General features: G+C 40.1%; 4 protein-coding genes across 12 annotated transcripts; 2 read left to right on the top strand and 2 right to left on the bottom strand.

Moving 5' to 3' along the window:
- The first annotated feature begins 11,503 nt into the window (after positions 1-11,503).
- On the top strand, positions 11,504-39,959 carry KPNA4 (karyopherin subunit alpha 4). Of its 2 annotated transcripts, XM_082319677.1 has the most exons (17): positions 11,509-11,836; positions 21,532-21,576; positions 22,437-22,526; positions 22,618-22,647; positions 22,731-22,783; positions 24,390-24,485; positions 24,609-24,694; positions 28,095-28,181; positions 29,301-29,470; positions 29,565-29,609; positions 30,982-31,113; positions 31,341-31,469; positions 33,120-33,224; positions 34,871-34,942; positions 35,664-35,826; positions 36,977-37,071; positions 38,189-39,950. In XM_082319677.1, the coding sequence occupies exons 1-17, from the start codon at positions 11,768-11,770 to the stop codon at positions 38,285-38,287; spliced, it is 1,566 nt and encodes a 521-aa protein (XP_082175803.1). In that variant the 5' UTR covers positions 11,509-11,767; the 3' UTR covers positions 38,288-39,950. The 2 variants fall into 2 exon arrangements, with proteins under 2 accessions (XP_082175804.1, XP_082175803.1); XM_082319678.1 differs by lacking the exon at positions 33,120-33,224 and having other exon boundaries at positions 11,504-11,836; positions 38,189-39,959.
- Positions 39,960-40,227: 268 nt separating this feature from the next.
- On the bottom strand, positions 40,228-49,546 carry LOC309594239 (uncharacterized protein). 2 transcript variants are annotated; one of them, XR_014228984.1, is made up of 5 exons: positions 49,164-49,281; positions 48,131-48,198; positions 46,022-47,805; positions 44,893-45,064; positions 40,228-44,802 (listed from the first exon to the last, which is right to left on the bottom strand). XR_014228984.1 is itself a non-coding variant. In XM_082319683.1 (4 exons), the coding sequence occupies exons 1-3, from the start codon at positions 49,437-49,439 to the stop codon at positions 47,643-47,645; spliced, it is 507 nt and encodes a 168-aa protein (XP_082175809.1). In that variant the 5' UTR covers positions 49,440-49,546; the 3' UTR covers positions 40,228-45,064; positions 46,022-47,642. The 2 variants fall into 2 exon arrangements, 1 of the variants encoding a protein (XP_082175809.1); XM_082319683.1 differs by having other exon boundaries at positions 40,228-45,064; positions 49,164-49,546.
- TRIM59 (tripartite motif containing 59) lies at positions 49,338-63,192 on the top strand. Of its 4 annotated transcripts, XM_082319680.1 has the most exons (5): positions 49,735-49,871; positions 55,275-58,842; positions 60,646-60,825; positions 61,772-61,798; positions 62,001-62,022. In XM_082319680.1, the coding sequence occupies exon 2, from the start codon at positions 55,278-55,280 to the stop codon at positions 56,499-56,501; it is 1,224 nt and encodes a 407-aa protein (XP_082175806.1). In that variant the 5' UTR covers positions 49,735-49,871; positions 55,275-55,277; the 3' UTR covers positions 56,502-58,842; positions 60,646-60,825; positions 61,772-61,798; positions 62,001-62,022. The 4 variants fall into 4 exon arrangements, with proteins under 4 accessions (XP_082175808.1, XP_082175806.1, XP_082175805.1 ...); XM_082319682.1 differs by lacking the exons at positions 49,735-49,871; positions 61,772-61,798 and adding an exon at positions 49,338-49,373 and having other exon boundaries at positions 62,001-63,192; XM_082319679.1 differs by lacking the exon at positions 61,772-61,798 and having other exon boundaries at positions 62,001-63,192.
- On the bottom strand, positions 61,268-102,179 carry SMC4 (structural maintenance of chromosomes 4). Of its 4 annotated transcripts, none has more exons than XM_082319675.1 (24): positions 102,096-102,179; positions 99,762-99,957; positions 98,444-98,619; positions 97,642-97,833; positions 95,671-95,847; positions 81,881-82,045; positions 80,671-80,798; positions 80,001-80,141; positions 78,938-79,088; positions 77,913-78,077; positions 76,841-77,074; positions 76,044-76,229; positions 74,262-74,423; positions 73,474-73,699; positions 73,296-73,375; positions 71,185-71,337; positions 70,912-71,038; positions 69,289-69,478; positions 68,195-68,339; positions 66,300-66,473; positions 65,198-65,380; positions 64,107-64,339; positions 63,210-63,393; positions 61,268-61,698 (listed from the first exon to the last, which is right to left on the bottom strand). In XM_082319675.1, the coding sequence occupies exons 2-24, from the start codon at positions 99,916-99,918 to the stop codon at positions 61,510-61,512; spliced, it is 3,918 nt and encodes a 1,305-aa protein (XP_082175801.1). In that variant the 5' UTR covers positions 99,919-99,957; positions 102,096-102,179; the 3' UTR covers positions 61,268-61,509. The 4 variants fall into 4 exon arrangements, with proteins under 4 accessions (XP_082175801.1, XP_082175799.1, XP_082175800.1 ...); XM_082319673.1 differs by having other exon boundaries at positions 98,444-98,622; XM_082319674.1 differs by lacking the exon at positions 102,096-102,179 and adding an exon at positions 100,553-100,584 and having other exon boundaries at positions 98,444-98,622.
- Between the last annotated feature and the right edge of the window lie 347 nt (positions 102,180-102,526).

A 102,526-nucleotide genomic window follows, 5' to 3' on the forward strand; every position in this document is an offset into this window, starting at 1 on the left:
TACCCCACGCTGAAGGAGTACCTCACTGGGAAGAAAGTACCACAGCAGTACAGCCTCTGACCTTAACCTTTCTTTTTTGGATCATCTCACCCTCTCGCAGCCTTTCCGACCCACTGGGCTGCCTGTGCCGCCAGAGAGAAAAAGGGAAGGAACAACAGTGCCCAGCTGCCGGAACGGCCTCGGAAACAGGGAGACCCTCCGTATGCGGTTATTTCCATCAGCACCACAGGACCTCCCGCTATATGCTTTTTCTTCTGCTTTGGAGGTCTTGGCATTACCAGCCTCACTAACTGTAATTAAAAACCTATTAAATATGTTAGCAATGTAATTCAAATATAAACCAAATTGTATTAAGTTTTTCATACTTCCTTCACAGGGTTCTGATTTATTTACAGCATGTAAATGCTGAGAGGATTAAAAACTGTGTTTATATCTCATGGGAATCCCTCCTGCAATCTGCTCTATAGAACCAATAGTGATTTTCATATCACGGGTAGCTTAAGATGAATAATGAGCCATGGTTAACAAAACAACAAGCCTGAAATTTACTTGAAACATCTTTTGAAGTTAATGAGAATTGAATATAACTCTGGAAAGAACTTGGTATAATACTCAACTGTGAATATTGTGGTGGTCGGTGGTAATAAGTTGGCGGTCCACGGTACTATTTCATGTTAGTAACTTCAGGATTAATTCTGTAACGGCACTGATCCTGACCTGCTGCCCCCTCCAGCAGTAGCCAAACTTACCGCCCCAGCAAGAGAATCCTTGTGCCGTCACGCCGATGGCGGCGCACCTCCAAGCCCCAGATGGCTGTTATGGTGGGTTCTCGAGGGAAGCAACTGCCACCAGCATGGACACCACCCGTTCTTTCCTTCCTTTTCCTGCCTCTTGGTTGTAGCCTTTGGTTTATGCTGGAGGAAGAAGCCAAGCAGACAACAGTCATTTCAACATTCACTAAGCATAACCCAGTAATACAGATGTCCAACGCTTAACAACCCGTTAGTGTGCAACACATACTCCTGATTAAAGTGTGCTCCCGTCAGCGCTAACAGCATCATAAGCAGGAGCAATCAATAGTGGGTTGAGTGGATCCAAATGGAAACTGGCTCATTGCTACAGGGAAGGAACTGTGGGGGAACACGCGCTGCGCTGGAGAGGAGCCCAGGGGAGGCAGCAAGAGACCCCCTTGCTTCTCTTCCTGGCCGGCCACTGGCAGTTTCCCCTTTCCCTTCTCCTTCCTCCTCTCTGTCCTTTTGCTTTTTATTTTTACCAAAAAGCAATTTTTACCACTAGAGTGAAATGTACCCTATCAGCTACGGCTCAAGAGTAAATCTTTAGGTGGATGAGTCTGTCTCAACATCTTCCGTGCAACGGATGGGAGCGCAAGCCAGCTTTACATCAGTTTTCTGCTTCCTAGGTTGCGGGTGAGTGTTGTTCATAGTCTACTCAAATATATTATACTGAAAAAAATACTCTGTCGGTCGTTACAGCACCCAGGATAGCCAGACTGCCATTCTCCTGGTCTGACTTCACTCCTCAAGAGTCTCACCCCCGCCCCGCTCCCTTCTCCATGCCAGCAGCGTTCTTCTCCTGAAGGAACACTACAAAATTCCATCATATCTGTCTCGCAGCATCAGGCCATCACAAAGTTACTCCATAGTTTATTAGATTATAATTATGTGTTCCTAAACTGGAATTGCCATTAATGTTAATTTTTTTTTTTTCACATTAAGTTGGTAGTTATTTATAAGAGCCCCAAATACCAGTTCCTAACTAAAAGGAGATTTTAATATAAGAAGAAGTAATTAACATTAAAAGAAAGGGTTGATCTAGGTGATCTGACAGAGGCATAGAGTTCCTGAAGCTACTAAAACGCTATATATTTCAGGAAAATTATGTGGCCATTATTCCCCCCCGAAAGAAAAGCTGAAACAGAAATATTGCCCTTTATCAGACACCAGAAAATCAAGGAGAGCTCAGTCAGAAATCCTTACGAGAATGGGCCTCGTTAGTGCTGCTGCTCAGAAGTACTCATTTTCCTCATTACAGCGTAACAAAGAGATATGCATACTTCGTGTATTTTCGCATCTCTACTCAATATCAACCCTTCGGCCTTTCGAAATGCCTTATTCAGTTATGTATTCTAGTTTCCTTGCAAAATTAGCCTGAAAGACAGCACTGATAATAGCAGTCTGCATCTGGATATTTACATTTTTGTTGCATAAAAGATGCATCTTGGATTTGACGCCATCTTATATGCTAAATTCTGCTCACTGGCAGTGTTAACAGCCAGAAATAAGACAGCTTAAATTTTAGATGCTCCCATAAATGTCTCCAGTTTTGTGATCCTATTAGTGTTTCTATGTACAATGTAAAACACGTGTTACCTACCACTTCATACTAGCGTTTAATCATCTAAGCATATTCTATATATTAATTTTTAAAACACAGCTCTCAGGATCATCCTTCCATTTGAAAACCTGAGGAACTAAGGATACGAGGGCCAGCGACTTCCCCTTCTGCAGACAGCCAAGCGGAACAGAATCCCGAATACCGGAGTTCCCAGGCCTGCCAGCAGGTATTAAGTTTTCCTTTCCTTCTAGAAACATTATGGAACTCACCCAAAACAAGCGGCTGTGACAGAAAAGTTTTCTGTCACCGTCTTACCATCAGCGGTGCTACCAGAGGATGACTTTGTTCTAGGGGCTTCTTAAAAAGGAATTTTTTTAGCGTGGAAACAATATATCCCGGAATCTTTCAGGGAAGACTGAAATGGCTCATTTCACTAACCATTTCCTCACTTTTTATCTCAAATGATTTTTCTTTCCCTTGCCTTTATTAGGAACTTGTTCTGTTTGAAAAGTAGAGCAGCTCAGACAAAGGCAGGAAAGTGCAGCTCCACAATCTGCTGATTCGTGATTGATTCCTGTTCTTCGTGGGCTATTTGCAGCTGATGGGTTTTGTGATCAACTCTGGCTCCAGTACCGAGAAACGTTTTCAGCAATTGTCATTTCGTGATTTAGAAATTTGTCTTCAAATGGTCTGATCTAATGCATTAAAAACTGAATGCATCTAGGCTGAACTGTAGAAAACTCCACCAATGTAAATTAAAAGCAATCCCAAAATCAAAGGTTGTATTAAATAAAAAGTCGTATTAAATCAGAATAAGTGAGCTCAGAAGCAGGCTCACGTACTATTTCAGAGAGAGCTTTGAAACCGTGATCATAAATTTTAGCAGGACTGCCTCCTGCTTAGTGTTTGCAGTCATGGGGGAGCCCTAAGTTTATTTTCTAATCGCAGGAGCAGATGTTCAGCTGATGTGAATCAGCAAACGGCCACTGAAGCCAGAGGAACTACCTTTAATTTGCACCATCTGGGGATCTGTTTTGCTGTCTCTCCTTTTGAAGAAACAGAATATTGTGCATTATCTTATAACTAATCACACGGTAGCTTCCAAAAAATGGAAAAGAAAAATATCTAGAGCTCTTTATCTAGAAAAAAGTGCTCATTATGTGGTGTTTCAAATACAAACAGGCCTTGTGGGAAGAGATCCTGAAGGCACCTATGCTACTCAGGCTGTAAGCAAGCAGAGGAAAGCAAGCCTGGCGAGGGCCAGCGTTAAACGAGTGACAGCACTAAAACTAAATTGGCCTGGTGACATCAACGGGCCTTTGGCTTCACGAACATCTGATACGGGCCGGCACTGAAACCAAGATCAAGAACATCTCTCAGTAATTTTAGTGTCTTGTACAACACGATTGAAGCGTTATAAATGGAAAGGCATTGAATCCTACTGTGTTTTGGACATTTTAGGATATTTTAGGCTGATTTTCTTTTTTAATTCTGTGCAGTTCATTACTCTGAGAAACTGTGTTGCTATAAAGCAAGTTTTTAAATATCACTCCAGCTAAAGAGTATTTTTTTTTTTCTAAGTACAAATACATCAAGTTTTTTCTGAATACAAAAAAGGTAAAATACAGTGTTACCAATGGTTCTGAAGGGGAGCAGAAAAAAAAAGGGGACACATGCACAGGAACCCTACAGCCTTTGGGTACAACAGAAGTGCACAAGAGAATGACCCCTGCGTGAGACTGAATGTAGCCAAAAGATAGGAGAGCTGTTTAAGAGTTCGTAGTCCAAATCTTTTTTCCTACTGTCGTCCAAAGGACTTCAGCCAACTTCCATCAAAAAGCAACTTTCAACCGGTAAGTTAGGGTAACAATTTGAAAAACAAATTGAAAAATTAGCTGAAATTATTACATATCATTTTTTTTTTCAAGTGAGGAGGGAAGCAGGGGAGAAGGCTGGATGTAATTTAAGACTTAATAATTTATCTAAGAAGATAGGGGTATTAATACGTCTTTCTAGCTCAAAAGGAATGATGTGCATCCACGCCAGATGTACCGTCAATGCATTGTCCATCACACTGCCTTTTTCGCATGCCTCTAGACAACAGAAAGAATAAAGGAAATGTCAGCAGCGATAGCAGGATTTGTGGTGGGTGCTGCAGAATCTCAGTGTGCAGCCTTCTGTTACAATCTGGCATACAACTGGGGCAAAGCGTATTTGAGCAACTAATTAAGAATCGGCTAACAAAGCAATTGCTCAGGAAGGAATTTCCACTTTGTGTGAACATTTTCTGAGCGAGAAACAGTTACTGTCTGGCTCAAGCAGTTCAAATGGGTAAAATAAGAAAACAGCAGCAGAGAATACTGAGGCTCAGGCAAAATCAAGCACTGTACTAAAAGGCGACATCCTCGAGGTAGAAGCTGCTTAATGGCACACCTGAAAAAATTATTCTAACACACTGGCGTAAGAGAAGACTAAATGCAAAAATAGCGTTCAGAAACCAAATTTCCTCCTAGATTTAACCTTAAAAATGTGCTGTCTTCTGCAAAAGCGTGTCTTTGAGTTATCTCCCCCGAAAGCAGCCTGTGGTTCTTGTTCCTTCGGCGGGGGAAGTCTGAAATGCAAGCGTGGCATTTGCTGCTCGCGACCCGTTGCCGCGTGGTGTGGGGTTTGCGCTAGCTCAGGCTGAGGGTTCTGTGCTGACTTGCCTCTGGGGTCGCTATGCCTCCACCTGCCCGCTCCTTCAGCAGAAAAACTCTGTCAGCACCTCTAGCTCTTTCTAGAAAAGGCTTCTCGTGCTAAGCAGCTACAGCAGGGCACTTCGGGGAAAAGCAAAAATGAGTGCAAAAAAACTTGGAGTTGCTTAATGGAGCCCAAGAAAACCATGGTGCTTTATGGGATTGGGCCTGTTCAATCTTAGGTAGGTTGCTTTTGTAATAATGTCCCTTTTAAAGTCAAGTCCTTGTTCTGTGAAGCTCAATTTTGTATATTTACTATTTGCCTGTGACAGTTTTTTATGTCTTTTTCACCTGGTGCAATACTCACAGCTGACTCCAGTTTAAGTTTAGGTATTATTTGATATGGCTGTTTCGATGTCCAGCAAGTGCAGTTGGATCCCAGACTTGGAGACGCTCTGTGTAAAATGAAAACAAATAGCTGTGTTTGCATACCAGATGAAAGATTATCATAAAATATCCTACCAGCAGTCCAGTGGTCTACTTTTTTGTTAATACTAGCTATTCCATTGTGATAAACCCCGGGATTAATGAGAATTTTTCTATGTGCAACACAAATCTTCTCAGCTTTACATAATATTTTGTTTCTTACACTAGGGAGATGGATTTACTGGCTATGAAAAGCCATTTGCAGGAACTCACTTTACCTAAAGGTATGTTTAGGGCAAAATATATTAGTGAAATATTTCAGATCAATCGACATTATTCCTTGAAAGAGATTTTCAAGGTAACTTGATAATTACACATTTTCTAATTGCATAATCAAATGCAAAGTTCACAAATTATAAACATGCTACCTGTTTGTACATGTAAATGATCTGTAGCACAAATCTGTCTAGCTGTGTATACATATATGGACGGGACAACAGTGGCTAAAAGCCATTTCAAACATACATATCTTGCCTTTTTTCTTTTAGTCTTTCTTTTTTTTCCTTTCTTTTTTTTTCTTTTTTCTGTTCTTTTTTTTTTTCTCTTTTTCAGAGATCCAACTGATCTCTGAAATAAGAATGGCCTCTCTATGATGTAGCTGCGTGGCAAGCCAGAATTTTCATATGACCGAGCACAGTGCCCGTGCAGCGTATCCTCTGTGTCAGGAACTTTGAAAAGTGACAAAATCGGCTCCTTCCATCAACTGGAAACTTTTATTGTGGAGAAAAATTCCTCCTCGCCAAATGGTATCTCCTTTCTCGCACCTATACATCGCCAGACAGCTCAAATCCTACACAAATTATAAGCACCTCAAGCTACCCTAACTTTATGTTCAGGTGCCAGGAGCAAATAACTTAGAACCACTCCTTAATGAGAGGTTAAGGCGGCTCTCAGTATCTTTCCTGTTATTGCTTGAAGGATCGGAAGGTGAGCAGAACCTAATTCACATCTTTATATTTGCATTACTATTATTTCCCAATCTGAGAAATATGCAAAAATGTAAAAAGATACACAGCTTTGTATTGTAATATCATGTGAGGTTTGAACATTATCATACCGAGATAATTTGCATTATATGCATAATTTATTATGTTGTAGGCACCTACATTTAGCCAAAGCGTAGCCTTCTAGGAGAAACTAATTTAGAATCAAAATATCTGGGTGTTTTGTTGCTTGTTGGTTTTTTTTTTTTTTTAACACAGCCCAATGCCACAAGATCAAGAATTTGGAAAGGAACTGGTCTATTCTTCAAAACTAGTCTTCCGAGTGTTGGGAGATTTGCACTACAGATCTGAGGTAAAATCAAACCAATACAAAAATAACACGGTAATTGTTCCTCCGAGAGCTAAACAGATTAATTAGACTACAGTTAAACAAAATGCACTTGATTAATCTCCGATTGTGTCTTCACTGAAGTCACACTATAAATTATTCTTCAGATGATACCAGATCAAAAATAGAGATGAAAGACCATGGAAGGATAGTCTTTCTCCAGACATACATAATTTAGTAAGAGCGAAGCATGTTCTTATATTTCATATGAAGGTACGCAGCAGGAAACCTACGCACGCCAGAATGGTACGTTAGATCTGATGATGCGGCAATGTGATTGTAAGACGGGTCTGGATTTGAGGGAAGATTATCCACGGAACACCACCTCGGTGATTCTCAGTTATTTTCAAATGGTTACTCATGAAATGACATGATTATTGCTCAGTCCCTTGTCTCTGTCAGTCTTTTTCCAAGAACCCAGAGGGAAGGTCAACAGAGAGATGGCTTCATTAAAAGGTCACTGTTACTAGTTAGGGCGTTGAGTCAGTTCTGGTCGCTAGAGAATGCGCTGGCTTTCCAGTTCCATCTTTCCCAAACCACACGCTACGTAACCAGTCAGCGCCAAGCGTGGCGACAGCGGGAGGTGGCAGAGGTGGGATGAGCATAGTTACGTTTGGGTTAGCAAAGACGTGGAAAAGGTAGCTATGGAAAGAGCAGTGATGGAGCAAAATGGTTTTCTTTCCTTTCACAAACTTCGGGGTCGGGTCTTCGACACCACATATAATTTTTACCTTCATAGCCTGAGTAGTTATAATCTCCAGACACGGTCAGGAATGTAACACGCGAGTACCAATGTACTAGAGTCCAATTTCATTATTCATAACCGTGTTCTGCTGAGACAGAGCCTCAGTTGTGCTTTAAGAGACCGATTCACAAAGACACCTTTTTGGGGCCACAAAATTTTAAAACTTATTCTGCAAAAATGTTTCTCAGGGACGCTAAAATTGTTCCTCAAAGGAAGTGACACTACAACTAACCAGTAAATTATTGCTAGATCTGTAAAATACCTTTTAATTTTGAGACCAATGACTTCATGCCATTAGGTAATAGTAACTTTTCAATACTTTTATTTATACTTTTAGATAAAATTGCAAAGCAACTTCTTTTGTTAAAATTCTCATATGTCCTCCAATAGCTGCATGATTTCCTCAGAAGGAGCCGAACTTTAAATGTACCACCAGATGAGCCAGCCAGAATAACAGATTCATAGTGCCACATCCTGAATTTTCACATCTCTTGTAATAGTTATTAGTTAAACCTTTGTTATTTTTAGGTATCTCTTTCTGGATTTCATACCCTTATTATGTAAAAAGCTGTGGTTCAGCAAAAAGTATTAGAGCGTGGTTGCCAGTGTAATACTATTTCCATCGGATCAACTATGTGATTACAATAGGTATGTTCAGCTAGGGCAATTTCAAAGATGACAGAGAATAAAAAATATGAAGGATTTTGCATGTCCCCGTGAAACATACCACACAATCTGTAATCACAAAAGGAAGCAGGGTTAAAATATGCCTGAAAATTAAATCAAAAGCAGGGAGTTTTACTTCAGTTAATTCAAACCATTCAGATGTAAATACGGGGTTATAAAATAAACTCAGCGTAACAAAAGCCATAGCAAATATAAGAGATTTCCAATTTGGTAACGCAAAATATTCTACTTGCTGATCATTTCCTTCAACAGTAAGTGCAGAAGCTAAAAGCAATGAGAAACTACCTGTCAATTCTATTCAACCGATTTAAAATGGAAGATGCCGATAGAATTTCTTGTTTCCCAGACTTCACCCATTTCTACTTTTTACATATTTTACTATTTTTCTTGTTTCTTTACTAAAGACTTCCTTCTGAAATGACAGCATCAATTTGAAATACCTTAATTTTGAAACAGTGAGGTACAATATTGGCATGGTTGTACTTTTATACTATCCTGTTTTCTTAAGACAGTTGTGCTGTGATACCAACCAAAATGAAGGAGAGCACTAGCTAAAGAGATGCTCTTTTTTCTTTTTCTCTATGTAGTCTTCCAAAACATTGCCCAATGGACAAACTGCATTACTTTTTAAACCGTAAACAGCCGTGTCAAGAAAATGTCTTTTTTTGTATAGCCAGACTGCAATGTGAAGGGGTTGCTGTACCTACGCCAGCTTTGAACAAAATGGTTTACATATTGGTCGACAAGTAGCTATGCCTATATGGAATACCGTCAGGACTAATTAACCCTGACTAATTTACCCTACCCATATTGCTGTGACATTTATGCAACAGATGTGGCTGTGGTGACTCGGACTTCTGCCACTTTCAGTCTTGATGAGAACTCCTTCTGTCTGGAACGGAGCCTCATCCTCTCAGAAATCTCCCGGAGATGCAGCACACGGTAGCCCACAGTCTGGAAGATCATCATCTCCGTGTTTTCACAAAGAACTAAATCAAGTTCTCTTTTCCGATATTCATAAATCTCTGAGTGACTTAGTTTACACGCTTGGGAGACTGCATCTCCCATCACGGCTTTGACTTTTCTCAACAAGTATCGTGGAAAATCGTAAGGCCACTGATGAAACAAGAGCTCTGTCAACACACAGGGCTTATCAGAGAGGAATCCCCACAACCCCTGACTTAGTTTTCCAATCATTAAGAGTGAGTACAAACTACATGCAGGATCAGGGAAGTATACATTCCGGTGAGCGCTTCTAGTTATGCACAGAGGAACTATTTTCTGGTTCAAGTTATAGAAGTAGGAAAAAAATTACCGTCCCCTCCGCTCTGCAAATGTATCCGTCTGTTTCTTTCAATACTCTTTACCTCATTTCAATAAAAATGAACCAGGTTAGCTTAAACAGTTTGGATAGCAGCTTTTTTTCCTAATATTGTGGAAGACTGGAAGGAACAGGTACTACTCTGAGCATATTTTCCTCACAAGTTAAAGTTGAGTCCCAACTGTCACAGGTATTACTAAATGAGCTTTAAGAAGAAAAGAACACTGGATATTTTGTAAATAAACTACTTTTTTTTTTTCCCCCCCTAGCAATTGTTGATCTCTCTACCTTTCCAGAAACTTTCTGTAGTCTAATCACCTGCATCACAGAAAAGCTATAGAATTGGCAGATTTCTTTTGTATTTCTGAAGAGTCACTGTCAAGAGGCAATTGTTTATCAGATGTGAGTTCCAGATAAATCATCTTTTATAGTTAGGATTTACCTGAATAAAGACAGGGACATACTCTGGTAGCCACGCTATTTGGTGAAAACAGAATGTCTTGGGCTGTGTTCAAACGAAGCACATCTATGGAGTTTTCATGGCATCATTCCCTTTGCTGGTATGTTCAATGCAAATTCAGGAACGACTTTTTAGGTAACGTTGCTTGGTAATGTTGCTTGTTATAAAGCACCCTGGAAGAAAGCTTTAAGTCCCAGAAGGGAGTTTACAAACGTAGGTAACGCTGGTGACTGTACTCAGACGTGAGAAGCCTGTGCGGTGAAAGCTCGTAATTAGTTTGGAAACCGCGTCCACCTACACCACCTGACAGTGAGTTACAGCAGTTACTACTGGCCAAAATGCACTGCCACTAAACCTGACTGTCATCATCAAACTGGTAAGACGTTGGCCTGTAAAAAAATTCCAAGACAGCAGAGACCAAAAGATGACAGCAACCTCTTTTGGACCCAAAGAGGCCAATTTGGCCTCTTTTAATCATGCTAAGAAACTAGGAAGATCCATGAAATCTGATCTTACTGAAAAATAATTTTGCTCACAGTCCTGATCGTCCCTATCAGAAATATTCTGTCTTGCTTGTGAACTTGGTCCATAGTTGCTGTAAATGAACATATCGCCCAATACAGCGGAATCCTGCGATACATCTGCATACACGATGTTCAATTCTTGAGGAGAGCTTCCCCATGTCTCCAAAGACGCTGCCAAAATACCTGCTGCTGTGTATCCCGTGCCCTACTTCCTTCTCTTTCCAAAATCAGTTGTGCTTAGGGCCAAAGCCTAGTGAAGTGGTTTGGATTAAAACCTGGACCGTGCCAAACGCGACAGCTGCAGCGGATCGTTTTGCTCAGTCTTTACCGAGTGCTTTGCTCAAACTCCGCAGGCCCGACACCGGCGCGGGGCCGGCCGGCCGCCCCTCTCTTCCCCCGGTCAGGGGCCTGGGGGGCCGGGCACGTCCCCCCCGCACCAGCCCGGGCACCCCCTGCCTGCCGTCCTGCGGCCGCAAGTGGAGCAGTTTTATTAAAAAAAAAACTTATTTTTTGAAGTTGGCACCGAAGTGCCGCGGGGCGAGGCGATGCCTCCGGTCCCCCGAGGGGCGCGAATGCAGAGTCGAGCGGGGCGAAGGATAAGGCTGAGAAAACAGCGGGCGCCGGCGGGCGGGGAGGGCTCGGCCGCCCGCCGCTCCTCCTCCCGCCCGGCACAACGCGCCACCCAAGATGGCGGCGGCGGCCGCTGAGGGGACCGGCCGAAACACCGCGAAGCGCCGCTCCCCTCCCCGCGCGCCGTCAGCGCGCGCGTCACGACCCCGCGCAGCTCCCTCCCTCTGCCTCCCCTCTCCTATTGGCCGCCGGGCTGGGGCGCCGCAGCCAATCGGCGGGCGCGGCCGGCCGGCCCAGAGCGAGGCTGCCCCTCTTTCCCCTCCCCTCCCCCGCTCGCGCCGTTCCTCGCTACCGGCACGTTCGGCCGGCGGCAGCCGGGGGCAGCGGGCAGCGCCGCCCCGAGCAGGCCGGCAGCGGCGGCGGCGCCTCCTCCTCGCCTCGGCTCCTCGGCTGCGCGACGCGGGCCGCGGCCCGGCGGGCGTCGAGGCGTGAGCGGGCTCGGCGGCCGCAGCGGCGCCGGGAAGGGGGACCCCGGCGGGCTCGGGCAGGGGCACGGGCCCGGGAGGAGGCGGAGGAGCCGCGCTCCCTCCCACCTGCCCCCCCCGCCCCGCCATGGCCGACAACGAGAAACTGGACAACCAGCGGCTGAAGAACTTCAAGAACAAAGGCCGCGACCTGGAGGTAACCGCCGCGGCGCCTGGCGGGAGGGGCCGGCCGGCCATGGCGGCGGGAGGGGGCCGCCGCCGCCGTGTGGCGTCTTTCCTAATCCGCCGGCGAGGGGCCCGCGGCGGGGCCGCGGCCTGCGCCGCCCGCCCCGCCGAGAGGCGGGAGAGCCGCTCCCCGCCGCCCAGGGAGGGAAGGGAATGGAGGGGAGGGAGGAGGAGGAAGAAGAAGAAGAAGAAGGGGAGGCCGCGCTGTGGGGCCGGGCGCGGCCGGGCCGGGCCGTTGGGCGCCGCGCGGAGGCGGGAGCGCCGCGGCTGAGGGGGCAACGGCCGCCGCCGCCGCCCGGCCCCGCAGCGCCGCCCGGGGGGCTCCCGCCGCCCCTCCGCCGCAGGGCGGGCGGCTGACAGGAGCGGCCGGCGGCGGCTCCCCCGCGGGGCGGGCCGGCACCGGCCTGGCGTTGAGGGCGCTCGTTTGGCGTAGTTGAGTCCAGGCGCTCGCTTGGGAGAGGTGTTGCCGGGGTGTTCCGCCGTCTACGGCAGCGGTCGTGTTGTCGTATGGCTCTGCCTTAATTTCTTGCTAGCACTTAACACTTTTCGCGCTGAGTAGCCCCTAAAAGCCTGAGTCAGGGACTAGGGCCCAGTTGGGTGTTCTGCTGGGTGCCTCTGTAAGATACTGAAGTGAATAAATGAATTAATTATTGCCTACGCTTTCTAGTAAAGATTATTTCTAAAGAAACCAAACCCACTCTTTTTTTTTTTTTTTTTCTTTAAACAGGGCGAATGTTACTATTTTACTGTTCAGTTGGTTGAGCGCAGAAACAGTTGTGGCTTGTAGTCTAGAGCCTCTAAACTTTTTGGTGGCTGGATTACTACATACATTATTTGAGCTGTGAAGGTGCTTCCTCAACACAGCAGAAGAGATAATTAACTTAGAGTTTCCCTAGCAGATATTCAAATTTTAAAATTAGGTATCAATCCTCACCCATAAACACTTGGCCAGGAGTGCTGATTGGGGAAACTTGTGTATTGTAATATTGTCACTCTAGGGTTCTGATCAAGAAATGGGCTTTGGCATGCTCATTTCTGTTTTTCACTGGCCTCAATATGTGTCCTGGTGATTAGCATAATATTCTCATCTTTCATATGAAGACAATTGTACAGTATTTCTTTTTTGAAAGTAAAAGATGCATTTATGTTGCTGTCATTCATTAAAACATCTGCCAAGGTTCCCATTTGGGTAATTCAGAAGTCCCCAACACCTTAATTTTTAACTCGTCCAAGTATATTGATAAAACAGTTTATTATTCAGTTATGTACAAAGTTTGGTGATGCCAACAACGTTGGAAGTGGGAATAGTTACTGCAGCTATCACTCTGTTTATGAATAGGGTTGTTAGCTTTGTTAGTAACTACTTGCCTTAGATGTTAATTTGTTTTTGTATAAATTGTTTTGTTATAATTGAACAGACGACTGTACAAGAAAGGTACGTTTAGGAAGGTGCACAGTAAAGCATATGCTATCATAGTAAAAATGAAACTAATTCGCACTACAGGTGGGAGTTTATCTGCGTTTTCTGTCCTTTGGTGCCTATGTACTGAGTTTTAAGGTAAGTCAGCTAAAGTAGGGAAGGTTCAAGATGAACACACGCAAGTAAAAAGAACACGTGTGTGTATCAGGAAGCAGGTAATCTCTTCAGTATTTTTTGAATTTGCTGATGCACTTAAATGGCCTTCCACACAGTGAAAACACCACTGCTAGGCCATGTTAAATTTTAGATATTGACATCTATCCAACAAATCCTGGAACATGTGCTTGGTACCTAAAATAACTACCGTGGATGGCTGTTTTTCATACAATAGCTCAGGCTTATGGCTATCATTCTTGCTTATTAACTGCTTACACATCACTTTATTCATTAGTGAGAGAGATGTGGGTAATGTCCACTGTATGACAAGTATCCTATGGTAGCAACAGTTGCTAATGAGTATTCAGTTAGTTCATACCACCTGTGTTCCTGTGCCGCTTTTAGCAGAAAGATGTCTATGTACTTCACATAGGAAGCCAACATTTGATCTTTATCTCTTTCCCTCCTCCCACCTCCTTCACTCCTCCCCCTTTTTATCTCTGCTGAAATTGTGCATTTAGCCATTGGTTTCTTTTATTCAAAACCGTGATCTTTCTTTTCTGTAACAGTTTACCTCCATTTGCTATCATCAAACAAATAATAAATCGCTCTAGTTTTGATGAATCCCTAATTAAGAGATACTTCTAGAGGCTATGAAGGGTTGCCATGTTGCAAATTACAAACCTTTTAAAAATGGTACGCACACGATACCATTTTGCTCAAAGCTGTCCATTGACAGTTATACTGCTAGCAGTTGCTGTCACACTGTACTTGCCTTCCGGGTCTTACATCTTTACAGACGGTTATTGTATATCTTACAAAAGACAGGGAATTTCCTGTATTTTGTCTCCTAAAGTGCTAAGCGTATGTTTAGCTTTTTGGATACTTAATGAGTTAAAGTTGGGACTTTCATTTTCCAGTCTATATCAATGTGCTTCTGAAAATACAAATCTTGGCCTTGAAAAGGAAAAAAAAAAAAAAAAACCAAAACACACACCTGTTTTACGTAAGATGTTTAGCAAAATTCCTTCATATGCTTAAGTATTGGGTAAACATGCATGCATGGACATGTTATATTGTAAACAATTGCTGCTATGTGTTTTAAGATGACAGATTGGTGCCGACACTGGGAATAGAGAGATTCATTGTGACCAGAAATATAAAATACTGCCTTGTCCTTTTTTCTTATTTATATACTGCCTTGTCCTTTTTTCTTATTTATAGTACTGCTCAAAGAAATACTGAGTATAATACGCTTTTTAATATCAGAGGAGTTTGTGCCATGAGAGCAGTAATTTGTAGTTAATACTAAGGCAGTATCTCTGTGTAGTGTTTAAGGTTTCTAGTCTGGTATGTGCAGCATTCTGTTACGGTCTTCCAAGATTTAAGAGTTGTTAGAGCTGTGGAAAAAAAAAACAGTATTGTTACAGCACAAAAGGGAGCCAGCCTTACAGAACTGGTCACACTTTTTTTAACATCTGAACCCCAAATCTTACTTATGTGCTTATCTGGACTCTTATACAAAATTATGCAAATGCCTATCTACAAAGAAAGCTAGTTAAGGTAACTTTTTTCATCTTATGTCTTCAATGAGGAACAGGTTTTACTTGGGCTTTTTTTTTTTCCTTCAATAAGAAAGGATGAGCTGTTTTTTCTGTTTATTGTGGATACAGCTGTGATGATACCCAATTTTCTTTCCAATATTTATTTTTAATTGAAGTACCATAGACCTTGGAATTGAATACTAGATCTTCACTATACAAAGACCAGGATAAGTGCAAATTGTTCATTGTGTCTGCAATAGACATAGTTTTATGAACAGTTTGTTTTTGAGTACTTGCTGTTCAGTACTGCTTGTTAGGGGTCTTGACTATAGCCTTGCTCCTGGGAAGATTTGAAAAGAAGATTTGGGGTTTGGGGTGGGTTTTTTGTTTGCTTTGTTTTGTTTTACCAGGTGATTCAGCATTTCATTTTCTGCTGGTGATTGTTGCCTGCTGCAGCATTCAACTTTGACTGACATTTAGGTTTTTTGAAATGAAATAAAAAATTTCATGCATATTATTTCTCTGGGAATACTGGAAGAAACTGATGAGTTTCTGCTGGCCCTTTCTTCCCTAACTTGCCTGTGTGGTTGGGTGAGAGATTAAGAATTGCTTTAATAGTGTCAGCAGAGGAGAAGTGTCAGATAGATATTTCTGCTCTGTAATTGAGAGACGCATGATGTGAAACGATGATAATATTGTAATGCAGTGCACTTCAAAACGAATGTTGGATCAGCCATTGAATCTAGATGTTTTAAGGTCAGCAATGTCAAAATTTTAAGAGTTGCCAGTAGCATTCGCTGGACTTGTAATACTAACAATATATTTGAGAACACCAAGGAAGCTTCAGGGGAATGTTCTGAGATATACTGGATATCACAGGTAGGTAGAAGCTTTTCAGCCTTTTCTGTGTCCCACACAAAATAGTTTGCTTGGGATTCAAATATGGAGGAACTGAAGGAGAACAGGAATTTCATTCACTTTGTTAAAAATAGGTTCCTTTAAGCTGACTTGCAGTTCTCTAATGAAGCTCATCCATTTTGTCATTTAAAAAAAAAAAAAGATACTGAGATATTTGTTTGTATAAGGCATTTTATTTGGCATGCACGACTTCTCTAGGAAAAACTAGAAGGACAGCATGTGCAATGTCATATTGATTTTTATTTATTTATTTGTACCTGAGAGTCCCGTTATAACTCTGAAGGGGGAATAGTTGCTGAGATGTGTTTTCTGGTGGTATCTTGTAGAGATTGTGTTGGCTTTAAAATCCCATAGCGCTTTTGTCAGTGATCTTGAGAGTAGGCTTTATTGCTCCAGTCTGCAAGTGAGCCAGAATTAGTATAGGAGGGAAATAACGGCTAGAGGAGGGCCTAAATCACTTCATTAAACTGAATGTGAAGAGTGTGGATTTTCACCAAATCCAAATACGAACTTGCATGTATCTCTGAGGGGTTCTTTCCTTGTTTTGTAGTTCAATGCCTTTCATACCTGTGAAGGACAAGACAGTTTCTTAGTCATTGCTGCGGTCACTACACTGGATGTTCTGGGTTATAGACTAGTCTTCTCCAGCTGTGGTCTGCAGACTGGGTGCTTTCTGAGTAGCTGTTGTAGTGAGTAAGCAGTTTGTGCACAGGGTCATAGTAAGTGGCATTTGAAAAAAAAAAAAAAATTAAAGTGCCTTACAGCTCATAAAAGTTTTTGAAGGTAAATAGTAGTCTGTTTCTGCTCACGCACACACCCTCCACCCCACCCCCTTTGTTTTGTATTTTGAATCATAGACCAGGCTAGTGCTAGTGTAGAGTAGCAACTTCCTAGGAGGGAAGGAAGGATGGCTCAAGCAGCTCTGCTGTAAAGTAACTGTTGCCTTTGCAGTTCCACAACAGAAACAACATGCCTTCAGAAACCATTCACTACAATGAGACGAATAGGTAAAGCTCTACCATTATTTGCATGCTGTCAGACCTTCCTGTTGTAGATGCATTGACAGAGCTACTTGAGTGAAGTATTTTATAGTAGCAAAAAAACCCCACCCCACAAAACAGTAAAGACAGGCTGTATGCGTGATGGGGGTCTGAGTATCTGAGAAGCAGTGGTTCGGAGGAGTGGAAGAGGGATCGGGATACATTAGCTGAGCCTGAGCTCCAGGTATAGGCCGGTGTACTTTGAAAGGGCTAATAGGTCTGAGCTGTTCCTGAACAGGGAGCGCAGAACACTTCTGTATCTGGTATTGTTGTGAAAAACGCTAGAATGTGTCAGGATCCTGCAGGCATCAGCTAACACAAGATTTTAATGATAAGCTGAAGGGCTCAGTAATGACTAATGGTCAGAAAATAGCCCTTATGATAAAACTTAAGCTAAATATAATTGAAATAAGGAGGATGGATGGGTAGCAATCATAGGCTGACAGAAATAGATTTGATCATTTGATTTTCAATGTAGCAAATAAAGAACAGGATCCAATGACTGAAAGAGCCGTATGAATTCATACTGAAGTGATGTGTGTTTTTAAATTGGAACACTTTTCAAGGCCCATTCTGAATTCTGTTTCTAGATTGGTTTCCTACTCACAGTTGTGTTAATGCAAGCTAAGAACTGATTCAAAGAAGTCTAATAATCAAGTCAAATCTTCTGCAGAACAGAAGGGAGAATCTAGCTTTACAATGCCATCTGCCAAGAAACCATTGTAGCTCGGTTTCTGCCCTTTGAGCTGTTTTCCAAAAGACAACACAAGTTGATTCAAGTCTGTTTGTCATTTTAGTTTCTCCAAACTACCTATTCTGTTTCTAGGCTGAGGTGATGATGCTGTGAAACTCCTTGACAGAGTTAACTTCAGTTCTTATTTGTTGTGCATTTTCTCTTCCTGGGAGGAAGAGCAGTGACAGGTTGACCAATAATAACTAGTTTGTCAACCAACTACTGTTTACACAGAAAATTATTTTAGTGGAGCCCTATTTTGGTAAATTGTTCTTAAGAGTGACTTCACTGGTCGCTTGTCTTTCATGTGGAGGCTTTTGTGAGTCCAAGGTACGCAGGTCCTCTTCAGAAGCAGGCAGGAACTAAAACCAAGGACCTGACAACTTTTGGCTGGAGGGAGAACATTCTTCTTGTTCCAGCAGAGTGTTGATGGAGTTTCAGGATTTTTTTAAGCCTGATCAACTGCATATATGATTTTTCAAGTCAAACTTTTAAACAATACGTCTGAGGCTTTTTGCTTGGAGTATTTCTTTCAGTCCCATTCATCTCTCCCCATATCTCTGTCACACACGCATGCATATGTGCTTGTCCTGAAGGTATGTTGCAACCTGAGTTGGAATACATTTCCTTTTGGGATCAGTAGTAATGGTAACTATTACTTTTTAATATTCTTTACAGCTTAATGTCCCTTTAAAGTTGCTGTTCCAGCACTTCAGTCTTCTACTCCTTGAAAATGTACATTGGGTCTTGCTCTTGGTTAGCAACAGCTTTTCTGTGACCACTAATGTCATTATTGAAGTCTGGCAAGAATAATCCTTCTCACAGTACAGCTTTTCTATAGGTATGTTTATTTTGATAGGTTGCAGTAACAGTTGTGGATCGGGAAGGTGTTCATTAACAGTCTTGTGAGATCATCAGGGGCTTGCTACAATTCTGCAGTCTTATTATCAGATATTGTCCTCATTTTATTTTCTTCTTGAATATGCCGGGTTGTTAGACTTCGGAGAAACTACACTGAATACTACGGTGCAGGCTGAGAGCAAGAGCCTGTAGTAGATACGTCAGTTGTAAAGCTGCAGCGTCTTTCTGAAGCCCCTAAATGGTGGGTGGTATCCAGTAGCATATCAGCTTCTCTGGCAAGGCAATAGCACTTTGAGCACAGATAAATGACTATTGAGTGCTTCTTGCCTTCGACTCTGTTCTTCAGGGTTAACCATTTATCATTCCGGTGGGATGCATGCCTTCACTGGTGAATCCTAGGCTTTGCTTTTCTGGGCTCAAGCCACGTAACGCTGACCTGCAGTTGCTGGCATCCTGCGATGTGAGCAGCTGTGGGCTGGGGACTTGGCTCCCCAGCGCTGAAGTGATGTGCACTTCGGAGAGCTGAAGCGTGAGCTGCCAGATGACGATGCCAGTAGTCTGTAATCGGATGTTTAACAAATGTATGTGTAGGAAGACAGCTGCTGGAGAAGCTTTTCTCCTTTCTCCATTTTGTGTTGGTATAGACACTTGAGTTGGAGCTACTACAAAACCTTAAAACTTCATTTATGTATTTATAAGACAGGTATTATATTAATTCAGAGAATACCTATTGGGCCAGAAAAGCGTTAATTAAAGTTTATTATTAGTTAAGTATATTTTTTTCCTCTCTTCAGAGATTACACCTTTGAGATTCTCACTATCATTTGAAGAATTTTAAGAAATATTTGAAAAGCTTATCTAGCTATGGGAGAGTAAGTCCATAGCACTGGAATAAAGTTTATCTGCATACTAGTAGTGTTCAGTGTTAACTGTTGACCTCATGTAGCAGGTGCTACTTTTTATAGGTTTAAAACTGAAAAAGCCATGACTCTAAGCTGCATTAGACTCAGCTATTAATGCTAATTTTGATTGAGCTATTGAATTAATATTCTTTAAAGATGCACATATTTCCTGGAAACTTGCTTTGGTGCTTTTTAGTGTGGGACAGTTTGTACTTGCTTATTATGTCTCTTATCTAGTCGTTCCAGGTGCTGCAGCTGCATTAGGTACTCTTGTGTACTTTGCCTTTTATATACTGGGAAGCTATTGTTGTGTGGGTGTGTTGGGTTTTTTCCCTCCTCTGCCTGTTTTTCTCATGATGAACAGTGTTTCGGTCCTCAAGCGATGAAAAGTTCTACCTCCAAAGCAGTGGGGAATCATCCCTTCTTTTCCACTGGCATCCTTTTCTGCCCTTTTCTTTGTCTTGTAACTCCTTCCTTTGAGAAGGTAAACCGTCTTGCTCGGAGCTGGAAATTTGGTTCTGATGAAGTGCACATTCCTTTCAACAAAAATAATTATGCTCCTGAAAGTCAAGCTTTTAATTCTTATCTTCAGAGCTGCTTCCTACTGCTGTTCAGAAGCTCCCTTAGCCGTTCCTTTTCCTTGTATTCTGTGTTAATGTGGTCCCTTACGCCCTGGAATTTCAAGCTTTCCCTGGGCTTGTGAATGGTTAAGTCACAACAAAAATGCAATTGTTTTTAACTTTGCTGTTCTCATTCACTGTAAAGTTCAAAGTATAGAACAAAATCACTATAGACTGACTTTTTTTTCCTATTTTCACTTTGCACTGTAGTAACACAAGCAGTAGTAAACCAATTTCTATACATTTACAGTTGCTGCTTTTTCTGAATGCTCTCAATGGGAGCTGTAGAGAAAACGACGAAAAAAACCCCTTGCTCTTACAGGTCCAGGGGTTTTATGTGGTTTTCATTTATAAATAATATTTTTGTAACTCAACTTTGCTTACGGGTCTCTTAATTTGAACTTGTTTATAAAGCTATTCCACAAGGCAGAAAGCTGGTACTGTTTCGTACAGTAATAGAAACATTTGTGTATCAGAAATATGTGAAATCTGTAAATGTACTTAGGTATCTGGGAGAAACAAGTAGTGGTGTGGAGGTTTGGGTGAGCGAGAGCTCCTGTAGAACGTCCCCATCTTTTGTGTCTGGCAGGGGTACACTTATGGTGCTGCACTTGTATGAGAGGCCTGGTAGGCATCGTTCAAAAAAGGGCCTGGTGTTGTCCAGATCTATTTATTCTGAAGAATTACATTATTGAAATTCTTTTTGCTTTAGCAGTTGTACTTTGTTAGGTGAAGGATCACCTTCACAGTCTGAACTGCAGCCTGTTTTTCAGCATAGCGATAGGGTGCCAGTTACCTGTTAGTAATGGACTGTGCTCCTTGCCGGTGTCTGGCTGATCAGACGGCCTGGCAGCGTAGCCCCGGGAGCCGAGGGTCTGTGCCTGGGGAATCGCCCGATTGCCCCGCCAATCTGAGGAAGCCAGGGATGCCAGTTCTTAATTAGATAGGCAGTTGTGCTTGACTTTGACTTTACAGTTTTCAAGTTTACCAATACGCCTTCTTACAAAAGTGGCAGTTTTGGATGTCTCTGGGTTTTTGACTCGTGCTCTCTCTATGAGTGTATGTTAAAAAAGCCTTGAATCAAGGAAAGGTTATAAATGTAGGGCAAACTTAGTATACTTTCTGTTAGTTTGCCGTGGTGTTCATAATGCTTTTGGTGCTGCTGTTTTATGCACAACTCCTTTCAACATTGCCTTTTGTTACAAGGCACTTGTTTATTCCCTGATTCCGTATACTCTTTTTTCTTCAACATGAAGAACTAGGAGACTCTGTTTTACTCTGAAATAATACAGGCAGAAATAATATAGTTATCTCCATTTCCTATTGGATTTCTACTTTTATAATGAAAATTAAATCCTGTGTGTACAAGTACTGTTTAAAGGGCATGAACTTTAAAATAGTTGTGCAAGAACTTTTTAAATTACTTGGTCTAGATTCAGAACATAATGTGCTTTGATCTTGATTCTTTTCAGACTATGAGAAGACAAAGAAATGAAGTTGTTGTGGAGTTGAGAAAGGTGAGATGACCTAGCATTATTCTTACCAAATGGGATTTGGCTATGTTGGTATTTCAGTAAAATTTAAGAGTTTTTGTTAAAGGCTTAAAAAAAAAAAAAAGATACCATTGTGTGTTCTTTCTGTAGTCCACCAAGAACACCATTGTTAAACTATCTATTTGTCTTTACTAATTCTGTGAAGGTACTTTGGTTTAAAAGTTACCATGCTTGGTACTAGAAATTCCATAATTTTTGTCTTGGAAAACCCCAGAATTTTATTTGTCATCTATTGAAGGGAATAATTCTTGCTTCTCCAGCTACGTTTTTAATTTTAAAAACTTACAAAAAGTTTGTTTTTTCCTTTGAAAATCAGATGTTCCTACTAATCTGTAGACAGCTATTTTCTTTCCCAAAACAGTAGTTCAACACGCAAGTGAGAGTGGTAGAGTATATGTATGAAGATAACACTGTTTAGAATTGTTGGAAAACTAGCTCTTGAGACAAGTAATCATAACTTGAATTATATTACTTCTGGGATGAACAGAAAACTACCCTTTAGGAATTGCCTTGTCTTGTTATAAATAATGACAGATGCATTGTAATGCCAGTGTTGATGGATGTGTTCACATGAAACTTCGAGCAAAAAGTAGTTACTGCTGTAGATAAAGTTAGATGCAGGATTTTTCTAGGAAGAAGTGATTTCCAAGCTGTGCTTCTCTGTGCAGCCCTTTCCAACTTCTTGAATGTTGGAAATTTTAACAGTATCAATGAAAGCATGTTTATGATGCTTGTTTAAAACAGAAGCTTCTATTCCCTTTTTAACATCCCCAACACCCCCTAAATCAAAGTTTTAAAGGTATTAAATCATTTTTCTCTTTAAGAACAAAAGAGATGAGCATCTTCTAAAGAGGAGAAATGTTCCCCATGAAGATATCTGTGAAGATTCTGATATAGATGGTGACTTTAGAGTGGTAAGAATTAACTTAACTCTCAAGCATGTCTTATTTTTATGTACTTAAAAGAGATTTCTAATTTCTAACTGTTTTTGTTTCCATTTTCAAGCAAAACACTTCTTTGGAGGCAATAGTACAGGTAAAAAAAAAAATTTATTATTTGAACATTCTTCACGTCGTGGTGATAAATATGTGAAAAGTTTAAATTCTCTTTTATTTTAGAATGCTTCAAGTGACAACCAGGGTATACAGTTAAGTGCTGTGCAGGCTGCAAGGTAAGCACACTTTTCTCAAATATACTATTTTTATTCTTTATCATGCTCTTACATTCAGAAAATGTGTTCTAGCTTAACTAAAAAAGTATGTCATTTACTGATTTTAAAAAAGAAAACTTGATAAATAGAACTTTACAAAAAAGATCAAAATAGCTACGTTTTTGAAGTAGTCAGGATTTTCATTATGTATAAATAAATGCTAGGATTTACCTTAGTGCAATACTTGATGCTTCTCATAAGTAGAGTAAACTATATAGTTAGCAGGACTATGAAGTCTTTAGCTTTAAATACGGAAAGAACTGGCATAATCCTTTTTCTAGTTTTGTCATGGGTTAGGCCACTAAAACCGCTTTTGCTTTAAGAGGAATTCTGTGCAGTTGTATGTATTCAAGAAGTGATCCTAAAATGCTCTTAGGAACTTTGCTTGCATAAGTTTAGTATTTAACTGCTATTTCATGCTATTTCTTTTGTTGTTGTTGTAGCAGAAAGCTACAACTTTGTATTTGTTTACCCTCTGTGGTTGAGGGAGGTTGATTCAAGTGCAAGGCAAGACTTCCAGATCAAAGAGAAGTCAGGTGAATTGGGAAGTCACTTGGACTTTTGGGAGTTAATGTGACTGAAGCTGGCAGGGGAAAGAACAGTTTCTGTGCCCATTTCCACTGGGCAACTTGTCTTTGTTAAAAAGCTTCATCAACGCAGGGTAGCATCATGTAGAATGCTCTGTTTACTATAGCTGATTTAAACCAGGTTAGATTAAAGTACCCTGAATTAAGCCTGATTTTAAATGAAACAGGAATGTCCATGTGAATAGGCTGGTATCTGAATTCAGAGATGACTACATATAACCTCTCTTCCCACTGCTAGTGAAAGTTTGGCGCGGCAGCCCAAGTTGACCCCTCCAGTAATCTTCCTTCATTGTCCTTAATTCCTTTGCTGCAGAAGGGTGAAGCTAAAGGGATTAAAAATTGAAACAAGTTTGTACACCTCTGTTCTTTGCAGTAGCACTTTGTGAATCCTTGCTCTCTGACATCATATCATTAGTAAAGAAGAAACAAGTTTCTGCCTTTCCCGTCAAAGCAGCCGGCATCTGTTTATCTCCCTTCTTGGGTGGAGGAGGAAGAAGCTGCAGGAGGGTGTAACTGAATAAGTCTAGTGATCTTTATTTTACTGGCTGGTAATAAACTTCAAAAAATAGAGAAACATGGTGACTGAAATGGGCAATGAATGTAATGGCTTCAATTTGTCAATACTTCAGTTTTTCAGTAGTTGAATAATTTCAATTTTGAGGACTAGTTATTTTCACTTAAAGTTGAGAAAGCAAATCCTGCTTGGTCTTTGAGAGTATGAGAGAGACACTGGGGAAAAACTTCCCAGCCCAGAAGGCAGTGCAGCACCGGAACAGTTGTCCAGGGAGGTTGTTGGATCTCTCTGCTTGGAGGTTTCTGAAACTCAACTACAGGAAGCCGTTACTGACCTGATGCAGTGTCAGCAATAATCCCACTTTGAGCAGAAGGTTGGACTAAACAACCTCCAGAGATCCTTTCCAGCTATGACTTCCCCTTCTGTGATTTGCCTAAGTCTTGTGTTTTCTCCTTTTCCTAAACAGAAAGCTGCTTTCCAGTGATCGCAATCCACCAATTGATGATCTAATAAAATCAGGAATATTACCTATTTTAGTGCACTGTCTTGAAAGAGATGACAAGTGAGTATTTCTGAAACTCAAAATGTTTAATTGTTGCAAGAGTTCTTGGTATTTAGCTAATGTGCCTATAGCGTCTGATCTGAAAACTCATGTTACAATCACTTTTTTATTCTTACTTTGCAGTCCTTCTTTACAGTTTGAAGCTGCATGGGCTTTGACAAACATTGCCTCTGGAACCTCTGAACAAACACAGGCCGTAGTTCAATCTAGTAAGTCCAACAGTATTTGATCATTGATAAAGCACGTGCTGTAGCTTCCACAAAAATAAGATGATGTGAATGATACTGTAAAGAGCATCCACACTCCTGTTTGTCTCTATCTCAAGCATGTTCACCAATCCCCATGTTAGGGTTGGTCCTTTCATGCGATAGCCAGGATGGTTGAAATTGAGTTGTCAATCACAGGCACGTTGCTGAAGGACCTGCCCATGAAGTCTCCTGCCAGATGTTCTACCTCTTCTCTGGCAAGCAGCATCAGTTGAAGCGCACACCTGCTTTTGTTCTTCATTTTCTCAGATTTTAAATTCAGTTGGGTTTCCTAATGGTGAGTAATCTCTTCTGGAAACTCACACTATTTTAGCAGAGTTGATACCTGCTGGTTTCCAGTTTTCAAACTTAAAAAAAAAAAAAAAAAAAAAAAAAAAAAACCAACAAAAATCTTGAAACAAAACCAAACAAACAAAAACCTTAAAAAAAACTCCCATGGAGGGATTTCCTGTCCTACTGTGAAGAGGGAGGAAAAGATGTGGACCAAGTCCAGAGGGTGCCTGACATCGAACTCCCTTCCAAAATCAAGTTGAATAAAAAACGCTGTCCTTCATATTTTGAGGAATCTGAAGCATGGGAAGGAATAGTTGTTGGACTTGGAATCTGAGTTGCCAAGCAAAGCAAGCTTTCTTCTGTACTCTAAGCATGTCCTAAGATGAAGTAGTATTTGTCTTGGTAAAGCAGAATTAAGTACAAGTGTCTGCGGGCTTTTCAAATTGAGTGAATAACACAGCAGAGCTTCTTGAGACCCATGGAAGAATCAAAACATACAGTAAACCAAGTTTTTTCCTAAAATTTAAGGAAAAAATCCACAAAACTTACATTACGTGAGATACCAGCAGCTTTAATGGTTGGAATCAGTATTGTGTTGCAGCACATGCTGCTGATACCATTAAACATGCTGTGCTTCCAACAATGAAAAGACACAGAATTATGCTGGATCTTTTTTTGTGTGTTTTCCCCCACCACAACCATCATATATGGGCTTCTTTTAGAACTACTTGGAACTTGTATTCAACGTAGTAAGTACAGTTTCTAAGATGTGTGGTGGTGTTAAAGTGTTGAAATGTCAGTGTTTGTTACGTATCTTCCATGACTGACTGTTTCACTTCCGTGATCAAAGTCGATTGTTTCTTTTTTTGTTGTTAGTGCTAAGCAGTTACAGGTTTCTCACAAACTGTGTATTACTGGCTTTATATTTAGAAAAAATACATATGCATAAGAAAATTCTTAGCACCATCTTCTCTGTTAAATGGCTGGGTGTGTTTCAAAAATCTTTAACTGGAAAAATAGGTTAATTCTCCACAGCAGATGTGAAGGAATTTAAGGCAGGTGACTTCAGCTTACAGGATTTTTTTTTTAATTAAATGTATGTTTTGAGATTGCATCGGTTGCAAGATGAGTTGCCCTTTGCTTTTACAAGCTCTCAGTGTTAAGAGCCTGTTAACTTTGATATAGCTTGGATTTGACCATTATAGTATGTATCTTTGCTAATACTTCTAACTTTCCTTTTTCCCATCCTCCTCCTCTTCCTTTCCCAGTTGCATCCTGAGTTTTCTTTTGGAAATCTAACATCTAATCTGTCCGACACCTCTGATCTAGAACACTTCTTTTTATTTAAACGTAGCTTATCAATGGATTGAAGATGAGTGCCAAGTATAGTAATTATTTCTTTCAGTGATGATCTCTGATTTAACTAGGTCTGCGCATATGCACTATGTTGGCCAATTTCATAGGTATAACACATGAAAGTATGGTTTATTTCTTGTAATGATTTATTTCAGTGAAAAAGATAGTCTGTTGTAATCTTTCCAAAAGTGCTTATTGATATGCTTGCTGGGGATGTTTTTTCTCTTTGCATGCAGGCATTGTAAAATACATTTATTTAGTAGGAAATAAGAAATCTGTTGTGATTTGTTATTTCTCTAGCAAAAAATCTTTTACATTGAGAAAGAGTCTAACTAAAAATACCAGCCTCTCTTGAAATATATGATCTAAAGTAAATGAGTTTTCTTACAGACTAAACTATCACTATAGCAAATCATGTAAGCAAGCACCTTAGTGCTGGGGGTAAAAAAACAAGGATCGGTTATCTACATGTGATGTGTGAAGAATGTGTTTGAAACAGTGGTTTAGCTTTACTTCTAAATATTGGCAGCATTTTCCTGTCCGGCACCAACATAGGGTAGAAAAGCAGCTGCCTTGATAACAGTTGCGGAGTTTTGTGTGTTGCCTTTTGAATCCCTTTCTTACTGCTCAGTCAGGTGGATCTTTCTTTTTTTTTTTTTTTGGCACATAGCAGGAGCATTTGAAACAATCTCTTCTGCAGCAATCAGTTAGGTTATTCCAGTATGTTAGATAATGGGTGCCAAATTGAGTAGAGTCAAAACTTAGTGATGTAAAAGGAGACTTCACGTTGAGGAATGCATCTGTATTAGCTTTCAGGAGACCAAGATGACTAGGTTCGTAGAAACAGCTGCTGTTGCTGTACATGTTCCTAAATAATGGTTATCAAAAGATACTGAATGCAGAGCTGGAAATATTAGGGGAAAGTACACCGTGGCTTGGCGCTTAGTAGCGCATCTCTATCGGCCGCAGGGGTTCTTTTGGTGCCGTTTACCTTGCGCGTCTACTTGCGTATGCTCGATCAACCAGGTGTCCTCTTGGTAGAGCCCCAGGTGAAGTTGTGCACTGAAGCGTTGCCTGGAGCTCCACACCGGCAACGTGTACAGAAGATCCCTCAGTAGTTAGCTTTCTCTGCGTGTGGTAGGACCAGCAACTGACACGTACTTCACTACTAGTAAAGATGTGATGGGGGATATAGGGTACTGTAAATCAGTAAGACTGAAACAAATGAAACCCGTGTGGTTCCCTCTTGCTATGTTACCAGTCAGTAAGGTAGATGTGTACCTACTGACTCTTAAGTTGGTCAATTTGAATGGGTGAGGTTGGTCTTAAACAGTTACTGCTTTGTTGGTTCTGATAGATAACTTAGCACGGAATTTCTAAATTCAATAAGTATAACTAAATTTGGAGTCCTGACAAGCTTCGGTAAACTTGTGAGACTTACAAACAAATTAAATGTCAGGGGTTTTTAAGAGTTGTTTTCATAGTATTCTGAAGTGCAGGCTCTATAAGAAAGTGCAATGAAGGAAGAATTGTTACAGCGTGTTTTATTTTCAGTGTCATCTGGGAAGTTAGTAAAGTTTTGACCAATACTTAACTAGGAGAAAAATTTTTCATGTAGTACTGAAATTTTATTTAAGAGCTAATTATGTGAACTATTTTGTCTTTTGAGATGTATTTTGTAACAATTGCCTGGGGTTTTGTTTGTATCTTTCAGATGCCGTGCCACTTTTTCTGAGACTGCTGCATTCACCTCATCAAAATGTTTGTGAGCAAGCTGTGTGGGCTTTAGGAAATATCATAGGTTTGTGTTACTCCTGCCACTAAAAACTTCTAAGTTCCCTGTGGTATTGAATGAACAAACTAGGTGGGATTTTATGTGTTAGAACTTGGAGTTGTTCAACTATGAGACAAAAGGCAGCTGTTAGGCTGGCAATTACCCTGTTGTTAACTTATTCCTGTTTTCTCTGTTGTGTATCGATGGTGTGCACCCAAAAACCACACGCCTACACACGTTTCTTTTCAGGTACAGGAAAAGGAATTACTGGCAAACAGATGTGCAGATTGTTAAAATAAAGTGTTTTGCATTGAGTTCTTAAATTTTGCCTGAGCTTACATACATTGTGTTGAGTTCTAGATAAGTTGTGATCTCTCGATCTTTCATTTGATTTTTCCTGTTGTTGTGCAAGCATTAGCTTTGTGGTTTACAGCCCTGACTGTGCTTGTAGTGCTTGAGGACGAATATTGGTTCTGACATACTGACATTTCTACAATCTGATATTTTAGAAATGCCTAGTCCTTCTTAGGAAGCAAACCAGCAAAATCCACAGTATTGTAACTGCCTGACGCCGTTAGCGATATGTGCGCAGTACAAGGCAGATGCTGCTTTCGAGGCAACAGTAGTGATACCGGGGCAGTGGCGAAGCGTGTTTATCTCTGATATGAAGATGACAATACCTGTTTTCAGGCAATTTTGAACTATTTTGGGGATGTTTTAGCATTGATTATAAACATTGTGAAGGGATCTTCAGGAATACGTTGGGCTATCGGCTATTCTCGGTGGTTTGGCATTGCCTACCGCCCCTTTTCCTTTGCCCGCCACCACCCGAGCCTGTACATCTGCTATAAATTACGGAACACTTTTCTGTGAAGAATGTAGCTGTTTTTAATGAGTAGTTCAAAATGAAGTAATTAGGCAGGCAGCACAGGTCCTATTAAAGCTTTCTATAAGTGTCTTTATGATAGATGTATCTATATAGATATGTGTATCTCTCTATATATTTATATGCACCTTTCCAAGGCCCATATTCTTTAACTTTGTACGCATTTTAAATAACTAAAGTTTCAAGTGTGCAGAAATCAGACTTTTTGTGAATGGCATGGGATGATCTTTGTCTTCGTCATTCTTTGATGTCTCACACAGGTGATGGACCCCAGTGTAGAGATTACGTTATTAGTCTTGGAGTAGTGAAACCACTGCTGTCCTTCATCAGCCCATCTATTCCCATAACTTTCTTAAGAAATGTTACTTGGGTCATGGTCAACTTGTGCCGTCACAAAGATCCTCCTCCACCGATGGAAACCATTCAGGAGGTGACCGAATTACTCGCTGTTCTGTGTAACTAAACTGCAGTTGAGTATCTGTCTGCCTTAAAAATAACTGTCAGATGCTTCTTTTCCTCCTTAGATCCTTCCAGCGCTCTGTGTTTTAATTCACCACACAGATGTAAATGTAAGTAACACCACATAGAGCCAGTTTTGTGTTCTGGTATAGTTTTTTAGCTGAAGTGTAAAGCTTGTAACAGTTAACTTTTTTCTTTAAAAAAAAAAAAAATCTGTGATGTTCTCTTTCATTATGGCAAACTTATTTTGGTGCTTATTTAACTGCTTATTTTTAAGTACCAGTTATGATTTTTGTCTGGTATTTCTCTGTATCTTTGCAAGTGCTTATTTGCATGTACTTTCCCTACGCTTAAAAATAAAATGCAGTTTCAGTTGTATTTCTGTGAACGTTCATGTACAGATAAATACAGGACTTTTTGACTAGCACTTAAGTTTCAGGTTGAAATGAAAATCAGTGTAAATGAAAGAAAAATTAGTGTCTGCTGCATATGTAAAATGTAAAATGTTAGCTTTAGATGTAACTTCTGAGGTGTTAAATATGAACATTAGGTTATTTTAATAGTGAAGTAAATGAGAGAGACTTTACTGAAATTATGAAGTAGGTCAGCTTTTTGCCTAAACATAAGTCAGAATTGTTTAATTCTTTGCTTCCTAGTGAAGTTGTAGCTCAGTTGTCCAAGTCAATAGCAACAGTGCTTTACCAAAATATGTTTAAATATATTAACTGAAGTCTGCATAGTAATTATACTATTTAATTTCTTGTATATTAAGTAGGTGAAATTAAACTTATTTGAATTTCTTGAAATGGCTGTGTTTGTAAATCGGTCAAGAGTTGTCAGCTGAAACAATGCTCACTCACTTTTTTGTGAGCTGTTACTTGAAGTGTTTGGATTTACTGCTATGTAAGTTGGCTTTTCTGTGTGTGAATACACATGTGTGCACGCACAGAAGAAACTCAGTCTAAGTGCTGCTGCACCAGATGTTAAAAAAATTGATAGCTTTTCTTAAATTTTGTGATGGAATGCCAAGAAAAAAAACAGCTTGATGCCATATGATGTATAGTTCATTGGTTTGAGAGTGCCAAGTGCCCATAGTTTAATATTTGCTATGGCTTTATCTTCCTTCCAGGGGTGAGTCTTTCCTGTCTCACATTGTCTACCAGTACTTCATGAAAAGAGCAGATATAATTGAATTGCTGTTATTATATCCTTCAGAATTTAAGCTGTAGTTAGCAGTTTAGCTGTTGCTTAGCTGGTTTTTTAATCTCTCTATTCTTTGGAGCTAGAACAGGTTGAGCAGCAGTTGTATTTTGGACTTCTGTAGAGTGGAACGTATTAAGTTTGTAAAACAAAGTGGGGTTTTGCTGTGTTGCATCAATTATGGCCTCACAATGAGAACTGTTTTACATTTTAATTTATATTATTTTTGCTAAGACTTGTGATATTTCTGTACTATTTACAAATAAATGTTTTTACTGTTAGATATTGGTAGATACAGTCTGGGCGCTCTCATATCTAACGGATGCTGGCAATGAACAGATCCAGATGGTGATAGACTCTGGAATAGTCCCTCATTTGGTTCCTCTTCTCAGTCATCAAGAAGTTAAAGTGCAAGTAAGTTTGGATAACTTCGAGGAAGTGTTGCTCAAAAAGTAATTCTAGAGAAAATAGCTGATTTCTTTCATAGTTCATGTTGAAGTTTAAAGAGTACTTTTTCCTGTGTGGTACAGCATTTGCATAAAACCTTTGCTTTTTTAACTGTTAGTGTTTGAAAGTATGTGCTCAACTAGAAAAATCTTTGATTAAAAGAACTCTCTTTAAAGAAAGTGTTTTGTTTTCAGACTGCTGCACTGAGAGCTGTAGGAAACATTGTCACTGGTACCGATGAACAGACACAGGTAGTTCTGAATTGTGAAGCTCTTTCACATTTTCCAGCACTTCTGACACATCCCAAAGAAAAAATTAATAAGGTAAGTAACTGCAGAGATTGCAACCGATTGGTAACTTTTTTATATTTGGCTTAGCTCTTTTGGATTCCACATAACGTAGTGTGGTAGAGATATGAGTAAATGGCTGCTTACACCAGTTTATGGCAAGAGCAGGCAGGGTGCTGAAATTTTTCTTGAGGTTAACATCTGTGGAAAAATCTCTTAAGGAGCTTCAAACTTGTACTTGACAAGAATGTTGTTTCCTGATTCTTCTAATTTGAATTTTTATGAAATTAAAGCTTTATCTTATAATTCTGGCTGTTGACTTAAAAGTTAGAGGTCTTGATATGTAAAATGTCACTTTAATTAAACTGACTCTCTCGGAAGTGATGAAATAGAGATAATTGGATGTCTCTTTGAATGCAGTGTGTGTGATAAATGGAATTTAAACCAAGGCAAAGTGGGGGTGGGGGTGGGGAGCGTGTGTGTGCGTGTGCATGTGTAGAAAGGCTTTACATGGGGGCACTGATAATGCAGTGCTGATTCCGGAGTGCATCTGAGGCATGTTGTTAAGTTCTAGGGTGCCGCTTTACAGCATTGCCAATGATTAAAGCCCAAACCAAGCCCACCAAGACAAGCCTAGGCATCCTGAATCTCTAACAGGTTCATTAATGACAGTGATCCTGTGATCTGATCTGAGAGACTCAGTTGAATGAAATGTGAGAATTTCTGAATCTCATGTTGAGAGAAATATTTGTCTAAAAAGTTGCCATGCCAGTTAAATTGAGAGGAGAAGGGAATTGGGAAGGAGCGATGGAGGGTTTCTAGGAAGGGAGAAATTTCTCAGCTGTAAGATTAAAGAAAGTTGATACTCTGAATATACGTAAAATTTTATGGGAAACTGTGTTCGTTATTTCTTGACTAAAGTATAGATTCCCACTTAAAAAGGGAGGTGGGGGGCTCTCAGTCCCTGTTTAACATAAGAATCCAGATACAGTCTTTGGCTTGGTTCAGAATTTCAACTGTTCAGGACTGGGAGGGCCTGCTGGGGAAAGATCTCTTCTTACACACTTCCCTAGGCATCTGCTGTTGGTCCTTGCTGGAAGGAGAGAGTCCTGGGCTTATGGACAGAATGATCATAAAGGGTCCTATACCTTTACGGTATTCTTGAAAACCAAGCATTTAAGTAATAGCTGTTGCATTTTCTTGATGATTGACACTAGGAAGAGAAACATTATGAAGCAGATAAAGAACACATTGTCTTCTACCACTCATGTCTGGAAAGCATGTTGGAGCTCATCTGACCATCAGCTGAAAACTGCTGTAGCATTCATTCTCAGTAATAGAATCAATTATGAGTGCTCATTTGTAGCCTTGTGACTTTATTTGTCTCCAAATAATTTTTCCTTTTGATCTGTGGATCTGGAGTATTCAGTTGTAACTTGGTAACAGTGAAAGACTGAGGAGCCTTGTGGAGTCTTCTAAGGCGAGACTGTCCGCTTTGTTACCTGTATGTCTAGTCTACTTACTAGGAATTCAGCTGTGTACAATCAAACTGATACAGTACTTGATTGTATTTAAGATTGACTGGTGTATGAATTGCAGATCTAAAAATGTGAATGTATAAAATCTTGCTGGAGTGGAAATAAAATAGAAGACTGAATTAATTTCTCACATCCTTTTATTTTGCAGGAAGCAGTGTGGTTCCTATCTAACATCACTGCAGGAAATCAGCAGCAAGTTCAGGCAGTAATAGATGCAAACCTTGTTCCAATGATAATACATCTTCTAGATAAGGTTAGATAACAAGAAGGATTTAACAAGTTTGTTTCCTTAATTGGGGAAAGTGACATTGGATTCCTTGTGTCATGTTTTACATCATACTGTAAACGTGAGGGGGCAGGGGTGAACTGTGTCCTTGAGCATTTTTTCGTGCGTTGCAAGATAAAATACATTACTGTTGATATTCTTTTGTGAAGTGCTGTGAGATGATGAGTGCCAAATGCGTTGGAGAAAGGAAGCTCCTTCTCAAGTCCTTCTAAATCTCATTTAAATTCTTTTTCTCACTTTGTAAACAATGGGGGTAGAATTCTTTACTCTCGTGTAGCCTGAAGAGGTCTGGATGGGAACAGCATTGAGTTAGTTCCCAGCATTTTGCCAAAGCTTAAGGACTTCATCTTTTTTTCCCCGCATTATCTAGAAACATAAGGAAGTGTTCAATGGTGGCATTTATTAACCTGTTCGTGGTACTGCATTTATCTAGTCTGAGAGTAATCCAAGTAATGATCCTGTGACGCTAGATTGTGGACTGGGGTTGTCCCATCTATTTTTTCTCAGATGAGTAAAACCACATCAACAAAAAATAGGTGGCCACAGAAAATAATCGTAGCTTTTCAGAGTTTTTTCCCCATGGAAAAGCAACGTGCTGTATGGATGTATGCTTCTTTTCAGTAATAGATGAAACTTGAGATGAATGCTTTTATTACCTTTTTTTATTAAATAGTAAATTCAAGTAGTTGCTCACAAACGCTTCTGAATGCTTTTCTCATGCTTTTTCACAAAGTCTCTCATTGCTTGTTGACTACTAGAGAGTGAATGCTAAGGGGTCATCACTTGGGACTTCAGATACCTGTATTCCTTTTCAGTTGTTGGGCGTTAGTGTCTCTTAAAACATGAGTTTCCAAACCACGTTGTGCTCCCAAGGATCTGCCTTGTGAGAAGGAGGAGTAGCTAAAAACATGTTTTTAAACAGGAACAGTATAACATTTCTATCTTTCAAACATTTCCTACTTTTTGCTTTATTCATTATTTGATTTTTTTTTTCTTTCCTGAAGTGTGAAAGGAAGCCAGAAATAGGAACTTTACGATGTGTTCAGCCATGACCAAGATGCAATATCTTGCTTCAGTGTAGAGGCTGGGGTTGACACTGAAGAAATACTTGTCTTTTCCCCTAAGGAACACATAGCTGTTCACAAATAGTGCTGTTAACTGCCAATTCATTGATCACTGAGAAAAGAGTTGGAGACCTTTCTCTTTAAATTTAGTAAGCAGACTTAAGTTGACTGACTTCAGAGGCAGACACAGTTATAGTATGTACAGTGGTTTATCAAAATGGACACTTAACTGCTTATCTCTGACTGTAATATATGACAGCTGTTGATAAGGAATGCAAGAGAGTAGAGTACTACAATTTTATTTACTTTCATGCAAACAGATTTCCCTTCCTCTGGAAGATCGATGTAAAAACATGGTTGCAGGGAAGGGGTGAACACTCTGTGAGTAGTCTCAAACATCTACAGGATTTGTTAGTTACTTTCCCTACTTACTGAAAACTGATATGGCGATACTGTGCAGAATGGACTGTAACAAATACATGCTTTTACAAGAATACTACATAACATAAAAACTGGAATGATTATTTCTATTTATGGTTGTATTTTTAGGGTGACTTTGGTACTCAGAAGGAAGCTGCTTGGGCAATAAGCAACTTAACGATCAGCGGAAGAAAAGACCAAGTGAGTCAAACCTTAAGAAAAGGTCCATTACCTTTCTCGGGTGCATTTGAGAGAGTACCTCAGCTGATTGGTTTAGATGTCTTCTGTGCCAGGTTTATGAATGTCTGGATTCCTCCCCTGTTCAGTAACTCTTCCCTTTTCCACAAGGGATTTAAGAGTGAACTTCAGTTGTCGTTTCTGGAACGACCTGAGGTCAAGAGTATCAATGGGGATTTGGGTAGAGGCTCTCCTGTTAGGATGGCCTAGTAGCTACGGATGACTGCATTCAGGCTCTGATGAGATTCTTGGTCATTCGACATCTCTATCTTGCTACTTTTTTCTTCCTCTATGAATAAGAGTGTGGTAATTATAATGATAGTAGCCACTGAGTAGAAATATACTAGTTTCTTGTAAGCGCAGAATATTAAATTTGTGGCAGGGTTGGGGTGGTGGTGTCATTCTTCAAAGATGAGGTTGAAACTCCTTGTCTAATACTGAAAAACTCACAGTATCTGCTACTTGTGTGTTCTAGACTTGAAATGTATTTGTAACACAATTCACAAATGTTCCCTTTTTGTGCTCTAAAACAAGAATTTCTGAAAGGGACTGCTGCAGAATACTCTTACCTTGTTGGGTAACTTTGAGTACTTTGACTTCATTAAACTTGTTTGCGTGTGTGCTTGCGGTGCATTGTTTGCTTCTGTCACACCCCTGATACAACTATTTGCTTTTTTCCCCTTAGGTGGCTTACTTAATTCAACAAAATGTAATTCCTCCCTTTTGCAATTTGCTGACAGTAAAAGATGCGCAAGTTGTGCAAGTGGTTCTGGATGGACTAAGTAATATATTAAAAATGGCTGAAGATGAAGCGGAAACCATAGCCAATCTTATAGAAGAGTGTGGAGGTACGATGTTTCATGTTTTGATACTGTTGTTCTTCAGAAATTGGTGGTTCGGCTTCCTACCACTTGTATATGCTGTCGGCTTCACTGTGTGTTGGCAGAGATGTTGTAAAGCAAACCTTTTTTAAAAGTGACCTTTTCATGCCTATCAGGTGAATATACTTAGCTCTTCCTACCCGATTGTGTTCATGATCAAGTAAAGTGTGGAGGACCTGGATAATGGCAATAAAGCTTATTAGGTGCTCATTTTCTAACAGTCTGGTGTACTTGACAAATTAGTTTCTGTTAAGGTAGAAATGATGTGCTTACCTTAATCATGCACAAGTCATGTCCAGGGGAGTTTGGGGGGAAAAAATCCACATACAACAGTTGCAGAAATATGATAGCTTTAATTTCCTAATGGCTTTCGGACTTTTTCTATATTGGTTGCTATTTAAGTTGACTGAAACTCTTCAAGGATGAAAGAACAGTGATACTAAATTTGGGCACAGGTAAAAATCTGTGTAGGTTTTCGTTAACATGGTGTTGAATAGTCTTTAACATACAGAATCTTGAGAGAGGGGGAAAGCTTCATTGATTGGTGACGGTGGGGGAGGGAGAAAAGAGGTGTTCGTGGCTAAAGCTCTGCGTGTCAGAACTTCAAAAATATTTATATGTATGCTCTACTCATGTCTGCCAATAACTTGGGCTGTACTGGAGCTACTTGCTATATAATCGAGCTACAGGTCAGTCACTGATAGCATGTGTCGCACCGCAGTATGTGGCTTTGGGATGTCACAGCTTGGGGCTGCTACACCAGGTGCTGAAAAGATGTTTTTGTGAGAAGGGAGTAGGTCCTAGTGCTTGGCCCTCGCCGTATTTCCACAGATCAGCTTAACCACTCATAGCAAGAAGAGAAGGGAAGCACTGTCATTGCTGGAATTGACCTTTTATACAGTTTTTTTTTGTTGTTGCGGTATGTATTCCTCAGTCTCTCCAAGAAGCTTTTATGCTTTAAGCATGTCAAATGAGTTTAACAGCATCTTGTTCATAGTCACTCTATTCCTAGATTTGTTTTTAATTACTTTGTATGATGAGGCCTGAAGAAGAGGGAGGTTGTTTTGCCTGAACTGAGTATTTTAACTCTATTACATTTCTTGTGAATTTATTGTAGGCCTGGAGAAAATTGAACAGCTACAAAATCATGAAAATGAAGACATCTACAAACTGGCTTATGAGATCATTGATCAGTTCTTCTCTTCAGATGATGTAAGTGTGTAATAGCTCTGTAATCTGCTTTTGTAATTGTTTGTTTATAAATATGGTTCAAGACAAAGGCAAGAGCTCTAAAGCCTGCTCTGTAACATTTGTTTGGTTTTTCAGTGAAGAATGAGCCCTTATTTGAACCTGTTGCATATCTTGCCATTTTTCATGATGAATTATCTAAAGATCTGATGCCTAATTTAAGCCTCATCTGTAGGGATTAAAACACTAGGCTTTGAATAGTTCTATTAACTGTCAGCTTCTGACTAAGCTCGACACTTCACATTTGATAAACTCCCTGCTGACTTGAGTACTGAATCTGAGATTCTGCTTCTTAAGAAGCAAACTATTTTGCATATTTTAGTGATTTCAGAGGGAGGATGTGCTGATCAAGAATGTTGTTTTCAGTTTAAACATGTAACGTAAATCAAAGGAAGGTTTTAGATTTGTATGCACTTTAAATCGTAATTGCATATAAAGGACATGCAATCGTGTCAGTCTCTGTCACGAAGTGAGAGGGTTTTCTACCTGTTTGAAGAACTTTTGGGAGCAGATTACTGCAAAAATGGTAGAGCTCAGTTGCATTCATGCCCTACAGTCTGCACTGGAAGTTTATTTTGTGCTAGAGTTTCACTTTTACATGAGTAATAAGACATAAGTCTCGTTAAGCAACTCAAATTTTGCATATACAGAAGGACTTGGAATTTAATGTAGTGTCAATTTGGTAAGCTGTGTATTACCTATTTAAATTGGAACTGCAGTTTCGGCTTAATCCTTACTTGATGTAATGGTACTGGTCTTCTCTTAAGAACTGTGACAGTTTATAGGCTGGCAATAAGGATGATGCATGACTGACAGAATGCTTTCCAGGAGTGAAAACTGCATAAACAAGAGAGGCTATTGGGGTGCCACGTAGCCTACCTACTAAATACAAGCTAAAACATTTCAGCCTCAATAACTCTGTCATTATAGCGTTCCTACTAAATCGGGGGAGAAGAATGGCAAGACTTGATGCAAGGAAGTGTAGATTAGGTGAAGTGGATGCTCTTTAGGATTGTCTGGCTCCTTTTTAGTGAGGCTTTTGTCTTTCTCTCCTACTCACGATGTTCTCGTTCTGTTACAGATTGATGAAGACCCTAGCCTTGTTCCAGAAGCCATACAAGGCGGAACATTTGGTTTCAATTCATCTGCCAATGTACCAGCAGAAGGGTTCCAGTTTTAGAGTGGTATTTTGGAAGTTAGGTACAATGCAGCACTGAATAAAAAAAAGGTTTGATCCATCAATCTTGGCTCATGGGATCCGCTGCTGCATTAAATCGGGAAAGAAAATGTGAAGATTTCATTTGGAATCACAGAAAAGCCCAAATGAAGTCAAGATGGCGAGTGGGTGCGAGTGAGAATGAGTGGCAAAATGTAATGAAAAACTTCACACTGAATGCTTATTTAGATTGTTCAAAGAAAAAGGGCTACAGGTCAAAGATCTTCAGTGCCTGAGAAGGAACAATGACTTACTAGAGCAATTGGGGGGAAATGCAGTACTATCATCATCAAGCCTTGTAAGCATAAGAGAATAGGATGCCCATATAAGTCCAAGGAGAATGAGCCCAGGCCTTGCTATGAAGCACCGTGTGAATGGACAACATTGAATGAGTGTCTGGACTCGATGCTGTGGAGCCAGGCTCGTGTTTCCAATACGGGGCTCTTCAGTCCTGAAGCAGGCTCCTAGTCCTGGAGTGGCGTGTGTACGAGAGTATGGTTGTGATGCTGTATGTGAACGCATGCAAGCTTGATTCGCCTTCAGGGGGCTGATAACAAACCTAGTAAATCATCAAAATGAGTTCATAAGTGTTAACTTACACTGGACACAAAAACAAAGACCGGTTTAGCAGCAGACTCTGGTTTACTCCTGCAGCCTGTGTTTCTTTTTTGGTTGGTTTTTTTTTTTTCCCCTCTTATTTTTCTTTTAGTTATTTTTAATTTCTTTCCTGTATGGCTTATTAGTTGTTTGTAAAGTCAGAATTTCAGGAAGGCTTCCCTGTGCATTTGCACCAGATGAATGTTTGATGTTATGAAAAGCTTTCCATATCATCAAAACTAATTTGTAGATTTTTGCATGAAAAAAAATCATACATTTCCCTTCAAATAGACTGTGTTGCAGTACACAAGTTGCCATAATAGTAGAGAGCAGTAAAATGTGGTAATAAAATCTCATCCTTTTCATTTTCAAAGATAACATGAAGACCTTTGCATGTGGTAATCTACAGCATAGTTCATTTTTAGATTTCGTTGAGTCCTGTAACCAAATGTTTCTGTTGTGGTAGAATACCGTGCTGTGTTTCAATGTTACTTGTTTTCAAACTTTGTTTTCTATGAAAATGATATGGAAACTTCTAAAAATGAAATTTGGTGCATATGTACTGCCGAATAAAGACCGAAAAAGAGGTGTGAATAGATGTACAAATCAAGTCATGGTTTGAACACCTTTAATATGCCTAATCCAATTGTTTTAGACTCTTTTTATCTTAGATGTAGGCAGCCATGAACAATCTATTTTGAGCCACTTTAGAGAGAAAACTTTGTATTTTTAAAACTTGCACAAAAAGGATGCAAGTGTTTTTATAATTGGAGTAATACCTCAGTTTTGAGGTTCTGCACACTAAATTAAAGGTGACGTTACAAATTTGTACAAAATGAACTCTTTATAAGGTGGCTCATTGTAGGAAATGCTGTGCCTTCCCCTTTGAGCACAAGTGTTGCATGAACAACAGTTTGCTATAATAAAACATACCAGATTAGCCACCATTAGCATCTATATCTACCTTGTGTTTTAAAATCAACTGGTAATTCTGAAACACTGTAGAATGGATAAAGATTATTTTGTGATCATAACTCTTTGTTGGACTAGAGTATTTTTGCAGCATTCCTTGTCATCAGAAACATGGTTAAAGTTTAAAACTAGAAGCAGCGGAAACTAGCTTGTGAAATTTATCCAAGTAGAGTGCAGGCTAGGCTGTCTTGGGGAAATAAACATTAAAACTTGCAACAGTGTTGTATGTGGTGTGTCTCTGTATATGCTCTCCAGTTTCCATCAAAACGGGAAGAAGATCATTTGAAGAAAGTTACAGTGAGATTTCTGAATCTTGTCTTTTTTTTTTTTACCTGCCGAATGTCGGTGTGTTGCGCGGTATGTTTTGTAGGCTTGAGGTAAATAACTATTTTGGTATAAATATGAAGAAATAACTAATTTACCTAATTACATAGTATGTATTCACTAAATAAATTAGGGCTGTTTTCATGTAGAATGTCGGGACCCCTTAGAGGAGGTAAAATGGTTAAACTGGTGTTTTTAAGGAAGTTGCAATGCCGTAAGTAAAATTATACTTATTACTAACTTCACACCGAAACACCTTTGTGAAGGATGTACTGTAGAAAATTGCTTTATCGGTAGAATCCTTTCTTGTGAGAGGAGATGTTCGTAGCAACTTTCCAAAACAAACAAACAAACAAAAACCTGGCAAGGCCTGCATTTACTGCCAGTAAACGCCTCTCTTTGGCCCTTCCCCTGACGTGCTACACTGACACAGCGTTACCGTAAGCTGGTGCTGTTCTGGCTGCAGCCTGGCGTTTCTGACGTGGCCAGTGGTGGTGTTTTGGTGGTTTTTTTGTTTTTTTTTTTTTTTTTTTTTTTAAAGTGGAAAATTGTCTTCATCTGCTTCACAAGAGATCCTCTCACTATTCTGTTCGTTTTCCAAAATATGGAAAGCTTAAACATTTCAGCATCCACAGGGTGGCAGCATTCAGAGTTCTTGAGCAAAACTGAAGCCGGTTTGTCCAATGCCTTTTTTTCCCAAAAGTTGCAGTTTGAGGTAATGTAATTACATGGTTGGGGAAAGGGGAATTGGTTGGGAGGCTTGGGATACAAACAAGAAATAACTTAAAGACTTAGTTTAGGAGTACTGATCAGATTATTAAGATGTCAGAAGGTAGGAAGGCAGAGTTACAGATACAACCTTGCATTGCTGCAATGGAAGTCAGACCAATTTTCTGCCTACAGGTGAAGATGAATAAATTTTAGCCTCTGACTTTATTGAGCAGTGGAATTAGGTAATCAACGGTAGCAACTTGGATGTTTCCCTTTTAATGTTAAAGCTGTGACATCGAGTGTACTTTTCAAGCTGTTGGGTAGCAGAACACCGCTCTGTGATACTTAGATTGTCTGTAACCATGCAGATGGTGACTCTTTGGTCACTGTTCTGCAATTCTAATAAAAAGAACCAAAGATGCAGAGGTGAGGCTGTATGTTAATCTACTCTTTTCAGGATTTTGAAGTAGAAAAGCAGCTTTTCAGCTGAACTTAGGGTAGCAGATACCTAGAAAAAGGCCCTTAAAATATTAAAAGGACAAAAGTTAATCCATAGTATAAGCTACTGCAGTAGTATTTTTATTCTAAGGAGCGGCATTGTTGGACCAAATTGGAATTTTAGGACCTTAGGGTTGGACTAGCTGATTTAGCTAGGAGGAGGAGTTCTATGGAGGGAAGAACAGTACGCTGAATCACAAGGAATAGCTTGAGAGAAGTTGACCCTGTTTCTTTCTCTCCCACTACTGGAAGTAGAATAGTCCCTGACACTGTGAGGCCTCTCAGCACAGGAGAGTCATTTCCTGGATGCGTGGAGCCTTGAACAGAGACGACCTTTCATCGTCCTTCACAGAACAGTATCTTCCGGTGGAGCACAAACGTTCCCAGTAAGTTGTCTGCTTCTGCTGTTTTGGTAGTGGAACAGGCTAGTCTGACTGTGAAAAAATAATAATTTCTGGATGGCGTGTTAAGATACCAACAACTTAGAAGGGTTTCAAGTAAAATGAAATGCTGGCTAAGGCAACTTAGCCAGCCCCGAGCAGGAGAACCTGATGACTTCTGCGTAACCAGAGCTCTGCTCTTACACAGTTTGAAAAGCCTAAGGAAAACAGTGGACATGCCAGGAAGAAAGGGGGGTGACTTTCTTTCTGCTTGAAAGCGAAGAAATCTGTATGTATTTGTTAACAGCTCCTCCTATCATACAGTATGTTGCATAAATTCCCAAATTACTTTTGCTGCTTTAAGAATGCCTTCATATTAATACTCGTAGACTTTGCCACTTTTAACTATAAATGTTTCCTCAACTGTGCACGTCACCAAATTACTGTCAGGAATGCTGGTCACAAGGCTGGAAACAATAACAAGTCCTGCATCTGGATCGAATAGACTTTATGAAAGGAAACTTAGTAGCAGAAAATGTGTAAAGTTTACAAACTCTTCTTAATAGTAAGTTTTAGCTACTACCAGATTAAAACTCAGAAGGCACACAAAATTAGTTGAAGGAGTTAATATTGCTTCAATACCTACAGAAAAGTGAATAGAAACTTAATTTCCATACAGAAATTCCCATTTTTTGCTTGTAAACCCCTTGAAGTGGGGGTCCTGTATTTATTCTGCTGGTTTGGTGTGCTCCAAAGCTGAGGAAAACAGTTTTCTTCAAGCTGTCATTAAAACTGTCACACGTAAATACCTTTTGATAGACTTGTAAATGTCTATACAACAAGACTGAAAGCTACTATTACTGGAAAACAACAAATGTGGGAAGCTTTAAATGCCAGCTATTGGTAAAGGCATTACGGAAGTTTTGTAATTTGATGGAAAGGCAGATCGTCAGTAGTCAGACTTTGTATCAGCAACACCAGATGATGGTATGAAGAAAGTATGTCATTCCTAGAATGGCAGTTTTTCAGATGAAATGTTGCTTCATCTTGAATTCTTAATTCTTTTGAGTACATAAAAATAAACTGGGTATAAACCAACATATGTTCTTACTCTGAACATCAGTTATTTATATTGTAAATTATTGTCAAAAGCTCCCTCATTTGGTCTTCTGCTTCTGTAGCTTTTTCCTTAAGACTTCCCTGGTGCCTTGAGGGGGGCAGTAGAGGGGAAAGGATTATAATAATTTTTTTAATTCTGTGTTATATAGTGCATGTACCCCAGAAACAAAACTACTGCCAGGTTGAGTGCCTGTGCTATTTGGACTCTTTCAGGCACTGTGGTTTACTAGGAGGTCTTCTCTGTTGTTGCAGTGTACTTAGTATAGATCCTGGAGTAAAGTGTCAATATGTTCCCATCCACCACCACAAAAATTAGAGTACTGATGAGCTAGAGAAGGATCTTCCAAGAAACATGAAACAGATTTAGACCTTTAGGAGCTTGGGGTAGGGAAGGGAGGGGAGTAGCCCGATACCATGGACAGCTACAGACTCATAGTCTGAAAAATATCGTTATTTAAAATACATTAAAATGAGAAGAGGAACTGGTAACTATAGTAATTGGTTCGGCACTGAAATTAAGGCAAAAATCTGAGTGCTTTGTCAGCCTCAGAGTTTTTCCTTAAGTGGCTGTCCGTGCAACCAGTGAAGTTCTGTGCATGGCTATCATGGGTAAAACCCTTGCCTGAGCAATATTGTGGCAGTGAAATCTTACTCTGTCCTACTGTGTTACTTCCCTTCTTACATGCTTTAAATTTTTTTTTTCCTTAACTATATGCCCAATTTACCTCTTTCTCATTTAAGCTGTTTGCAGTCTGTCACAGATCCGGACTCCTTCACTCACACTACACAGTTCATACTCACTTTTCTGCTACCTTTGACAAGGTATTTGTAATGAACCAGAAGTGTGCAGCCAGCAATTAGACTTTGGTGGTGGAACCAAAGCCTTAGTTTGCAGGTTAGTTTTATTGTGGACCTGAAGAAGGCTTTCCTCACCTAAAATGTTGTATTTTCTCTTAACTGTATCGCTTGTTCTAAAAATATGTTCAGTTATAAGCTTTGACCTGCTTACACATTTATTTTGGCTATATGGCATTATTATTTTTTTAGCTGCTGCGAGTTTGTGTGTTTTGCCACTTGATAGCTTTCTAAGCTTTCTAGAATTGTATAAATATAAAAGTGCAGACTTTTGTTTTTAATGGGCTGAATCTGAAGTGTGTTCCAGATTACTTGATTTGTACTGAGACACAAATGATACCTATGTTGCTGTGCCATTTTTATGTTAGTAGACTTGGGGGATACTTCTTTTGCACTAGCAAAGCATCTTCGAAACATAGTTCTTGTTACGATTTTCATATTTCACCTGACTTAAATTGCAGAAACATCTTTTAGCATGTTATTACTGCACCAGACCCTACAAATGCAGTTAGAAGGGGGCTGTCTCTTAAGCTGATGTTTTCAGAATGGCTCTGGCATTAGTATGTTGCAGACTGTCAGCTGTGCAGATTGAACACTGGCCCGTTGTCCATTGCAATTTGTGTCAGATGCAGAATTCTGCTAGAAGATACTTATTTCCAAAATTTCATGTGCAAAGATTTCCCACCGTGAGCCAGTTAACGTAATGCTAACAGTGGAACATCCACGTGGTTGCAGCCTCTTCTGCAAATCGGGCACAAGGGCAGAACAAACTGGATGTGAAGATTTGTATATCTGGCTTAATATTACTTTTTCTTGTTCAAATAGTAAATAAAATGTTTGAGATGACGCTTCTGTCATAGCAATTGGATTATTGATCTGTGAATGCACACATTCTGTTCATCTGACTTTTTATGAAATGTGCTCCCACCATCTTGACATACCCACAGCAGGTGGTTTAGTAATGACCCATCTGGTATAATGACTAATTATGTGGCATAATCCTCCAGCCAGTGGATCTGTTCTCTGAAAAACACGTTATTGTCTGGGTTAGTTTTCAGCTAGTTCTTTAAACCCGTGTGGCTGCTTGAGCACAAGGGAGATGGGTGAGGCCACCTTTGTGATAGATGCAGCCCGGCCCAGGTGGTGAAGCTGCTAGCTGGGTTAGAAGTGGAGGCAGGGGGTGAGGAAGGTAATTCACAAACCAAACATCTGCAGAAGCAAGGGTATGTAGGACTCTGGTCGCTGGTACCATCAGCACGCAGGATGAGCACGATTGTCTGTCCACCTGTAATTAAGGGTAAGGTCATGATTTAAAGAACAGTTTTGACAGAGCAAGCAACTTATTAAAACCTGGTGGCTTCAACTAAGACAGTCTTCTGGCTTGAAAGGATTAAACTGTAAGGTGGTAGAAAGGGGGAATTTCCCCAGTTAACCCCAAACTCCTATAAAACTAACAATGCAAGATGTACTGACTATTTATGTGGCAAAATAGGAAAATAACTAGCACTGGCTCTGGATGGCTCATATTTTATCTCACTCCAAGCATAGCAAGAAAAAAAAATATACCTTGCACCTGCAGTCTTGTACTATCCTCTGATCTGTTCCTGCGAATAGTTTGGGCATGTGAATAAATGAAATGAATGCTGTTAGCAAAACTTCTACTGTGGGACATATGGAATAGTCAAATGGAATATATAATGAAGGAGCACAGCTTGAGAAAGAAATGCTCCATGTTTGGACTGTGTATTCACAGACCAAATATGTAAAATACTCTCTCAATCCTACTGTAACATTACCAATATGCAGAATTGCCCCAGCATGGAATTAAAGCCCGAGTAAGAAGTCCATGCTGTTTTAATCTTTGTTAACTGTTTTAGGTTGCACAAGTCTAAGACAAACCTGAACTGAAATTGGTTATTTAAAGAACCATATATATTACTTTGGAATGAATTTAAAGTTAGAGAGAATTTAATTCTAAGAGTTAAGCAAGTATTTGGACTTACACTTTTTTTTTCCCTCACTTTGTTACTGCATCTCTTCTGGAAAGGACATTACCTTCTTTTAGAAGAACACTTTTCAGACATCTAAGTCCTGTTCTGAAGTCAAGAAGGACCTAATGTTTCTCCAAACCATGTTTTTTAAAGGAAGGATTTGTTTTTCAACATCTTAAGTCCCTTTTATGGCAAAATAAGAATTTACTGAGACTTCCTAATTCATAAGGTTTTCTGGATAAATCTCTTACTGTGTGGTGTCTGGATAGTTGCCTAAGCAGGCCTCGTGAGGCAATGAATGTAGCCAGTATCTCTGGGAAGAGCTCTTCCCTGTGTCAGTTAGCCTTTTCCTTTATTCATGAGAAACTTCTTTTTCATGTTGTCTTCCTGTTTTGAAGGCATATGCCTCTTCCATGTTGGAGTCAGCTGTCTTCTGTATGATAAGGAGACTCTCTGGCATTTGAGCTTGTATCTGCTTGCTTGGGAGAAAGATCTTCCTCTGTTCGGAGGTCAGTTTCTGTGCAGATGCAGGCGACACCTCCCTCTGCTTGGGGTTCAGCTGCTGCTTGCTTGAAGGGCAGATGTTCCTCTCTCTGGGGTTCAGTTTCCCTCTGGAGGAAGGTGGCACACGTTGCCTTGGGTAATCCAGTCTCTCCTTGCAGCGAGGAAGGAAAGCCATGGATGTTGCTAGTGCCATCTTGTTGATCCGTGGGGCAGGGCTTTGTCGCTTGCTGCTTGATCCTGGCAAGGCAAGGGGCCGCAGCTGGTTCGAGCTGTGCTGAGGCAGTGCAGAGAGCTGTCAAGTTCACGGGGGCGAGTCCTGCGCAGCCCGGGAGCGGGCAGTGAGAAGGGGTGTCTCTGTGGTTAAGGACCCAGGCGCTCCCTAGCATGAAGCTGGTCGATGCACCTCGGACCATGACCCAGCGAGGGTAGGCTGCAGCCGTGCACATCATCCTGAGGGATAAGCACTGGGCTACAGCTGCCTCCAGGCTGCCCCTTCTCTGCCTTTTCCCTTTCATAGAATCATAGAATCGTTAAGGTTAGAAAAGGCCCTTTAAGATCGAGTCCAACCGTTAACCTATCAAGTTACCTGCCAAGTCCACCACTGAACCATGTCCCTAAGCACCACGTCTGCCCGTCTTTTAAATACCTCCAGGGAAGGGGACTCAACCACTTCCCCGGGCAGCCTGTGCCAGTGCCTGACCACCCTTTCGGTGAAGAAGTTTTTCCTAATATCCAACCTAAACCTCCCCTGGCGCAGCTTGAGGCCGTTTCCTCTTGTCCTGTCACTTGTTACTAGGGAGAAAAGACAGACCCCCACCTGGCTACAGCCTCCTGTCAGGTAGAGAGCAATAAGGTCTCCCCTCAGCCTCCTCTTCTCCAGGCTAAACAGCCCCAGCTCCCTCAGCCGCTCCTCACCAGCCTTGTGCTCCAGACCCTTCCCCAGCTTCGTTGCCCTTCTCTGGCCACGCTCCAGCACCTCAATGTCCTTCTTGTAGTGAGGGGCCCAACACTGAACACTGTACTCAAGGTGCAGCCTCACCAATGCCAAATACAGGGGCACTATCGCCTCCCTGGTCCTGCTGGCCACACTATTCCCGATACAAGCCAGGATGCCATTGGCCCTCTTGGCCACCTGGGCACACTGCTGGCTCATGTTCAGGCAGCTGTCAACCAGCACCCCCATGTCCTTTACCACCAGGCAGCTCTCCAGCCACTCCTCCCCCAGCCTGTAGTGTTGCATGGGGCTGTTGTGACCCAAGTGCAGGACCTGGCACTAAGCCTTGTTGAATCTCATACAGGTGGCCCTGGCCCATCGATCCAGCCTGTCCATAAGGTGGTGCAGATGCTTGGGGCCTGTTGTGGAGCTCGTCACTGCTTCCATGGAGCTGTGCTGGAGTCGGGCAGGGGAGAGTGGGGCAGCTCCTGGCCCCCCACCAGACTCCTTCCTCCCCAGCCTGTGGGCAGCCTCGCCTCAGCCGGGCAGGGAGGCAGAGCAGGCAGGCCTTGCTGGGTTAACGCATCCAGAAGTGCTCTGCTCAACAAGGGAGAGAAGCAATTAGCTCTGCTGAGGGAGGAAAAAACATAACTGTATGCCCAGGAATCCTGTAATCCCAGGCCCTGCAAGCAGGCCTGTTCAGAAACAAACACTCTCCCAAGTACTAGAGCTACCAGTTAATAGGTCAAATCCTACATGACATTCCTATTAAAAATTATGTAAATAGGTGAGTGTCACTAAAGTATTTTTCTAGGTTGCCCCCTCCCCATCATTGAGCAAAAGAAACCCAGGTATGTTTTTAATCCCTCCTCCTCCACTGCCCATTTTGGTAGCAAAAATAAGAACAATTTTATCAACCTACCGTCCATGGGGAGTATGTTGAAAGCCAGCATACGCAGAGGCGTGATCATAAGGAACATGTATTAGAGACTGTAATTAGATTCAGGCAGCAAAAGTAATCAGCAGCCAACAGATATTTTTTTTTATATAACAAAAAATAAGAAACAATGAGTTGAAAAATGTATGGGTTTTTTTAGAAAACTTGTTAGTTTTGAGCAAGTAGCACTTAAATTGCAGCGTCTGTACTGCCACAAGTGGAGCTACAATGATAAGAAAGCACTATTTCAACTTGTTAAGGTTGAAAAGTTGAAAAACTTCAACTTGATAGCACACAAAAAAATTCCAATTAACATTGTTAAATGTTCAAAACTAAAGCGGTGTAACTGACATCAAAAGATACTAATTGAAGGTTAGTGTTATTATAACTTCACACAAAAAAGACCAGTTACAGCTCGATGTAGTATTGCAAACTGGGCCTATCAGTTAAACAGTATGGTTAATTTGTTAAAGCATGAGGGTTTTTTTTATTATTCCAGACATAATTCCAGATGTTTCCCAGATATTTGTGTAAGGTCTTCTAAATACCAGTTTTAAGACAGATGTTTAGGCAACTTTTGAATGATGATGTGTTATCATTTACATTACAACAGTAAATGAATTTCAGTTCTCTTTCAAATTCACTGTAAAAGTAACATCTGAGAATAACTTTAATGTTTTAGTTTAGTGTAGTTTGATGAACTGTAAATAAATGTAGAATAATCTGGAGTATGAGAAAAGTCTACACAACATTGGGTACTTGACTGATAAAATCTTGAGAGTTACCAGTGTCACAGATGTCAGTAAAACACTGGCACTAACCATACTCCTAATCCATTCGCTTTCTCCTGCAGTCTCCGTTTTTGCTCAGCAAGATGATAAACTCCGTATTCTTCATTAAAATCGGGCTATTATAATGTATGGCAGTAGCGATTTTGCTTCACTTAAAATACTTTAACTGTCTTCAGTAGCCAAAGTAGGTAAACAAGCTTAAATTGAAACTGAATGTTACCACTTACGTTTCTTTTTATTTCTGGGATTAGTAGTTGGCAGAAGGTCTGCTCCTGCTCCTGCTCCCCCTGAAGCAGATGCCAGAAGTTTGTCTCCCTCTCGGTGTCCAGCTTCAGGGTGGCTTTCTCCCCAAACTGTGGAGAAGAATCAGTTTGGCGAGACGTTGATGGCAGTAATGGCACCAGAGAGCAGACAAGAAGACACAGCCGTGTACCGAGGTGTGTCCGCTTCCACGTCATTAACGCCTCGCATTTCGCTGCTGCTGACGATGGCGTCCAGCGCATCGTTCCTGACTGGCAACTGCGCCCTTTCGTGCCTTGCTGAGGAGGAGGAGAAGCGCCTCACGGCTGCGGGGGCCGCGGCTCGCTCCCTCCGTGCCCACCGTGGGCAGCCCGGGCCCGCCCGCCGCGGGGCGGGGCGGTGGGTCTCGGGGCGGCCGTTAACGGTCGCCCGCCCGGTTTGAACGCGGCGCCCCGCCCCGCCGCCCGTTTACTTTCGAACGGCGCGGCCGTTGGTTCGCCCGCGCATGCGCGGCTCGGCGGCGCTGTGGCCCGGGGAGCGGGCGGGCGGGCGCGGCGGTTTGAAGGCGGCGGCGGCCTCGCCGTGCGGAGCCCGCCGGCCCCCGTGAGGAGGGCAGGGTAGCGGCCCTCCGCCCGCGGCCCCGGGGAGAGGTGTCCGGCCCCGGGCGCCGGGGTGGCGGCGGACCGAGCGCCCAGGTAGGTGACGGGGCGGGCGCCTCGCAGGGAGCGCGGCGGCGGGAGCGGGGCAGCCCGTGTGGCCCCCTCGGGCTCCGGTGTTAGACCCGCCGCGCCGGGGGGTGTTCTGTGAGGGCTTGACCTGGCGTCGGAGCAAGCACGGCCTTCTGAGGTGAAACCGCCCCGGGAGCGGAGCGGTGCCCGGAATGACCGCTGTCCCCTCCTCCTGCCAGTCAGCCTCGGCGGCTGGGTAGCGCTCGGGTTGCCGGCAGCCTGCCCTGCCGGCCCCGGGGACGGCTCTGTCCTCGGGCGGTGCTCAGCCGTCACGTACCTGACCGCTCCTTCCGCAGCCTTTAAGCGCCTTTCTGTCTCTCTAACCGTAGCGAGGGTTTGGTGTCAGCGCTGGTCCCTTTTCTAGTTATTAACACAGGCACGGTTCCCGTCATTGCTAGTCGCCGAGTCGTCAGTGGGAGCTGGCAGAGGGCCTGCAGCGGGCAGGAGCTCTGTAGAGGACAGGTACGGGTGCTCCCTTCCTTCTCCCCGCTCCACCGAGGCAAATGACAAGTGAGCGCTCGAGACCAGAAGCTCTGACAAAGTTCAAGAGATAAGGGATGGAGAACAAGTCTCGGCAACAGAATGTGAGCCTGGAAAGGACGGAGCGGTGTAGTTGTTGGTTTTAAATGTGGTAACTTGTGTAAGCTTGTTGTAGTAGCAGACACGGAGCCGGTGGAGGGATATACAGGAGGGAACTGTCAGGTTAGCTGGACAGGGAAAGTAGGCAGGCTTCGCAGCTGTGTTTGTCTCCTTTCAGGTCATAAAAGCCGTGTAAAAATCTGGGATGGTGGTGTAGTAGCTGTGGTAGGAATAGGGACAAGGGGCGGAACATCCCTGGTTGAGAATTGCTGTGACTTGGGCATAGGATATTTGTGGCATTGGGGTAAAGCAGTACAGCTGGAACAGAAAGGTTTAAGGTCTGGCTGTTGTTTCTCATCTCTGGTGCCTGGCCTGTTGTTGCAGCCAGCAAACCCAGCAGCTGTGTAGCAGACTCTGCTCCTTTTGATGCACCGACAAATACCGGAGCTGCGCCTCGGCCTTCTGTTATTTTGTTTTTTTTAAAAAAGTTCTGTCACCCTTTACCATGAAGGTGACTTATAAATGGAAAATACTGCCCATAGTGTCATTTAATCTATTATTTTTGCACAATGTAAACTTGAGCTTTTATGCTGGTGCTACGGGAGAACTTCACAGACCACTATGGGATGGGGCGACAGCATTTCTGATGTGGATTTAGGTTAAGTGCAGTACAATATTGAAAGTCAAGTGAGTGTTACAGTGTCCTTCAGGAGAGAGCAGATGAGGGTTTCTGTCCTGGCAGTGGTGCGAAGGAGCAGGGAGCCTGGCAGCACCTGGCTCCCAGGGAGGGTCTGCCTTAAGTGCCCCTTGTAACTCTTTGTTCAGGCTGTCACAACTGTTATCCGATGCCAAATTCACCTTCTAAAATCCTCCAGAGTAGCATGAGGTGTATCGGCTTGTTACAGCCGGCTTTTGCTATAAAGCACTTATTTATCTACCTAAACACTGAGATATGCTGTATTCCAGATACAATTGTTTCTAAACCTCTTGCATAATAGCTGGATGAGCAGTGGCCTGATCGCTAGGTGAGGAAAGCAGCGTTATCAAGGAATACACTGCATTGCTTTGATCTGCTTATCTGAAAGCTTTGGCCGATAAACTGCAATACAGGTATGCTGTACGGCACGTTTACACCTTGTCTACAGTATCACTAATTAGAAGATAAAATCGTAGCCACTGAGCAGCCCTTCCATTGCTGGAAGGTGAAGCTCACTGTGTTACTGGCACAATTACCCTTCTGAATTTTTCAAATACCTTCTAGTTTGTAATTTGCTTATACTGAGTGACTCTTACCATAAATATGTGTGTGTATACACACACGTATTCGCTGCCACAGCTGTTTGGATCATTTAAGGACAAGTATTTGCTCTGTGCAGGAAAGCATTTACCAGTTTCCTGCTACTTTTTTTTTTCCTGGAAAACTTTATTTTCTTTCTCTTTGCTTAACTCTGTGATGTTGGGTCTTCTCTTGTCTTTTTTCGTTGGTGTTCCCAGTCTCTCTGTTTCTGATAGCCATCTGCTGATTTATTTGCACTGTTGTTCACAAGTAGACTGTTTCCTCCACACTGCTGCCAGTGCCAGAAATGAAACTGAATTTCGGGATTTCTACCTTTTGCTTTCCTAGTACAACTCTAGAGTAGTTGTCTAGAAGAAATTAAAAAAACATAGGGTGCCTGTAGCAAAGATCAATATTAGCATTCTGAATACTGTTTTGAAACTGGTGAATAATAACGAAGAAATGAGGTGCCTGGGAGGCCGCTGGAGCCGGGGTGCCCCACGCAGCCTTGGCCCGTGCCCGGAGCTGGGAGCAAAAGCTGCTGCGCTGCCAGCCTGGCTTTCCAGAGCTGCTCGCTAGCAGCAACTGCTGTCACTCTTTAAATTTCTCAGTTGCCTGGGAAACGGAGCGGTAAGTTTCTGTGGAAATGGGAATTTCGGTCCCTCTGGCTAGCGGCTGCGAGGGTTATGAAAGGGCCCTGAAGTGAGAGCAGGCCTCCGAGCTGGCTGGCGTGTGGCGGCTTTAACCTGCGCCTCGGTTTGCTGGGGGAGGCACTGCCTGGTTGGGGGGTTACTCCTTCGGGGTTTGGAGTGATTCATAATAGAGCTAAGAAAAATTTTGGAAAGTTGCTCCTTTGTTTTTATAGTAGCAAGCAGCTATTTTGCAGTTAAAACAATTTTTTGAAGATTAGTTTTATCTTGCTCTTTATGTAGATGAAATAAGCTAGATGTGTTCTTTATAAAGGAAATTTCCTTCCTCTGACGGTTCCTTTGAAGAGAACTACGGCCCTAGATTTAGGAAAAAATAGTGATTTTAAACATAGAGGTTTTTTTTAAACTATATTCATTCCATATATATGAGAAAATAATGAATGAGAGTACCTACTAAGGATTCTTTCTTTTCTGGCCATGAGCGAAAACTTAACTGATTTTTTTTCTTCTGTTTAAGTGGAAGTGACATTCCCAAGATTCATAATAATTTTTATATATATATTTATTATTTATATATATAAAAATATATTTTAATATATATTTATATTTTTTATATATATATATAAACCCTTTAAATATATTTCCTATGGGAATTAATTCTCAAAAAATGATTTCTCTAGACAGTGGAGTAGATCTGTTGTTCGGCTTCCTTTCATTATTGACACATTTCTTCAGTTTCAGCGTCTGGAACATCACTTAACAATTGTTGAGTTATTAACGTATAGACCTAAAGTACCTAGTGTTGTCACAGTGGCTGGTTGGAAAAGCTGGAAAATCAAGTTTTGTGGCTCCCCAGTAAAAAGAGAGAGACCTCATAGTCTTTAGCGAGAGCAGTGCGGTACGGAAGTACGTTTAGTGTCAAAGTACTGTGAAAGGCTTTTGCTAAATGTCCATAGACCTTTATATTAATCCTTTTCAACTAGGAGAATACACTAGTTAGTCATAAATGCTAACACACTTTATCATTCTTATTTTAAAGGGTAGTTCTTAAGAATTATATCTCTCTCTAGTACATTTTCTTCCAACTGTTGTCAAGGTGTCTTTAAAAGTGGAGTTCAAATACGTGGAACCAACGTTTTATATTAATTAGCTGAAGAAATGACCTGAAGAGTGTTGGATAGATTTTTTTTTTTTTTTTTGAAAGCTGAATTAATCAAAATTGTTTTCAATATAAAGTTGACTTGCTCAAAAAAAACCATACAAGTACCTTCTGGAATTGAACTTGATTTTTTGGGTGATGATGGCCATTAGATTTTGTTTGTTTGTTTGTTTGTTTGTTTAAATTACTATCCAGTCTGGTTTGACAGGGCAAAAGAAATCTGATCAGACTTTGTTGAACACTTTCGCTTTTGGTGCACCAGCCTGTCTCAATAAAGTGAGATAAGCCACGCTTATTTCTGTACAAGCAGGATAGGTTTTTCTGTTCAGAGCTGATTTAACTCTCAAAGAACCAGGGTCTGAGTATTTAGCTTCTGACTGCCATCAGGTTAGCTCTGTGCCTTTTGCAGGAGCAATGCTGCTTCATTTATTTACTGTAAATTGTTTATTAGTTAGTGCCAAATTTAATCCTTAGTAGCTTTCATGATTCCAAATGCAATTTAAGGTTTTCTTTTCAAAGGAGACTATATTTAACAATTCGATTCCTTTTAAGTAGATTCACTTAAAATAAATCAAACTTTGTTCATCTTGGTGTCAATGAGAAATGCTGATGGATCGATGCAAAAATATGTTAATGCATTAAAAAGATTAGGAGGGCACATCTGAATCAAATAGCCTCCTTAAAAACATCTCATAGCTAGTTACCTTCCCGACTGAATCAAGCAAAGGTTCGGTAGCACTTAGCGCAGCTGCGTTAGCCCAGCTGCATGTCGTTGTTTTCAGATTTAGAGTTAGGCCCTAAATTGAGAGTCTTTGATACTAAATGCTTGGACAATTTCTTTTCGCAGCGTAGCAAAGTCTACAGAGTTGACTAGAACTGATGAAGGGGACAGGAAAATGTGACACAAAGATAAGGAAAGTTCGTGCTAATTTCCCCATTTTTTTAACAGAATGAAAAACAGAATTATGATTTATTATGAAAACTGGCATTAGACTTATTGTTATTTGTGACTTTACAGTGTCATTTCACTAAGCTGGCGAAGAAAACCAAGGCAACATTACAAAGGATGGAAATCGAAAGTTAGTTTTTTCGTTTTGTGCTTAAAGTAACCCAGGAATAACACCACGAGTGTAATTACTGTTAGTGGTATTGTATTTAAGGGCCATTGAGTTAGGCTCTCGTTTGTGCCAAAACCTAGGGATAGCTTTTAGTAAATTTGACTGCTTAATACTCTAATTACTATTTATATTACAAAAGAAACATTTGAAAAAAGGGGAGGGGAAAAAGTTTCTGTACTTACTGTTCTATTATGTTGAAAATGTTACTCATAGTGGGAGAAAATGTTCGTGATTCTTAGGTTATTTAGAAACTTTAGTTCTAACTTTTATCACTCTCTTCTGCTGTTTCCCACTGTAAAAAATGTCTAGTAGCAGATTGCCACTTTTCCTAGCTTTTTAAGGCAGCAGTTGGATACGGGCAAACACTGTCTAGTCACATAGATCATAAGTGCAGATCATAATTTGCTGAAATCTTTAAACCATTGCTCTCTTTCATTCTGTTGTTATCTTTTTTTTCCCCTTAGCAATAAATTGTCAATGTTACCGCTCGTTAAATGTCATGCTGAGGTGCTTACGTTAATAAAACAATTCTAAATGAGTTGATGGTAAGAGATTAAACCGCTTTTTCTTTTTGTTTTTCTTTCGTAGGACATGCATCGCTTTGAGGAAGAATTAACGTGTTCCATTTGCTATAGCATATTTGAAGATCCACGCGTTCTGCCCTGTTCCCATACGTTTTGTAGGAACTGTCTGGAAGGCGTTATTCAGCTGTCAAGCAACTTTTCCATTTGGAGACCCCTGAGAGTTCCTCTGAAGTGTCCCAACTGTAGGAGTATTGTTGAAATTCCTGCCGCTGGTACCGAATCGTTGCCTATCAACTTTGCATTGAAAGCTATTATTGAAAAATACCAACAGGAAGATCACTCTGATGTTGCAACCTGCAGCGAACACTACAGGCAACCGCTGAACGTTTACTGTCTTTTGGACAGAAAACTGGTGTGTGGCCATTGCCTTACCATAGGAAAACACAACGGTCATCCAATAGATGACCTTCAAAGTGCCTACATAAAAGAAAAGGAGACTTCTGGAAAACTTCTCGAGCAGCTAACTGATCAACACTGGACTGATGTATGTTTGCTTATTGAAAAGCTGAAAGAACAGAAGTCCCAGTGTGAAAGCATTGTTCAGGATGATAAAAAAGTAGTAGTGCAGTATTTTAAGAAACTTAGCGATACCTTGGAGCACAAAAAACAATCTCTGCTGACTGCACTGGATGAAGTTAACACACAGATTTTGGAAGAATATCAACCTCTCATTGGGAAGTTGAAAAAAATACGGGAAGAACAGCTGGAATTAATGTCACTGAATACAGCTATTCAAAAAGAAGAGTCCCCGCTTATTTTTCTTGAGAAGGTGGATGATATGCATCAACGCATAAAAGCTTTGAAACAGAAGCAGCTGCCAGATGTGAAACCTGTGGAGATTTATCCGAGGATCGGGCACCTGTTGAAAGATGTGTGGTCTAAAACTGAAATCGGTCAGATCAACAAGATCCTCACTCCAAAAATAAAACTGATTCCGAAAAGGAAGTTACGCAGCAAAGGCAGTGGAAAGGAAGGACGAGAATCTAAAGAACTCCTCCAGGCTGTAAATCCTTTAGCAGCCCTGCTTCTCTTTATAATAATAGTGGTCACTGTGTTTTCATTTCACGAACCTGTGTCATCAGTTGTAATCGAAGCTACTCCCGCTTACATCTCGGAATTCTTGCTGCTTATTTATCAAGACTTCTGCACCCATTTGCAGAATATAGTGGACGTGCTGTGCCACACGTTTAATTTACTGATGGAGTTTTGGGAGAGAATTGTTTCTCTTTGACTATTTTAATGATTAGATTACAAGTGTAGGAATCCACAGGATTTTTTTTTTTTTTAATTTCTACTTAAAAGCTGGATTGTTAAAGCTCTCCACTTTTCCTTTCCATTTCCATACCCTTCCTTTTTCTGTATTGTATAGATTTCCTCTTAGCTAACACTTAGTTACCTGAGGAGACTTGCAACAAAAAAGGCTTCCTCTTGTGCTCACGCCGTAGGGGGGTCGGTAGGTGAGTGCTTGTTTAAACTGGAAGCTACTCAGAAACAGGGTCTGCCTAAGGAAGCTGTAATCAGCTTACAGATTGTCAGCTGGAGTCCTGTTTGCACAGACTCCTCAAACTCCTTTGGTTTTATTTTGGTAACGTAATTTTAATTTTTTTTTTTTTTTTTAATAAAAGCACTACAACATTAAGGGTTAAAAAAACACCTCAGGCTGCAAACTGGCTAGTCCCGGATGGATCAGTCACTGGCTGTATAGGAAACTCTTGTTTTGTGTTTTACTGACCTCTCTCTGAATGCATTTTAACTGATACACCTGTGGTCTTTAAAGTGTATATTCAAGGCCCTGGGTTTCATTTTGTTTGTTCCCGGTTACTACTGGATGCCATGATTTCATCTGTTTGGTTTTTGGTTTTGTTTTTCTTTTTAACTTCGTGTCTTTCAAATGGTTCTCTCCACTTTACAGAGCAGTATCTGGGGAAATATTGCGCGCGGTTTGTTAGTGCCAGCTGTGCATAAATCAGGTGTTTGTTTGGTCTGGCAGGGAGCTCTCACTGCTTACTAAAATGAGCCCTGACTTTTTGCTAAATCATTTAATATGTATGTAGTGAAAATGGCTACATGCTGCAGTAAGCAGCAAAACTCCCACTGAAGTCGGTGGTATAAGGATTTCAAATGTTGTCAAGAGCTCTTAAAGCAACTTGACAAGGACTGTAAATTTATATTCGACTTCTCGGCCCAAACACCAGAGATCTTTACCCTGACATAGAGGAAACACGATAGCATTTTATTCTGCAATCAAATGATCCCTAACACTGATCACTACTTCTGAGGAGATGCTCCAGTCTAAACTGCGCTCGGGAGCGAAATCCCCGGTGAGAGCCGTGTTTGGCCTTCAGCTACGAACAGTCTGGTTACAGTCAGTGCTGGGGCAGCCCTGAAGTGTCGCAGTTACAACAGCAGAAGACGGGCGAGCTCACTAAAAAACCAACGAGTATTCGCCATGTCTAATTGTATCTGACTTGATAAAAACAATGGCGTATTCTAGCATAGCAGCATTCCTTGGCTGTTGTATATTTTTAAATAATAAAAGCTGTTTAGAGAGTGATTGAATTCTGAGGCTAGCCTTTCACTACTTGGTCTTTTAAACCCTTGTGCAAACCAAAACGTGCCCGTTGCTACCAGCAGACACCAGTGGGGTCCTGCAAAGTACCAGCTGCTGCCAGACTTCAGTGAGAGCTGAGAGCAAGGTCGGTCCTCAGGTGCGGTGCTGATCCCTTCCTTAAGCCTGCAGAAAGATCCCGGTCACGATATTGGTGTCGTGGCGTTGCTGTACTGGTACAACACCGAGTCCCGGCAAAGGGCCACCCTGCGGCTCCCTTCTCTGCGGCTCGGTGGGTTTGGTGGTCGAGGTTTGACTGAGGTGGGAGCCGGCAGTGCGCCGGGGAGCGGGCCCGCGCCGTGGGTTAGGAGCGGTTTCTAGAACTTGTACGTACGTTTTCCGTAATCTTGTAGAGTTACAAAGGCAAATCCCGTGAATGCCACGGGTCAGGTTTTGAAATGGCGTTGAGGTGTATCCTGGGACTGGATAAATGCTGTCGTATTCGTTTCCCAAGAAAACTGGGAATTTGTTTTTGTCTTAAGCCCTGCTAGAAGGCTGTCCCTTGGCATGTAAGTCTTAAAACCTGGCACTGAGTCTCTGTCCACTACCACGTGAGGCTGCTTTTTTGACTTACCTTCCTTTTATTTTCCTGACTTTTAAAAACTAACAGAGAGTTTATAATGCAATTTTATGTTTCAAGACTACAGGAATTTGTAAAATGCCTTTACCACTGATTGAAACATTTAGTACTTGTACTTCTAATGCACTATATATTTTAATAAACTTGCATACAAATAAAATATATTCTTACAGTAGGACTGGCTAACGCCTTGATTTCCTTACTGCACGGAGCCGTCCCTGTGGTCCTGCACAGCGCGGACAGCGGGGGCCGGAGGGGCGTGAGGAGCCGGAGCAGCCGGGCTCCCCGGAGCAGGGCTCTCTGCAGCTGCTTCACTGCCTTCCACCTGCCCCGCTTTTCTGCAGCGGGAGCTTTAGGAGGATCTCTGAAGTGGCCCGTCACCAGGTGGGTTTCACGGTCTTTTTGCCTGCCACAGGCCTGTTTTACGGAGAGCGAGTTGGTGAATGCCGGCGTTGGACTGAGCCAGCGAGGTAACTGCTGGAGCGCAGCGCGGGCCTGGTCTGCGAGCGCTGGAAGCAGCTGCTCGGTTTCCTCTTGTCGTACAGCTGAGACGAGCTGCTTCAGCCCTCCTCTTTTCCGTCACCTCTGCTGGATACAAGCCCTAGGTGCCGAGTTTCGTGTAACAGAGAAGGAAGCTTTTTCAAGAAAATGAAATCTTTTTACTGCATTTTAATTAAGGTGTGAGAGGGGTTTGTGCCCTGTCAAACCCAGGGCGGGTTTTTTCCTCGTCTTTTGAACTATCCTCTTTTGAAACCCTGTTCTAGAAGTGTAATTCTTACTGCATGCTTTTTATTTAATTCTTTTTGTTTTAGAGGGGAAGCCTGGTTGAAATAGATCATGCTAAGACCCAAGGGGGGAAGAGACTTGACTTCCCAGGTGCCCAGGCAGCCCGCTGTGAGCAGCGCGGGGTGCCGAGATACCGAGGTGGCCTCTGACGGCGTCTTGGTGGAAGCTCAGCAGTTGCTGTGCTTACCTGCCCTCCTTTCCGTTCTGCTTCTCCAGCTGGGTCGTTACATTGCTGGAGCGTGGCCAGAGCAGGGCAACGAAGCTGGGGAAGGGTCTGGAGCACAAGTCTGGTGAGGAGCGGCTGAGGGAGCTGGGGGTGTTTAGCCTGGAGAAGAGGAGGCTGAGGGGAGACCTTATCGCTCTTTACAACTGCCTGAAAGGAGGCTGTAGCCAGGTGGGTGTCGGTCTCTTCTCCCCAGTAACAAGTGATAGGACGAGAGGAAACGGCCTCAAGCTGCGCCAGGGGAGGTTTAGGTTGGATATTAGGAAAAACTTCTTCACCGAAAGGGTGGTCAGGCACTGGCACAGGCTGCCCGGGGAAGTGGTTGAGTCCTCATCCCTGGAGGTATTTAAAAGCCAGGCGGACGTGGTGCTTAGGGACACGGTTTAGTGGTGGACGTGGCAGTGCTGGGTTAACGGTTGGACTCGATGACTGTAAAGGTCTTTTCCAACCTTAACAATTCTATGAGTCTTATTCCTCTGCTGCTCTTTGAAAGGGCTGCCTCTCTCGTGCTGCACCTCTTTCTCGGGTCTTGGCTGGCCCTGCCCAGCCCTTCACCCTGCAGCCGTACCGCGGGATTTTCTAGCTTCACCTTGAGGTGGGAAAAGCAAAAGTGCGCTCAGCGCTCGTGGCCGGAGCGGGGCAGTGGCCGAGAAGCGTGGTGCAGTTTGGTTTTTCTCACTCAGCGGTGTGCTTGCGACTGCTGCTGAGCTGTGGTTTCTGAAAACTGCCCGAACGTAGCACTCGGATCTCTTCCTGACAAGCAATAATTCAGGCAGTACACCTACACATCGCTTTATTCCATGTACGTGAATTTTTGTCAATAATTTGATACAATCTTAATGTTTAACGTTACATTGACGGCTTATCTCTACCCTTTATAGCGGATGATTACAGCACCCCCTGCCCATTTTCCAGCTCCGCTCCGTGCTGACGGTTGTGCCTCTGAGGCTTTTGCTGGGTTTGGGTCCCTGGGCAGGCTGGGGCAGGGCTCGGGCCTGCGGCAAGCGCGGCGGGGTGAACTGACACGGGTTTGGTAAAGCGGGTGGAAACGCAAACAAGGGCTAGCAGCGCCGAGCAGGGTGAGCTGGCAGTCGAGGGCTGCTCTTCGCCAGCTTTTCTACCACCGCCTCGCACTGAACGTTGCACAGCAATGACTGAGCTTTTCTTCTTTTTCCCAGGAAGCGTGCCGCCACCGGCCAGAGGCACTTCTCGTTCAGGGATCGGTACTGCTGCACGCGTGGAGTAAAACACGCAATTTCAGTTCCGAAAGTACAAAAAAAGATGGGCTTCGAGGCAAAACCTGTCCACTGAAGTGCTGACGAGATGCTGATGGAAACGGAGAACCGTCCAACCGCCAGGTGAGCAACAGGCGCAGGGTACGGGCGTACCCACCCTCACCTCTCCCGGGGCACAACCCAGCCCTGTGAGATGGCGGCAGAAGCCCGCGGATGGTAGTCACCGGGGTGATAAACCCCGAGCGCACGGCGTGGCCGCCGCCGGAGCGCGGGAGGAGCCGGCCCGGCGGGTGGGGAGAGGAAAATGACAGAGGAGCGGCTTCCTAAACCGAAGCCATTCATTACAAAATGGCTACGAACGCCCGACTGCCGCGCCGTGCAGCATCACGTACGACATCCTTATAACGTACACGTAAATTATTTTGTACACTGGCTTTACTTACTGGAACTCATGTAATACAATGGTACAGGACACTTGGATGACATTTAAAAACAATTTGCTCACTTTAATACATACAGTAAAAACCAGGCATTTAAAACCAAATGCAGAACCCAAGCACGGACAACAAGCCTACCCATGGAATATTAAAATGCAGCTAGATGCATAATTTGAGAAATAGCTTGTTTCTTTTTTTACTCAGTTCATATAATTAAGATCTATATAGACTGTATAATTAAAAAAGAACAATTTATTGAGGCTGGTTTTATCAACAGGTATAATAGACACAAAACTAAAAAAAATCTCAAATACAAAAGTATATTAGATAAAAATAAACAGCAGCAATGAGAAGGGAAATTTATTCCACTCTATTTTTGAGCTATAATACACCCAAGAGCGCCGAGTTCAGCCAGTCCTTTAGATGCAATAATTTTGGGGTTCGTTGCCACACTTTTTGTGGTATTGTGAGTCTTATAAATTCCAATTAATCTGTCTGCGATCTCAAACATGTTGTTTCGCAGGGAGATGATGATAAATTGTGCATTTTTTGTCTGCTCCTGAAACAGAAGTTATTTGGATTAGCCCACAGTATTTCAAAAAGCTCTGTTCTTATATGACCTCTGTGTGCAGATTTTAGGAACTAAGGAACACATCGCCGTAAGTAGCTCTGTCGCTCAAGAAATCCGCAGGTGAAGAGGCCGCAGAGCTCCTGTTGGCCATCACCAGTGCTGCACAACGCGCTCCCAGCGTGGCTATCGGCATGAAGCGCCGCGTTTTACTTAAGCATGAGTTGCCTCTTTTTATCTTCTACTTGACTTATTCAAGTGAATTCAATTAAGCGTACGTAATTTCTTTCCAGAGCTGCAATTCACCAGTTTTAACGTGAATTCCACAAGACTTACCGAAGGCGGGTATTAGTAAGGTACCTGAATTGTTACAGCAAGGGCTGCTGTAAGAATGAAAACAAACCTACTTCCATGCACTGAGAACAGGAAAAGCAAGCCCTTTGCTAACGAGGACAAGCCTTGACGAACACTAGCTCTGCGCCCCTGAGGCAGAACAATAGGTAACAGAATATCGAAATCTGGTGCTGCTTTAAAAACAAACCAAACTTGATCCGTACGAACCCAGCAGCGTCAGTGTCAGCTCACCAGCGCTCCGAGCCTACTGCAGCGTTAGTCTACCCTGCAGAGGAAATTAAACTCTGCTCTACCAACTCGCATCTGGGTGACGGACCCTCCTTTGTGAAAATACAGGCATTGTGGAAGCAAAGTTTAAAACCACAGTTGCGGACAGGTATCTTCAAAGTGTTTCCCTAATTTGAAGTAGCTAATCATAATCTTTGGCCCTTCTAGGGGGTTCCCAAAACTGGTGGTTATACTTTGGATAATTCTGAAAATTCTGAGTTTAAATTAGCAACCAGAACTGCAGCAACGTAAATGTTTGCTTGACTTAAATATGGTGATGACAGAATTTTTAAAGGCATGAAAGAAAAAAACCACGAATAAAGAGACAGAACAAGGAAGCCTATGGGAACCAGCTCATGTTAACGAAATGGAAGTATAAAACCGAGCGACCTTGGCTGCACCGGAGAATGAAATCATGAGCTTGGATACGTGAACGCATTACTAAGAGCTAAGTAAGTTACTGTATCTCAGCTGACTATAGCTGATTATTTTGCGGAAAGTATCTATATTTTAAAGAGAAAGCAGTAGCAGCAAGGATCCATGGAAATGTGGCACCTTTGGCAAACCCTAGCACTCTTTAGACAGCTTTTGAAACTATACAGTCAGGATTTGGAGAGAAAAAACTTGCAAATCCTCTATTAGTTGCCTCATTTCAGGAGAGCATCAAACTTAGCAGCTTAGAAAAAATATGCAGGAAGCAACATTCTAAGCCCCTTTCTGGAAACCTGCTTAGTACATAGTTTCCACTTAATTATTTGAAAATACTCTGTCATTCCAGATTTTTAAATCTGGGCGTACTTGTGTTACCACTTTGTCTTTTCTAGCAGAGGACAAAATATCTTAGAAAAATTATACTGTAGTAGTTACCATCAAATACTTACATAGATGTAAAACGCTACAATAGATACATTTTTGAAGTCAAGTGCCGCATCAATCTCATCCATAAAATAAAGTGGCGTTGGCTTGTAATGATGAAGAGCAAAAACTAGAGCCAGTGAACTAAGAGTCTTCTCTCCTCCGGATAAGTTAAATATCTTCTTCCAACTTTTCTTCGGAGGCCGAACACTGAAAGAAATTGGAGTCTGTAATTTATTTCTGTCGTGATGAAAATAAATACGTTGTGGTGAAACGCAAGTCACGAGACAGGAGGGAATCCTTGGCAGACACAGACACAAAGAAGCTCAACTAAAACGGCGGATGAGCTCCTTGACGCTCTCAGTCCTCCCCAGCTGAGAGGAGCGAACTGGATGACTTCTGGTCACCGAGGAGCAGCTCCCTGGGTGCATGCACAGCTACACGGTCAGCTGATGTTTGCCTGAACTCAAACTACTGTAACACTCAGCTCTTCTCTGTAGGAACTGTAACACTTAAGAACTGCTATTTAATTATCTTTCAAAAGTGCTATTCTACTCTTAAGTAATGAATATACTCTTAGGGCCATTTATGACAGAACAATCTCCAGTTACCAATGCGACCGACGATTCCCTGGGCAGAATGAAATGACCTGGGAACGAAGAGACCCCGAGAAACCTTCAGCAAACTCAAAGCTTTCTAAAGGCTGTTAGTTATTTTTTTTTTTTTTTCTCCAGGAGAAATGAATCTCTTTAGCATTGGGTAACAAAAAGTTGTGGCTTCTGTCAGTGTCTTGCCAGTACTTGCCAAGAGGGAGGGCTGTCTTGGTTAGCCGATGATCAATGAAAATTTACTTAAAAAGCAGGTTGAAAAAAGGAATACAACAATTAAGAATTAGAGCAATAATACAAAGTATTTTGACAAACCTAAACGTGATTCCCTCGGAGAAGGGATCCAGACTGTCCACAAGTTCTAATTCAGCATCCCCTCCCAGAGTAAGCATCTGGTAGTTTTCCTTCAGCTTATTTGTTATTACATTAAATCCTGCCATGAATTCATTTAGCCTTTGTTTCCTGAGATCTTCAAAAGCTTGTCTGAAGTTGTCTCTCTCATTGGTAATGTCATCTAATTCAGCCACACGTTTCAAGTAGAGCTCTTCCTGTGGAAAAAAACCAAAAGTGCAGTTAAACAAGCTGTCTCCTTCATTTAGAATTTAAACCATTTTTCCTACTATTTGAAAAAATCATTTTTCCCAGAATGGCTAACAGCCTTGAAACAGAAGAACAAAACCAAACCATCTCTTTTTTCTCATCTCTATGCTCTGTGCTGCTGATCTCGCTATGCTGGAAAACCCATGTTAAAATAAAATAAATTAAAATATTTAATCTGTTGAATACTCCAATATTACTGAAGTGAGGACTGTGAGGAGAAAAAAATCCTAGCGTTGTTGTGTATCTGTCTAGACTGTTGAGACTAGTTGACTGTAAATAAACAAACTTTCACAAGAGAAAGTTGTCTTCACCTGCCATCGAGGGTATCAAATCTAAAAGGTATTGGTAAGCTCCCAGATACAACTTTCACGCTTGGCTAAATAGGAGCTAACAAACAGTCAGGATGCGAGCCACAGCGCAGCCTGCGGAGAAGAAAGGGAAAATTCAAGGGCTCCATTTCAGTTTCCAACAGAAGGGAACCGAAGAAGAGGAGGACCACCTTTCCCTGGTATGGCCATAGAGGAGATATTTTCTTTTGTCACCTAGATAAAGAGTACATTTTTGCACGCGTTTCCAGCGCAGGCTCCATTTGAGCAGTCGCCTGAAGAAGAATGCATGATTGGAAGGTTACCTCCGTGCTTCAGAAGCAACAACACGAATTCTGTACAGATTCGAGTAGTGGAAAACGGTGCGGCTGTATAGGCAATGCTTACCTTAGTCGAGCGGTGGACCGTGCTATGGCAGTAACAGGCAATGCAGTATCAAAAAGAGGAGTCCTATTACTGCACGATAGTAATGAAGCTTACCTTCTTCTTATATTCTGCAATAGCACCAAGGTTGGGTTTCATTTCGTGACACTGGGCCTCCAGGAGAGCTATCTGATTGGTGATAACGTCTGGATCCTTGATAGCCTCGAGCTCTTCTTGACTTAGTACTGGAAGTTCTTCAGGTGGCTTATCGTCTATGGGGTGCAGTGATAACTTCGATATCTAGAATTCAAAACCAGTTACTAGAAATCTTTAAAGATCACATTAGTTATCACATGAGCGTGTTTCCAAAATAAACATTTTCTGTATTAGTACATACTGAAGCTTCCAATCTCAAAACATTCGAAAATTCTTCACATAATTCCCTTTAAAAATAAGACGAAAAAAGACAACAAATATCCTTTTATCCTATTATTCTGTTCCTGAAAATTATATACATCATTCTTACAAAGGAGATTGCTCTGTAACAGGAGCAGTAGCAGATAACAAGGAAGTCACCTCTACTGATACCATAGGCCTTTAATCACTAAATACTTTGTGTGTTCAAGACTGAAAAGTTTCTGACAGCAGCTTTGCTTGCTGGGTAGCTGCCCTCATTAGCCTCAAATTACCGAGGGTACAAAGGGCACCCTGCACTGCAAGATCGCCTGCTGGTCTAGATCCCTACCTCTACTAAAGACTGAAATATGAAGTAGAAAGGACATATACCCTAACTTCGTGAGCTCCAGGGACCTAAACTGGCCTTTTCTCTGAACGTGCCTCCCCGGGCACACACACCTGATTTTTGCAGTTTCCATAAACCAGGAAAAGCAAAGCAAGGCCAACCCCCAGCATTGCCTCTCGTTGACTCTGCGCTCAACTAACCTCTGGGCCAGAAAAAGTCAGGGTTCCGTGCAGAACTGGCTGTAATACATAACCCGTCCATAACCTTGTGTGTAAACCAGAACATGAAAGACTGAAAGGTCATATTTTTTAGAGTTGCTTTTTGTAGCATAAACACCAATAAACTGAGCTGAATATGAATTTTCTCCCAAATTATCTGTCTTCTAACTACATGTTAATGTATTCATCTTTTGAGATCTTATAGTTCAAGTTTTAGGAACTAAATTTAATTAGTTTTAGGAATTAACAATTTTCCTACCTCTTTCTGCCAGTATTTAATCTTTGACTGGTGTGCAGAAATATGACTATCGATTTGTTCGATTTTCAGCTTAATATTAAGAGCTTCCTTTTGAAGTGCATGTTCATCATCTTGAATAGTTTTAATCTCCTGGAGTAAACTGCGATGCTCCTCCTGAGCTGCTGGCAGTGCTTCCTAAAGAGAAATGACCAAAAAAGTGCATTAATTAGTTGCCTACAAAAAATGTTACCAATTTCTCAGGTTATAGATTTGTTTTCACTACATTATTCACGGAGCTCTCCATAATCCTAAGTACTGATGTAAACAAATACATATTCTTGTATTAAGATTAACCAGGTCCCTGAATCTTGGAATGACTGAAAATATCCCTGTTGTGGTTTAACCCCAGCCGGCGACTGAGCACCACCCAGCTGCTCGCTCACTCCCTGCCCCTGGCGGATGGGGGAGAGAATCGGAAGGGCAAAACTGAGAAAACGCGTGGGTTGAGATAAGAACAGTTTAATATTATAATAATAATGATGATGATGATGATGATGATGATGATGATGATGATGATGTAACAAAACAAGTGATGCACAATGCAATTGCTCACCACCCGCCAACTGATGCCCAGCCCGTTCCCAAGCAGCGATCGCTGCCCCCTGGCCAGCTCCCCCCAGTTTCTATACTGGCCATGACGCCATACGGTATGGCATAGCCCTTTGGCCAGCCTGGGCCAGCTGTCCTGGCTGTGCTCCCCCCAGCTGCTTGTGCACCGGGCAGAGCATGGGAAGCTGAAAAGTCCTTGATTTAATGTAAGCACTACTTAGCAACAACTAAAATATCAGTGCGTTATCAACATTATTCTCATCCTAAATCCAAACCACAGCACTGTACCAGCTACTGCGAAGAAACTTAACTCTATCCCAGCCAAAACCAGGACAATGCTGCAGTTTAGATTTTCATTCCAGATCTGGATTAAATGAGTCCTACACTCGGATGTTTTTAGCTAAAGGGCAGTTTTAGGCATGGGCAGTCTTGATTGAACAGCTTTATGTTCAAGAATTGCAGCTGTCCTAGTTGTTTTCACTCTCCTTTCTACATAAATCTAGATGGGAAAATAAAGTCCCACATAACTGGAAAAAATCTGGTTTTAAGCAAGTTTTAAAACCAATAATTTCTTTGGGGAAACGTGGTTTAAGTTTTTTCTTAGCTTCAGAAAATTGGGTCAAGATATATTTCCAGGTAAGTATAAAAAAAAAATACACCGTTCCCATTCCCTGACCATTGTGGAATGCCACTCTGCAGCTGTACAACAAAACCTGCGTAAGAATGGAAGGATATAACTAGGATATAATAAGGATAAAACTCACCATCCTGATTTTACCTGAAGACCAGACTGCTTACTAGGACCCTTCTAGCCTAATTTTCCCCCCCAGCATCTGTATTTAAAGGTCAACTTTCATTAATGATTAAACAAAATTATTAATTTTGTATGAACGCACACAATAGATTGCGGGATACAGAAAAGAACATTCTTTGCCATTTTATCCCCGTGTGAATTTTTGGAGGATGAGTAGTAAAGTAACTTAGAAAAAAAGATACTTTAGACCAGCATTGTCAAGTCTGAGGCTTAAATGGCAAGGTGGGGGCAGGGGGTGTTGGTTGTTTTGTGTTGGGGTTTGGTTTGGTTTGCTTGGTTTGTTTGGGTTTTTTTGTTTGCTTTTGTTTTTTGAAATAAATGAAGGTACTATCAGCTAATGCAACCCCTTGCTAGGCCTGTCTGGAATGTCTAAGGATGAAGGCTAACAGACATCAGCGATTAGGACAACTCTGGCACAACAACTATTATCTAAAATTTATTTCACGGACTGGATCCTCTATGAAGAAATACAGTAAATTAACACAACACTTACTTCAGCTTGCCTGCAGTCATTTATAACCTCGGTAGCTTTCTCTTCTAACGTAGTCAGCTCTTCTGTCAAGCCTTTAATTTCTTTCTCATTATCTTCAATTTCCTTCTCCGTGCGAAGAACAGACTCTTCAGATTTTTTCAGGTTTCTGCATGGGTACCAAGATGTTTGTATATCTCACATGAGCGCAAATATGATGTAAGATAATCTACAAACACAATCTTACTTGCCAAGATTGTTCAATAGCTATTGACAAGCAAATAGGAAGTGCTTATTTATGCATGAACTCTCACACTCCTGAGATATCCAGGTAAAACAAAGCTGTCTTCCTTAAACATATAGCAGACAGGCCTCATTAAATAACTTAATTTGTTCTTTCAGAGACAGTTTTGACATTTGTTCTGAGTATTCATTATGTATTGTTAAGCTAACATAAAGAATAGATCACATTTTATTTCCTGACATGCCTCATAATAAAATTAGTCCCTTCAGATTGGAACTTCAGCACCACATGGCAATTAAGTGCTATTTTAAATCTTTATCCTGAAATGTTGCATTTTAGTGATAGGCAAATATTAGCAGAAAAATTAAATGTGACTTTTAAACTGCCTGTTAGAAACAAGAAAAAATTTTATTTCCCTTTACCTCCTCAACACAAGCAACATTTAGTATTAGACATGTAACTGAAAACTAAGATTTTAAGATCAAGGGATTTTTAGCTATGGAGGCTACTTAAAACAAGCAAATGTCCTGCAGGCAGTGATGCCAGCAGATACAGGTCTTTGAAGGCTGACGTGACTCTCCTCGGTCAGGTTTCACTAAGCTTTCTAGGTCTCCGATCCTTCGCCTGTAAAGCACACTAATAAAGGTTATGGTTCTTAGCTAAGAACCAGTCTCAGTTTGAGGTAAAGCAGTGTAGAGAAAAAGGTTATGACCTTCTCCTTTCAGTTTTCTTCTGGCCATGAAGAGGTGAAAACCATCTCCTCCAGCCTGACAAATCCCCCGTGGAAAGGTCCAGCTGTAATCCAACGTGCATTGCAGCAATATGCAATGACAGCCTAAAGCTTTACTGTTGAGCACATTGATGTCTACTGTACCTGTCCGCAGTCTTGACTGCCACTTGGGCTTTAGTAATAGTTGAGGTACATTCATCTATTTCTTTGTTGATCTTATCAAGTTTGTCTTGCTGTGCTTTAAGTTTATGATTATTGATCTCAATTATGAGGTTATGTAATCGTTTAACTTCATTTTCTATTTTACCAGCTTTCTCAGCAACGCAATCATAATCTGTCAATAAACAGAATGGAGTTAAGGTCATTATGCTGTCCCTAGGAACACTGGACTGCTGCAATGCATCAAGATTTAAGTGATAAAAAGCTCTGCTGTATTACTAGATTGAGAAATGTTCTTGCTGCTGTGAAAAATGTTGTTTGGTCTTTTTACTGTGGCAAAAAGAAAAATACCACCCACATCTTTCTGACGCTACTATACTATCAAAGCTTTTTTGGTGTAAACCACGAAAAATGGTAATTAGATTACTTAATGTATATAGAGTACCTAAATACATGAGATAGAAGCTATTCCAAGCACATTCTTTGCAGTTATTTAATGGGAAGATGCTCAAAGGGGTTAAATTGTAAGAACTGGCCACTAACTTGCTCAGTAGCTGGTGTTACTGTGGAGTTACTACACATGCTGAATAACAAGATAGCCTGCTCTACCTTCAATGGAGGTAAGTTTCTTTAGCGTATACTTAAAATTCAACAAAACCATCTTAATTAGTTGAACAGCTTTGAAAAATTGAACGTCGCACCTTAGTATTCTAAGGGCAAAACAAACAAAAGCCCACAGGACGTTTGCTACAGATTTATAATTTCCCTTTGGGAACAGAAGGGGTAAAGCAGAGACTTGAAAGGTGGAAGGCAGTCATCTCTCCAGAGGAGACCACAGGGTTGTGTCTCTCCATTATTCAGTAGAAGTGTTAGTGAAGATATTTATAACATCAAACCTTAGCACGACTGAGGAAGTAAAGCATTCATACTCTCTTGATGCTATACTGTTCAAAGAGGCACCAGGGGAATCCATAGTAGTATTCTCTTTCCTAAAATGCTATGCAAGCAGAACTGTGGGGGAAGGGAATTTTGTTTTACTGTGCTGGTATTATTCCCTGAGCAAGAAATACAAAGAAGAAGTCAAGGTTTACTTTACTAAGCTACCAATCACTTCAGAGAAACTGTTATTCAAGTTCTCAGTGGAAACATCTTGCCCAAAAAGAACGGGGGTACAGTGTGCCCACAACAGAATACGGGGTATTCATTTTACAGAGTCATGTAATGGTTCAGTTAGAGCACAACAAAAGCCTTTACTTGACTTCAATATCATTACCCTCCACATTAACAATTCTTACCCCTAATTACACTAAGTTTCCCTATGAATCTGTATGTAATACAGCCATAAAAATCTAACAAAAAAAACCCCAAAAAACCACTAAAACTGTTTACTTTAGCTTGACTGAAACACGAACTAGAGCAATTGCAGAAAAAGGGGTTTCACTCTCTAATCTCTAGAAGCACCTTTTATCCCTGCCTTAGAAGAAAAGAGATTCCAAACCAAGATAAGATACTGCACTGGTAATCTGAAAGAACAAAGCCATAACCATTCATTCCTGTATTAGTAAAAGAAGATGACTACAATTTTTATCTATAATCCACAAAATGTACCTTTCTTATAACCATTAAGGATTTTTTCCAGTTCCTTCTGTTTGGTTTTGTCTGGAGCAGCAGCAATTACGTTTGCTTCAAGTTCCTTAACTTGAGTTTTTAGATGAATTTCTTGTTCAGATAAACTCTACAGAAAACACAACTGTGTTAGAATTCTGTACTTTAAAAAAGATCCTTGATACTACAAGGACTATGTTAAGCTGAGGCTGAGAAGTTGTCCCCCTGCACATTCACAGAGAAGCCAGATATTGCCTCAATAATAAACTTGCTCACCTGGATACTTGCTGTATACTTTTCTAAAGTATTTCTCATTTCCCGAACATCTTGTTGCAGTTTTCTTATGGCTTCTTCAAGTTGTAATTTCTCTTCTTCATATTGTACTGCTCTTTTAGAATCCTTCTGCAGTTGAGATTCCATTTTATTGACCTACACAAAAATGAGATATGATCATTTGCCTAGTGTCACCACCATAAAACAAAGCAAGATCTCATTCATGTGCTTGACAGGCTACGATTTCTTAAAACACAAGAAAAAAGCAGAGTGAAAACTTGACAATTTGCTGCAGCAGGACAGAATATGGAGGCTGACTGCTGAGAAGATCAGTTGTAATAGTGAAAAACAAGAGCATAAGAAAAAGTAAGGTGAAGAATCCCTGTCAAAATAGCCCGTAATGGAGAATTGTTTTAAGGACATAAAACTAGATTAAGCTTGAAAGGCTTAAGTCAGAGTAGTGAAGGCAAAAACCAAAAAAACACACAAGCAGAAGCTAGAAGCAATTTTTACTATAGTTAAGATCTGACGCTCGTTGGTTTCTGTGGTAATCTGCTGTTAGGAAGACAAGCTTTTGCACACAGTAACTGGCCAAGTGACCAAGTCTTGCAATTCACCTTCAAGAGCAGAAGGAATAAGGATACATTTCAGATTGCAGCCCATTTTCTGTTTTTACATATAGAGAATTGTCTTAACAGGCGCGGATATGAATATACTTGTTCTGCCTGCAGTTGTCCACTATCCTAGACAGGTACACAGCCAAAACTCTTGAAAATGGAGAAATCAAGTTATAGCTGCTGATCTTTATCGAGTGCCACAGTATCTTTCATGGGCCAAACAGAAAACAGTACATAAGCCTGTCTCTTGGAGAGAACAAACAATGAAGAAATCTGAAGTGTGAAGACAAGAAATAGCAAAGTCCCTTATTAGTAAGATCTAAATATGAGCTGCCTTATATATTTATTGACCCTTTACAAGGCTAGGGCAATAACACTGCCCATGAGGTTAGTTCGTTAGTTCTCTACAAGGACAGCATTATCTGAATAGGCTTGACAAAAAAGAGTTGTATTTCAAACTCTCCAGGGTTTGCAGAATTTTATCTTTTCTTGCCCGATGCAATCCTGTTTTCCAGCTGAGTGAAGGTGCAAATACAGAAGACAGATGAGAGAAGACCAGATATATATTTTGACCTCTCTGATAAAACCAAAAAGTGCAGAAACATCAGCACTTACAGCAAAGGTGGCAACATGGTTATCTCTTCCACCAGATAAATCAGATAGAGAGAACCTTAGAGTTGAATTTTACTTTCAAGTTCTCAAATTTGAGAGTATTTTCACCTAAAAAATACTAACTACTGTTTCTGTGTCCTTAGTGGTAAGTGAATATTCAACCCTTGTGTTGGCTTATAGCTCTCATTCCTAAAGAGCAAAAGTTCGTTCTCCTGTAGAGAGAGGACTGATGTCAGGAGCCGTGGTTTACAGGACAGTTACACCGGGGAGCTCGTCTTCTTGAGGAGGTATTGGCACTGTGATGTTTGATCTCAGTTAAGTTGATCAGCAGATACTAGGCAAGAAGGACACAGGCTACAGTTTCATCCACATTAAATAAAACTACAAACTAAACCCTAAAGGAATTCAGAAGAAAAACCAAGCTGTATCTTGATATTCCAAAACACTCTTGAAATATAAATTTGAAGGAAAGCTCTGCCACTCCCTGGACAAATCTTACAAGGACATAAAACGAAGGACCAAACCTGTCGTCTCGTGCTGCTGAGAGGTTTCTGTGTACTGCTCTGCAGCAAAATGGTTCCTCATGATCAGTATCTTCCATGTTCTCATCCCTACCTTCAGTCAGTTTCCAAGCTATCAAAGGCAGCACTATGAGACTAAAAATTAAATAACAGGCATGTGATAGCTGGGCTGTGAACAAATGCACTTAAGAGCAATACAACCTATGCTAACCTCGTGAACTTTAAATCACTGTTAATGTATCTTGCATCACAGATTGTTAACTACTCATGCCGATTTAATAGGACATAGCACATGTACGCATGAACTGCCAAAATATAAGGAACTTTGACAAAATTCCACTTTTAATTAAGATTATGTACTAACCTCTTCTTCTGAAACATCCACTACGACGGAGGAACCCATTCTGCCCTTCATTATTTTACCCCCACCACCAGTCATTGTTCCTAAAGTAAAAGAGACGAAAAGAAGTTAGAGAGCTAGTTGTGCTTAGATATCATCTATAAAGTGCTTAAAATATAACTGTAAGTTTGCACTTAAATACCTGACTGTTCAATGATTTGTCCTTGCAGTGTTACCACCCTCCATCTTTTATCTTTTTGGAATGCTACTCTGGTGGCTTCATCCAAGTTATTAGCTACCAGGGTATCACGCAATGCGAAGTAAAAAGCCAGGCGAACCTTTTCGTCTTCTACTTTCACCAGATCAAACAACCGAGGAGTATTTTCAGGAGTTGGGATTTTTTGAATTTTTTTTTCCCATACAGCCATCTACATCAAAAAAGTAAATAAATGAATGAGAGATCCCTTAGGGTAAATTAGGAGGTCATTTCATTATTCTAAGGTATGTTAAGGCTTTAAAGCAAATGCAATCATACTGCAATTAACAGTAAAACGTCCTTCCTTGGGGATCTCTACTTACTTCCAGTAGAATTAAAAACTCACTGACAACTGATTGTTCTCTTTCATAGTTTTCATAGTTTACAGTTACTAGATTACTTGGATTACGAAGCTTGCTAATTCGTTACAAAAATCTAAATATAAAAATACAAAAGACACTCCAAACATTTGTTGCACACATACAGGTATCTAAAAAGCCTTGTAATTCTCTGTAAGTAAACATTGTCATTGCTAACAGAATATTCTAAGGTACCAACAGCCTATTAAAACATATTTTAGCTTTACCTGTATTAATACATATACATTGCAATATATTAACATATATAATACATATTTATACACATGCATATTAATACATTGTACATATACAGTATTAATACTGTGCACATTAGGGTAAATCAACAATTTGTTTTGCCAAAGTGCTAGTACTTACTTTGTCCAGGGCTATAAATGTGGCAACTCCAATTCCTCTTGCCTTTAAGAAATTCACACACTCCTGTGCAGTATCAATTGTATCGACAACAATGTTGTCTAAGGCACCGCAAGAGGACGAAATAGCAACATCGTACTTTTCATTGATAGCTCCCAAGTCTCCCTAATAATTGAGGGGGGGAGGCAGAAGTACGCTGATTAGCTTGGCATCAACGTTTTGTCTTGGTATTAAGAAATAAGTGACAAAACTTTACACAAAGTGAAACGAGATGAAAACAAATTATAAAATGATTTTCTGTGAAAGAACTTAAACCTTAATTATTTTACAAATTCTAATACCACACCTGTCTTCTCCTGCACACTGCTATGTATGTATTTCTAATGTACTTGCTTCCATAGTAGAAAACAATATACTTAGAGCCTCAAAAGCAGTGCTTCTGGTAGAGCAATGTGGTAGCATTAATTTATTTTCTGGAGACAAATGTTAAATTTTATATGCCAGCATTTTAGTGAGGCAGTCTGGCCTAACAGAATAATTTAATGTGTTCTGTGTATGGTGCTACCATTGGTTGGCTGGGAAGGACCGAGCACGTCGTATTTCTGCATGCTGTCCTGTACTGATCTGAAAAATGGGTACAGGGGTATTCATCGTCTTTGAAAAACTCTTGTGTATCTGCAGATAAAAACAGCATGCACAGCCAACTGCGAGTTATCCAAGAACAGATTAACCTCACACTCCTCTCTGTGGCAAGTGATAACAGAGCATGAGACAAAATACATGCCAGCTGTACCGGACAGTGGTCTGCTACTGTTTGAAGTATATCCTTTTTTAATAAATCTATACACACGCTTTTTAAATATACATACACTAAACAAACTGAGTTTTCTGAAGCAGAGAGACTTCTCCTTAGATGAGCAGGTGGAGAAAAAAAGAGAAAATTGCAGAACACAAAAAAGCAGTTTTACATTTACACAGATATGCATGTATTGTTTGGTGCTAGTTAAAAAAAAAAGGAAAGAAGAACTCTACCTCAGCTGCAAATTTTCAGAACTGTAAATCAACACTGCTTGGAAAGAACTGACAACACTCAACATTTTGCTATGACATAGCTTTCCTTGGTCTTCTGAAACAACAATATTGCTCTTTTTGATTTGACGTGTATGCAAGTAAAACAAGAGGAAACAAACAGCAGAGAGATCACCAAATTATGTACATTTTGGAAAAAAAAATAAAAATTGTAGAGTTCCACATTAAGTTACACAGAGGTTGTAAGATGTTTTTTTAAGTTTCATGGCAATTCTACCAACTGTGTGGTTACCAATTGATTCTACATTCTGTGACACCAGAATGCAAAAACCACTACTCCACTGTACTTCTCCAGCATACGTGTTCCCAATGTTCAAAGGAATCAGAATCACTACAGCTGTCAGTCGTAGCCCAACACAGAAGCACAGGCAGGACCAAAGCATGGACAGGTTACAAGCCATTTTTAGTATCCTCGGCTTGAGCATATTCCTACAGAGACTGCAGCTAACTGACTTAGCTTAAAGATCAGCCTACCAAAAATATAAAGCTTTCTCATAGACACTGCCTTAGTGCTGAGCAAAGGAACCTCAACAATCCTTTTTTTAATTTATAGCAAGTCCACAGGATTTGCAACTCTGCTGTCTAAATTAACAGCACCAGGGAAGCGAGGAATTCTACCTTTCACTCAATTACAGAAACACCACTCTGTTCCTATGAAGTTTAAGACTAAAAGTATAATAGCCTTTTAAAATTTACCAGTCTTCCATATAATCCACGAATATTCCCGGATTTCTTCTGCTGAAGCAGAGCCTCAAGCACTTTTCCCCGACTGCGACTTAGTGCTAAGGAACTTTTGGCTTCTTCTACTTTTTGACGCAGATTTCGAACAAGATTCTTAGCACCTGATTCTTCTCTTTCCAGCTTCTCAAGCTTGTTCTCTTTCTAGTGGTTAAAAGAAAGACATCATCTTAGCCTCACAAAAATGACTGCATTCAGGGAGTCTTAGAATTCATGATTGTGTAGGCAATGAACCAGCCACTGAAAAGCAGAATAGCAAACGTTTACCAGAAGAAAGGCAGGTGTTTGGATACACTTCAGCTAGTATTGAGTACGCTTTGATACAAATACAACGGCTTATGAATTCATGAATCAGGCTTAGGACAAGGTAGTGGGATTTTTCTTTTCTTTTCTTTGGGAAATGAGAGAGGAACAAGAAGTGAAATTCAAAGAAGGCTCAGAAAGATAGTAGTTTATTGATTTTAACATATCTCATTACGATATTTAAACTGATTCCCTTGCAGGGATATATATAGGATTTAATTTTCAGTGCTTAATGTTAACATTTGCTTAACCCAAAGTAAGTCTGAAATCAAATGCTTACTTCACTGGTTAACTGAGTACTAGAATACAGTTTTTAAATGTTATTTTATTGGAGGCAGTTTTTTATTTCTTTTCACCACGATTACGGCTAAAACAAAGAGTGGAACTTTAGGTTGTGTGTTGCAACATTGTGTTATAACTCAAAGAAATTATATATGAAAGTTAAGTCTCACCTCCTTTAATTCCTGTTCAGCTTGGGGTAATTTTATATCTATATCTTTGATAGCAGCTTTCCTTTCTTTAAGGGTTTCTGAAGTAGTCATCAGAACCTCCTTTGCCTGATTTAACTGAGACACAGCGGTATTATGGCGGCTAAGATAGATATCAAGCTCTGACTGGGCTACATCCATCTTTGAACGTGCTTCATTCACTGCTTTACTGAACTCCATAAGCTCTTTCTCTTTGCTCTGCAAAAATGGACAATGTTAAAACTAAAACCAGGCAACTGTGGCATTTATTACATCAATCACACTGCATGAAAGAAGAGGAGGAAATGGGCACTAGCTCTCCTGTCAGCAGAAAAGAGTTATGTTATCTAGAAGAACAAGTATATCTTAATTTATTAACATATACTGTATGGAAATTAAATAAGGCATTTTTCATAATTATAAAGAACACCAGGGAATTATCTTAGAACATTTCTATACCAGCTTTGTATCATTTTCTCAATTTAAAGTTGGGAGGAGCCCTACACATTGTGCTAAATTACAAATCAAATGGAGAAGCCATGTTTTCAAGTACAGAAAATAATCCCCCAAATTTACAGGATCAATTTCCAGCCTCCAGGTGTTTAGCGACTGGACAGCTAATATGAACAACAGTAAGTGTTATAGTAGTTGTCTATTAATTCAAAGACAGATGACAGCTGTGTGAAAGGCTTGGAACATACCATTTCAAAATCTGTTTATTTATTTAAGAAACATACTGGCTTAAACGTTTTGACAGGAGAAAGTTAAAGTGTATCCAAATAATGGAAGTGTAGAATTATTTAATATACATATGGGAATGATATACTTGATGACACATGCTCACTACAAAAAGCAAACAACTTAATGAGAACGATTTAGTTCCGATTAGAAATTCAAAATTAATTTCCCAGTTAGGTTCCATTGAACTAACACATGAAACAGTGTATTTGTCATATAAACTAGCATTATACAACTATCTTGTGATTGTTTAATTCATAAGCGTAAAAGCTATACATCAGTTAACACAGTAAGTATAGTAAGTCAAAACAGTTCAAACCTCTTTTTCTTCCTGAAGTCCTCGTGTTTCTTCCTTAAGGCTATCCATAACCTGCTTGAGTTTTTCTTCTTCTTTCTCTTTTGTCTTTTCAAGAAGCTCTTTCTTAGATGTTGCTTCGCTGATAGCTTTTTTACTATTGGAAGGTACATTTTTCAGTTCTTCTACCTACACGAGGAAAAGATTTTTAATTTTCTCTCCCACTGAAACAAAACAGTTTTGCCTTATCTTTAAGCCCTGCCTTTCAAGCGCTATGTGGAAGTCGAAGGAAGCATAAGCCCTCATGAAGCTCACATGGTTTTGTAGGATGATACACTGTGGCTCCAGGAGGAGGCCTGTATTTTATTTGCAAGGCTTGTTCAGTTCTGGAGCCCATCCGGAGAGAAGCAAGCCATAGCAGTAACAGAACACAGATTTACGCGTAAGAACTCAAGTCTTTGAATCACAATAAGGCTTAATTCTTAAATTCCTACTTCCAGAAGGCCACTCTTGATCCCAAGAGTGATTTAAGATCTGTAACAGCTGACAACAACCAACTTGGTAAAATATATCCATTAAATTAACTAAATTAACTAGGGAACCAGAAAAAAAAAGTTTTGAAAAGGTCGTAGTTGTGAGAACACACAACATCCCTGTAATCTCAACAAACATGATAAGGAGATGCTCTGCAAGCCAGGAGACCTCCCAACAGACCTGAGAAGCAACAGGAAAGCTTTTGACTTTGCCTTTAGGCAGAGAACAGCCTGGTACTGCTGGCCACAGTCTCCCGTAGTAAGATGTGCAAAGAGCAACAGTTTAACAGAGAATAATGCATTACTTCAGTAAGTGATTTGCAAACAACATCCCTAGCTGATTTAAATGACATAAAATATCTGATTAAGAACATTTAAAACATATTTTTCCATGTCCTTTGTTGCTCAAAGTACAGTTGGATTCCTTTGCTATTTTATCCCAGCTGCACAAAGATGTTCTCATCTAGAGCAACCAACTACATTTCTTTAAGTAAATCAAGTTGCAGTTCACACTACCTTTTCTTTGTCCTTTTGAAGTTGCTTCTCCAGTTTTTTAGCCTTGCTTTTGGCATGTTTTAGATTTTCCCTTACTTTAACATCCTGCAAATCCAACTGAGTGAATTTTTCTTTATTTTCCTCTATGAACTTTGTAATTTTAGTGAGTTTCCTAAAGGGAAAAAAAAGAAAGAAAACTCTATTCCATACCCTATAAAAATGATGTCAGTAGAGCTTAGCTTAATGAGTAAGCATACAGAATTTAAACCAATACTACTCAGTTTCTGTGAAAAACAACATCCAATACTTACTACAGTCACAGAATTTTCCTCAGGGAAGTGACGTTTCATCAGAAAAAGACCAACTAACAAAGCAATATTAAGCACATTTTCAGAAATTTTATCTTTTCTTTGATAGAATTTATAATTCACACCTCTCACAAATAACTTACCATGATCTCAGAGAACAAGAAGGTTAATAGTGCAGTTGGATTGCAGATTAGCACCCAGACAAATCAATTTTAGGGAAATACAATTTATGCATAAGAGATTCATGAGGAAACCAGAGAAAAATACCTAACATCCACGTACCTAAACATTATGGTTGTATATCTAAAAACCTGAAACAAACTCCCAATTATTTTTTGTAGTCAATATAAAAAAGTATGCATTTTAAAATCCATCAAAAACCAGACCTTTTCTTATTGTAATTGTGAATATAACCCAGATTTCTCCAACAGAAGCAACCTGCAGAACCAAATCAAACCAACGAGAATTTTTTAAAATTCATTTTTGTGCAAAAGATCATTTAATCCATGCCAGGGAATGTTTAGATATAATATAAGTGACTCTGCTCACCAGATAATTTAAGTTTTTGGTGGCAGAACTACTGAAAAACCCAGCTGTGCTCCCTGTGTTTGATCACCTTCCCAAGCAACTATCGTATACTTCTGCTTTCTCAGGTGTTTCCCCCCCGCCGCAATACAATTACCACAGCTTTTTCTGAAAATCCTGCTAACGCCACATACACAGAACATATAAAACACAGTACTTTTAGTTTACGAGTATATACCTAAAGTACTTACTTTTCAAGTTCTTTTAACGCTTTATTCTTGGTTTTCATTTCATCTGCAAGTTTACTACTTTTCTCATTAACATCTTTTGTTTCTTCATTAGTTTTTTCTTTCTGCGTTTCCATATCATTTATTCGTTTCTTTAGGTCATGGCTAGAAAAAAAACCCAAAACAAACCAAAACAAAAACTCCACTTTTTTTCCATAAAGATAACATTCATAATGAATATATAATTCCAATCTTAAGTGTAACAAAGTGATTATGTAAAGTATTAAATCCTAATATCCATTATTGACTAACCTTGCCAATTTAATGCAAAACAGCAAGGAAATCTAACAACTTAGACACTTCAGACGGAAAATAGTCTTTAAGTGGTCCATTTTCTCAATTTAAGTGTAAAGCTGTAAGAGATTGATTTCCCAGACTACTTTACTTTGTAAAAAGCTGGCAAGCAGTTTTTTGGTTTCGTTATTTGTTGTTGTGTTTTGGGGGCTTTTTGTTGTTGTTGTAGGGTTTTTTAAAGGTGTGTATGAAAATGGTCTCTATTTTCCACATGCCGATTTTGAAGGACTGATACGGCCGTTAAGAAATGCAAAATATTTCTAATTAGAGATATGGAAGCAGAGTTTAACACCACCACTACCCCATTAAAGCCAAATCAAAACTTTAGAGAAGTACTTACATATAGTATTGACAGATGTGATTCTTTTCTTTAAACATTTTGTTTTCCAAACAAAGAAATTCAATGGCTTTATTCCTGTCCGCTTCCAAGGCATCCTTTTCTTTTTCCACCATTTTAACTCTATTTAACTAGACAAGACGGAGAGTCAGAGCTGACTTTACTGCTAGTACTACAGAAGAACAAACCACGAGAAAAACCGAGACCCTTTGTAGCACACGTGCCCTCTGGAGAGATGGTCTTCAACAATTAACTCTGCAAGGCAATTTAGCTCTACGAGCTTTCTGAAATAACGGATCACCATTTCCACAGCAGACACTGTACTTTTAGGGCCATTCAAACAGTAATTTAAAAAGGGATCCTACAGATGCTAGGAACAGCTCAGGCAAATCAAGGAAAATGCAGGTGAGAAATAGAGAGGAGTTACATATAGACAGTCTGTATATGTTATTTTCTATACTTCAACCTTTAGACTAGCCCCTTTTAAGTTAATTCCTGCAACTACATGTCTTCTGTTTTCCTTCTCAGCTTTTAAAAAATCTGCAACATATTAGGATTTACCAAGGACACATCAAGTAAAAAGAACTCTGATATTATTTAGTACTTTTAGAACTCAATGCATAGATAAAACGTTATGAAAGCAAGCTCTGCAATAGATCTACATAGCTCAAGTAACAACTCATTTTCTGTATTTTAAGCCTCCTCATACAGCTGGGTACATCACCTCACCAATGCTCTGCCTCTCTCCTTTTCTTAGCAGATGAAAGGTTTCCCTGCTACTTTTCTTATTTGCTATTTAGCAAGGGGAGTACGGCAGATAAAAAGCCCTATCTGGATGCATTCAGATAGTGATAATCTGTTTCTCTATTCAGTTTGCAAAGCATTTAACGCGTGCAGATATGATCAAAGAGCGTTCAGCAGGTAGAATCCTGTGTTCCAGCTCAAGCATTCAAACCTCTGGGAACCAAAAGCCAACGGCACTGTAAGTGTTTAAAGAAGGGCAACTGATGCTGACTGCCCATTTCTTTAATAATTGAGAGAAACAGCAGATGCAATAAAGGTAACTCAGAATTTCTCTGTACTTCTACTCTTGTAGAGTGCCAAATTTTAACCAAGTCTTGATGTTAACTGTTTTTCTAGAAAATCCAATAATGAAACATTGCAAGATTATATTTTTTTATTTGTAATTCAAACAAAACTTTCCGAGACTCACCTTTTCTCCTCTCTGTTCGTTTAAAATCTCTACTCTGCGACACAGAGTTTGGATAGGATCTTTTAGTCGTGCAGATCCTATTAAGTCTTCTAAGTATTCAAGCATGCCTTCATCATGTTCAGTCTGGCCTTTTGGTTTCATCATTGCGATCTGCTCAACTTCCCCCTTGGAAAAGAAAAGTTTGATGTTTTCTTTTCTTATTTTTTTTTTCCTAGGGGAAAGAGTTAGTATTGTGAAAAAATACAAACATCTCCAGAATGCAGGTATGTGACCATATTCTAGCATAATAAAGAACAAACGAAATAATGCAGTAATCAAAACTAACTATTCAGAATAGCAATATATTTGGGAAAACAAAGGTCAAAATTAATAGAAATTTCCTCCAAGGAGTGCACGGTGGTCATGTGCATGAAGAACAGCGTCTCTTCTGAAACCAACATTCAGGTCTAAACATTTTTTTCATTTCTCTAAAGATTCGAAATGTATTTCCCCAACTTAAAAAAAGAAGAGAAGAATAAAGCATGCCCTCTAGGTCATGTAGCACTCAATAGTCTTGAGGTAGCTTAATCAGGATTGAAGTCCCTGAAGGGTTCGCTCTTTAGAAAACAGAAGGTCCATACAATCATGTCTGATGGATGAACTGGACTTGTCATTCATACAACTGAGACTTCCTTGTTGGAAAAAGAAAAACATTCTTTAAGTATTAAGCTTCCTTCATTTAATTTCCCTTTATGTACAGCATTCACTTTAAATTATTAAGAAGAATAGTAACAATAATTTGATTTTTTTAAAAATAAGAATTAGGAAAGATTAAACTGAGATGACAAGGACCGTTTATTTTCCTGATGCTATTATCAGCCAACAAAAAAAAAAAAAAATCTATCATCAACATTTTATGCTTAGGACAGAGTAGCACAAAATCTTTCAAAATACAGATTATATTTTGTAAATTACATGGCTATATATCAGAAGATGAAGACATGAAATTGAATATACACATATTAAAATAGTATCTGGAGCAAGAATAGATGTGATAGATGCTGCAAAAATTAAATAAAGAGAACGCTGAGTAAAAACTATTCACCCTTTAAAAACCGGGATAGTTAGGTACATGACAAGAGACAACTTATTTGTAAAACAGATAACCAATGATGCAGAGTACCCGTACTGCCATTTGTGACCCATTTTTAAATACATGAAATAACAAGCTGGATTAAAGTTTTTAATTTAGTTTTAGAACTGACAAGATTTAAAAACACAACAAAATTTATATTCCAGTAGCCAAGCTAGGTATGGAAAAGAAGCCTAAGTCTATATCCACAGCATGAAAATATAGTTGAGAATTTCGTTGTCACTGTTGGCTGCTTGTTGAGCTTGAGCTGACAGCTAAGTCTCTACAAAAGCGCGGATGAGGAAGAACTTCTCCAGAACACAGAAAAGCAGGGGCGATTAAGGAGACTGCTGGAGAACCAGAAAGGACAGTCACAGAAGTCAACGAAGGGCAGGATTTCTAGACAAGTGCTGTAAATCAGACCTGTAACCAGCTAAGAAAGCTGAGGATAAGGGGCTCCTGACCATTAGCTAAGGGTATTAGAATTTTTTGCCAAAGTGATTTCATTCCACGTACTCAGCATACAATGACACCTAGTGGCCCTATGCTTTTCTTCCAATTAGTAAATACCATATGGCTGAGTAGAAGGGGAAAAGCAAAGTTTTGCAAAATAAGAACTAGTATTCATTAAGATAAGTCTTTCTTGCATGGAATTCCTTTGTTAGAGTAAAACACAGAGGCAGAGGTTTGGTTTGGTTTTCTTGTTTTGCTTTGGTTTTGTTTTTTGTTTTGTTTTTTGTTTTTTTAATCTAAAATTCTAGAAGTTAAATGCATCTAAGCTTTTATTTTCTGGTAATTACTGTTCCTAAAAAGCATCAGCACATTTGACAAGACAAAAAAAAAAACCAAAACAACCCAAGTCTTATTTTTATTTCTTACACATATCAAAAAGCAAAACAATTAGTTTTCTAATAACTGCAGTTGTATTATATACAATTCCAATTACACGTTTGCTCCCCTGCCACAAAAGTATGATTTCTCTCCCAAAAATCACCTGTCAGCGAGACACTGCTCATGGGCAGGAAACTGTGTAACCTAAATTTCTGTGGAATTGTCGTACGTCTCTGTTTTGTTTCTTCTTGCATTACAGCATTTCCTGTTTACATCCAAGCAAAAACAAGCGCAGAAAAGATATTTAATTCAGTGCTGAGTATCAAGTCTAAGAATTTTCTTCACTGCACGTATATCCCTCAAATTAGGTGCTGCTGTAAACCACAAAACTACCCTGGATTTAACATGAGCACAGGAATTACAGACAAGCAAGGAACGTAAGTCAGCTTTTTTTATGATCTGGCCAAGTATAATTAACGAGATTAACGATATAGTAAATAACTAATGAAATTCAATCCAATTGTATCTAATTCTATAACCTCAGAAATTAAGAAATCAGGGGTTTGGTTGTCTGCATGGTAAATAAATACACCACCACATGACGAGGAACTACTGGTGACTTCAATTCAGGCCATGCATGCAATAACATTTTGAAAAGTTGAAGTGAAATGAGTACTGTTGAGAAGATAATGCCCAGGAGTTGAACGTGTCAGGCTGGCTATTGCCAATTTTATATGCAATTCCTCTACTTCATCATAGGCAAGCAACTTTAGAATTACATATTCTTCATCTTCTGTGAAGAGAAGTAGATGGACTACCTACTTAAATTCTTGGATTCTTTTCCTATCAAGGGTAAAATTGAAAACATTTAGAAACTATAAATAATAACTGAATAATAAGAGTACAAGTATTATTTAATATTTATATTATTTACCAAGTTAATGTATTAAGAAATCTGTTTAGCCCACCCTGTAGTTAACCTATTAAGAAACAAAAAGGTTTCCAGCTATTTTAATTGCTAAAGGAGGCTGAAAAAGTTGTACCTGCTCTTCTTGCAAGCAGTCATGACAATGATTAACAGGGGAAAAACACATTTTACAACTCTGCATTCTGTTAAAACTTGATAGCCAATTTAACTGTTTCCTAACTTTTTAACTGTGCTTATTACTTGATCCATTATTTGAATTACATAAAAAAAAAAAAAAAGAAAAAAGCAACCTTGCTCATTTATTTAGTAAACGATCTTTTGAAATACAGACAGCATTTTTGAAAGTGAAACTAAGAAGGTAGCAGGCAGACATTTGTTGAAAAGAAAACATGCTTGGGCATGCTTAACATAGCTGTCACACCTAAATTTAAACTCTCAGAACAGACCACCGGGAAGTCTATTTAATTATTTGCCTCAGTTATCTTCCTCCAGTTCACAGGCATGAACTCATGAGAGGAGAGGGAGTAATGTGCAAAAAGAAAGTCAATCCTCTATTTAACTGAGAAGACAATCAAAATGGATGTCAACACTAAGACATTGGTGACACTGGCAGACAGCTAACAAAGAATGAAACATCCACAAAAGTTAAGTAATCACTGTATGAAAAAGCATCAAATATCCATTGAGTATTTTGGGAAGGCTCCACATTCAGTGCAAGAACTCTAAATGGAATTATGAACCCAATTTCAGTTTCCACATTGTGCGCGCAGTCTTCTACGTCAGACTGAAGTTATCATTGGGATGCTGGCACATCACTAGGAACAGAGGTAGTCAACTCAAACGCTGTATAATGAACATACACCTAAATAACAGTTTCTACAGATTGCCTCAGCTTAGTTACCAGAAAACAGTTATTGGTACATTTAAGAGAGAACAAAAATTTATAAGTGGAGAAATTTCTAAACAATAAAGTTAACTGACTGCTGTGGCAAATAATGAGAAACCTTGCTTGACAGCAGGCTACAAAGTTACAAGGAAAGGGCAAGAGCCATTCTCATTTGAAAGCCATTTCCTCCAGTGAAAAGTATGAGGAATAACTTCAAGGAACTTGGAAGCTGGAGATTCCGCCTTCCTTTGCATAGCCGAACTCCTGAAGAGGTGAATTATTTCGGTGCCATGATGTTTAAGATACTTTCTAAATTTAAATTTCTGTTGTACATAAGTAAAGAGCAAAAACTTTAAAGCAAGTAAATTGTAAAAGCCTTCAAAAACCCATATAAGAATTGCTCATAATAAAATTAACCATCTGAAATCAACGACTTAGTTGAGGGGACTACAAGAGGGTCAGCATAAGCACAGGGTGAAGCAGCAGCGGAAAATATGCTAGCCAGGAGCGCCTGGATTTCTCGTGCCTGCTGTGTTCAAGCCCGCGAGGACGCCGTGGGTGAACGCCCATGAAGATGTCCGATGAACCGACAGAAGTGGCGGCATCATCAGCACGTTCTATCACTGTTTCGATGTTATGAGGCTGCCAAGTCAAGGGTCTATCTATTTTGAGTTCTGTGCATTTCAGTAGAAGCTATACTTGCATCCTAGCAGTATTTTAGGAATGCTGTACGCTTAATGTAAGACATATTATAGACAGAATTCATCAAATTTCAGTCTCTATGTTGCATGCACACTCTTCTGTATTCACGTCAGACTAAAATCCTCATTAGGACTAGCAAATCGTTAACAACGCAGGCAGCTCGCTTACATAGCCGCGCTCCATTGCTGTATGCGACTTCCTAGGGCAAATTTGTGAAGGGCAAGAATTTCACCTCCCACGTAGCCCTCAAAAGGCGGGACAATAAAATGCCTAAACTGTTACCTTATTTCTTAGAACTACTACTATTGTCTCTACAATTACACATTCATTTCTAAAAACAGCTGATCCTCTCAGAACAGAAAGCTTTTAATCTGAGTTTATCCAATGTTTTCTGGCATATAAAGATTTGAATTTTAAACAAGGTTATCAAACTGCTTGATAAAGCCAAGTTTTGACCTACTCATTAAGCTGCCTTTCTGCAACTCTTGCCACTAGTCTCGAAACAGGATACTACTTTTCACGTCTGCAGATAACTCCTGTGTGTTGCTCTTGGCAGACAGCAGCATTGTGTTCCAGCAACCTTCCTTCACATCGAGAGTAGGGTCTGTGGACTGAAGCACTAACTCCAAAGCTAGGAAGCCTGAATGGCGTAACGCGCCAGTCCCAATACTGACATGAGCCAGCCTCAAACGGTGATAAACTGTAGCTGTTGGTCATTTCTGCTGTGCACAATAGCAGTTCAGTCTGTGACAGTGCTGGAATTATAGAGTTTCAGAATACAGCCATCAGGTTTCATTTTAAAATTCTGGTATGAAACAAGACAGGGCTACCAGAAAGTCTTTGACATTGAAAGATCACTGACAGCAGCCTTAAAACTCTTCCTGAAGAAAGAAACAATACTTCTTTCATTGGTTGCAAAAACTTGCCTGCATTATGACTAGCTGTTTCTGGAGAACCTATAGAGAAAGATGTTTGCTTACCAATTACTGCCTCCTCTTCTCATCCCTGAAAATTTGGGAAAAAAATAACTATTGAAGACAGTGTCCTGCAACACAATGAGTTTTGGCAACTAAACTGTTAATACAACATTTGCAGATCTACTTTGTTAGCATTCCACAGCATAATTATGGCAGCAAGTAGGTAAAAACAATTTTCCAGGATTTTGGGTTGACACTTAATTTCTGGTGTCTTAATCTGAAGCTTTAAAATAAAGCGCTGAAAACCTTGGGATACATTGGCATGATCCTACACGACCTAACAAACTGGACAAACTTTTGAGTGTTAAAACCCACATATCCAGAACACTTTTGAAGCACAATAAAGCACAGGCACATTAAAACATATATTGTAACGAAATAATTTTGTAGCTTGGAATCCAGTAGATGGAAGTGTGCTGCACTCTCTGGGGGGGAGTACTGGGTAGCTTGGGTGGTTTTTGAGGGGAATTTTCTGTTGCAGTTGTTCTGTTTTAGTTTTTGGAGGGGTTTTTGGTAGTGGAGCTCCTCAACTCTAGGCAAATTCAGAAGTGGAGTACTGTAACATCTAACGGAATTGAAACTTACGTTCAGTTTTGGTCATGAGGAATAGTTTTAGAGAAAACACTGCCTAGAAGATGCAATACTATATATTGGAAAAACCTTCTGTGTTTTTACACTTCACTGAGAAAATTAGTGAGGCATTACCTTAGAGAGCAGGACATCCTATTTCTCTTAGTTTCCCACTTCAACTGTTGCAAGTAGAACACAAGAAACCTTCTGAACCCTTTATGGAACTTCCAACATACTTGATCAATTGAATCCAGGCTTAAAAATAACACATTTTGTCAATACCGGTAAATTAGACAAATCCTTTATGCAAGCTTTTCTTATTTTTTACATTTTTCTCCACCTTTGAGGTGCTGGGCAGGAGGAAAGACTTCTTACTTCTTGAAGTTGTACAAAGGAAGCCTACTGCAAATAGGGAGCATCTCCTGTAATAGCCTGGGTATTTTCCTCTCATAAGAAGGTTCCTGAAGTTTCAACATTTGAATTTACTCCCTCATACCTAGATGTCAATCAAATCTACCTAGCTGTGGTTCTGCATCGATACAAGATGATAGCTTCATTTCAGAATTATTTTGCTACAAGCATTTGGAGTAATAAAAAGTAAAATAAGCCTAGCTACTACAATCTGTCCAATTTCTAATTCCTGCGTTGTAACAGAAGTGTTACAGTACTTGGAAAGAAAGCTGTCGGCTGGGGTTACGGTCAAAACAGATAATTTTGTTTCAAGATTATAGTAAACTATTACAAAATTTTAGATAGGATGACTGTGGCTTTAATATTTGGTATTTTTAGGCAATTGGCTTTTTTTAAAATTCAGAACAGTACTTTATTAGTTTCACTGTAAGGGTAGCATACTTTTGATAACATACTAGCTTTTAACGCTTTTTAAACACCCATAAGAGTTTTGTTATTGAGTCCAAAATCTTTGAGTGATGGATGGGCATCAGCAGGCTATACTGTAATCCTGAACATAACACCTGTTACAGCACAACTACAATAATCTTGTAACTTCTTAATACTGGCAATATGTGTATTCAATTTGCTTACTAAATTAACTGATTAAATGAATTACAGTCTGCGACATTGCGGTAGTACATAATTCCATTTCAGTGATATGCAAACGTAGACAGTGGTCAGAACATCATTTAATTTAACTTTGTCAAGCATCACAAGATTAACGGTCTTGTGATGTTTGTGACAGTATTATTACATATGCACGTGTTAAAAAAGATTTAATGTAAACATGTTGAATTTTAGATTAAAATGGTTTAAGCGCGAACAGTTGTTCCCAAAAAAGGACTATTTGAGTTATTAGGAAAATTCATACCATACTGAACTTTGAAACAATAGGGTTTTCTTTATATGCAACAGGTGATCAACAGAACTTGTCCTTTAAGCACTGAACTGAAGCAAATGATTGAGTTGTAGCCAGCATATCCAGAATGCTGAGAAAACAGTACTTGCAGGTATAACAGCCATCTCTAACTCAAAGTTTTGTGGAGGATTATAGTACCCATAGGCAAAATCTGTTATTGTTCATCCTACTGAAGAAAATCGATCTTGATCAATCCAAATTATAACCCAATTTCAATTCTTTTCTTAACTTTTTAATATGGAAGGCTAGACAAAACTGACCTGGCATAAGGCAAACTTCTCTTAATAAAATAATAGTAGAGTTTAGAATTTTTAATCTTATTTTAGGGAACACAGCTATATTTCAATTTCTTTCAAACAGTAAAGCATTTCTCCCAGAGCAAGGGGAATGTGGACAAGAGATTTTGCAAGTATTTCACCAGCCAGCTACAGGAGTTGAAAATACAGCACACACAACTTCTTAGCACCAGCAACACAAGGGAGAGCAATTGCTTATGCAGCCAGTAGAATGAAACCAGTGGCACCGTGGATTTGCTTGAAGGAGAAATCACATTAGAACATTCAGAATGGTTCCTATAAATCCATTTTTCTACAGAGATTTAAAAGACAGAAAATCCAAGACTAATTTTGGGAAACTCCAATTACTGTTTTTCCTTCCTTGGTCTTCTATTCTAACCCACTCTTGAACATTGACATTAGATCTAGCACTAATACTAAATTACTACTAATAAGGTTCAGGCTCTTTTCTGATGCAGCTCCAATTCTAACGTTTGTTTGACAGAACTTGTAACTGCTGCAAAAGTCAATCGGCAGTAAAACTAAAGGAAAAGTAGTAATGAACATCAACCTGCTGTATCGCTTGATAAGTGCTAGCATAGAACTTGTATAACTCTTAGTTTCTGCATCTGACACTGGTTGCCTCATAAGATTATTCTTCCTGGATATTTTGTGTAATCAGCTTCTTGATAATACAAAGGCACCCAAACTGCGTTTTCATCATATATAAGCCACTAAGCAGCAATGTGAGATGAGTCTTTCCATCTCCCTGTGTGCTACTTGCACTGTTTACAACCCCTCTCCCAATTTTATTTTTCTGATATTGGACAAGCATGACAGTGCTCACACTTTGCCCCCTCCCCCCCTTTTTTTTTTTTACTTTATCAAAATGATAACTCCCACTTTTTAAGCAGGAATACAGGAAGGAATAGCAAAAATAAGTGCTAAATTTGTGTATCTTCAATTTTCCATAATGGTAATTTCAATTTGACTTTATTTTGACAGTGTGCCCATACTCCCCTCTTCATGCAAAGTTTTGACTATGAATTCTAATTCTACACACATAGGCCTTGGAAGTTATGTACATAGATAACCAATATTCCTGTAACCTTATTCTTTTTCTCCTGGAAATGTGACTGTAATACAGCTCTTGTTATAAGCCGCAACAGGTTTGTTTTTTTCCAATTCCATGTTATTGCTGCTATTACTTAATGTTTGCAGTCATATCTCATTTCCACCCTTCAATTTTACTAGATGGCAAATATACAGGAGGGGAGAAAGTATCAAATACTCAACTTCATTCTCTGCCTTCCAAGAAAAGTGTTATAAGCTAGGTGGGAAATCAAGAAAGTCAAATAAATAATAAATGCACATACATAAATCTACAAGGCCACTACTGTCCAAAGATGAGGAAAAACTTAGAATTAGCCTGTTATACAACATTCAGTTGTTTGCACAAAACTACTATTCTGCATTCTGGAAATAATTTAAAAGTAGCCTTTGTCAAGCTGTTTGCACATCTGTCTAATTTTAGAAGCTTTCTTAAGGACATTCTTGTATTTAATACAAGAATAGAAATTGAGTGCAAATCGAGCGTCACTTTGGAATCTAAGTCAGTTATTGTCAAACTCAACCTACAATGTTTGACTTAAGATTATTGGTATGTTCTAATTAAACTATTTAATTGATCACACTCAATTACACAGTGCCCCTAGAAAAGTGCTTTTCTCACTTTCCGTATTTCCCTATTTTTCTGAAGAAAGCTTAACAAACATCGGTTACAATGTTATGTTGCAATTTGCAAAATAAAAATCATATGCATTGCCAATGTAAGTTTTCTGATAATGTAACAGAATTCATTTTGAAACTGCACATAGAAGTACTAGCATCTTATGCTGCTCTGCATTCGCTTCAGCATAAAGCATACTTAAACAGTCAGTGAAATTGATTCTGTACTCCATGAATCAGTGTGAGGCTTCTATTTTTACATAATCTTTTATTCAAACAATCTGGTTTTACTTAATTATATTATCACACTTGCTTTAATTCTTCCTACCACTTCAGCTCAGCTGTCCTTGACCTTTCTAGAACAACCTTCTCTTCACCACCAATGCTGGCAGCATCGATCTCCATTTATAATCCCAGTAGAGCTTTTCAGCTTGTGCTCCACGCGGTGCTTTAGCTCAGATGTTGGTGTGCCTCATTAGGAAAGCAGACCTCAACAATTGGGAACTTCTGGCTTATCTCAAAGTGAGAAGAAAATCTGCTCTCCCTCATTTCCTCTCCAATACACTGAGAGTGACTCCTACATTATTTCCACAAAGCAGCAGGTGAAAAACTTGACTAAACTTCCTTTCTGGCAGCATAATCTTGCCATAGGATAAGACACAGTACATTACAAAATGCCATTCCAACCAGTTACAAAAATACATACATATAAAATCACTGGAGTTGTTTATACTTAAGATTACATGAGAATATTTTAATGAAGTCTATCAAGTACATTTAAGTGAAATACTACTGTAATTAGTATGAAATTTACTTGAAACAGTTTCAATTTGTTTGAAAGAAAGTATCTTCTAAAGTCAATTGAAATCAACTCACGGAAGTCTGCTCCCATGATACTGTCTTTTAGTACAAAATTAATTCAAAGTCTCGTGCCATTTACTACCATTTCTACAATATTCATTTGCAAAGTCACTGAATGGGAGTTACCTATGAAACTCCACTTTCCTTTTAAAAAGTTTGTATCGACTATCCTTCTCTTACCTTCAAAGACTGCAAAAGCCAATTTCAGCAGGCGTTAATGGTTGCTGTCCACAGCCAGTTTGCTTTGCTCCCCAGACATGCCTACCCTGCGATGTCCAAAACTGACATTCCTTCAACTGCTCCCCATTTATTTAATAATTCCTTAGAGGCAAACCAGCCAGGATAAAGAGGCTGAAATTTTTTTCTGGCCTTAAGGTTAACCTGTTCAGAGGAGCCACTATTGTGCAACGGCAAACATACTTACCTCCCGAGTTTTGCCCAGCCCAGTCAGAGCACAGAACCCACACAAGTTTTCTGTATATATACACTGATGTTCCAAGAAAGTCTTTTGAGAAAAGCTAAGTAATTTTTATTTGTTGTTCTTTACAGATATACAAGTTACTGAAGCTGAGGCAGCAAGATGCTAGGTTTTACCACAGTGCTTGGCATATTTTTTTTTAGTGACAAGATGCTTTTTTTCCTGTTGCAGTTTCAGGCTGTGGCAGGCTGATTAAAAATGCATTGAACAGTTGTCTATTCCTGAAGTACTAAAAGCATATAGCAATTTATTAAAAACATGAAATATGTAGTGTTAGAAGCTAAGGATCACAAAAATGACAAACTCCTCCTGTTAAGTGTTGGCAATATCCCATTGTAACCAAAACCATTTTTAAACAAGATTTTTTTCAACTAGCTAGTTCAGGCACAGAATTTGTAATACTTCTAGAACTACTCAATTAGTCTTACATAGTCTGTTTTTCCACAGGTGTTTTTTTGTAACGTTACTCACAGAAGTCATCAGTAGTTTGCTTTTAATATTTTCAGTATGGCCTCAGCAGAAGTACTTGTACCATGCCCTACACAACTTCTACAAAATTCAGTCTGGCCTAAGCTTTCAAATTTTATCCTAAAAGGCACCAAAATCTGCTACGTCAGAAAAAGACTGCAAAATAGGGGGTAAAGTGGGGAGAAGAAACCAAAAAAATAAGGCAGTCTTCTAAAAAGCAAATATTTTCCAGAGTAATGCTAAATATGCTAGCAAGATATAATCAAGTATCTAAAGGTTTTGTTACTACACGTAGGATATGTTCTCTTACAGCTTTTTCTTTAATACTAACTTGTGAATATTCTGTCACACACCAAAACCAGCATTTGATCATCCTTAATTAACATTTTTGCCCAAAGTTTATATTACAAGTGAAATATTTTAATTACACCCTATTGACATAGTCAAAAATCAAAGAGATTTATAACTTATTTTAAATGAGAAATTACTCTGACTTGTATCAACTTAAAGTTAGGGTAGCATTAGTTTAGCTACAACAAAAGAAGAGTAAAAGCTAAATAAACCTGTTACTTATCCCTCCAATTGTAAATAACTTAATCTGAAAAACATCAGAGGAAAAAAGGGGCAACCCTTGTGGATAGTAGTTCACAGCCTTAGCCTTCTGACATGGTCTCATTTACTTCTACCTGTAATTTTTAGTATTTGGGTTTTGAAGTTCTGCTGTCATTATGTGGAAAATATTGCTACATTTCCCAGCTGGAAAGTACTTAACTTTGAATGGCCAAATCAGTAGATTTCAATTTGAAAAGGTGCAAAACCTTATGTGCAAAGAGAAAGGACCTTGCCTCGGTCAGAAAGACTAAAGAAACACAGAAAATCTCAGTACAGTTTCCTCTGCCATTCGTGATAATTCATTACCCACAAAGAGTCTAGTGGAATGAAAGGGAAAAAATAATGCTGGGAATCATTGCTTTATGCCTTAATATTGGTTATACCTCTCCCTTATTTCCCACTGTACAGGTGGAAAGCATGAAACTCAAGCTTTTAGGAAAAGGTATGTTCTCCTCATTGGTAACTTCCTGGGAAACAATTAATGGGGGAAGAAAACAAATCACATTTGAGGGAAAAAAAATAAAATAAATTAAAGCAGCTTAGTAATACTCCCTCCCAAATGTTCCCTTTCCCTCCTCCCAGTGGTAAAAGGGCATGTTCTTTAACACTAAGCTTTAGCTATCTCTGCACCATAATTTCTACCTAGGTTAATCTTTGACTCTGCATTCTCTCCCTTTTAGAAATTTTGCTAAAATGATACTTAAGAACAACTGTACAGGAAAAAAGAGTGTATTTATTACAGTTGTTTTGTTGGAGGTACTTCTCACTCCATCTTGAAACAGAAAATACAGGAATAAAGTGTTGGAGGGAATAATTAACTGGCATGGAGACTTCAAAATAGATATATCCTCTTTTTGTGGGTGTAACTGTAAAAAAGGACTGCACGAAGAGGCTTGAGGAAGTGAAGCAAGCACAGCGACCTATCTAGATTTTTTTTTTTTTAGAGGGGAACTGGAAGCTCCTTTGACAAAAACAGGCCTAAAATAAACTCTATTGAAAAATTTCAGACCTTGGGAGGCTCCCACTGTTCACTAATTTTCTAGGCCATGATCCTTCAACAGCAGATTTGGGACCTGCTAGTAATAGTAGTGAAATAGTTACAGGTAATTGCAGATACAGTTACTCAATTGAATTAATATTTAAATACTTCCATCAAGTACTTTAACTCAATTTACATTTTAAGTAATTGTTTGGCATATAGCAAAATTCTCCATTATTATTTAAAAAATTAGTGTGGTTCTCTTCACAGCCTATCTTTTACACAGCAAACAAATGCCAGCAAGCCTTATAATTTTAAGGTCAAACATGAATATAAATGATATTATATTGACAAATTCTATGATTATTTTTACAGTATGGGTTGCAAACTGTAGCTTTTAAAAACATAGCTTGAATTGGCTATAAACCTGCCATTCTTTGAGTCTCCTACAGTTGTTAAACAAGTGTAAACAAAAAGTACACTTCATGTGTTTTTTTTCTTGCGCTCAATTTTTATGCACAGTTAATTTTTATATACATACTTCTCCAGTAAAACCATGTCTATATATGAGAGCCATAGATAACTTAACAGTAGAATCATTATGATTTAAGTTAATGTTGATGCACTTTTATCTAAAGTATAAACAAGTTGCTGAATCTCTGCCACGCTTAAGCAGCACAATAATATTGGGGTTTAAGGTTTATTTTACTACACCAATATTTACGTGCTGCTAGGGCGGAACAAGTATGACAACTCTTCTATTCATCCACATGTCAGGAACACAAATTTGTTAATAGAAAAATTTATATTATAGTATCTTCAACTGTTTCTCTTCCTTAAATTTCTAAAGCAGCAAATAATGATTCGCATCTTTATCAGAGCATGCAAACCATGATGTGCTGCTAGAGTACTTTAAGGCCTCAAATACAAGACTTATAACCTAGGCAGTATTTTTTATAAATATAACTGGAAATATTGCTTTACTTAAAATTGCTTTTATTCAAACACCAACCTGTAAAATCAAGAACCTGTTATGGTCCAGATCAATGCCATGGCTTCGAAGAAGAATACCAACATCTTTGAATGTCTTTTTCTTTCCATTGATGTGGTAGACAGAAGAATTATCTCTATAAGCAGTTCTAGATACACAAAAATTGCTGTTAGGAATGACTTCGTAATCATCTCCTTCCTGTTTTGGGGAAAAACAAAGCCAGAAAAACAATTACTATATCACAGGTTTACCTCCTATTTCACAATAAAGCACAGAAGTTTTATCATGTTCAGGTTTTAAGCCTACTGCACTCTGAGGTCTAGTAGAAGTGGGAACTGTCTTAAAACTGCATATCTCAGAAAAGAGAGAAAAAAACAACAAAAACACACTTGAGAACTAGACAAAAAATAGCCCAAATCGTTTAAACTGGATGGCCTTCATATTATGCCTTTCCCACCTCTAATACAAGCTATTGCTTTGAAAATACTTCATTTATTCTCTTTACCACTGCTTCAAATCACAAAGGAAAAGGCCTACTTCAAATTTAAAGTGGCTGTGCTATTCCACCCTTTAAATTTTAGATTAGGAAGTCTTGAATGACTTAACTACTGTTTGCATTTTAAAATCCTCTTTTATAGTGCTAGGAAAAGGAGTTACTTTTAGCTGGGTAGTTCTAAAGAGAAACTGTAGAAGATAGAAAAGCAAAACAATAAAGATGTGACAAATATGACATCATCAGCTTCAAAAGATATCTTAGACTTACCTACAAAGCAGCAACTAAAATAAAGCTGGTACTGTACTTTAAAAAGTTAAAATTGATGCATGCTTCTTGTAAAGACTTAAACTGGCCTACCACTTTCCCAGATTAACCCCCAAGAGCATAATCAAATTGGTATCTAGTATATGCAGAAGTTTTTTAGATCATAAAGTTAGCTCCTAGATGTTAATACAAAGTGAAAAAAATTAATAATTTTTGATTCTGGTTATTATAAATACAAGCAAAAGGTATGTGTGTATGTATATCAAGTCAAAGAAAAAAAAAAATCTGTCTTTTAAAACAGTTCCTTCAAAGGCTGTATATATTGCCCCTTTATTAACTCAATTTTTGAAATTTCAATGTACATTTCCCACTATTTTGACTGACCCCAAACTCAACAGTTGATACTTCAGCTAGAATGTGTGCACAAAAACTAAATTTAAATGAAGCAAGAGAAATAAATTCCTTGCACTGTAATTGCACTAAATCAACAAAAATGTCCAGAAGTTTTTATCAATACATGAAGTGGCAAACAAAATAAATATTTTTTTCATTTGCCAACACTTTTTACTTCATTGAAACAAAATATCAGGTTCAAAAAGATTTAGTGGTAGGATGCGAGGTCCAGAATTTTTGATGAAAAATCTGTTTTAAAATTGCAGGCATGTTTACAGTATATAAAGTGTAAATAAGAAAGTCTCAGATTTATTATATATTTTTCTAAATTTAGATAACCTAAAATAGTTTCTAATTGATTTGAAAAGTTTTGCTTAAATAGGTTTTATTCCTTAATATATATGCTCATATTATAAATTTAAGAATATATAACATGTCTAAACATAGACCTATGAATTTTTAGGGGTCCTATTAATTTCAGAAATAAGTTTTATTTACTTGGGGGGTCAAACAGATGACACCTTTAAAACGACGACTTCTTGAAATGATTATTACATATTTCTAAATAGTTTTAAAACGGACATGTACCAGATATTAGTCTTTGAGAAAATAAAAAAAGAATCCCTACTAATATTTTAAGAACTGCACTACTCAATAGAGGAATTTTTTAAGCTAATTAACTTTGAACTGATGTTTGTATCTCAAAGGTAAACTAATCATGCTATGAAGTTTTCCCCAGCTCAAACCAAAATAACCAAATATTAAAAGTTTTCAAATCCTCAAAGAAAAAACAAAACAAAAAAAAACGTCTTCACTGTTCTGAATAGAAGCATACATACCTTGTCAATGATCTTTTGGAAGTGGACTTCCACAGAACAACTTTGGATGTCCGTATGTTTGTCAGAATTATGGATCAGCACAGAGAGTTTTTTGGATCTGATTTTTTGTGCTCGATACCCAAACACAAAAAGCATTGAATCAATGACATTGGATTTTCCACTGCCATTTGGCCCAATAATACATGAAAAACGCTGCATAACAGAAGGAAAAAAGTGATATTCAAAGGGAAATAGATCCTGGCCAGTGTACATCATCCATTTCATTTGTGAACAGTTTAAAACACAATTATTCCTAGTGCATGAAACTGCAGACTATTTGATAGCTTATTTTTTACTGCCAAAGGTAAAGCAGTACAACTTATTTAATAAAAAAACCACACCTCAACTCAGCTCAGCTTTCTAAATTTTAACTTGTTAACTCAAAGCGATACTGCATTTAGCAAGCATGTTCGCAAGGAAAGTTTCATGATTAGCCACGTAAGTCTCTTGTGGGCACTAAAAAATATTCTCATTCTTCAAACACACCCCTAAAAGTTCTCCAGTAAACGAAATAAAGAGAAAAGTGTGCTTTTCTAAGGTTTACTGACAAATTAAAATTGTACAGTATCAAAAAGTTGCACTTAACTGTTTTCTCTTCTGTCCCATAATGAAAATTTAGAATCTCACTATATAAGTCAATCTAAAACTTAAAATATTTTTCAGTTATTTTGAGGTAAGCTTACATGAAAATACAGGAAGGAATACTAACGCACAGCGAAGTCTTACCTTCGTTTACAAAATGCTTAAGGTAAAAGAAAGATACCTTATGAAAAGGTCCCAAAGTTTGCTCCCCTGCATAGGATTTGAAGTTCTGGTTTACAATATGAGTTATCATGAGACGAGGAGCACCAGCTTCATTGGTCATTGCTGGAGGTGGGGGAGGAGAGATGCTACCCAAAATCTCTTCTAAACTTCGATTATCAAGCACCTCATTTGAGACTGCTAAAAACCATCCAAAATAAACAGAAAGAAAAAAAAAGACTATAAGGTCTCAATGACTAGACACCTTTTAAAATGTTCAACTGGAAAAGCAAACATCATTTCTATATGAACCAAACCTATAGTTTTGCCTGTAATTATTAAAATGAGCTAAGCGGAATTAAAATTCTTCTTTCCATGAACGGAATTTTTAAAAAGAGATACTTAAGATGTCCCATCGATTCACTAGTGGGTTTGTTCTTTCATTATGTAATTCTTATTCTAACACACTTTAATAGGCACTCTGCAATTACAATAGCTACAACCGTCACAATAAGCCTACAAATCTGAAACAGGCAAAGTCCTTCTCATTAATAAGTGCAAAGCCACATTTCAAGCGTGCTCACAAGTCACTCTGCAAGATTTGGGGATCGCTGCACAATGCTCTGAAAGCTGTAATGACAGCACAACTACTCTGCAAAGACAGGAAGTTTGTTACGAAAACAAACTGGCCCCCTGGATATCAGCTAGTTGTAAGCAAAGCAGCTTTTCAACAGTTACTAGCAACCTTTTCTTCAAATAGACAGTAGTTTTTGCCACCAATTTCAACATATTAATCCATTTGTCAAATACCTTGCTTTAATAATTGCCTATCTGGCTACCTAAAAAGACACACACCGCTGTTTTTCCAGACGTTTTCAGCAAAAACTCAACTCAAGAAACTCAAGAAAACACACTGCTTCATGAAAAAGAAAGTCAAATCATTTTAAGAGTTAAGTAAATAAACTTGACATTTATTCCATTCCAAGAAATCCATACCATTGGCTGCACATAAATTTGAAAAATCCTGCTGTTGTATCACAATCTTAAGCACAATGTTACAGATCAGGAATACGAAATAGGCTTTATTAGGAGAAAGTCTACAAATTGCTTTTGCACTTGTACTAAATCGCTGGTCCAAACACTTTAACTCTTTGCAAGCCCTCTTTGCCATTTTAAAAGCAGTTTAAACTTGCCAGGAGTCAAGGCTTTCAATATTCCTTTCTAGAAGAGAAAAGAGCAACTCCTATCTGGAACAGTTGGTAAATTCAACTGAACGTTGTTGCTAAACAGGCACTACCATCAAGTTTACACACCACCAGAACCACAATATTCAGACCTACCTTGTGGAGGTTCTTCGCCAAGCTGTCTGTCACCTTCGTTTTCCACTTCCATGTTGCTGGTGGACTCCTCTAAGGGCTCTCTGCCTTTCCGATGGGCTGCTGTAGAGGTTTTGGTGCTCTTGCTTGGCATGATCTCTGTTGGCTGTTCCCCTTCCATTCCAAGCAATCAAACTACTGAAGGGATCTATCTCCTTTGCTAACATAAACAAGAAAACCCCGTGATCTAAGCATTGAACTGCAATCCCCTAAGGAATATACCTACATGTTTGCCCAGATGTTTGACTAATTTAGAAACTAAAGACTGGAGGTATTTTGAAGACAAAAATCCAAATTTGAAACAAAACCCAAAACTTAGCCTCACAATGATATATTTTGAGATACATCACCCCCCAGAACAAGGACTGACCCTAATCCGTAGAAACCGCATGAATCTACCTACTGAAAACTCACACAGCCATGTTCAATGCAGTTACTATGCTCAGAGAAAGCAACTGTGATGCTGGGGGCAAAAGAGTTAAAGACACATTCGCAATAACAAACTGAGTAGCCATATGTCTTCTGGAAGCACTCTTCACATACACGTTTCAGACCTGACACGCATTTTACTTTCAACAGTCCACGCTGACTATATATTTTATATGGATAGATCAATAGATAAACAAAAAGACCTGCATAATTACAGCAAAGACTTGACTCTTAAACAGTTTAAATCAACACATTCACTTCGCAAAATATAACACAACCACTACTGCCAGCATTCAACATTTAACAGAGAAAGCAGAACGAAATACCTTCATCTAGTTGTGATGTTAAAGTTAACTGATCAAGAACGAAACATTACAAAAGCCCATCAGCTGGCACTTAAGCACAGCTCCCGAAAAGTATAAATAGAAAGCAACCGATGAGAAGAAAGACGACTGCAAGAGCGAAACTCTCTCCAAAGAGTTTAAATTGCAGCAAGTGGCGAAGTTAGCTCGCAGAAAAACAGACATGAGAAAGTTTACTTCTCACAAGATAAAAAACTGACGTGGTTAGAAAGTCATCTTACAATTGGTGCCAATCATTTGACGTTTTCAGACCTACCCCCAACCCACACTCTCATGAGAGTCCTTCATTTGGGACAATGGGGGAGGGGGGGGAAATGAGAGAAAGAACTCATTTTAAGGCAATTTGAGTCTATGCCCCTGTTAAGAAGTGTTCCGCAATGGCTGTCTCAGACAATTACAGCCTCGCAAAGTACCAGATTTTTTTTTTTTCCAAAACTGCTCCACTCCAACAGAATTGTGCAATATAGACCTATTTACCTTACCAACCCTTCCCCCCCGAGATACTTCAACAGAATGAACAAGCATAACTACTTGACCTCAGCTTTTAAATCGCGATAAATCAGCTGCCACATACTCTCTAACAAATTTAACAAATTCGTGCCCAGCCCCTCCCCTGAGTCAGCTCAAAGGTGTTTGTTAAAAGCATCTCTCGACGATCTCCTGCCAAGTGCCGTTTTTGTTACGGGGATGGCGAAAAAAGAGTCAGAGCCGGACAGAAAGGCTTCTTTATCAACAGCCGGAAAAATTTGATAGCGATAACCCATGTCAGTGAAAAATTTTGCGTTTTGTTTTTTTTTTTTTAATCCATCCGTTAATCTAAGGAGTCCAACTGCACCCTTGTCACGGTCCTTCCAAGTCGTTATGGACTTTCTTATGATTTGTGTCTCATACTTCAAGCATAAAAGGAGCGGGCAAGAGCGAGTTACGGAAGGGTCCCGGCTTTGTACGCAGATTAAAATCGGGCCTCTGTGCCACCGAAACGTATTCCTGTACTTCCCCGTCCTAGGTGGGTCTCCGATTCACGGTCCCCAGAGGTCCAGAAGGGCACAGCGGGAAACCTGCTTTCTCCCTTGGGCGGCAGAGGACCCTCTCTCATCCCCCTTCCTCAAACCCGTCTGCCGACACCGGCCCGGACGGACACGCCGGGCGCTGTGACCCGCCGGCGCGGGGACCGAGCGGCCGTCGGGCAGCCCGGACCCCTCGGGAAGGGCCCTCGGCGCGGCAGCCGCAGCCCGGCCGCCCGGGCCCGCAGAGAGGGGCTGCCGCCGCCTTTCGCCCCCTCAGGGCGAGGGGGAAAGGGGAAGAATACGGCGCGGGGCAGAGCCCGCCGCCCCGCTGCCCTCCCCCTCAGCACCCCCTGCCCGGGGAAGCGCCCTGAGGAGGTCCCCGCCGCCCCGCTCGCAGCGGGTGAAGCCCCCCAACTCCACCTGCCCCGGGGCGAACTGCCGGCGCCTCCGCCCGAAGCCCTGCCCGCCGAGCTACCCGGCGCTGCCCGCGGAGCTGGTACCTTCGAGAACCGGCGGCGCCCGGCCCCGGCGAGGCTGCGGGTGGCGGCAGCGCGGGCGGCTCCGGCTCCCGCCGCGGCTCGGCGGCTTCCACACTCGAAAATGGCGCCCAAACGGCGAACTCGAACCGAAATTCGTTAGAAAAGCGCGGGGCATGCTGGGAAGGGAGGGGGCCGGCCTCCCGCGGGTTTGAAAGGAGGAAAAAAAGCCCCGCTCCCGCGCCATCTTGTTTTCCGTTACTGCGCGGACGGGCTGGGCGGGATAAAAAAAACCAAAAAAAATAAATCCCCTCGCCTCGGGGAGCGGGTTTTTTTGGGGGAGGGAAGGGGGGGACTGGCGGCTGAGGGCGGCGGCGGCCCCACGGGCCTGCCCGCCCGTCCCGCGTGGGAAGGATTTGTTTTAATTTTAGAAGTAGGTCAGTGGGCGGCGCTTG

The sequence above is a fragment of the Platalea leucorodia genome (genome assembly GCF_965183815.1).
Source record: "Platalea leucorodia genome assembly, chromosome: 8".
NCBI classification, from domain to species: Eukaryota; Metazoa; Chordata; class Aves; order Pelecaniformes; family Threskiornithidae; genus Platalea; species Platalea leucorodia.

Excerpts from the sequence above, each read along its gene's own strand:
- KPNA4 (XM_082319677.1), top strand. The coding sequence starts at position 11,768 with ATGGCCGACAACGAGAAACTGGACAACCAGCGGCTGAAGAACTTCAAG. Across the intron at positions 22,648-22,730 it reads CTTTGGAGGCAATAGTACAG|AATGCTTCAAGTGACAACCA; the intron begins GTAAAAAAAAAA and ends CTTTTATTTTAG. Across the intron at positions 24,486-24,608 it reads TGTCTTGAAAGAGATGACAA|TCCTTCTTTACAGTTTGAAG; the intron begins GTGAGTATTTCT and ends CTTACTTTGCAG.
- LOC309594239 (XM_082319683.1), bottom strand. The coding sequence starts at position 49,439 with ATGCGCTGGACGCCATCGTCAGCAGCAGCGAAATGCGAGGCGTTAATG. Across the intron at positions 48,199-49,163 it reads TCCCAGAAATAAAAAGAAAC|TCTCTAATACATGTTCCTTA; the intron begins GTAAGTGGTAAC and ends ATCTAATTACAG. Across the intron at positions 47,806-48,130 it reads CAACATACTCCCCATGGACG|AGCACTTCTGGATGCGTTAA; the intron begins GTAGGTTGATAA and ends CTTGTTGAGCAG.
- TRIM59 (XM_082319682.1), top strand. The coding sequence starts at position 55,278 with ATGCATCGCTTTGAGGAAGAATTAACGTGTTCCATTTGCTATAGCATA.
- SMC4 (XM_082319673.1), bottom strand. The coding sequence starts at position 99,918 with ATGGAAGGGGAACAGCCAACAGAGATCATGCCAAGCAAGAGCACCAAA. Across the intron at positions 73,700-74,261 it reads CATTTATAGCCCTGGACAAA|ATGGCTGTATGGGAAAAAAA; the intron begins GTAAGTACTAGC and ends TTTTTGATGTAG. Across the intron at positions 66,474-68,194 it reads ATGACTGCAGGCAAGCTGAA|GAAGCACTGCCAGCAGCTCA; the intron begins GTAAGTGTTGTG and ends ATTTCTCTTTAG.